Source organism: Podarcis bocagei (assembly GCF_964188305.1).
Source record: "Podarcis bocagei genome assembly, chromosome: 14".
In the NCBI taxonomy this organism is placed as follows: Eukaryota; Metazoa; Chordata; class Lepidosauria; order Squamata; family Lacertidae; genus Podarcis; species Podarcis bocagei.
Window position 1 is genome coordinate 23,740,428 of NC_138139.1, and position 144,179 is coordinate 23,884,606.

Consider the following 144,179-nt stretch of genomic DNA (forward strand, 5'->3'; position numbering starts at 1 on the left):
TTTTTTTATTTCTGCATATTCAGCGCGAGCGAGGCTGTTGGCGACCTTTCGTCCCAGAGCCTGCAGGATTCTAACCCTATCAAATTAAACCATTTTGCTCATTTATTCCCAAACGCTTGGCCGGTGCTAAGCAGGGCCTCCCGCTGCATAGCAATGGCGGGCGATCGTGTCCGCTCATACCCTGAGCCTAATCAGAGATTATTAAGGAAAATATACAGTGCGTTAATTTGATGAGATTGGTTATAGGTACCACAGTTAAAGGTCAGCCTCTTACGTGTATCTCCCTCGGTCACCGCAATATTTCCCCCTCGCTTGACAGCCCTCCGCTTCCAAACAATAGGCCAAGGAGACACGTTTATTTTCGTCACGCTGGGGACAAGCTCAACAGGGATAAAGAAAGGAATTATTTAAAGTTCGCATAAACAAACCAGCCCCATGCATGGCAACCGCCCCCACACTTACCTTCTGCTAAACCCACCACTACCACGGCCTGCAATTCTCTTATCTCTGCATTTATTGATTGTGTTTTGGTCCTGGCCTTAAAAGAACATTGGAAGGAAAGGAGAGAGAGAGAGAGAGAGAGAGAGAGAGAGAGAGAGAGAGAGCGCACATTGAGATTTTCTTCCGAAGGCTAGGCCCGTTTATTGTGGTACTTGCTAGCAAAGCCTAGTAAAATACCCTGGTAAAATCAGACGTCACCAACTTCTCAGTCGCCAGGTTTCCTTGTTAGGGGGTTGGTGATGCTTTTGCAGGAGCCTACGGTTAATATCTGCAACATTCACCTTTCTGCAATTAATTTCCTCTTGCTGGGGCAGACTTTGGTAATATGGTGCTCCGAGAGAGGAAAAAAATTGGTGCCCCCCAACTATTTCTTATTTTTGCTATAATTCCTTTTGGTACAGTTGCTTTTTAATGGATCTTCTCAATAGGCTTGCTGAAATGACACATTATTACAAAAACAGTAATCATAATAATAATTTTGTACCCCCTGCACTGCCCTAAATCTCGTACTACCCTTTGGTTCCTACTGTGTTTTCTCACAGAAGAAGCTGCCTTATAACCAGTGAGACGATTGGTCTACCCTAGGGGTAACCAATGTGGTGCCTTCTAGCAGTTGTTGGACTACAACTCCCATCAAGCTTAAATTGGCCATGCTGGCTGGGACCGATGAGAGTTGTAGCCCAGGGGGTGTGAGACTTCATTTCTGAGGCCCAAATGTATCAAGCCTCCCTTCCTGGCCTTGGGTCCAAGCCACGCCCCCTCCTCAGCCACACCTTCTGTCTCCAAGCCACACCTCTTACTGGTCTTGCCTCACACCTCCCTTGAGTGCTTTTGCCTGGTGAGAATGGGTCCTTGAGCAGTGATGACTCTTTACTGTATGAATGGAGGACAGAGGGTGTGTTTGTGACCCCATCTGCACTCAACATTTAAAGCAGTTCCATACCACTTTAAACAGACATGGCTTCCTCCCAAAGGCTTCTGGGAAGTGTACTTTGTTAAAGGCACGGAGAGTGGTTGCAGGACCCCCTCTTCCCCTCACAGAGCTACAATTCCAGATTTCCCTGGGAAGATGGATTGATTGTTACACCACTCTGAGAACTGTAGCTCAAGGAAAGGGATATGGGTCTGTTAACACTGTATAGTGCAGATGGAGCCTATGAGTGTGTGTGTAGAAACTAGCTTACTGTACGAAGGTATTTTTTAAATGTAACAATGCCCAGTGATATCTCAGAAGCCATGTTTGGGGATTCTAGGTAGGAGCTGGGGGCAGGGGGGACAGGTTGAAATGCCCATTTTTTTTGCCCCATCTTGTGACTAAAGGAAACCAACAAAATTATGCAGAATAAAGATTTTATTTTATTTTATTTTAAAAAAAACAGCTTTCCTTGGGGCAGTGTTTGCATGGGGGAAGAAATTCGATTCAGTTTGCATTTAAAGATGAGCCTACCCAGTTTGGAGTTTCCAAAACAAATTCATGAACAGCCGCTCTGTGAAGTTTGCACTTCTCTGAATTTTGCAAAGCAGTTATCCAGCTAAGTAATGCTTAAAGAAATGCGCATAAAACCTCTATCTTAGTGAAAATGACACACACATATGCACTTTGTTAGGGACATTTGCTTTGCAAAAATGTGTATATTGTGCAACATTGCTTAATAAAAATGTGTATATGAAGAGAAATTCACACTAAAATGCTCATGAATTTTCATGAGGACTTAAAGTATATATTGCAAGATATGAAGTACTGAATTTAAGACTGTAAAATAAGAAAACAAAATTAACACATTCTTTTCCCCCCAGGACAATGACTAACTTCTTTTAAAAATGTGAATATGCAGTGCTTTTTTCTGGGGATACGCAGGGGTACGCATACCCCTAAACATTTTGTGAATCTTTGTACTTTTGGCCATTTACTGTATTTATTTCCCCTGATTTGAACTATAAAATGGCCATTTTCTTGAGTCAAAATGAGAGTACCCCTAAACATTTTTAAAGGAAAAAAGCACTGGTGTGTTTGTGTGTGTGTGTGTGTGTGTGTGAGAGAGAGAGAGAGAGAGAGAGAGAGAGAGAGAGAGAGAGAAATAGTATGGTGTGTTTAAATTGATGTGAATGACAACTCTGACCCAGGAAGAGCAGCAGATAAAACAGATGAACTATGCCGAGATGGCAAAACTTACAGGAAGAATTAGAAACCAGGAAGACACGGACTTTAATAAAGAATGGGGAAAACTATTGTAAACAATTACATACATTGATAAGAGTGACAGAAAACTTGTAGTAAAAATTTGAACTATGGAATGATAAAGGATTTATAAGAATAGAGTTATGAAAGAGATGCAGAGGGGGAAATTATATTAAGATCCACAAGGGGGGGGAGGGCAAAGGAGATTTTATGTTTATGTTTTTATTTCGCTTGTACATGTAAAATAGAAAACGCAAAAACAAAATGGAAAAATAAAAAATAAACTGATGTGAAGGAGGTGTCCAGCTTTTCACTGACAAGAATAGAAAGGGTTACCATCTCTACTTCTCCTAACCTAAGTCAACAGATTTTACTTGGAAAACCTCCCCCTCCTACAGCCTTTTTGTACAGGAAATGAAGTGCAGGAAATGCAATATGGAGACATGACTTACCCGCAACGGCGTGTCACCATTTTTATTATCAGGGGTGTAATCACCCTTCGGGGAGGAATCATTATTCCTGCTAGGTACAAGAGCACACCAGGCCACCAGATTGTGTGTAGAAAATAGTGAGGGATAATTCCACCCCTTCATCATTCAGGACTTTACTTTGTCAATAAGAGGGAGAAGGGATTATATCTTCTTTTTTTAAAAAATGGTGACCGTTGAAGAGATTTATCTTTTTAAAGAAAAGAAAAGAAAAGAGACATCCTTTTTTATTATTATTATCCCTCCACCTGGTGGGAATGAGAGCAATTTTGATTTCAAAATGCCAGCTCTGTGGCAAATGCCTTCAGTAGCTCTGGCCTGCTGGGCCTTTTCCACACAGGCGTATTTCCAGCGCAAAGGCCTCCTTTCTTCGTTCCTCGCTGGCTCCTCCGGCACTTTCTCTCGTTTTCCTTTTCATGAGCATGCCCTTGCCGTCGCCTTTTGGCCGTCAAAACAACAACCTGTTCATTCAAGAGGAAAGGTAGCTCCAGACTTTGTTGCCACAGCTACTCTGCCATCTCATAGTAAAAGGCCTCGTTTCTCCTTAATTGAGGTCTTGAACCATTATTATTACCACTACTATTATTTTTACAGTAGGTCCATTAGGCCAAATTGTCCTCATTTCCCCACAGAAGCTAGCAAACTCTCCAACATCATCTTGGCTACAGGGGCACCAACCATAGGGGGCAGAAGGGGCTCCAACTCCCTCAATATTTCTGGGCAGGGGCCAATTCCCTCACCATAATATTGAGGGAGCCGCCATACCCCACTGCCCCCGGGTGAGTGCTGGCGTGCTGGGTCAGAGCAGGACACACAGAGGGTGATTTTCACCCTCTGCATTTCCCACCACCACCAGGAGTTTCCATGAGATTTTTTTAAATGAAGTAAATAGCTGTGGAAAAGTGGAGAACTGAATTTAAGGTTGGGAAAATGAGAAACTGAGAGAACCGAACTTGATAGATTTGTCCATCTGTAGTAGGAGGAAAGTTCTGGAACATTCTACCTCTTCAGCTATTTAGGACCCTATAAGGAGGGGAGTCCAATGCTCAGGATGAGAGCCACCACTTTAGGAGAAAGGCATAACAAGAACGGGAAATCAACCTAGGGCCATTGCTACTGCCAAGATGAAGGAAGAGACATGCTCAAAGGGTTCATGCAAGCACATTCAGCATTTAAGTCAAAAGACTGCACCTGACCAAAGGCAGATTGCATGACCTTCCATAAAGGAAGAAGAAGAAGAGTTTGGATTTGATATCCCGCTTTATCACTACCCGAAGGAGTCTCAAAGTGGCTAACATTATCTTTTCCCTTCCTCCCCCACAACAAACACTCTGTGAGGTGAGGGAGGCTGAGAGACTTCAGAGAAGTGTGACTGGCCCAAGGTCACCCAGCAGCTGCATGTGGAGGAGCAGAGATGCGAACCTGGTTCCCCAGATTACGAGTCTACCGCTCTTAACCACTACACCACACTTGCTCTCTAAAGGAGCATAGCAAGATGTCTTATATTGAGTCAGGCCACTGGTCCATTGAGCTCAGTACTGGAACTGTCTATGCTGACGGGCAGCAGCTCCACAGGGCCATTCCCAGCCCTACCCAGAGATGCTGGAGACTGAACCTGAGGTCTTCTGCATGCAAAGCAGATGTGATTACTTTTCACAATGGATAGGGTGCCCTTTCTGCCCCACACCCCCATTGTCAATTGAAGTGATCCAGCTGGCTCTTCTTAGAAATATACAATCTCACCCGCAAAGCTGAATAACAAAATCTTACCTGCAAGCAAGGCAGCAGTGTTGAGTCAGCGGAGGCACAGTGGAACCAATCACAACAGTGCCAGAACAAAAGCAGAATGAAGAGAAATAAGAGAAAGCTAGAGAAAGAGAATAATTGAAAAGCTCTGTGGTGTGGATTGTTGGAGTCCGGTTCATGGAAGGCGAGATATAGGCTTTGTTATCTACTATACAATGGTATTGGGACTTTCATAACCTTCTGTCTATGTTTCTTCATATATCCTCACATAACAGCAGTTCCGTTCCCCAAGATCTGTTTTCTAAGAAGTGGAATTAAACTTTAATTCAGTGTTATGTGGTTATGTTGCCAGAAGGAAGTTTGGCTAATAATGCTCCCTTCCTCATGATCCGTGGCGCTAGAGTTCTGCAAACCCTATAGTGCATCATGCTTTGTATGCTGTTTGTTTTTTTTAAAAATGATATTTATTAAGAGTTTTAGAATTACAGAAAAAAACAACACAAAAAAGAAAAGGAAAGAAAGAAAACAAAATAAAAACAAACCACAATCAAACAATACAAATTGATAAAAATCAAAATCAAAAAATAACACAACACAATCAAAAGACAAAAATAAGCCACAAACATTTAAAAACAAATCCAATATTCTCAAATCCTTAACTGTCATTACCTTCTTTCTTTGACCTCCTCACTCCTCCCTTTTTTTGTATCCTAGTTGTTAATTGTCACAGCAAATCCTTTCCATTTTTCATAATATTCTGTCATTACATTACCTTAGTCTATTTTAATCTTATCTTACTATAAAAGACCCTAAAACTTGAAACTTAAATCTTATTTATACCAATTTCTCATAACCATAATATTCTTACATAATTCTTTTAACATTTTTGCTAAAGCCAAATGATTTCGTTCCAACATTTTTCTAACATTCATCAATTTTATAAAGCTATCCTAATAAAAAAAAAATTCTTCCAATCTTCATCCAGCGTATCTTCCTCCTGGTTTTGGGTTTTGTCAGTCCTTTCTATCCCATCAATCTAGCGCATTAACCTGGTAATCTTATGTCCGAGGCCCTTAAGTCTCTTCCATGTCCCTTCCGCAGCTCTTCTTCATATTTATACCTGTACTTTACTTTATCTCTTGCTCCTTTCATTCGTGGGAACTCCAACTTGACAGTGTTTTTGACCCTTCTCAAAAAATCAGTCCCTTTTCCATATTCCACACTAAACTCCATGTGGCATTTAAAAACATGTTTCAGAGTCCCTCCAGAGTTAAGAGCCCCCACAACCCCAAACATCTCATGGCCCATTGCCAGACTTGAAAAGTCCAAACATCCCTGCATAGGGGGGTCTATCCAACCCCCCATTTCCAAACCAAACCAAACTTTATCTTTCCAAATCTGGCTTTTTCCAAGTTCATTTGTCAGATCCAAAAACTCATGTTCCTGCTGGGCCTCAGCTCCCTCCATCTCTGGCGCCCGAGGTTCAGCAACATCCTCTTCCCTCATCTGATCTGTCAGAGCACACTCCTGATTTGATTCCTGGGTGGGCTCTATATAGTTTCCCACTACCTGACCAAAATTTCTAGTCGCAGCAGTCATCAAGTCCGTCTTCTCATGTAGTTGTTCCAGTAGGGCACTTGTTTTGCAGAAAGCACTCACCAGAGCTTCTGAATACATTGTTCTGCAAGGTCAGAAGTCTATTCCCACGATCGTAATCTGTTGCAGCTGCAGAGCTCCCCGATTCAGATTTAGTAACAGTTTCACAGGCTCCCTCTAGGGGAAGAACTTCTATTTGTTCTTTTCTTTTAAAGGCAGATCTAACAACAAAGTTTCCTTTTTCAGATATTTTGTCAATATTTGTTCCTTTAAAATACGAAGGAGAACAATGGAATTACTATGTTTCTCTTCTTTTAACTATCTGTCAAAGACGTTTGTCTCTGGTCAATGAGCTTCCCAAAGAACATCAGTCCTGACACCCCGCTCCCAGGATCAAGACGGTGGAAAATTACTTTGCTTTACACTCTCTTCTGCAGGTTTAAACAGTCCGGAAAAAATCCCCCCTCTTCTCCTCCTTCCGAAGGGGGTTCAACAGTTTTAAATGATGAAAGTTAATCCTTTACGGGCGATTTTCTGAACTCTAGTTTGCCATGTCTTTGCTTTAATCTATCTACAAGAAACGGAAGGCTGACTTCCTGTTTAGACCTTCCCGTTTCAGTGCCAAATTAAGATGAATTTCTTAGTCCAATTTTCCTTTCTGCTCGCAGGTCATTATTTAAAGTCCAATTGTCCGAAATTAAAGTACTCACGGGTAGTTGTTTTAAAAGCCAAATTGTCCCAGGAAAAAGGCAGCGCTCTCCGGCATCGGCTGTGTGGCTTCGCTCCACGAAAGAAGCAGTTGACTCTCAGCACCGCACCACTTCCCCCTCTTCGCTCCAGAGCCCGTAAATGGGTTCCTTTACGAGTTGGGGGGCGCTAAAGGTGCCCGCCGAGTCACATGGTCAAAGGCTTCATCTGCCTGTGATTTTTAAAAGGGTCCCCGCTTCGCCGTAGCGGGAAAGACCCGTTTTCCGTGGAGCTGGTCCCTCCAGATCAGAGGGAATCCGCCATTACCGATGGCGCCACCCCGGAAGTCCTCCCACGCGGAAGTCCTCCCACACGTTGTTTCCCGGAGCATCCGTGGGCCGGATTTAGAAGGCGATTGGGCTGGATCCGGCCCCTTAGTTTGTCTACCCATGCTCTAGAGCAGCGGTTCTCAACCTGTGGGTCGCCAGATGTTGTTGGACTACAACTCCCATCGTCCCTGAGCTCTGGCCTTGCTAGCTAGGGGTGATGGGAGTTGTAGTCCAACAACATCTGGGGACCCACAGGTTGAGAAAGGCTGCTCTTGAGGGTAGAGTCCGAGCTAATGGATTCCAATTACAAGAAAGAAGATTCTGACTAAACATTAGGAATAATTTTCTAACAGTAAGAGCTGTGTGACAGTGGAACAGACTACCTCAGAAGGTGGTAGACTCTCCCTCATAGGAGGATTTTAAATAGAGGTTGGTTGGTCATCCGTCAGGGATTCTTTAGTTGTGATTCCTCCATTGCAGGGGGTTGGACTAGATGACCCTTGGGGGTCCCTTCCAGCTCTACAATTCTGTTATTCTATATATTCCATACAGTGGCTTATTCGTTTCTGTCAAAAATGGCCTATACCTGGTAAACCAGCAGAAACTGAGACAGAGATCCTAATTTCACATTTGCAGCAGTTCATACTTTACAGCTGTAGTATGTTGCTTTGAGACACTTGTATAAAGGGACAAATGAAATCTTCCTGACCTATAGGATTGGACCCTGTTATTGCTGAATTTTATTGTTTCATTTATTAATTTTTATGTTGTGTATGTTTTACAGTGTGTTTATGTTGCATTTTTGTATGCTGCTTAGAGATTTTTAAATATTAAGTGGTTTAAAAATGCTTTCAAATAAATAAAATTGTTGTGGTGGTTGTTACTTTTCCTGCTCTCTCAAACCACCGCTGAATATGAAGCTAGAAAGAGAAGCAAGTTGCTATGCAGATTCAAAAACCTGCATGGGGACTTAATACCTCTTCACATCAACCTTTATTCTAAAAAGGCCCTCCCCCGCCTGGCAACCTTGCTACTCCCAGCAGAACATTTCCAAAACAAACTCAATATTTTCAAAAGGTGACAGTGGAAAATAGAAGAAAATGGACTTGGATAAATAGCACGCTCTATTCTAAACAAGAACATCACACATTTGAACATTTACTGGGGGGTCAACCATTTTGGGCAAGGACCCATGGGAATGAAAGATGGTGGCACTTGAAAGAGAATGCACTCATTCTCCACCGAGGCTCCATGGAGGAAAAAAAAGTGACTTAAGTGCCAATGAGAGACAGGAAGCTAGCGGCTGCATTGGGAAGATCTGTTCAACAAAGACAGCTGTGTGTCCAAAGAGAAAACACCAAACGAAGGAGATTCGTGATTGGATTTCCCACCAATTTACTTTTTTTTTTGTAAACAAGGAGCTGGGTAAGGGGTGAGATCAGGACTGCAAGATGGGCAGAGGGGGAGTTCTTAACCATTTCCGCCCGCACTCCAATTTCCTGATGAAAATCACTCTCGCACACTATTATTTCATTGCTGTGGGACATATATGTACTCACAGGTTTCCCATAAGAAGTAACGTAGAAGAGTTAGTAGGGCGGATTTTTTTGATCCAGAAAATAGTGTGTGGGGAGGAGGGGAGGGTTAAGATGCCTCCCCTCCAGGGATATGGTCTCATTCTGAACTGTTCCCTCACTGGCTACTTCCTACAAATGTGTAAAGAGATGGGAAATACAATTGATCCGGGTTGGACCTCAAACTTCTAACAGCAGGCATCAGTAACAACAATAATAGCAGCAGTAAATAAAAGACAGGTGCCTGACTGGAAAGTGGCAGGTTGGGGTATATGGCCACATTCACACCATGAATTTGAAGCACTATGATACCACTTGAAACTGTCATGGCTTCCTGCAAGTGATTCTGGGAGCTGCAGTTTGCTGAGAGTAGCTATGAGATTATTATTCCAGTCACAGAGCTGCAATTTGCAGAGTGGTTTAACAAACAATCCCTCTTCCCAGGGAACTACAGCAGAAGTGGGTTTGGCATGGCAGCAAGGAAAGGATCCAGTTCCACATTCCACTAGCACTTGCTGATGGAATGGCCCTCCATCAAAGTTGGGAATCCCCCAAACCCCTTCTATGGGAATTGCCCAGTGTTGAGCCTTGGAGTGGTGCAAGCTAGGTATCAAGGGCTCACTAGATGACTGGAGTAAGAGATTCCAGCCATGGCAGGGGCCCTAACCCAAGCTTAGGGTGTGCCATGCCCATCCTCCTCCTCTTCAGGCCCCTTATGCTTATGAAGTTCAACCACCACTTAACTTAACCAAAGTAAGCCTTGAGTCAGAGAGGGGAGTGAAAACAACAACAACAATCCAAGCAGCCAGTTAATTCCTTTCCACCCTTCTCAACCAGTGATCCAAAGAGCCCAGTGAGGCTCTAACACCAAGTGTGTGTGGGTAGGAAGATCACCAGGGCAAAATGGCCTTGAGCCCATATGTGCAAAGCCTTTTAAGGCCTTGTTGACTACAACTCCCATCATCCCTTGCCATTTTCCACGCTAGCTGGGGTTGATGAGAGTTGTAGTCCAAAACAACTGGAGGGCACACAGTTGGAGACGACTGGTCCATGCACACTTTTTTTTTTAAGCCCTATGTGCCGTTGTGTTGCTGCATCCATTGTTTGGCATGTTGTTGACCACTCATGTCAGCCACGATTACTCTGATGTTTCGCAAGCAAATCTGAAACAGGAGTATTTCTCCTCCCCTTGCTCATCTCCCCCTCCCCAACCCTGCAATTTATCACAGCTGAATCACAGCCTCGTAGGCCAGCTTCATGGCTGAGTAGGCAAGAACTCTTTCCTAATCCCCAGCAGCAAACAGTTTAGGACAATACTCCATGTGCCAATTGGAGACGTTCCACTTATCTCAAACACCTTCCAACATAGCTACCTGTAAGGCAACAGGCAGGTTCTTAAACGCCTGAAGTTGTTTCAAACCAACCTTGTTTCCCTGCTGTTCGTTGCTGAATGCGTCGATATTCAAGGATTAATTTACAGGCCTCAGTGGCGGACTTTGGGCTTTAACATTTCAGCGGCGGGCTGGGCGCTGCCAGAATTGAGTGTCCCCTAACGCACTTCTCATCTTCCGTTGTTCGTCATTGTTGCGGTGCCCCATGCAGCACCCTCTTGGCTCGGTGCCAAGTGTGGGCGAGCCGGTTGTGCTCCTCTAAATCCGCCTCTGCAGGCCTCCGTTTCACGTGGACTGTACAGGGGATCTTTTTCTAAAAGAGAGTTCATAATGGCAATTCCTTTCTACTTTAAAGCATTCTGTGAAATTGGCCCAAACAGCAGGTTGAGGTTACCAAGAGGGTCTGTCTGTTGTTCTTCCTTTCCTGGCTCATCCATCAGCTCCAAGTTTTGTTCTTGAAATGCAAGCCAGCCCAGCAAACTGTTATTTAGTGCATGAGCGTTATTCTGAAACAAAGGAGCGAGAGAGCTGATTTGGGTGTCTGTCTCTTAAGAAAACCCCAGTTACCGTATATTATCCGCCATAGCTTGACTGGCAATGGATCTCCTGTGCTAGTCTGCTGGGAACCTTAAAATGAACATCAGCAATTATAGACCCAAAGTCTGCTGCAATTTGAAGGCATTATCTCAGGATAATTGCCCTGAAACATTCCTGTTGCAAAGGCAAAGGTAGATAATTTAAAAATCCATCGTTCTTTGTCTGCATAACAGTTTGGACAGCAAACCCTCCCCTGTTGTGGGCATTGTAGCGAGATAATAAGGCTCAAAATTGGTCCTTTGCAAATATCTGGCGCAGTTCATAAAGGTGTGTGGATATTTTCTCCTTTAATTTTCTTTCCTCGCTCCTCTTAGGGGCAATTTTCAAAAACAAAGCAGAAAGGCTGCTCTAAGCTAGACAAGTAGGACCGAACAAACCCCAAATGACCTCTGAACCCAATACATTTGGTGATCACATGACAACTCAGTGCCCAGAGGGGAGGAGTTAAGTGACTTTGTATTCCATCCAGGCTAAGGGAGGGAGATCTTGCTGCCACAGTCCTGAGAACAACTCCACTGGAACCAAGAATAACTTCACTGGAACCTGAACAGCGGCAGCTGTTGCACCTGGTCGTAAATGGAATGTGAAGACATTTGTTTAATTCTTTAGGATTCTATGAGCTTTTACTGATATATCAGCTTATCAGAGAGGGGAACTGTTTGTAGGGGGGACAGCAGTTGCATTTAGCAGAATGCACTAGCAGTTCCACTTCAAACCTTCCATCTCATTGTGAGAAAATTGGTGTGGGTGCAGTAGGGGAAGAAGTGATGCCCACAGTCCAGCCAGGGATACAATTAACAAATGCTTGACGAGGTTTACTACAGAATATAGAGATATAATATTCACAAACCAGTCCCATTTTAAGCATTAATCGGCATTTTTAAAAAATGCGCAAAAATTTGCATTATGTATGAATGCATTTTTCACAAAATAAGCATTTTTGTATGCATTTTATCCTCATTAAGCATTTTTTGTACATAAAGGTAAAGGTAAAGGTACCCCTGCCTGTACGGGCCAGTCTTGACAGACTCTAGGGTTGTGCGCTCATCTCACTCTAGAGGCCGGGAGCCAGCGCTGTCCACAGACACTTCCGGGTCACGTGGCCAGCGTGACGAAGCTGCTCTGGCGAACCGGCACCAGAGCAGCACATGGAAACGCCGTTTACCTTCCCGCTATAAAGCGGTACCTATTTATCTACTTGCACTTAAGGGTGCTTTCGAACTGCTAGGTGGGCAGGAGCTGGGACCGAACGACGGGAGCTCACCCCGCCGCGGGGATTCGAACCGCCAACCATACGATCGGCAAGTCCTAGGCGCTGAGATTTTACCCACAGCGCCACCCGCGTCCCCCCTTTTTTGTACATAGATTAATCTAAAATACACATCTCAGTACTTTTTACCTTTTTTTTGAGCTGATATATATATATTTTTGCATTATACAGAGAAGCAAAAAACCAGAATGGGACCAGTGTTCTGAGGACCAGTGCTCCAGGAAGTGTGAGTTAGTATTGGTTCACTATAAAATGTGGAGTGAGTACATTCATAATACCTGCCTGGCAGCCTCCCTCAACCTGGTGTCCTCTTGGTGTTTTGTACTATAACTCCCAAAGACCTTGTCTTGTACTGTATTGGATAGCTGCCGCTTCGCTAGCAGTGGCCAACAGTGGAAGTACAGTACTCCACACAGTTCTTACTGTAGGGATGTTGGTCCCAAATCTGGTCTCCTGATCTAGCTAAAAAACTTATGCCAAGAGGGGCAAACGCAGGAGGGGCAAGATATGTGGAACCCCTTCTTGCATTACGTGATCTGTTGGAGAAATGTAATGCAGCTTCTCGTGAAACAATTGCCAGCTCTTGCCTATTACACAAGAATGTTCAGTCGCAATGAGAATTAGAAGCTTGCTTTTTAGAAACAACACCACCAAGGAGATAATTTGGTTGTTGATGGCAATGCTTAAGTACAATGGAAATCCCTTGGGAGCTGATGACTAAGACTTTACGCCAGGGATAGGGAACCAGTGGTCTTCCAGGTGTTGTTGAACTCCAGCTCCCATCAGCTCCTGCCAGTTTGGCCAGTAGCCAGGGACGATGCAAATTGCAGTCCAATGTTATCTGGAAAGCCACAGAGCGCCCCCCCCCAATTCCCGCCCTACCCCTTGATGAGCACCTATAATTCTCAGCAAATATCTCTCTTCTGTGTTGCCGTCTTCTTCCTCCGCCTGGCTTGGTTCAATTTTACAAAGTTGGAGTCAGAACAATTATCTGATTCTTCACATATGTGGCCTGCTTTCAGTGGTCATTTCAGACGTTTCATTGGTTTGTGACCTCTGTAATCAGAAAATTCATATATATATATATATATATATATATATATATATATATATATATATATATATATATATATATATATATATATATATATATATATATATATATGTATGTATATAATGTTTGCCTTTAAAGAACCTAAGCGAACAGGCTGGATCTGTTCATATTATCCCTTCCAAGCTGTCTGAGGCTTTCATCCTCCCCTCTCCCACACATGCCCTTATTGCTCTCCCACTCACCCACCAATGCGGGTCTGTCAGTGGTACAAAGAGGTCAACATCAAAGCGCTTTTACAGCTAGCAGCCAGCAGCTAATGCTGGCATTATGGGAAGAAAGAGAGAGAGAGAGGGAGGGAGAAAGGGAGAGGGAGAGAGGGAGAGAGGGAGAGGGAGAGGGAGAGAGAGAGGGAGAGGCAAAGAGACTGAATGAATGGCCCTCTCATCTAGAAAGACCTCAAAGAATAGAACAAAAACTTCCATTCTCCCACACTTTATAATACTCCTGGGCTGAGTGTGTGTTATATGGTAACGCAGCTGAGTTTGAACGGCATTAGCGCTCTTTCAGTTTACAAACAAGAGACCTAATTTAGAAGGGGGGTGGGTGGAAATCTCCTATCTGATTATTTCTTTGTGTTCACCCATGTGGCAAGGAGGAGGGGGGGGGCCGGAAGGATCTCTGTGAAGAAGGGTGTCTGTCTGCGTGTGCTGAGGTAGCTTATTAACTTCTCTAGCTGTATTTTTTTTTATAAAAATATTGTGAAGGGCAATTGGGAAATCATTTATTCGTCCATAAATTCTTATGCGGGTGGAAAGATAAAGAAAGAAAGAAAGAAAGAAAGAAAGAAAGAAAGAAAGAAAGAAAGATTCACGTTCTGTCCCTCTGAGTCAGCTATCTTGCATTTCAGCTGCATCCCGGACCTTGCATTATCTTGGTCTAGAGCAGAGATTGGGAACTCATAGACTTGGGCCCTGAATGCAACCTTCAAGACCTCTATGGCCCGCAGGACTCTCTCCAGACCACCCACCTTATCTGCCCTGCTTCATGCCCTCTGTGAATGAATGTGTCCATGATCTCTAGCAATGCCTCTTGCTTTCTGGACGGTGGATAGCAAGGGACATGTGAGCGTCTGTACAAATTAGCCTGCTGTACCAAGGTAAAATTCACATTCATTGCTCACCCACTTTTTCCTTCTGGCCTCACCTACCACTGGTAAGGTGAGGTTGGCCAGAAGGGAATGTAGCCATCAGACTGAAAAAAAAATATATGTTTCAACACTTCAACACTAGTAAAGGGACAGGCTCCTTCATCATAGCTGATGGGGCACAAGGCAGGCCATGTGTGTGTCCTGGCTCCCTCCCAACACAAGCAGACAGAGGCTGTTTTGTATAAATAATAAAGATCTTTATTCAGGCAAGTTGTGGTAGAGGCTTGGCAGCAGACACAGAGTTCAGGAGTTCAGGATCCGGGCCAAAAGTTCAGAACTGGACAGAAGCAATGAAGCTGACCCAACCAATGGCAGTCCCCTCCTACCAATCTTTTAAAGGCGAGGCATGGTGAAATAACTCAGGAGACTCTCTTGCTTTGCAAGAAAGTTGGAATTGTAATTCAGGAAGGATGGGTCTTCACTTGGAGTGGTAGCTGGTTCTAGGGGTCAGTGCTGCACTTTTCTGTTCTGGCTCCAGATCAGTTGCTGCTGCCTCCTAAGCTGCCTCCATGCTCAGCTCCCTCGAGCTTCCACAGGCTCTCTCTGCAGAAGTTGCAGGAGGAACCGACATCCCTTATCCCTCTTCCAAAATGGCTGAAGTTGAGGCACAACAGGGAGATACCCCTCTACCAAACTTGTTTCTCACCATTCAGGAGCCCCGCTCCCATTTCTTCCTACTTCTCTGCCTCTAAAGTCCTCAAATCCAAACCCAATCCTGACTGTTTTCAGGGGCAGAGGAAGGGGTGTGTGTGGTGGGGGCAGGTCATCCCAGGTGTCACCACTGAGGGTCGTGACAAAATGCCGAGTGGCACTCACTGTGGGGCCTGCAGCGTGTCTGAGCCACGAGTCTCTCCTGGGAGTGACGTGGTGGCTTGGGCGCCCGCAGGTGCCACGCTGTCCCAAATGGTCTGCCTGCTGCCTCCCTCCCCAGCTGTAGGGAGGCTGAGTGGGAGGAGGCCGGCAGACTCCTCGGAGGCCCCGCGGAGGATCATGCCCCGGCTCGCCCCACCCCTGGGTGCAGGGCAGGTGCCCGATTGGCTTGCTCTGCCACTGACTGTGTTACAAAGCCTATGGCAGTGTGGCTCACACAGCTCTGTCGACTCCCCACCCCTCTGCATCTACTGCCTGAGGTGTCTGCTTCCCTCTGCCTAGTGGTGGGGGCAACTGTGCTCTCAGCTTCATCTGGGACCGCCCTTTCTCACCAACCTAGGCCTCAAAAGGAATATCGATTGTCAGCATCGCCCTTGAGCCAGTGCCACTAACTGGACCCATCCACTTCAGCCCCGACTGGGATAGGCGAGCTGGGTAGCACTTCCAGAGACCACCTTCTGCACAGGAACAGGTCAAAGTGCTGTGGACTCACAGCTTAGAGTTGTGAGCACCGGATTCACTCCCACAAGAAGACAGTCGTCGCACAGCAGAGTACAGCAGAGTCTAGCAGAGTATATAAACAACTCGGAGAGCAGCTCTGTAGAATATCTTCTTTATTCTATAACTACAACTATAATACAACTATATATAGAGCTAAATAGGTCTAAGCATAAATGAATGCTGAACCGCACTGAGTGTCTGCAGCTGCTCTTAGCAGCAACCTTATCTCTACACACAATCTCTAACACTCAGTCTCTCTCTCTCCGACACACTGACTGACTGACTCTTTGATGTGGTGCTGGAGCAGAATAAGTAGAGAGCAGAACACGCCTCCTCCTCTCTGGAGAATCAGCAGACTCCTCAGGAGATTCTTGGATATGGGAGGGGTGAAATCTCCTCATCGATGACTTCTAGGAGGTTTTAGCATGATATAAGCAGAGCTGCCACCTATCTTTCACGTGATGGGAAATCTGAAGTGAATCTAGGGTTGGCCTTAGATGCAAATCCAGAGAAGCCTTTCCAAATAAGAGCGAAGGCCCATCTAGTCCAGCCAGATGAGGAGACCATGTGCCTCTGGGAAGCCTGCAAGCAGGCCTTGAGTGCAACAATGTTCTCCCCACTTGTGTTTCTCAGCAACTAGTATTCAGAAGCAGGGCTGTCTTAAGCATATGTGGTGATGGGGTGCAAAGATCTGCCCGGTACCCCGCCCCCAGGTTGCCCAGTCCCAGGTGCACAGTAGGACAGAGCCGGCCGGCTGCCTCAGTGTCTCGCTGGCTCGATCACCCCCAAACTCGCGGCACAGAGCCAGCCTCAGCAGAAGAGCCTGCTGCGGCACTCTGAGTGACGGGCGAACTCTTCCCCGGACTCAACTCTCAGGCCCCAGACTCTCAGCTTGGCACCCCTGAGAGCCCGGTGCCTGGGTGCCCCACACCCCTAGCACTTACGGGTAAGACGGCCCTGTTCAGAGGCTTCCCACCTCTGATACCAGATACAGTATTTAGTAGGACTATGCACTAGCTTTGGCTAAATCTTGGGTCCTGAGGCAAATTTGGGCTGTCCCAGGATTTAGCCAGAGTGGGTTGAGGCAGCCCCAGATAAAACCATGTGGGATTGGATCTATCCAGGGCCATCAGAAGCCTTTCTGCATGCCTCTCCCCTTTCCTGACTGCATGTTTAATTAGGGTTTTAAACCCCACTTAAAGACCTTGAAAGCCCCACAATTTGGTTCTGAGCCTGGATCTGGGTTGGCCCTAGATCATTCCTGGTTGGATTAGGGCTGCTCTGAAGCACCAGATGGGATCCTTAACTGGATCTGGGTGGCTGTGCCCAGCTGTAGTTCTTAGCCATCATGATAGCAGCCATTGATAACCTGATCTGCCAGGAATTTATCTACACAACTTTAAAAGCTACCCAGGTTGGAAGCCATAATTTCATCTTGTGGGAGCAGATTCCATAGTTTATCTTTCCTCATAGGCGAGTTACTCCAGACCCCTTGATAGTATTGGTTTGCCATTTTCTGAACCTCTTCCAGCTCTACAATATCCTTTTGTGTGTGTGTGTGTGTGTGGCGACCAGAAAAGTACACAGCAATGCAAGTGCTCTGAGGAAAGCCATGAGGTTCTGAGGGAAGCCAGAATGGTGCCCATAAGCCTCATCAAATTTCTCAAGGGAAGAGGAAGGAAGAAGCCCTCTCCTCCGTAAATACATCTTACTATGCTTTGCATTTGGACCTTACCGGCATTCATTTTTGTTAAAAGCATTCTGAAATTGGGCAAAAAATGAATGAATGAATGATCTCAGCCACATTTCTTTAAGTCAGAGGTTTCTCTGCTCTCTCTCTCTCTCTCTCTCTCTCTCTCTCTCTCTCTCTCTCTCTCTCTCTGTGTGTGTGTGTGTGTATGTATGTATAGTGCCTTGTAAATCAAAGTCTGCCTAGCCAGCCATCCACTACACCTCTAGAAATCTGAACCTGGAAGTCATTCAAAGGTAGGGTTACAAGAAGAAGCAGAAAAGGGATATCTTCCCTGGGAGATAAAGCAATATTTCCACCGCTATGTTTTACAGATGTAGCTTCAGAGACACAGTGGAAACAGAGATTTAGCTGGCAATAAAATAAAACAAAATAAAAGGCTAGAGAGCCTTTTCCAGGAAAATCAATTTGAGGAGTCTTCTTCCCTGAGCTAGCAAAATGGTAATTCAGATTTTCCTTCCTGCATTTCTGCTGTCTGAGCTCCACACACTCACCCCCTCCTACTCAATATTGCCATTTAATGAATTCCATTACTCTCACTTACATTGAGGAAAGCAGATGATCTTGTTCACTCCTTCACCTTTGGCACAGGTGGGCAACCTGCAGCCCCAACCTCATTTTATGTAGCCCCCGACAACTCCCACCAGCCCCATACAATATGCCCAATGGGCAGGGCTGATGGGAGTTGTAGTCCGGCAACTTCCTGAGCGCCACAGGTTCCCCATCTGTAGTCTAGAGTAGCACCACTCTGATCCTATGATAGAATGTTGGCTTTCAGTTTTTTACCACAAGTTCCAACTATGTGCCACTCTATTCTATTTTTCTTTCTGTAGGCAAACTTTGTTAACAAACTGGTATGCTGCCCTAGGTGGCAAGGGAGGTTACAAAGATGAAATAAAGATTAAGCTACATGATCCACAGTCTTAATTTGCTGTGTGCTGCACCATTTCAAACTGTAAACAGGGTTATCAGCTGTATGGGGAGCAGGGAGGAAAGATCTGTCAATGTTTGTTCTCTCAGTTTCACAGTTTGCCAACCTTAAATTCTGTTCTTCACCTTTCTGCAGCAATTTGCTGCAGGAAAAAGCCCTCTCAAAAATTTACAACATTTTAGTGCAAATTTCTCCTAAGGCACGCATTTTGATATGCAGTTTTGCATGTTTCTCTTAATACAGCACAATTTTTTGTGTTACCATTATTCTATTCTATTCTATTCTATTCTATTCTATTCTATTCTATTCTATTCTATTCTATTCTATTCTTCTATTCTAATTTCACCCTTTATTTACCCTAAGGTCCAAGGACAGGTTACAACATTGAAACACAACATTAAAAATAGTTTAAAACAACTTATGTACACTTCCCCCTAATATATGTTCTTTTTTGGTGTGTGTGTGTGTGTAAATGTCTGATTGGTGAACTGCATAATAGAATAGTGTGAATTTTGAAGGACATCTATGCACTAGATTTCCCAAGCATTTTGCTTGCAAGAAACATGTATGGTGGGTAAAACAGCATATAAAAAATGTGTATATTAGGAGAAATGTGTTTTAACATAGTAACAATCATTTGTGAGGACTGCTTGACCAAATCAATCAATCAATCAATCAATCAATCAATCAATCAATCAATCAATCAATGCAACTGGTGCATAAACAGACTGAAGATTGGAAAAATGAGAAACTCAAAGAAACAAAATTGACAGATTTGTCAATCTCCTTGGCTCAACAGAATGAGAGGCCCCAACACTTTCTGTAGACTGATACTGCATCTAACCTTTATGAGAACTCAGAATAAATTTAAAACTGGCCTAAATGGCATGGTGGGGCCTTGAAATTTACCTCCTTGGCCCAACCTCTGATGCTGACCCCCATCTTTTCCCATCACCCTTTGGAACAAGGAAAAACACAAGTTTAATTTGTCAACATTCTCTCTTTTCTTCTCGGCTTCTTATCCTAGTAGCATTCAGTGAGTTGGTCAGATTCTGTAATTAAGTAACATTCTCCCTCCTCTTCCTTCAATCGCCTTGACTTCCTGAACTGCCATGTTGCCCTAAATATAACTTTCTCTTCCCTTATTCCATTTGCCAATCCTAAAATTATCAAACCAGTTCTCCACTGCTCCAAATATGTGGATATCCTCTTAGATCTGTTTTGCCACATTAGATATATCTTGCTTTCTTCCCATGGGGCAGTTTCAGAAATCTTCCCAAGCCAATGAGATCTTAAGCTTGTCAATTTAGTGTAATTTTATTTAGTAACTTGGATATTTTAGTCAAACGACGTCCAAGGGCTACTGCCGAGGCCTTACCCTGTACAGCAAAAAAGAGCAGAAGCCTTGCCTATTTGCTACAAGACTATTGTTATTAGTTTCAAACATTCTCTGTCTTCCTGTCCGCGGTGGGTATTGCAGCATGAGGAACCCTAGGGTCAAGTCGCCCTGCTTTACACCCCGTGTCACCAAGACAGCTGCTCAGATATCGTTGAACTCCTGGCCTTTCAAGCCAACAGGTTAGAATCCTCTGGACAGAAAATGTCTTGGTAGGGAATCAGGTGGTCAAAATAAACAAATCACCTTCCATTTCTTCAGATAGAAGGCTGCTGGGCTTGCCGCTACTCTTGAATTGTAGAAGCAGCTCATGTCGGGAGGCCAGTGCCTGACTCTCAGTACCTGTCAGGCTTTCCACATCCTTCCAGTTAAGGGTGAGAGACTCTATTTCTGCTCTATGTGTTTAATTCCAGTATGTTTCCCCATTAGTCCACATTTTAAAGAATCTTACCCAAATAGGAAGGGACACGGGTGGCGCTGTGGGTTAAACCATAGAGCCTAGGACTTGCCGATCAGAAGGTCGGTGGTTTGAATCCCCACGACGGGGTGAGCTCCCATTGCTCGGTCCCTGCTCCTGCCAACCTAGCAGTTCAAAAGCATGTCAAAGTGCAAGTAGATAAACAGGTACCGCTCTGGTGGGAAGGTAAACGGCGTTTCTGTGCGCTGCTCTGGTTCGCCTGAAGTGGCTTAGTCATGCTGGCCACATGCCTGGAAACGATGCCTTATGAGGAACAGCTAAGGGAGCTGGGCATGTTTAGCCTGGAGAAGAGGAGGTTAAGGGGTGATATGATAGCCATGTTCAAATATATAAAAGGATGTCACATAGAGGAGGGAGAAAGGTTGTTTTCTGCTGCTCCAGAGAAGCGGACACAGAGCAATGGATCCAAACTACAAGAAGATTCCACCTAAACATTAGGAAGAACTTCCTGACAGTAAGAGCTGTTCGACAGTGGAATTTGCTGCCAAGGAGTGTGGTCGAGTCTCCTTCTTTGGAGGCCTTTAAGCAGAGGCTTGACAACCATATGTCAGGAGTGCTCTGATGGTGTTTCCTGCTTGGCAGGGGGTTGGACTCGATGGCCCTTGTGGTCTATTCCAACTCTATGATTCTATGATTCTATGACCCGGAAGCTGTACCCCAGCTCCCTTGGCCAATAAAGCGAGATGAGCGCCGCAACCCCAGAGTCGGTCACGACTGGACTGGTCAGGGGTCCCTTTATCTTTCCCTTTACCCAAATAGGAACACTGATGGATCAGGCCAATAGCCCATCTAGTTCAGCATCCTGTTCTCACAGTGGCCACTCGGATGACTGGCCACCCTCAAGCCCAAGAGCACTCTCTCCGCCTGTGTTTTCTAGCAACTGGTATTCAGAAGTAGTTCTGCCTCTGACCTTAAAGGAAGAACATAGCCGTCATGGTTCGTAACCATAGATCACATGATCCTCCATGAATTTGTCCAGTCCTCTTTAAAGCCATCCAAGTTGGTGGCCATCACCACTGGGAGTGAGTGCCATTCTTTAACTATATGCTATTGATGTCTTGCTACTTTTAACTTGTTTTTAACTATTTATGATGTCATTGTTTGGTTTAATATTTTTATATTGTTGTAAACTGCTGTGATAAATCTTTCTGATAGATACAGCAGTATACAGCCCCCTTTTAATAATAATAATAATAATAATAATAATAATAATAATAATAATAATTTTTATTTATACCCTGCCCTCCCCAGCTGAGGCCGGGCTCAGGGCAGCTAACAAACAATAATAAAAACAAGTTGAATGAATACAACTTAAAAAACAAAATTAAAATACAACATTAAAATATTGAAACATTAAAATATTAAAATGTAGCCTCATCGCAGGAGGAGAAAGAAAAAAGAAAGAGGGGGTACATCCTTTAAATAAACCTTTACATATATTTTAAAATATGTATTTAAGCACCTATTCTCTTTAAGGATAAATTTCATTCTGTTTGCATTTAGAGGCAAACCTATCTAATTCTCCAAATGCTTGCTTGCTCTATCTATCTATCATCTATCTATCTATCTATCTATCTATCTATCTATCTATCTATCTATCTATCTATCTATCATCTATCTATCTTTTTCTCTCTCCAAATACTTTCTGAAACAACACATGAACTGAAACACAGCCATCCAAATTTCTCTGAATTTTGTAATGCACTTCGCTAGCCAAGTAGCCAAGTAATGCATACAAAAATAGATATACTAAAGGTTGTGCACAAGTGCACACAAATACACACATTAGTGACACTAAATATACAAAATACACAGGAGAAGGAGAGGACAAAGTAATGAACCTACCAATGTGTCTACCTTGAGGAGGATGTGCGATAGGCTTTCTCTGTGCCCTGGTTTTCAATAAATCATACCATATGGTAAAGCTGTATTATTATTATTATTATTATTATTATTATTATTATTATTATTATTATTATTATTATTATTATTATTATTGCATCTGCGCATAGAAATCAAAATGTGCAAATTTATGCCCTTTGTGGGTGATACATGTCCTCTTTTGGGAGTCATAACTGCTTCAGAGCACAGGGGAAGCTCAGTCATGGAGCAACGGCTCTCTCTAATCCAGAACGAAAGCCCTACCGGGCCAAAGGCTTCAGCCACTCGGTCTTCCCTGAAGGCCAGGGCAAGTGTCAACCTTTGTTCCCCTTTCTTGGCGGTGCCAGGCATTGATTAGCCAGGGGTCATACATAAACACTACCAGGTCAGATTGACACCAGTTTCAGGCAGTCTGTTCTTGACCCCTGGCCAGCCAGCCAGCGACTAGCTGCAACCAGCCAAAGGGCCTGTAGCCAGGGCATCAAATGCGCCGGTCTTCTAGCCTTTGCGTGAAAGAGGTTCAAGCCTCCAGTGACCAGAATGCTTTAGTCAAGCCCGATGCCAACGAGCACACCACAGGTCTTAATTAGCTGCAAGGCAACTGGCATGCTCAACAGAGATTCAGCTGTCAAATTAGCAGAACTCATTGGGAGCGGAAAGGTTCATTTATAAATATATTTCTCGCACAGATCAGAACAAACAAGTGCCAAGCAGAGCATTTATCGCAATGCCAGTGCCGCTTTCGGCCCCTACTCTGTAATTTGGGGTAGTTACTAACGTGCTCATCACCTTCATAATACGCATATTTAGGAAAATAAACATTTGCTTTGTGCTAATTCTATGGTAATCAGGGTGATTGTACTGTACTTAGCGACTGTTTGTTGCCATGGTTATTTCTAGTGGTTTTTGGTTATTAATGTCCTGGAAGATTCAACAGCCTTCAGTCTTATTTTAGCATCTCCCACCCGCCCACCCCCTTTCCCCCCATCTAAATTCAAGGAACTGATTCCAAGTCTTTTAATGATCTGTCACATGTGCACGTAGCCAAAAATAGATTTGTGGGTCTATCGCATGAGCACTAAGGGACCTCGTAATGCCTTTTCATGCCAAAGAGGAGATCATTAGCATGGATAGGAATTGCAATGCCCACTTCAGAGCTTCTGCTAGCTGCCAAGGTAATGCAAAGCGAAGCTTAATCTTGCTGCAAAACACACACACACCAACCGCACACATGTGCACACATGCTGGTGTGAGCTACCACATGCGCTCTAGCAGTCTTTAGTGGAAGGATCCACAACTGGAAGTAGCAAAGCTTCTGAATACCAATTGATGGAAACCACAAGGAGGCGAGAGTGCTTGGGTGCTGAGGTCCTGCTTGCAGATTTCCCTTTGGAGCATCTGCGTGGCCACTGCGAGAAGAGGATGTTGGGCTGATCCAGCAGGGCTCTGACTACCGCTGCACAAATACCCATGACCAGGCCTGGTCCTACCATTAGACAGAGTGAGGCAGCTGCCTCAGGCAGCAGATGCAAGGAGTTGTGGACAGCAGTGGCAGAATCCCCTTGCCCATTCCTCTTGAGTCTGCTGGACGTTCTCTTCCATCAGAAGACCAGTGGTGTGTGCCATGCAGCCTGCCCCTAAGCTGCCATGCTGCCCTTAGGTGCAGTGAAGGATGCTGCCTGTTGCCACAGAGGAACAGTCAGCTGCCAATCCAGTGCCTGGAATAGGGTGGGCACCATCTTGCCCCATGCTTCAGACTGAGAGATTTTCTTGACTCAGTCCTGTCCCTGTGCCACTGGAAATGTAATTAATTGATATCTTATTGTAAGAGGACATAAAGTGAGAGTGCATGTATTTTGCGTGCAGAAGGTCCCAGGAGCTTCAGGCAGGGCTGAGAAAGACTTCCATTTGTTGCACTGCAAGTCAGTGTTGGCAATACTGAATAAGATGGAGCAACAGTCTGCCTTAATTTAAGGCTGGTTCCCATGTTGCTGCCTTTAGCACCTATTCCTAGCCTGCAGTCACTCAAAGGAGAAAGGGAGCTCCTTTCGTATTTATGGGCAGGGATGGCTGCAAATTCTGTTTGATTCACATCTTAATGCAAACCTACCTAATCTGTACTTCCCCAAACTGTATGTGGACCAAAATGCAGCTGTCCTTTGTAATTCATGCTTTGCTGAATTTTGCAATTTCCCAACCAAGACATGTTTATGAATATACATATTGTAGGGGCATGTATGTGTAAAAATACATGTTGCAGAGTGGGGGGGGGGAGAGATACAAAAATGTATGTAGTTGGGGGAAATTGCTTGCATAATGCGCTTATTAGGCACAATTCCTGACAAAAAATATGTATGTTTGGAGAAAAAGCACATTAAAAGCCTGTTGAATTTTTCTGAGAGCTTTTCTTATTTTTTTAAAAAATGCAAACTGATGCAGAAAGTTTTCACCTACAACATGCTACTTCATCACCTGTTAAAACATTTTTATTTGGCCAAGCATTTTATTTTTAGAGTTAACTTTTTATAATTTTATAATGTTAGAACTATTTTCACTATATCCATTTGTACACACACTTCCTCCAAGTATACAGCTTCTGTATGCATTTTTCTTTTCTTTTCAGAATTGCATCACAAATTTCAGAGAAGCGTGGTTTGGAAGGATAGCTGTGTTTCAGTTCAGGAACCTTGAGTCACATTTAGGCAGTGGCGTAGCGTGGGGGGTGCAGGGGGGGCCGGCCGCACCGGGCGCAACATCTGGGGGTTAGGGTTAGGGGGCGCAAATCCACGGGTTAGGGGGCGCAAATTACTTGCCTTGCCCCGGGTGCTGACAACCCACGCTACGCCACTGCATTTAGGCTCACATAAAAATGCAAATCAAACAAATTTCAGAACACAAGAAGTTCCCTACTGGATCAAGCCAATGACCCATCTAGTCCAGCATCCTGTTCTCACAGAGGCCAAACAGGTGCCTGTCCTAAATTTCTCCCCAATCCTGATCCTGGTGGGCTGTGTTTACTTTGATGGGTTGCAGGCCAAGCTTAGACCTTTTCATCCTTCCTGCTGGGGATAGGGAGAAATCCAATTCTATCTGCACTTAAAGGTGAACCTAGCAAATTTGCACAAGGAAAACAGAAACATAGTTACCTTTTGAAAGTCACAGTTCTCTGAATTTTGCAATGCAGTTCTCCAGCCAAGTAATGTGTGCAAAAATGCAAAATGCGTGCATAGACATGCACATATTAGTGAAAGCAACATACAGAAATTGCTTTGCAAAACATGTGTTCGGCAATAAATAAATTATGGCTCTTGGGAGAAAAAGCTACCAACATGCTGGTGAATTTTCATGAGGATTTTGTTATTAATAGCAAACTTGATGGGGAAAACTGAACCCAATATTGGAAAAGACGAGGAACTGAGATAAACAGAAATGGGCAGGATCCGCCCAACCCACGCCCGCTTTTGCACCCCATTTCATTCCTCCTTCCCTCTACCTTTCCATCTGAAATACTAACCCCACGCCTCAAAGGCAGAGGAGTTATGAAATCTAGTCACAGCCTATCAGGCTGACATCAGTGTGAGGCGTAATGACAGCTGGCATTCAGCTGTTTCTCGAAACCCCCTTTTTTACAGTATCCAGCACCACGCTCTGACACGCAGTAGAAGTAATTAGCTGCCGAGCGGCTGAGCGTACCCCGCAGAGCACTGGTGTCTCGCCTGACACATCTGGGCACAGAAAGTAATTGAAACAGCTGCTTCGGTCCATATGGCAGCAAAAGCTGGTGGTGAAGAGAGAGCCTGCTGTTTGGGCTGTGCCCACCTCAGGCAAATTAGCCATCATTAATCCCAGAATCTGACCAGCATACACAGAGCCATAAACAAGTTACTGGGGCGGGTGTGGAGAGAAAGAAAGGGAAAAAAAGGGAGGCTTTGGGAAGGAATGGCATGGTGGAAGACACTTTGTACATGGCAAATAACCCTTTGCTACCCTGCAAAGCCCTCTCCAGGACCTTTCGTCTCTCTCCAAATCTCATGCTACTCTTCTTGCCTAGGTGGAATTGGCTAATAGGTACAAGTTTGCAAAAAATAGCAGCTTGGGGTTGTTTTTTTAAGCACTATGCTGATAAGAGGCATATGGCATGGCTTTGCAAGGGAAAAAAAAGTTTATAAATAGAGGCACAGAGAGCGAAGGACCTGGAATACTCTTCTGGTGGGTACAGTGATAGTGCCAAGGACCTGGTTATTATTAGAGCTGAGCCAACTATTCTTCTGTTTCAATTTCCTGGCTCAGAAATTTAGGTTGAGGGATGTGGAGGAAAAAACTTCCTGAAAAACAATTTATTGTGAGAATACTCACCTTTTTAAAAAAGCCACTTTCTTGCCATCTGCTGCTGCTTCACAGCCAGTTTTCTCTCCCCCATCCCTCTTTTACTTACTTCTTCCCGATTTAGTAACATGTGTGAGCCCAGCCAGTCAGGGATCACATAGTGAATGGCAGAGTGTCACAATGCTGCGTTGACAATCGGATTTGGCTATGCAATGATGTCAGATTGAGAATGGGGTTGATGCTTCCTTCATCAGCCTACATGGAGGCACATAGTGAGTGTGATGACATCACAATGCTAGGTAGTGAATTGGAATCTGGAGTCTGGGCAAAGAAAAAGAGTGGAAAGGCAAAAGGACTGAGAATATTATCCCCCCCCCCCCAAGCTGTGGGCAAGATTCTTTAGAACAGGCATAGGCAAACTCGGTCCTCCAGATATTTTGGGACTACAACTCCCATCATCCCTAGCTAACAGGACCAGTGGTCAGGGATGATGGGAATTGTAGTCCCAAAACATCTGGAGGGCTGAGTGTGCCTGTCTTAGAATGTGGGGTGGGGAAGAGGCTCTCTTTGCTGCTGAAAATATTTCCCCAAAATACAGTGACAAGTTTTGACTCAGCCACAATTTTCATTATTTTAGTTATATGACAATGGTACATGGTGTTCAGCAGAGATGGGGAACCTTTCTCAGTGAAGGGCCACATTCCCTCAGGATTAATATCTTGGAATATCATGGAAGAGTTTTAAGACAGTGCAACAAAGGAATCCAGCACAACAGCTGCACTAGAGGAAGCTTGTTGCATGACAGCTGATACTTGTTGTGCAACAGCTGGCTCTTGCTGTGCCCATCCATTGCACAACAATCATTGGCAATGCGCTTGTGTGTTCCCTTGTACAACACTGTTCTACCAGCACAAGTATACGGCTAAAAGGTAAAGGTAAAGGGACCCCTGACCATTAGGTGCAGTTGTGACCGACTCTGGGATTGCAGCACTCATCTCGCTTTATTGGCCGAGGGAGCCGGTGTGCAGCTTCCGGGTCATGTGGCCAGCATGACTAAGCCGCTTCTGGTGAACCAGAGCAGCGCACAGAAACACCGTTTACCTTCCCGCTGGAGCGGTACCTATTTATCTACTTGAATTTTGCTGTGCTTTCGAACTGCTAGGTTGGCAGGAACAGGGACTGAGCAACGGGAGCTCACCCCATCACGGAGATTCGAACAGCCGACCTTCTGATCGGCAAGCCCTAGGCTCTGTGGTTTAACCCACAGCGCCACCCGTGTCCCACTTAGTATACAGCTAAGTGGCTTTAAATTAGTGCTTCATTGGATTCAGCCCATTGAAATTAAGTTACCCATGTCCATTAGCTTGATTTCATTGTTTTTATCTTTTGGTAAACTACTTCGAGGTTTTTTGTTTTTGTTTTATAACTAAGTGGCATGTTGTTGGCACCTGTCTGTCTTGAGAGACAGAGTGCACCTCTGAGGATGAAGTAAAACCACTGTGTTAGCAGTACCAAGTGACCTCCCTGGGGCACAAGCATGGGCAATGTAGTCCAAAGGAAAGCAGAGCAATATGTTTGGCACCAGCTTGGTTGCAGGAGTTACCATAAAGAGGCATTCAAGGCACCATCCAACCACCTTAGGGAGTCCACTCCAGATTTGTGTAGTGTTTATTCCTTAGCCTTTTCTTCTCCTGAAGATATCCCACAAGGCAGTGGAAGCTTAGGACCAAGAGCTTTCCTTCTCCTAGATGGGCTACCTTCCCAGGTTGATGAACCCCACCTGCCCCTTACTTCCCTCTACAGCACATGCAGAAACCACTTTCTTCACCGTTGGACCCACTATTGGTCTCATCCGCTCAATCTGCCAGAGCCTATCTTCACATGCAGGAGAAGTCCCTAAGTGACTGAGGTTTTGAGACTCATCAGCTGCTGTCACATCCTGACAGCTTCTAAGTGAGAGAGCTGAGTGAGAACTGAGTGCAGGGTGGGGACCAAAGGTGGACAAACTACCCCAGAAGGAGCACAACATGTTCCCCACCAAAGGTACTACCCCTTCCCCAACAACCTGATTTTATGAAATAATAAATAAATAAATTTCAGTAAGTCTATTCTGAGTAAGACAAGCATTGGATATTACCCGCTGTGCAGTGTCTGTCCGATGAGTGGTTAAACTAGGGCTGGGTGACTTGAAAACACCCAGTTGTGTCTTGTGTAAGACAGCTGCAGTATACATGCAAGTAGAATGAGGTATTTGTATGTGTGCGCCTATCTATGGAGAGGGCAGAGTGTGTGGTGTCTTATGTCTTGCCATTCTAGGGATATTCTGTTTCATAAGGAACGTCTGCCCAGGAGCACGAAGAGGAGAGATACCTATTTTCTTGGCTTCCTCAGTCTACATTTGCAAGGCAGGATGGAGAAAGCATTAATGCATCTCTCTACACACAGATCGGGTAACCTTTTTAGTGCATACCCTCTCTCTTTAGTTACATCGTTGCTTCTGGATTTTGAGGGCAGCTGGAAACTATGTCTTCCAGCACATACGTCAGCAAAGAAACTTCTGTGTTGGTTACATCTGGGGTGCATATCTGTGCTTTGGATTCCTTAAGGGAACAGTGAGAGCCTGAGGCTGGTCATTTCTCTTCAAAATACTCCTCTGTGATTCATTGAAGAATCTCTAGATGATCCCTCAGTATGAGACAGAGTTGACTGGGCTCCTGAGTCATGGATTCTGAGGGTTGTAGTGAACTCAGTCCTGCTCAGAGTAGATCCATGAAAATTAATAGCACCAGGTTAGTCCCACCCATCCATTTCAACGAGTCTGCTCTGAGTAGGACTAACACTGGCTACAGCCCTGAGCCTCCAGTGGCGGAGCCTGATGAGGTTGAGCACGAGGAGAAAGAGGGAGGAGGAAAGGTCAGGTGGGGTGATGGAGGGAGCCAAACAGTGGTGGACCTGTACCATGCTAGACTGGTGGCTGAGGAGGAACACCAGCAAGAGGGATGAAAGGAGGAGGGAGAGAGAGGGAGAAGAGGTTGCTCCTTCCCCCTTCTCTCTATTATCGCTCGCTCCCAACTGGGCTCCTTGTCACCAACAGAGACCAGCCAATCTCAAATATGGGAAAAGGCATCCCATTTGAAGTCCAAACAGGACAGGGGACACTTTGGTCAAAAAATGGGGGTTCCCATTTTTTTCTAGGGATGTGTGCTTCTATCCCCCTATTATTCTCCCTTGAAATCAGCAGGGTAGAACTGTATGCCAGTATACTGCTCCAAATTTCATCACTGATGATTTTCTGGATTAAGGAGCCAGGGATGCAAACAGATTTTATCTGGAATCAAATAACATGGAAATCAGCACTAAGATGCACTATACTCTTTTTTAAAAAAATAATATTTATTTAGTTTCCATTTTACAACATTTATGCATTTCTTCATTTTTTCACATTATTTTTGCTCCCCCTCCATCTCATGGTTACTTTAGTTTTTCTTTCAACATCACATTCATAATTCTTCCTGATTATATTTCACTATTTCCGATTACAAATTTTTAAAAGAATATATAAAAAGGTAGAATTTTCATCATTATAAGTCTTCTTAAGTCAGTCCTACTAGCATTTTTAATTGTTTACAATTGTCCTTCAAATATTATACAAATTCACCCCAGTTGCTTTGGAAAGGTTGATCACGCAGGTTACGGATTTTCCCAGTCAGCTCTGTGTATTCTATCATCTTCGTCTGCCACTCTTCAATTGTTGGTAATTCCTGTTGCTTCCATTTTTGGGCTAAGATGCACTATAAAGGTAAAGGTAAAGGGACCCCTGACCATTAGGTCCAGTCGTGACCGACTCTGGGGTTGTGGCGCTCATCTCGCTTTACATGCTTTGACATGCTTTCGAACTGCTAGGTTGGCAGGAGCGGGGACTGAGCAACGGGAGCTCACCCCGTCACAGGTATTCGAACCACCAACTTTCTGATCAGCAAGCCCTAGGCTCTATGGTTTAACCCACAGTGCCACCCACGTCCCTAAGATGCACTATACTCCATTGTTTTTCCGTAAGTGGCTTTTAAGTTAAGCTCAAACAGAATGCAGAAATTGATGGTTGGGGAAATGGTATCAACTGCCATGTGAACACAGCCTTACACTCAGCATTCCATAGCCACAGAGTATGCTCAATTCTCCCACCCCTTGCGCTCGTGGCAAAGATCTTTAGTACTTCTGGAAACCCCAGGATTCCCCCAAGCATGCTGATCCTTCCCTCCTGTTCCCCAGTCGCTCCACAGTGGCTCAATTTCTATTGGCACTCCTCACCTGAGTTCATTAATAGCGGGAGCCGCATCCCAGCCTGCAATCAATGGGGGGAATTCACTTGAGTCAGATGATACAATTTTGCTTGCTGCAAACAAGGAGGCTAATAAGATTCACTATAATAACTGGCAAGTGGGAAATGTGCTGAAATGTCGGTTGGGGTGGGGGTGGGGGGCGGAAGATGAAACCCTCGGAAATTTAACTTTTAGTGATATTGACTGCGCATACAGCCTGAAGCGGTCTCTCTCATCCACTTGACTTTGCACTGTGAACTACAGATGACCTCTCTTGAAAACAACACGGACCTTTTTCCTTTCTCCCTCTTTTGCTCTGGGCGTCCTTTTGATTGCACGAGCACCTTCAGGTTACTGGAATTGCTCTTTTCCAGGGTGAGAGAGAGGGAATGAATGAGAAGGGTACGGAACGGAGAGAGAGAGAGAGAGACGAAGTAGAAACACTTAGCCTCCGGCCTGCTGTTCCTTATTTCCACCCATCACTCTATTAATAACGGACAACATTTTCATTAAATGATGTGCTTTCCCGCTCTAGGAGAGACAGTCGCGTTTTCTGCGCTGATCGTTAGACGGGTCCCGAGGGGGGTTCCTCCAACCACGCTGTCTTTGCAAGGCAGACAGGAGCTATCTGTTCATACACACGCCATACGCTCCTACAGGTCCCAAGAGGGGAAGAGCCAGACCTAATAGCCCACAAGTGAAAGAGGTATGGAGCGTAGTTATCAAATCTACTCTTCCAGGATAAAAGCTTCCCTCCCCCCACCCGGCCCCCGTTTCCTCATGCAAAGTTCTTGTTTTAAGGACTTGGCAGATAAAAGGGTTCTCCCCCCCCCAGCTGTCTCCCCTGAACTGCAGGAAGTAATTTCTCTTGCATGACAATTAGCTCTGTGCACACACAAACACAGGCCCCAGGTTGGAAAGAACATGCTAATTGCCCTCAATCAAATTCAGAAGGGCTTGGGATAGGGGGAGAGAGAAGGGAGAGGCTTGTTTTCAGGCACAGGTGGGCAACCTGTGACCCCTGATGCCATTATATGTGGCTCTCAATGCCTCCCAATTCCTCCACACACCACCAGAGTTCCATTTGTTTCCTCCTTCCAAACAATTGGAAGGGAAGGTGTTTCATATGATAGAAAGTGTTCCCAAGAACTTTCTCAGGCTCCTCTTGCATGATACAGTTAAGGCAGCACCTTGCCATTTTAAATCCTGGGAACTGTAGTTTGTTAAGTTGTTAGGAGACCTCCGTTCCCTTCACAGAGCTGTAATTCCCACAATGGATTAACAACAGATCCTTATTTCCAAGGAACTCTGGGAACTGTAGTTCTGTGAAGGGAAGAAGGGTGGTCCTAATAATTCTCAGCACTGTTAACAAACTACAGTTCCCGGGATTCTTTGTGGAAAGTCATGACTGTTAAAAATTGATATGTTATGGGCCCTGAAAATATATTGGCAGGCTTCTGTTACATATGTATGTGAAAATTACACTAATGCCAGAGAAGAATTAGTTTCGCTTGCTTTCCTGAACAGTAGCTGTATTGGTCTGCAGGTTTCTTTATAGACACTATACATTTAAGCTCTGCAGGTTTCCCAGCTTCTGAGGCTTCAATTAATATCCAAGGAAAGATCTCATGAGATTAACTGCTCCTGCCCGGGAATTTTTCAGATCAGGAAGTGTGAGCGGCTAGGAAGGCTGCAAAGTGCTAGAGAAATGTTGACTGGAAATAAAAACAACACACACACACACACACACACACACACACACACACACACACACACTGCCCTTGGCCACATTGCAAGAATAAGGCAAGCTCAAAACCTGCATCCCCTTAAGAAAAATTCTTTAAAAATCCTCAGAAACAGGCAGAAAAGTGGAAGTTTCCTTCACAGGGGGGGGAAAAAAATCTTTAGCAAAACTGGAGAACAGGTTTTGGCCTAGCACTGAGCTGAATGGCGTTCAGTTTATGACAACCTCTGGTTTAACTCTTAGACACAGAAAACCAATTGAAGGCTAAGTTAGACTGTCAAGGGCTGCCTATCTGAGAATAACTGATCTTGTAGACAGGCCCAGTAGCTCTATGGATGCAAACACTTTCAACAACAGTATTTCCGGAAGTTGACTCTTAGACATTGCCTGGACTGTGAAGTCAGCAAAATAAACAAATTAAAGTTGTCTGCACAATTAATGGATTCTGATCCTCCCCCTTTTTTGGCTAAGCCTCACAGTTGCATCAAAAATTGCGGTGTGGAGTCATCACCTTTCCCGTTCAGAGTTGATGCCATTTTCTCAAGATGACCTCTTGGCAGGATAAAATCAATACTAGTTCTGTCTCCAAAAAACATCCAGCTATATTCTTTATCCATTAAGCCCTGCAATCCCTTTTATGAAATTGTTCGGAGGGAGATGGAAACAATAATTTAGCATTACTGTATGAAAAATGAGGGTACTGCTGCCAGGAGACTCCCTTCTGAAAGAAGAGAAGAGAAGAGAAGAGAAGAGAAGAGACGAAAAGAAAAGAAAAAAAAGAGAAAAAAAAAGAGAAAAGCTGATGGAACAAGAGGGCTGGCTAAAAGTGTATGATTGGAAGTCCTAGGTTGAAATCTCACCTGAGTCACAAGAACACTAAGTTCTGAATGAACACACCATTATCCTTTTTGTTGCTCACTATGACCAAGCTAAACTGTATTTTCCTTTATAAAACATTTTGCTTCCTGTGAGAAGAGATTTCCCATTTTGGTAGGGTTGCCATATTTCAAAAAGTAAAAACCTGGACACCCCAAAAATTCTTGAGCTTTTTAAAGACAAACCCCAAAGTTGTTGAGCCAAAAAAACCCATGATTTTTTTGATTGCCTTGCCTAAGATCCAGAACAAAGTGCCGCCATTAGGAAATCCCCCCCCCGACATCAATTCTGCCTTTGAAATCCTGGTAATATTGGGGGAAATCCGGACGTATTTGGGTGATATGTCATTAATTTTATGAATTGCAACAATTTTTATAGGCTGCTTAACAACAATAGTCTCTAAGTGGTTAAGAGTAACTCAATATAAGTTAAAACTATAATATCAGAAGTCATTTAAAATGTCTGCTGGAATGAAACAGTCTTCAGTAGATGCTAGGCATTCAACCGAGAGAACTCAACTGGAAGGGCATTCCATAATATTGAGACCTCATGGCTCCTGGTGCATTCAAGCCATGAGGGACCACTAACAGTAAGATTTCAGTGACTGGGCAGGGATATAATGAGTCTGGCAGCCCCTGTGGTATCCTGGATACTTGCTAATTAATACAGGCATCTTGAACCTGGCTCAGTAGTTGATGGACAACCAATGCAACCTATTAAGCTCCAGAATTATGTGCTGGCAATAGTCTGTCCCCATCAACAGCCCAGCTGCAGCATTCTGCACCAGCTGAAGCCTCTGGATCAGGTCCAAGGGTATCCCCACACAGGGGGTCAATGCAGCAGGGTGATGAACTGTCAGCCACTTTATAGACAGAAACCACACTATGCAATTCCCAGCACGATGGATTCTCCTCCTCTGATTGGTACAGTAAGTGCTTGGGCAAGGGAAAAGGGACACAAACAATGGTTTTACTTTCCGATCCTGCAAAATGCAACCAGGGCTATCATCAGCTCTGCTGAAATACCAAATCCATAGAGTTCTTCTCTTCATCCACTGCTACCCGGCAGGTGCCATTCCATCAGGCTGCAGCAAAGATGGGTGGAAGGGAAACAGGACCACTTCATCGGCTCTGCTGAAAGATCAGCACCATTTGGCTTCTCCTCTGGATCGGTTTCCATTCTAGGGGGCATTGCAAACACTCTGTAAATTAGAACTAGTGTCTATGTTTGCTTCCCCCTCTCCTCTCTCTCAATAACATTTCCTTTTGTGTTGTTTCTTTTCAGTTGTAAGTCTGAGGGCAGGGACTGTCTTATTATTATTACTAATATATTACTGTCCTATTATAACTGATATTACTGAAATTTGTAAGCTGCTCCAGGAGGCTCCGTGGCTGAAGAGGAGGATAAAAATGCTTCCCGTAAACAAATAAACACGAACTGTGCAGCAATTGAGTACAGCAATATAGAGATGATAAAGAATGTCTACCTCGCAAGGTTGTTGTAAAGATTACTGAGCAAATGCATGTTCCAGCTGTGGAGGCTTGAAACACACTCTATAAATGCTAAGAGGCTGGTTTTGATTGCCAGTTGAATGGATCCTGCTTTCTTGTTTTTTGGGGGGAGAGGACTGACAAGGATGGTGATAGTTCTTTAGTTACAGATTTGAACTGTGTCCATACAAAACTGAACTTTCTTGATGTGAAATATGCACTGATTCTTGCATTAAGCTCTGTGTTATCTTCAGCTCACCTAAAGGTTATTCAGGCTGTATACACACCATACATTTAAAGTGCATACACCTGCCAAGAATCCTGAGGACTATAGTTTGTTATGCTTTCTGGGGACTGTTGTTTTGTGGGGGTTGAACTACAGTTTGCAGGATTCTGGAATGATGTCCATTGTTCTGGACATGTCATACAAAGACTAATACTTTGCCTGGTGTCCGAGAACCAGTAAGAACCACCTGCTTCTGTCTGTGATCAAATTCTTTGTTTTTGTTTTGGTGGAGTTTAAGATACAAGTGGGCACCTGCTCATCAGACCTTTATTTATTCTCCCCAAGGGAGAGTTCATCCTATCTCTGAACAACCAGTAACCATGCTCATGCAAAAGAGGACTTGGGGCAGTTTGTGGAGTGAGAGGCTGCAAAACTGGAGCTCATTGACAGATTGGACACAATTTCTTTTGGCTTGAACGGAGCCAGAGAGTGGTGGAGTTGCTGAACACAGCAGTTATTGAAGATGAGGTGTCATGCAAATTGCAGCAGCAGCAGACTTCCGAAGGCTGGGCATGCCCAAATCTATGAGTGTATTTCACTGACTTCCATTGACTGCTACAGTATATGGTGCCTTGACTATTGGAGGGTGTGTTTCCATATTTTCATTTTATTTCACAGGGCTGCCTCTTTCCCCACTGAAACTATGTATGTGTCTTTTCCAGTATCTCCTTCACCCTAAAAAACAAGTGCATGCTACAATAATGTTTGGGTCACTGATGTGGTCCATGACTCTTCCTTGTTTCTGCAGATGAGACTGAGTTAGCTAGGTTAACCTGCCAGAAGTACTACATTCAGCTCAAAAGCATTATTCTCATTCTTATTTTGCCACTTACTACTAAAACGGGACTTGCAAGGATAAAAGCATACATGACATGAAATTTAAAATACATCAGAAAGACAAAGGAACATTAATTGGCCAAAAGTGCTCATCCTGAAAAAGCAAAAGGAGGACAAATCCTACCCCAACCTGCTAAAAGCTGAACGCCAATGCAGGCCTGGGTGTCATCAAACCCTGTGGCCCCTATTAAGAGCCAAATCTTAGGTGAACAGGAAAGTCTTTGGCTGGTGCCTAAATGTTGATCATGCATCTTTCAAGGCACAGCATTCCACAACTGGGGAAGCCATCACTGGAAAGGCATGCAAATGGCGTGATCCGACAAGCATAGGGTCTGGGAAGGTTCCTGTGTAAAGAGGCAGTTCCTAAGGCATTGGGACTCTGAGGTACATAAGGCTTTATAGATCAGAACTGGCATTTTGAGTTGAGCTCAGAAACTAATTGATGAACAGTGCAGTCTTCCAGCCAACAATCTGGCCACTGAATTCTGCAGCAGCTGCACTTTCCAAACTATCTTCAGAGGCAGTCCCAGGTAATACGCATTGCAGTAATCTAATCTAGAGGTTGCAACAGTGAAGACAACAGAAACTAGGCTATCCCAAGCATAAAGGTAAAGGGACCCCTGACCATTAGGTCCAGTCGTGGATGACTCTGGGGTTGCGGCGCTTATCTCGCTTTACTGGCCACAGGAGCCGGCGTACAGCTTCCAGGCATGACTAAGCCGCTTCTGGCGAACCAGAGCAGCGCACAGAAATGCCATTTACCTTCCCGTCAGAGCCGTACCTATTTATCTACTTGCACTTTGATGTGCTTTCGAACTTCTAGGTTCAAAACTGCAGGAGCAGGGACCGAGCAATGGGAGCTCACCCACCGACCTTCTGATCGGTAAGCCCTAGGCTATCCCAAGCATAAGAACTGCTTAATCTGATGCAATCCCATGCACATTCTTTTATTTAATTATAAACAAAATTTATGTACTGCTTAATTATAAATTGCTTACTTGATAGTAAATTTCATTGAACTAAGCCCTCTGCCCAATGGGAATTTAGACATTTAAAACAGTAGCATACCACATTAGTCATGGCTTTTCCCAATGAATCTTGGGAACTGTAGTTTGTTAGGAGAGCTGAGTGTTAGTTGACCCTTATTCCCCTCACAATCTATGTCTCTTCCTAGGGAAATCTGGGAATTGTAGCTGTTAGGGGAACCCATAGTAAACTACAGTTCCCAGGATCCTTTGCTGGGGGAGGGGGAGTCGTGACTGTTAAAGGTGGTATAATACTGCTTTAAATGTATAGTGCCAATGTGGCTTTGGTGAAACCTGCTCCAGATTAGGCTGATCATCTTAACCTTTCCACTGCTGCCTATCCTCTTCCTGATTTCTGGGCCTGAAGATTCATTTGAATGGCAAAGGAGCAGTTCAGTCAAATAAGAGTAAGCATTTCCATTTTCTTGCAAAAACTTTCCAGAAACAAAAAGGAGGGAAAGGGGGGGGAGAGTCCGTCTGCAGAAAAGATATATTTTGACTTTTAAATGTCGGCGGAGCTTGGAAATCCATGACATAAACTTTTGCCTCAAAAATCAATCCTGTGTTACGATTTGATTAGCAGACAATTGAGATCCCATTTGTTTCTACATTTGTCTGCTACATGTCCTTTTCATTCATAGGCTGGCCGATGTAAAGCTTTCGGTAAAAACTCCCCAAGAAAGTCAGTGACATTAAAATGTCCTTTGATGCTCTTTCACTAAGCAGTGAATATTAACAGTTATGGTGACCTTGCTCCCTAATGTGTTTCCCTTGGATCAATAGCAGTTAAGTGGCACTGTTTTACAATTAAAAAGGGGATCGTTTCAAATTTAAAAGCTCATAGCTAATTTTCTTCTTGGCACTTAATGGCATAATTCATTTTTTGAAAAACCACATTGGGAGAGCTTATACTTTATTCTTTGCTGGCAGCCTTTAGAGAGGGTAGTTTCTGTATGTATTAGAGAACCCAGTCAGAAAGAGTCAGGGCCTTGTTTCAAGATCTGGAGCCTTGCCCAGTTTCAGATTAAGAGATTGCACCAAAATCCGGCCCCCAATTTTTGGGGTGGACTGAAATTTTCACACAGGGTAAGACTGGTGCACCCTCTTCTTGCAACTGTCATTCGACTTTAACTACTTTTAATGCTGAATTTTAGATTATTATTTATTACTGAATTTATATCTTGCTGTCCCACTCCAAGGAACCCAGAGCAGCAAACAGATACACAATTTTAAAAGAGATTAACACATTATAAAAGCAATTACAATTTAAAAACATTCTTCCAGCCAATGATCTCGAGGTTGACAGGAACAGCATTTTTCAGCCACTGAATGCCTGGGCATGTTTTCAAATTCCTCCTGAAAGCATATGACCCCTGGAAGGCTGTCTAGAAGAGAATGTGACTCTTGGCTCAGAAAGGTTGCCCACCTCTGACTTAACAAATTGCCAAAAGCCTCGGAATGAGATAAGGGGGCTGGCTCTCATGACTGCAGACAAATCCTCAGAAGGAGAGTCATCCAATGACATTCTGAGATGGAGTCACTTCCTGGTCCAACACATGTGGCCCCTGGGAGCTGAAGCCTGCATCTCAACCCCAAATCAAGAGGAAACACCTCATCCACTAGACTTCAACTATCACTCCTTAGACTCCTTGGAGAGCAGGAGAACCTTGTGATGATATCCCAACAATTTGTTAACTCCAGGTTCTAGAATAAGTGAACAGCTGCACAACTGGACAGGAAGGTGTCCAGACGCAGCATTCAGGGTGTGGAGCCTCTAATTAAAGAATGTCACGTCCAGGCTAGAAATATCTTCTAGTTGCTCCAAGACAACATTTTGCCTCAGCTGTAGCATCTTGGAAGCCACACCTTGGTCTCTCTCCAAGGTGCTGATCTTGTTTTGCCTCATCATCCTGGCTGCATGGAACCCTGAGACTACTGGCTTTCCTCTTGCTTCAGCCATCACCTCTACAGGTGATAGGAATCCCCATGGATGGGGATACTGGCTATTGCCAACACTCATTTCCAATGTTTCATCTAGCTTTGAGAGAAGCTCTGGAGGTCATCCCACTCTGACTTCTCCCTCCATTTACTCAATCCTCACATTCTATACCAATTTTCATGTTCTGCCTCACCATGCTACTTGTGAGTAGGCCATGGCTCCTGAGCAGGCTATAATTATTGCTGCCGACTCTTTCAGGCCAGAGAGCCAGTAGCTTTCTGCTCCCTGCTTAGCTGGCTGCAAAGATGTGGGATTATATCTAGGGGCAGTGAAGGATTCAGTTCAATTCATTTAACTAATTCACGCTTTCTGAAACAAATTTCCTTAAAAATTATCCACTTCTCTGAATGTTGCAAAACAGTTCAAGAAAAAAAAAGTATACAAACATGTGTGCATATAGCATTAAAATGCTGCATATTGGGGAAATTTGCTTAGGAGAAACGTACACTGAAAATGCCAGTGAATTTTTGGGTGAAAATAAATAAATAAATAAATAAATAAATAAATAAATGTATGTATGTATGTATGTATGTATGTATGTCAAACTGCTGCAGAAATGTAGCAAACTGAAAAAAGGGAAAATGAGAAACTGAAACATATAGCTGCATCCACCCCTCATTGTATCCAATGCTTGTGCTAGTGGGAGTGATTCAGTTTGTGTAGGGCAGGGTGTCTGGTTTTTGTAGCACCTATGCTCCCAAAATGTTATCCTGAGGGCTGTACAATCCCATGGAATAGTATGGGATTTGGCACAGATGGATGTAATTAGTAGAGGGGATTAGTGAAAATGGGTAAATTTACTTTGCGTTGGCATAAGGGCTTTTGCTGGTGCAGAAGAACCACCATCAGATAATAATAATAATAATAATAATAATAATAATAATAATAATAATAATAATTTTCATTTATACCCCACCCTCCCCAGCCAAGGCCAGGCTCAGAGCGGCTTACAAGCAATAATAAAAACAAGTTGAATGATTACAACTTAAAAACAAAATTAAAATACAACATTAAAATATTGAAACATTAAAATATTAAAATGTAGCCTCATCGCAGGAGGAGAAGGAAAGGAAAAAAGAAAGAGAGGGAGGGAATCAAATTGGCTCCAAGCCAAAGGCCAGGCGGAACAACTCTGTCTTACAGGCCCTGCGGAAAGAAATCAGATCCTGCAGGGCCCTGGTCTCATGAGGCAGAGCGTTCCACCAGGCCGGAGCCAGAGTTGAAAAGGCCCTGGCTCTGGTTGAAGCCAATCTAACTTCCTTAGGGCCCGGGACCACTAGGGTGTTGCTATTTATGGACCTTGAGGCTCTCTGTGGGGCATACCGGGAGAGGCGGTCCCGTAGGTACGAGGGTCATAGGCCGTGAAGGGCTTTAAAGGTCAAAAGCAGCACCTTAAATCTGACCCTGTACTCCACCGGGAGCCAGTGCAGTTTGAAAAGCACTGGGTGAATATGCTCCCATGGCAGAGACCCCGTGAGGAGCCTCGCTGCAGCATTCTGCACCCTCTGGAGTTTCTGGGTCAGCTTCAAGGGCAGCCCCACGTAGAGCAAATTACAGTAGTCAAGCCTGGAGATGACCGTCGCATGGATCACTGTGGCCAGATACAACCCCTGCCTGCCCAAAGGGCTGCGGTTTCATTTGCCTTTCACTCTTCAGCTTCATATCTCCTTCACTTGCTTTATCTAGCATGAGCTCTGTTCTTGGAACCTATTGCTTCTGTCCAGTGGAGGCAACCCTGCCTGCTTTTGTGTGTGAAAGAAATGTCCTCATTGTGGGCTTCCCTTAGGGGCAGCTGGTTGGCCTTTGTGATAACAGAATCATAGACTAGACAGGCCTTTGGCCTGATCCAACAGGTTCATTCCATGTCCTAATGACAGATCGTGACAGAACACTAGCATTAACAAGCCAACCCCCATGCAAGAATCACGTTTAACTGAAAAGATCCTGGCACTGTGTGGAGCTGGCCCCCTAGACGGCACCACTCCCTCAAAGGCAGCTTCTGTAACCCTAGTCACTGGTGAAGAAAGGAGGTTGCAAGAGGCAGCAGCCTTGGCTTTTAATGGCGCAACATGGGCTTAGCATGCTGCCATACAACACAATTAATGGCTTGCGCCAGGTGCTCGCTTCTTTCAGCCACATCCCACCTCTCACATTTCTTGTAATGCTGTTTGTAAAATGTGCACAGTTTGCAGTGACAATGGAGACAGATGCAATGTTTTGAGAGCAGCGGTAATGCTTTTAGAGTTTGGCTTTGGGGGAGGGGGCAATTCAGCTCCCTGGAAAACACATTTTCAAGCCCAAAATGTTCAGCTCTGCACATTAATCTTCACCTTGGAATAGTCCAACACTTCCTCAGTTTCAGGGATGGGGAGAACCTGTGGCCCTCCATATTTGCTGGACTCCAACTCAGGGCCGGATTTAGGTTTGATGAGGCCCTAAGCTACTGAAGGTAATGGGGCCCTTTATATGTCCAGCTGTCCCTTGTCAACAACTAATTGTCGCTGTTTTTTTGTGTTGAATATATGCTATATGGTAATTTATGGACCTAATAGGTATCTAAAGCCATTTTCACATAACAAAATATGTAGGTTTTATTTCATTTGTTTTTTTATCTTACATTTTGGAAATGTACATCCAGTTTCCCCCCTTTAATTTAAGCTATAGCTTTGAAGTCAATTGAAGTTGCACTTTGATGTGCTTTCAAGCTGCTAGGTTGGCAGGAGCAGGGACCGAGCAACGGGAGCTCACCCCATCGCGGGGATTCGAACCACCGACTTTCTGATCGGCAAATCCTAGGCTCTGTGGTTTAACCCACAGTGCCACCAACATCCTTACATCACTTCATACCCTCCAACATTTCTCCAATGAAAATCAGGACATCCTAAATAAAAGAGGGACATTCTGGAATCAAATCAGAAACTGGGATGGCTTCTGTAAATCTGGGACTGTCCCTGGAAAATAGGGGCACTTGGAAGGTCTGTTCTTTTTGTTAACCACTTTGAGGTTTGTTTGTTTTTCTTTTACAGTCAAGTGGTATATAAATTTTGTGAAACAAAAAATAAAAATAGTTTTACTGTAATGCAGGTTAAATATATGTTTGCTTAAGTTCATATTTTCATCTGAAGATGTAAGTGTTGAGGATAAATTTGCCCATCCAACACCCTTTTTGGGGAGGGCTCTTTGATTCTGGATTTGAAGGGTGCAGTTCCTTAAATATGGATCTTTGCTATGGTAACTGCTGCACCACATAAAATGACATAAAACGTTGAAAAGGACTTGCTGTCTTTAAGCGGCTTAATGGGTATGGTATTTATTTCCTTTCTGAAGATTTAGCTCGCCCGACACATTAATACAAACATAAATGGAGCAAATGTTTCTGGGCTTCCTGGGAATAACAAAGGGCCGCTTAATCTGATACATGGGGAAAATATATTTTTGAACCTCATTAATACATGAGTAGAAGTCAATGGAGGAAAATGGATCTTGTTAACTTGCTTCTTAGATACCAATAAGCATCTCATTTGCCTTAAACATATCAACCTAACAACACTATTTATTCAATATAACATAATCAGGGACATTAGAGGGGCCCGGTGTCGCACGCAGCAGAATGATTAATCTGTTATTCATTCCACAGCTGAAGATGTCCTGCTAGGATGGCAGACTGATCAGAAAAGGATATGGTGCTGCTTAAGACCTCTAAGAGGAAAGAGGTTACTTCCCGGAAGACACAACCCAGAAGCCAAATTTTCATGCTATCTATATCAGTAGTTCTCATACTTTATTCCCCTTTATTGCTAAGGGCCTTGGCGGATCTTTGAAGGATTTCTCTCCCTGCTGTGCTAGATGCTGTACAATTCTAATGTGCATTTTTCATTTCATTTCACTTTTAATCTGTATACTGCCTTTCTATAATACTATACACAAGGTGTTTTGCAAGACGAAGAAACAACAAAGATCACAGCCCTTATAACCATCAGATCCAAGAGCATTTTATTTATTGTATTACAATCTGAATTCCATAGAAAATCCCAGTAAATTTGTTCAGAAGCAAGTTTAAACTTCTTTCTTCACAGCCTCCCATTTTGCTTTGCTGTGCACCCTCTCCACTTTTTCCAAGGGCTTCCAAGGGCATCACTCACCCTGCCGCTCCCCATCCATCCTACTCAAATTCCAGGCAGAATGCCGGACTCTAAGAATGACAGAACAGCCACTGTACCCACCATTCTTCACAGATATGCCATGGAGCATCTGAATGAAGCTCAGGGACCACTGGTGGTTTGCAGGCCACAGGTCTTTGGCAAGCACTGAAATGACATCCAAACAGTCTTTGGCTGAGCATCTCTTGGGAGAGGGTTCCAGAGTCAATGCACCATTTCTGAAAAGACCCTTTCCCTGGTAACTGCCCACTGTCAATTATGATTTCTCTCAAGTTTCTCATTTCCCCTGGTTCTACATTTAGATCTCCACATTTCTGCACTGTTTTGTGAATTCTCTTAAAACAACAACAACAACAAACTCCTCACAGAAACATGTTATTAGTGGACATTTCTCCTAATATAAACATTTTCTCGCATTTAATTTTGCCTAACATGAACATTTTTCCAAAACAATTTCCCCAATATAATGCATGTTTGTAGGTTATTTATTTCATGAAATTCATAAGCCACTTAATTCCCTCCCCCCACAAACTCATTACTTGGTTGGAGAACCGCATTGCAAAATTTGGAGAAGTACAAATTTCAAAGGACAGCTGCCTTTCTGTTCAGGAAGGGCAGACTGGGTAGATTTGCAATAAAATGCTAACTAGATTTCTTCCCTATCCATACCTCTGATATAGAGAAGGGCCTTTCATGAAGATATTTGTGTAAGAAGAGGAATTCCTTTGCTTTCTGAAGCCAAAAGGGAGGTGAGACGAGGAGTAAAATTAGGATTGGGGTATCCACTTTAGGACTATCCAAGTTTTGGGCATGCCACTGTGACCATGATGGTCTGAAATAAAACCCCAGTGTTATATGGCTGTGGCTCAGTGGTAGAACATCTGCTTTGGAGAGCTGCTTTTTTTTTAAATAAAATATTTATTAGAGTTTCACAAATTATATAATCAGACACAACAATACAAACAAGCACAGACAAGAAAAAACAAGTATAATTTCAAATCCTTATTTTCTTAAAACTTACTTCACCGACCTCCTCATACCTCCCCTTTCTGCATTCCAGTTTCAAATATTCAGTTCAGCAAATCCTCACCCTTAATTTTATCTAATTGTTAACCTTTCTTTTCTTTTAACTTAATCTTTACAGCTGTAAACCACTTAATTTCTAAAGCCGCATCATTCTAACACTCATTTATTTTACAATGTTTCTTAAGATAGTTCTTAAATTTCTTCCAATCTTCTTCCGCCGTCTCTTTTCCCTGGTCTCGGATTCTGCCAGTCATTTCTGCCAGTCCCATATAATCTATCACCTTCATCTGCCATTCTTCCAAGGTAGGTAGATCTTGTGTCTTCCAATACTTTGCGATGAGTATTCTTGCTGCTGTTGTAGCATACATAAAGAATGTTCTGTCTTTCTTTGGCACCAATTGGTCGACAATGCCCAGGAGAAAGGCCTCTGGTTTCTTAAGGAAGGTATATTTAAATACCTTTTTCATTTCATTATATATCATTTCCCAGAAAGCCTTAATCTTTGGGCATGTCCACCAAAGGTGAAAAAAAGTACCTTCAGTTTCTTTACATTTCCAACATTTATTATCAGACAAGTGGTGAATTTTTGCAAGCTTGACTGGGGTCATGTACCACCTATAAATCATTTTCATAATATTTTCCTTTAAGGCATTACATGCCGTAAATTTCATACCAGTGGTCCACAACCGTTCCCAGTCAGCAAACATAATGTTATGACCAATATCTTGTGCCCACTTTATCATGGCTGATTTCACTGTTTCATCTTGTGTATTCCATTTCAACAGCAAGTTATACATTCTTGACAAGTTCTTAGTATTAGGTTCTAACAGTTCTGTTTCTAATTTTGATTTTTCCACCTGGAAGCCAATTTTCCTGTCCAACTTGTAAACCTCCATTATTTGATAATAATGAAACCAATCTCGCACTTTATCTTTTAATTTCTCAAAACTCTGCAATTTCAGTTTGTCCCCTTCTTGTTCCAAAATTTCCCAATATTTCGGCCATTTGGCCTCCATATTGAGTTTTTTCACAGCCTTTGCCTCCATTGGCGACAACCACCTTGGGGTTTTATTTTCCAACAAGTCTTTATATTTAATCCAAACATTATATAATGCTTTCCTGACAATATGATTTTTAAAAGCTTTGTGAGCTTTGACCTTGTCATACCATAAATATGCATGCCACCCAAAAATGTTGTTAAAACCTTCAAGGTCCAAAATGTCTGTGATCTCAAGAACAAGCTTTGGAGAGCTGCTGCCTGACACTGCTGAGCTAGATGGACCAATGTTCTGACTCAGTATAAGGCAGCCATCTTATGAATACTGTTTCTTCATCACTTACAAATGGATTTAGAGATTTTGTGGAAAAGAAAATGTGTGAAAGGGACCGATTATGGCAAGCCAACTCATAGGGCAATTCCCTTAAGATTCACCAGCAAGATTCACTAGCACCCAACCTTTGGAATTCCCTGCCTATTGAAATCTGGCAGGTGCCTTCAACTGTACTATTTCAGCACCTGCTAAATTATGTAGTAGGTTGGCATGCCTTTTAATCTATTTTTAGTTCATCTTTGAGTTTTATTTTTATTTGAAGATTTCAAATAGCCCTTTGTATTTTTTTTTTAATTGCCAGTTTTATTGTTTTGGTCTTTCTGTAAACTGCTTTGAGGTTTTTCCTTACAAACAAGTGGTTTATAAAACATGTGAAATAAAATAAGATTCAGGCAAAATGTGAAAAATTCTGTGTCAAATTCTGAATTCCGAAATCCTCTACTATGGATATCAGCTGCTCAATTTCCCCACAAATCCATATTCATCCCACAGTTTATATATCCAAAATTGTGACTTACATTGTTTAAGGCTACTTGACTCTTGAAGACATTCTTTGAACAATTTCTTAGGAAGCACATGGTGGAATTGCCAGCCAGACAAAGACCATATTGGGGGTGAGAACATGTTGGTTTTTATTTTATTTTATTTCCATCCACAGATATTTAACCTTCTCTGTGCTCCCTTTACCCATCTCTGTTTTGAATGGTCTGCAAGATGGCCCACTCTCACCCAACCTTTTAGCAGGAAAAAGTAAGGCTTCCCCCCTGACAGCCTGGCTGGGTGACGTTGCTTGCTTAGATTATGTAGGGCTCTAAGATATTCAGGCACAAAGAGGAGATGAACAAGGCCTCTAATTGAATTCATCACCCATTTCAATAGAATGGCTGAAAACCTACAACAGAGGATCAGCTTTGTATTCTGCTAACATAATCCAACTCCATTTGCATTATAGATATCCGCCAGCCCCATGTGCAATGCGCCAGTGCGCATGCACATCTACAGGGTAGTAGGCACTGGCAAGAACAATGTTCTGTCACAGCAGCTAATTAAATCACAGTCTCCCTCGGCAGTTTGCAGGCACCCTTACAAAGGGAGAGAGAATAACAAGTGCAGTCATGTTTTGGACAGTTCCATTTGCCGTGCCAGGGAATTGCATTTGCTGTCTGCTCCTGCCGTCAGCTTCCCTTCATTTTTCAAACTGTCTGCATCCATAAGGACTAGAAACTTTAAAAAGTTATTTTGTCTCTAATTCTTACTCCGTGGGTGTGTGCATATGAAAAAATACCACTTCTCAATTGCCAGAATTTGGATGAGTTATTTATCCATCATTCTGACATATATGCCCACCATTTTTTGGCAGAGGGCTGTTCATACCAATCCAGTCCATAGATCGAAGAAGTTGGGCTGTGGATTTGTTGTTGTTGTTTAGTCGTGTCCGACTCTTCGTGACTCCATGGATCAGAGCACACCAGACACTTCTGTCTTCCACTGCCTCCTGCAGTTTAGTCAAACTCATGCTGGTAGCTTCGAGAACACTATCCAACCATCTTGTCCTCTGTCATCCCCTTCTCCTTTTGCTCTCCATCTTTCCCAACATCAGGGTCTTTTCCAGGGAGTCTTCTCTTCTCATGAGGTGGCCAAAGTATTGGCGCCTCAGCTTCAGGATCTGTCCTTCCAGTGAGCACTCAGGGCTGATTTCCTTAAGAATGGATAGGTTTGATCTTCTTGCAGTCCATGGGACTCTCAAGAGTCTCCTCCAGCACCATAATGGGCTGTGGATTAGTACTATACCAAACATTTTCTCCACTTAAAAAAACCAAACACTCTCCATCAATTAACTAGCCAAGATTTATTTTTATTTTATTACTTATTTAGTGCATTTATATTCCACCTTTTCCTCCAAGGAACTCAATGGGTCATGCATGGTTCTCCCCTTCTTCATTTAATCCACACAACAACCCTGTGAGGTAGGTCAGGCTGAGAAGCAGTGACTGAGTCAAGGCCACCCAGTGAGGAGTGGGGGTTTGAACCCTGGACCCCCAGGTCCTAGTCCAACACTCGAACCACTACACCACACTGACTCCTATGCTTACTTTAGTTTTGAGGTGGCTGAGGGGTACTTGTGTCTCTTCTTTCAGTCTACAAAGCATCTCACCAGTGGCCTGTACTCTGGAACCAGGGGGATCCAGGGGAAGTCATCATAAAGCAGCACACACACACACACAACTTTTCCAGATCAGGAAATATGGACAGCCAAAAAGGTTGCAAAGCATTGGACAAACATCTACTGGAAAGACAAAAACACCCGCTGCCCTTGCTGAAGCCCCTCACCCAACAAAAGTCTAAAGAAATTCCCAAGTTCCCTGAAAATGAGGCTGAAAAAACCGTACGCATCTTTTGCAGCAAAAGAAAACCTACAAATAAAGGAAAGTAAGAGGTGACATAACGTAAGTTTATGAAATTAAATGTGGCTTGGGGAAAAGGCCTTCTGCCTCTCCCATAACATAAAAACTTGTGGACATTCAATTAAGTGGAATTTTGGAAGATTTTGATTGTGTATTTTGTGTTTTTATATTGTGATTTTCTCCTGTGAACTGCCCTGTGACCTGTGTGTATAGGGCGGTATATAAATTTAATAAATATAATAATAACAAAATAAAGTCTTTATTTACACAACACATAGTTAAGCTATGGAAATCTCTCTGCCACAGGATGCAGTAATGGCCACCAACCTGGCTTTAAAAGAAGATTGGACAAATTCATGGAGGAGAAAGGTTGTCTATGGCTTGTAGTAGGGTTGCCATATTCCAAAGACCAAAAACCTGGACTCCCCTCCCCCACACATTTGGGGCACCCCACCAAGACCCAGCATCTCCGTCGCTCTCCCTTTCCCTCCCGCTGACCCCTTCCTAGCCCCCCTGCTCACCCCCTCCTCCCATCCCCTCTCTTACCTTTGCTGTCTTCTGCCTCCTGAATCATTTTCAAGGCGCAGGCCAGGTGCGCCTCCTGGAAGGCTGGGCCGGCCTACTGCAAACCACAACTGGTCTCTGCTGCCTCCAGAGAAGCAGCAGGCCAGGCGCTTTGGTGGCTCTGTGGCAGCTGCAGACGGCAGGCGAGTGGCTCTTTGGCCACAGGGTCTGCAGGGGCTTCGGCCTGGAGGCCACTGAGGGAAGGAGGACAGACGTACACACGGCCACCAGAAGTGACAGCACGTGGCTGCCCCTTCCTTTTGTGACAGCACTGCTGTTCAGCCAGTGACCTCAGCGCACCAAAAACAAAACCCCTGACATTTTAAAAAAAATGTTTACAAATCCGCCTGGACACTGATCTCATCCTTGAAATCTTGGGCGTGTCCAGCAAATTCAGGATTTGTGGCAACCCTAGCTAGTAGCCAGGATGGCAATGCTCTGCTGTCACAGTTTGGAAGCAGCAAGGCTTCTGCATATCAGATGCTGGAAGCCACAGGCAGGAAGAGGGTTCCTGTACAGTCATACCTCTTGTTACGTTCGGTTCAGGTTACGTCTTTTCAGGTTGCATCCCACGACAACCTGGAAGTACTGGAAAGGGTTACTTCTGGGTTATGCCGCTCGCGCATGCACAGATGGTCAAAATGATGTCACACGCATGCGCAGAAGCGGTGAATCGCGATCTGCGCACGTGCAGACGTGGGTTGCGTTCTGCTCATGTTGCGAACGGGGCTCCGGAATGGATCCCGTTCGCAACCAGAGGTACCACTGACATTAGGCTGGCCACTGTGAGAACAGGATACTGGACTAGATGGGCCAGGGGCATGATCCAACGGGCTCTTCTTATGTCCTTAAGAAGTTAGGGTGGGGATCAGGAGAGGTTTCAGCACAGTACTAATCTGCAAGATGGAAGGTGGCTCTCCTATAAATCACTTTCTCCATAGAGTCAGTTTTTAAGCACCTCTAAGTCAAAGGGAGGGCAGTGGTTGAGGTGGGGAGAGAGAGAGGATGTGCAGCTCATTGCAGGAACGAAATAAAGAAAGCCTAATCACCTTGTTCCCGCACAATAACGATCAATATGAATGTAATTACCATGGCTCCTATTTGGCATAGCTAAAAAGGGTAGCATGGCACCCAGGCCGCTGTCTCTGGCTGTTTTGCCGAAGAGTCCCCATCCCTCTCTTTTACATATTTATTACAACTCTTTAGACTGATCCATGCAAACAGCAAGCCAAGGGCCAATGGGAAGGAGGCGAGCTTGTGCCAGCAATCCCAGGACTGTCAAGCGATCGGCAGAGATTGGACAGTTCCTGATGAAATAAACGCTGGCTGCTGACTCTTCCAATTTTGCAACACTCCTCTGTGACACTGGAGCAGCCCTGTCCAAGATTGAGATATTTGAAAACTGTCATCTTTCATAAATATCCACTTTGAGTGACAGGCTGCTCCCCCCACCCTCTCCCTTCTCCCCCTCTGAGCGGTACCTAGCTGGCACCGGCCTGCGGGATTTCATTGCTTGTGATAGGTGATTAGCAAAAGAGATGATTTCCTCCTGCCTCCCCCTGCCGAGCTGACAAAGGGGCCTGAGTGACAGCTCCAAAAGGCATCCTAGGGAAGGAAACAAGCTGGTGGTACAATCATAGAATCGTAGAATGGTAGAGTGGGAAGGGATCCCGAGGGTCATCTAGTCCAACCCTCTGCAATGCAGGAATATTAACACATGGTCCCCCATCCAATATGAAACCACTCTTGACCTTGTCCGCTTTGCAGTGCACTAGCAGTTTTATTGCTGCACCACCAGGAAGTGACTAGAAGTGATCATGCTCTCCCTCTCCAACCTAACAGCTCCTTGTTGGCCTTGCCAAAATGCAGAGTGCGTTGGGCTGGGCTGGAGACTGGCTGGGCTAATCTGTAGCTCAGTAATAGGACATCTGCTTTGTATGCAGAAGGACCCAGCTTCAATCCCCAGCATCTCCAGGTAGGGCTGGGAATGTTCTGAAATCCTGGAGAGTCATTGCCAGTTAGTGTCGACTATACTGAGCTAGATGGCCCAATGGTTTGACTTAGTATAAAGCACTTTCCTATACAGTGGTACCTTGGGTTAAGTACTTAATTCGTTCCGGAGGTCCGTACTTAACCTGAAGCACCAAATAATAATAATAATAATAATAATAATAATAATAATAATAATAATAATAATAATAATAATAATAATAAATTTATACCCTGTCCATCTGGCTGGGCTTCCTCAGCCACTCTGGGCAGCTTCCCCAAAAATATTAAAATACTGTAATACATCAAATATCAAAAGCTTCCCTAAACAGGGCTGCCTTCAGCTAACGGGGCCTCCTGCTGCTGCCGCGCCGCCGGAGCACGATTTCTGTTCTCATCCTGAAGCAAAGTTCTTAAACTGAAGCACATAACCTGAAGCATATGTAACCCGAGGTACCACTGTATTCTCATGCCAGCAGAGGTAATTCAAGACATTCTGCTTTCCAGGGTGGGCGACAAGGTGGCAGACAAGGTGGCGCTCCCACTGTCCCTGCAGAGCATCTGACAGGGCTCATAGCTGAATTGTAGCTCAGCATTTTCAGTTGTATGGACCAACGTGCAGCTCTGCTTGGACTGCATTCTGTGCAATGGAGGAAGTATCAGCTAACTGTGTTAACACGGGGACATGGGACCCTAGGAAGCTGCTCTATACAATGCAGATAATTGGGCCATGCATCCCACATTGCAGGGGGTTGCACAGGACAATCCTTTTGGTCCCTCCCAACTCTACAATCCTATGATTCTGTCTCAGTATTACCAACACTGACTGGCAGCAGCTCTCCAGGGTTTCAAGCTGGAGATGTTTCCCAGCCTTGGCTGGAGATGTTGGGGATCAAACACAGAGCAGCTGGTCTACCACTGAGCTACAGCTCCTCCCTTAGGTTTTCCAAGCCAAGATCAAATGTAGTTTTCCATGCACGTAGCTAGTGCCCGCTAGCTTCACCTGCTGATCCAAATCTTTCAGCCAATGCTGGAAATAGACCATGAGGCATTACGCAATGAATTTCTTTTGAAGAAAATAAAACCCCCACCCTCCGTCCTAGACGCACACATGGGAAATGACTAAGCTGTTTGCCTAGGAATGGAAGAAGCACCTTCTGAACTCAGCCTCTGGGATGTCAGCCTGATATCAGAGAACTTGATGAGGCAAGCCATTTCCCTATTATGATGCATATTATCACTACTATTATGAGTTGGGATTCAAGGCGGCTTACAACATTTAAAAATAATAATTATAAAATATAATGTGCTTAAATTTTAGAGCTTAAGAATTGCGTAAATCAGAGCATATGCACTTTTCGGTCAGTATATTATATATATTATTTAGGAGGAAACGTATAGACCTCTTAATCAGTGTACATATTAAAATGATTATCAACAAAGCACAGATTAAAAACAGCAATACCTTTTTCGTTTTTTAGGGCCTTAAAGTTATTGGCTTGGGAAGTACTAATCTGGCAAATTGGCATGACAATAAATGCCTCTCTCTGTTCCTAGTAGCTCGTAGGATGAATTTGTTTGCTTGTTTGTTTGTTGCATTGCTGATCCACCGTTTTCTCCAATGAACTCAAGGTGATTCACGTGGTTCTTCCCCCCTTGTCATTTTATCTTCCCAACAACCTGCAAAGTAGGCTAAGATGAGAGGCAGTTGTTGGTCCAATGTCCCTCCATTGAACTTCATGGCTGAATGGGCATTTGAACCCAGATCTCCCAAGGTTTTAGCCCAGCACTCTAACCACTATATCACATTGCACACAAGTCGGAGAAAGGCAGCAAAATGATACAAGCAAACCTGCCTAAATGTTATGAGAAGGGGCTACCGTGCCGTCCCTCCATTGCTGCTAGAAGAAAATGAAATCTCCTTTTTAGATGAAGAGAAAGAGCATGAGTGATGAATGGGTGGGAATGCATGTGTGCAGTGAAATTTAACCCATCTGTCCATCGACAAACACATGTATAGTATTAGGTGACACATTAATTGTACATTAATCAGGATAAAATGTCAAGGAGCTAATGCAAGTTACCATGTAATTTAGCTTTATTGCTTATACAGTGATGGCCATTACTACATTACTATCATTTAATAAAGTGGATTATTTCAGATTAACTAATGTCACTGCAGAATCTATTTCCATCCAGCCTCACTTGCTATATTTCTCGTGGGCAAGTGAACAGTGATTTATGTAAACCTGAGGAAGCTGCCATGGATGTGCCACCCTTTCCCCCTTTTGAAACGTTTTTGCTAAGCAGCCACACTTAGCACTTCTTTAATTTCTTTTCCAAGGGAAAGGCACAAGGGAAGCGATCAGAGGGTACCATCTTGGCCTGGTGAAAACAGAGGACAAATGAGAATGTACAGTGGTACCTCGGGTTACATACGCTTCAGGTTACATATGCTTCAGGTTACAGACTCCGCTAACCCAGAAATAGTGCTTCAGGTTAAGAACTTTGCTTCAGGATGAGAACAGAAATTGTGCTCTGGCCGTGCGGCAGCAGCAGGAGGCCCCATTAGCTTAAGTGGTCTTCAGGTTAAGTACAGTTTCAGGTTAAGAACGGACCTCCGGAATGAATTAAGTACTTAACCCGAGGTACCACTGTATATGTGATGCTAATTTATATGTATAGATGCACATTTAGAAATAACTGTGATCATCAGGATAGAAATGCAAGACTCCTCGCCATACTAAGGAAGGCGGTGACCAACTGACCTTTGGGCCTTTCAGTCTGCTCTCGAAGTGCTGTTGATGGACAGTTCCAAGTCTGGACGAAGGAGAAATTGGATTTTAAGCACCAAATGTTAGCAATGTCAAACTTTCTGGGGAACCAAAGCACAGCTGTCCTTCCAGATCCACTCTTACTGAAATTTTGTGCTGCGGTTCTCCAACCAACCTTTAGGAGAAAAAAAATGCATGTATTAGGGAACAGTGTGCATAAAAATGAATATATTAGCAAAAATGATGTAGACTGGGGGAGGGGACAGGATATATTATGCAAAATTGCATAATATTTTTTTTTTTTTAAAAAGGAAACTGACAATTTGGAGAATTGAACTTAAGGGTGGGAAATGAAGAGGAACCAAAAGTGATAAATGCACACGGCGTCATGCATCATGGTGGAAGTGTGGGGAAAGTGTGTGTAAAATTGAACATATTCCTGAAAACAGCAGACACAAAAGCATTATATTAAAGACAATTGCGTATGCTTGCACTTTAAAAGGTAAAGGGACCCCTGACCGTTAGGTCCAGTCGTGACCGACTCTGGGGTTGCGGCGCTCATCTCACTTTATTGGCTGAGGGAGACTGCGTACAGCTTCCGGGTCATGTGGCCAGCATGACTAAGCCGCTTCTGGTGAACCAGAGCAGCGCATGGGAACACCGTTTACCTTCCCACTGGAGTGGTACCTATTTATCTACTTGCACTTTGAGGTGCTTTCGAACTGCTAGGTTGGCAGGAGCAGGGACCGAGCAACGGGAGCTCACCCCGTCGCGGGGATTCGAACCGCCGACCTTCCGATCGGCAAGTCCTAGGCTCTGTGGTTTAACCCACAGCGCCACCCGCGTCCCTTATGCTTGCACTTTAGTCAAAACTAAATTCGACCCATTTTTGTAAAGCAACGTGGGCTAAAGTTGCTCCTGGGGCACCTCTGAGATTAGGGATCCTGAAGCTTAAGCTTCATTAGTTTCATAGTATAGATCTGCCCCCGGAACAGAATGCTGGTCTAGATGGGTCTTTGGCCTCATCCAGCAGGCTCTTCTTATGTTCTTATAAACTACAACAACTCCCATGGACTTAGGACACAGGATTTCCTTGGAATGTTAGTGGCTGGAAGCCACAAGTGGGGAGAATTGCTGCTCCACTCATGTCCCACTTGCAGGCTTTCCAGAAGCATCTGCTTGGCCACTTTGAGAACAGAATATGGGACTGAATGGGCCTTTGGTCTGATATTGCAGGGCTCCCCTTTGTTTCCTATGAATAGGGCTACTTCAGACTGTAAATTTCAAAATGTGCCACTTTTTTCATTGAACAAGTTCCTGGCGGAAACACTGTTATCCAACACGTAGGGGTTGAGGTGTTTTCCCCACTGCCATTCTACATGCAGAAAGGAACCATTTCTTCCCAACCTCAAACTGCGAGAGATGGGACTGTGGCAATTTAGAGATGAGGCATTACTATTAAAAGTCCCCCCCCCCCACTTCCAAAAACTTCTTAACTTATGCATGTAAGGTGTCTGACTTCATTGCGCATTTGTGTATTACTCTTTGCAAACAGGTAATGAATAGGGCTCCATCATGCATTACTCTTCAGATGAGAGCATGTATCCCCCCCACTCCCCGATTAAGCAGCTGCTGCTGTTACAAAGCTGTCATCTTTGTTGCTAGAGAGACTCTGTGCACGTGCCAGAACATGATTGGTTCATTTGCCACCTTTCTGAGATGGTGTGTGGACTCCAGTGAACCCAACACAATGAGGAATTCTAGAAGAGGAGTCCATTTTGTTGCAATGAAATAAGGACTTGATCACAGGATTTTTTTTTAAAAGGAGAGGTGTTGGAATTGCAGTAGGAGAGAAACATTTCAAGTTTGCATTAGTGGTAGTGATGTAAAAAATAGTTTGGCTTTTGCTGCCCAACTCCCCAATGGGACTCTGAGTTCCCTAAGTCCATGATCGGTCAGAGAAGAATGGATGGAGACAGGATACAGTGGAAAGCAAGGCAGATATTTATTTTTCTGTTGCAACAGAGTTCCCTCTCATCCCTCCAAGGAGGGAGAGACCCTGAACAAAAGTGTGCGGGAACCTTTAAAGACTTTACATTGCCCAGCCCCCTTAGCCAAAGACCACCCCAAAATCATCATACATGCATCATAGGAGGCCTGCGTCCTAGCCAGTTGTATATTCATACACAACTATGCCCTTAAGACAGCATTTGTAAGTGAAAAGACCATGGGAAGGCTTTCCCCATTTGCCTCCCTTACTGCAGAGGAATATTTGAGGTCATTGGGAGAGTCAGAATGGCTTCAGGATTGCTCTTTTGTACTATTTTAGACATATGGTTTATATATTTAGACATGTGTGCATTTATGAATAGACACAGTTGAAAGTCTTTAAAGGTTCCTGCACACTTTTGTTCAGGTTTGTTGAGAGATGTCTAGGAGAGCAAAATATCTCTTGAGATTTGGGAGAGATCTTGCAAGCTCTTTCAGGGACCAGTTCTAGCACTGCTTTTCCACAATCAACAGGATCCCAGGATTCCAGAACTAACAGCTGTCCATTTGGAGCAAAGGAAGGCAAGGACCCATAGTCCAGGTGGGGCTTACTAGCTTGGGGAGGAGTTGTTGATTCCTCAGCTGGAGTAGACTCAGGACAGGTGAGCCTCCTCAACCCCATAAGCTATAACAGGCCTGCGTCCTGACCATCTTTCCCTTCAAACAGGATAGGTGAACCTCTAAGAAGAGCAACTCACCCCTTGAGTGCAAGACCAAAGCCATAGTTTATCCCTAAAGATGGGCAACCTAGCCATGTGGGATATTGCTTATGGTCAACGAAAGCCCAAGAAGAGATTCATACTGGGGAATGTTGCTGTGGCATACTGGAGGAGCAGGGCTATCTTTGACACCCGAGAACACAAAGAAACAGAAGCAAAACAACTACATATTTCATTTTAAATGGACCTTCCTGCTAAGCGTAAAGCATAAACCCTCATTTTTTTTTAAAAAAAAGGGAGAGAAGGCTTCTCACAAAGTGTTAGAATGTCGCAAGTAATTTAACAACAGAACAAAACAAGATTATTTTATAGGATACAGTATCCTATGTCCAGCTATGTGCACTATTATACTTGCAATAGCCTTAAGAGGCCCAACATACAAGTCTCTTCAGGGTTACATAAACACATCCAGTTATAACATCAGGGAAGAGTTGACATCAGGTTGTTGGGTGGGGCAACAATTTAAAATAAAATTATAGCCTCAAACGGGGGGTTGTTATAAGAATTTTAAGGTCTCAAATATAGAATAAATATTCATAAATGAAATAAATAAAAATTAAAAGATTAAAAAATTATCCAGTAGCACCTTATACAGGTAAAGAGACGCCTGACCATTAGGTCCAGTCGTGGCCGACTCTGGGGTTGTGGCGCTCATCTCGCTTTATTGGCTGAGGGAGCCGGCGTACAGCTTCCGGGTCATGTGGCCAGCATGTCTAAGCTGCTTCTGGTGAACCAGAGCAGCGCACGGAAACGCCGTTTACCTTTCCGCCGAAGTGGTACCTATTTATCTACTTGCACTTTGAGGTGCTTTCGAGCTGCTAGTTTGGCAGGAGCAGGGACCGAGCAACAGGAGCTCACCCCATCACGGGGATTCAAACCTCTGACCTTCTGATCGGCAAGTCCTAGGCTCTGTGGTTTAACCCACAGTGCCAGCACCTTAGAGACCAACTAAATGTGTTCTGGGTATAAGCCTTCGTGTGCATGCACAACTCTTCAGATACCATGCACATGAAAGCTTATACCCAGAACAAACTTCGTTTCCAACAACTGGTATTCAGAAGCATTGCTGCCTCCAACTGTGGAGACAGAGCATATCCATCATGGCTGGTGACCACTGATAGCCTCCTCCTCCATGCATTGTCCTGTCTTCTTTGGAAGCCATCCAAGTTGGTGGCCAGCACTGCCTGCCATGGGAGTGAGTTCCATAGTTTAACTGTGTGGTGTTTCTGTTTACCTGTCCCAAATTTTCCAATATTTAACTTCATGGGCTGTTCTATTGCTAAGAGAGAAGGAGAAGAATTTTTCTCTAGCCACTTTCTCCATGCCATACATAAACCTCTATCATTTTCCTTCTTACTCACCCCACACCAAGTCAAACCATTGGTCCATCTAGCTCCGTATTGTCTGCACCAGGGATGGGAGATTTGTGACCCTCCAGATGTGTTTAGCCTTCAACTCCCATCATCCATGACCATTGATCATGCAGGCTGAGGCTGATGGGAGTTGGAATCCAATCTTGGAGGGCAACAGTTTCCCCATTCCATCTCTGGTGTACACTGGAGAACCCAGAAGTTATCCAGGGTTTCAGGCAGGGGGCATTCCTAGCCCTAAAAGGAGATGCCAGAGATTGAATGTGGGATCTTATACATGCAAACCAGATGATCTTCCACTGAGCCATGGCCTTTCCAGGAGGACTGACATTCTCCAGCAGTCAAGGAAGCACTTGATAGCGGTTTTTTTTAAAGGAATACATCCTTTTTTTGGGGGGTAGGGGAAATATCTCAACCCCAATTGTTGATGTGCCCAGCAAGATGTGTATGAATGCACATCTCTTATTGCTGCTTTAAGTGAATTCTGGCACATCTACATCCTTAACAGAAATCACAACATTGCATCTAACCAAATCGTGCTCAGAGCAGACCCATTGAAATCCATGGGCTCAAGTTAGTCTTGTCCATTGATTTCCATGGGTATGCTCTGATTTAAAACTTGATACAGCCCACTGTCTCACACCTTTGCAAGCTTCATGCATCTCTAAACCACATCCATCTCCCTCTCATGTTAAATAAAATGGAGTCGCCGGTGTTTGTCACTGTTCTTTAAATGGAAAAAAAAATATCAAATGATAATAGACTGAGATTTGGTCATCTCGGGTAATAACTCGATTCGGTGCTTTGGATGTAAGTGTTTAAGGTTTCTGTGATAAAACGGTAACGTTATACTCCTAAAGCATGATAATGACATCAACTGATGTAACAGTGGAAGGGAGCGGACAGAATGTAATGCCCACAGGGCTGGCCTAATAGGAATAATTTTTAATGTAATGGAAATCGTACCACTAATGTTTTCTCAGCCTGATGCTGTCCCCATGTCAGGGGGTTTTAGATTACACATGAATTCCCACCTCTGCACACCCTGACTTGAGTGTTAAACTAAAATAATTAAGAAAATGGCTTTCTGAGTGGAGCAGCCTGTGTTTTGCTCATTTTAACTCTTGCCAGCCCAGGAGAATTCTGCGCAGTTGGTATCCAATACAGTGTGTTTACTTATTTCCTTCTCCCTCCCAATCCATTTCCCTTTTGTGTTTTGTCTTTACAGATTGTCATTTGTAAGCTATTCCAAGAGCCTTTCCCCCACTTTTTGGCTGAAGAGTAGGATAAAAGAAAAAACTAAATTAAATGAAAAACCTACTAAAACGACCTTTGATTTTAAGCAATTTAGTACATTCTGTAACCTGCTGTTCTCCCAAAAACTCAGAGGAGTCCGACCCACAGTACGGAACACATGGCTCCCAGTGGAGATAAGCTGTGAAGCTGAGCCATTGGGGTCCATGAACTGAGACTCCCTCCCAAGATCTCAGCAATCAGGCATGGATACAATTTGCTGGATTGGTTGCTGGGCTTTTGATTTGTGCCTGGATTTATGGCTGGGTTGGTTGCATTGATTTACAGTTTTATTGAGTTTTTGTGTGGCTTGTTTTAATTTTGACTGTTTTACTGTGTGTGTTGCTTGGAGAATATATATTTGCTTTAATTAGGTGACTCGTAAACTGAACAAATAATAATTTTACAAAATTCCAGGAAGGATGGCCATGACCACTGAAGAGTGGTACCACTGCCATGGTTGCCGAAGCAACAAGCCCAGCACTGGCAGAAGGTGGCATGACCTGGGTCTCTAGAAGACATACCTCCAATGCCAGGGAAGTTGGTTCTAGGGAGGTCAGCTCCTGATGCCTAGTGGGAGATGGGAGAGAGGTGAGGCTGCAGTAGTAGAACCTTCTTGATATCTAAAAGCCAACAGGGCATTAACTATGGAAAACTAAGTTCAACTTATTTAACTATGGTAAGCAAACTTAGTTTAACTAACTTAAACTATGGCATTTACTCCACCAACTTGGATGACTTTAGAAGAAATCTGGATAAAATTCACCGGGGGGTGGGAGATAAGGCTATCAATGGCCACTATCCTATGTTCTGTCTTCACTGTTGAGAGGCAGTAATGATTCTGAATACCCACCCATTGCTGGAAACTGCAGGAGGTCAGAACACTCTTGTGCTCAGGTCCTGCTAGTAGGTTTCCCACAGGTATCTGGATGGTCATTGTGAGGTCATGACTGGGGAAGGGCTTCCTTAGCATTCATACAGTGTGCCTAGTTGGTTAGCATAGAATGGAGGCGGAGCAGGGAACAGTTTATGGAACCCCTTCCCCTCTGGAAATGAAGCCCAGGGGGAATACTCTGAATTCAGGGAAGGGTACTGGTGTTCAAGGTAATTGGCATCCATCTCCATCCATGTTCACCCTTTTCCTGCCCATGGTTGTGGAGGGCACAATGGTCAGGGTATTGGTGGCATTTAGGTCCAGGTTTTGGCACAGAAACTGCCTTGCTTGACCTCTGCTAGGAGAGAGACAGGGAAAATACACCCTTGTTAATTCTCCTTGACCTCTCAATAACTTTTGATACCATCGACCATAGTACCCTTCTGGAGCGACTGTCTGAGTTGCAGGTGGGTGGCATTGCATTGGATGGTCATATCCATAGGGTGATGCTTGGGATGTGCTCTTCACACCCATGGAGCCTTCAGTGTGGGGTTCCTTTGTGTTGTATCTCCTATGCTGTTCAACATCTACATGAAACTACTGAGTGGGCTCATCCAGAGTTTTGGAGTACGTTATCGGCAATATGCTGAGGACACACAGCTCTCCTCCTTTACATCTGCAGGTGTGGCAATGGATGTGCTGGACTTGCCTCAGTAATAGACGATGAGAGCCAACATACTGAAGCTCAGTCCAGATAAGACTGAGCTACTGTGAGTGGCTGGTTCCCCAGACCAGATGGGTGGGAGGTTTCCTGATCTTGATGGGGTTACACTCCCTTGGAAGAAGCAGATGTGCAGCTTGAGGGTACTTCTGGTTCCATTTCTATCACTTGAGGCTCTTGGGATCTCTGTAGCACAGAAGATCATCTGTGCTCCAGTATCCTATTGGTTTGATTACTGCAGTGTGTTATACAGTATGTGGGGAACATCTGTCCTTTGGGCTTAATCAGGCCAGACATGGGTCCCAATTTGACCTGTGAACCATTTCCCCCAAACCAGATCCCACCTCCTACCCTACACCTGACATAATAAGTGACTTCAGATGTCGGGCAGGTAGAGGCACAGCTGCCAATGAGCAATCATGAGCCTTAACACTCCTTAGCAAGGGAGACTTGCTGTCACTTTCAATCAGCTTATCGACAGAGACAGGATGCTCTCTGGGATCAGCTGTGCTCAAGCTGCACTACAAAGGAAAAAAGAAGGACCACCTGCTGCTAGGGTGATGTTAGGTGATGGACAGGTGTGTGGCACCACCCACCTACTCAAGTGGCCAACTGAGCAGGGAGACCAGTGTCTGGCCTACCAGCTCTACTGCAATGCAAGTGTACCATGGAGGGAAGCCACACACTTTGGAGAGTATCCTGGGATGTGTTCTGAAAGTTCACATTTCTTTGAGGAGGGCTCTTGTACTGGTACTTACCAGGCAGAAGAGATTGTTAAGAGAATATTGCATCATAGCTCCTGGTCTTTGACAAATTTGTTTTATTGAATTTATAATCTTCTGTTCCATATAGAATGGTTGTACTTGCTTTGCAGCTGAAAATTTTTATCCGGTTTTTTCATTGCATACTATACTACTGTAACCCACCCTGGGACCCTATGGTGAAGAGTAAGGAAGAAATCTTGTGAATGAATGAATGAATGAATGAATGAATGAATAAATGAATGAATGAATGAATGAATCTTCTTCTTTGGCAATCATTCGTAGCCGAGTAAGATTGTCTTCCATAAACATGGTTTTAACAATGAGTCCGTAAGTGGCTGTGGAGGCCAGTTCTGGATCCACATGTCCTCCACAGTGAGGACATAGGTTTCCGGGTAGGAATTGATCATGGTGAGGATTTGCCAGATGTACCTTCCTCTTAGCATGTTCCTCCCTTTTGTCCTGGGTTCGAGCATCTTCAAAGCCCATGACACCTTTGGGAAAGGCTGTTCTTCAATTGGAGTGCTTGCAGGCCAGTGTTTCCCAGTTATACTACTTTTTTTTAGATTTGCCTTGAGAGCATCTTTGAACCTCTTTTGTTGTCCACCGGCATTACACTTTCCATTCTTAAGTTGAAAAAAGAGTAGTTGCTTTGGAAGACGATAATCAGGCATCTGCACAACATGACCAGTCCAACAAAGTTGATGTTGAAGAACAATTGCTTCAACACTAGTGATCTTTGCTTCTTCCAGTACTTTGCTGGTATTATGTGATTGAGGAAATGAGTGAGGCCTTAACTTCATCCCTAGAAGCAGCATCTGGGAAGAGGAGGAGCCTCTGTCCTATGAAAGGCTTCAGTCCTGCTTGCTGGTTTCCCTCAGGCATCTGGTTGGCCACTGTGGGAATAGAGTGAAGCCTAGATGGACCTCCCTCTTGGGTCTGATCCAGCAGGGGTCTTCTTATGTTCTTAACAGGAGCTGGCTGATTTCAGATCTATAGTACTTTGTTTTTCATCATGACCAAAAGATCTACTAATATCTAGAACACATTTGGAATGAACCTACACCCGGCACCACTTGGAATTAAAGAGCAGGGTAGCTCATGCATACATTCAGAGCCAGGAAATTTGTTTCCAGTACCAGCTATGAACTGAGCTCACGGTCCTTTCATGCAAAATCCCATTCTGGGCTTGGTTTCTTCATCTCAGTAGCCTTATTTGGGAGAGAAATGTCAATTTGTTGTTGTTCCCAACAGTTGGGACACACAGAAGGAAGAAACAAATTTATCTTGTAAGGAGAGTAGTAGGAAACCGGTTTTGGAAAATTGTATTAAATTGTATTAATTTGGCAACAATTTGTAATAATTTGGAATTTTTATCAAAATAATTGGCAAAAAGAGAGAGAAACAAATCAGTACTCTCCAGCCAGCAATGTAGGTTTTTTTGTTTTGCCTTGGCTGCTATTGTTGTTGTCAAATTTTTTTGGGGGGGGTGTATGGGGGTGGTAAATATGCACTTAGTGAGCACAATGCATTGGATTTCTGAAGTTGTAATTCCTGGTTGATTTTGAGCCTAGTGTTATTCAGACCACCCACTCAAGGTACCTGACAGGCCTCTGGGGCATAACCATTGTCTTGTGTAAACTTGCCCTAGAATACATCTGCATGCACACACATGTATGTGTGCATTCCATGAGAAATGTCCGTCCGTTGTTCCTAATTATCTCACGGAGAACTCCTGATAAGCTTTCACTGATCACCAGGGCTTCTTGGCAGAAAGTTTGTAAACTGCTACAATCAGGAAACCAACAGAAAGTGAACAAAACCTTCCTCAAGTGGAAACAAAAATAAAGGAACGAATTAGCTGGGGAGGGTGTTTTCGCATGTTCCCTTGTCCGTGTTCTCTCTGACCCAGGAATGGCTCATCACTTCATACTTCCTCACTTCGCACAGATTGCAGTTTTGGCTAGGAATCTTTGCACATGGTGGGAATTTGCCTAGGGCTGAGGCTGGCTTGCACCCAAGCACATTTCTGTGGCCAAGTGTTTCCAGATCGCTGCCCCATGTGTGAGCCTGGTTCTGATCCCCAAGTCCAGGAAAGATGGCGAGGGCTTTTGTCTTGGATCTAAAACACCTCATCTGTCGGAAGCTGGGGAGGCGGCGAGCTTCCCTGCCTTGATAGCATGCTTCTTACACAGAAGAATTTTAGTAGAGTCTAAAGTTTCATTTCACACAGAGAACAGGAAATTTTCGTCATGATGAAGCTGATCTTTCCAGATTTCTTTGTGCATTTCTCTGTGCAATGCTGGAGAACAAGATACATTGGGTTGGTTTTTTTTATTTCTCTGGCTGTATACCAGAGGTGAATAATTCTAAGGAGGTACTATCTCCCGCAAAACAAAGCATGCATACTTTCAGGCCTAATGCGTTAAATCTATCTGAAGCCAAACACTTGAAAACAAGATCTCATGCTGTTCACATAGGCCACATATAGACTTGAAACCTATCAATATGAAAGATGATTGACACCATGGTAAAGTATCAGCTCCTAAGAGACTCCAGTGAACCCTGGAGTGGAATTTCAGGTACTTCTGTCTCACAAAGGGGTGGAGAACTCCCTACTTACATACCACTATTTTATATTGTGACTTTCTGTATGGTATGATTATTTTGCACCTAGTCATTTTGACATGTTGGCACCCTATTTGAAAAATTTAACAATTCCAAAATAAAGATGCGCTTTCACTTACACAAGATTAAATATGCTGCCTTCAGCTGTACTTGAGGGTCAATTTCAAAATATTCCGCTGGAAAACCGGTTATGTCCATGTGGAGATGGCAGTATTGAATCAGTAGCTCAGATTGTGCTCTTTATAAAGATTTGAGGAGTGAGGCTATTGCCCCTCTACTACTATTCATACCAGGTCACTCAACCATTTGCTACTGTGTTATTTTTTCTAGCAGATCAAGATAATCAAGTGACAGCAAAAACTGGAAAAAAATTAGCAGGGGTAATTAGAATAAGATCTATTATTTGATTATTGATGTAAACCTCCAGAATGTATTTTGCATAGTTAAGTTTTTACCTCTATCCTTAGTACATTTTATTGCTATGGCTAGTGGCTGATGCAAATAAAGATTCTTCTGATGTAGTATTTAAAACATTGCTTTCTGTCGGCATAATTGCATGAAGGAGACTGAATGCATGTTTTCCACACTTAAGAATGTTGTGAATGAATGTGTGCACCTCACATCTTTTCAGAAGCTCAGCATTTCAACAATGGCTCAAAAGAGCTGATTCGTGTAAAGCAATAAACATCCTTCCCTTGTCTCTCAGACTAAACCCAGCACCTTGTGGCAACGCACATTGATGGTGCTGAATACTATGCATTAGGAACATAGGAAGCTGCCCTATTCCTCAGTCAGACCATTGGTCCAGTATTGTCTACAGTGACTGGCAGTGGTCCTGCAGAGTATCAGGCAGGGGTCTCTCTCTGCCCTACCTGGAGATGCCAGGGATTGAACCTAGGACCTTCTGCATGGAAAGCAGATGCTCTACCACTGAGCTATGGCCCTTCCCAATGGCTGCTTGCACCCAAATCTCTGAGCAGCAAGAGACTCCCTGACTTCCTGTGATTTTTCTAAGGTTTGGTTTTCCTGGAATGAAGGTCAGTGGAGACTGCTGTGTCTTTAGGATATACAGCCAGTGTGGAGTAATGATTAGAGTGCTGGATCAGGACCTGGGAGACTTGGGTTCAAATCCCTGCTCAGCCATGAATCAGGAGTGTGACTTTGGGCCACTCACTGTCTCTCAGTCTAAGCTACCTCACAGAGTTGTTGTGAGGATAATTTGGAGAGGGGGAGAAGTGTTTGGGGAACACTCTTTCTTGCTAGATGCTAGGAGAGGATATACTAGGTATTATCCTTCCTTCCTCATGTTTGTGAGTTCAGCAGAGTGCATCCCTTCACCATTTAAAAGAGAAGCTTTGATAGGCTGGTTTTAGCCTTTTGGTTTAAGTAATCCAGGAAGCTTTAAGGCAGACTAATTTTTTGTGGCATTTCCCCTGTCTCTCCAACATAAAAAAATAACCACGCAAACAGTAAAAATAGCACTTACTCACTCAGCATACTTGTTGAAGAGCAACAGATACAGCAGCTTTGTTCAGGCAGGCTTAAAATGGCCATCCAGTTACATAGACATACTTTAGCCCAGATTAAAATGGTGTCTGACATGCAGATGTTCTCACATTGCTGGAATGAGGTGAAAGGTCAAGGAGCAAAGAGGAAGTGCCCTGGCCAGGTGAGGAAATTATATGTATGGATATGCCCTCCCACTGACAGGTCACAGTGGTAGTGTCTCTCAGGAGTCCTCTCTAGGAAACTGACAGAACTCTGAACTTCAGCGCTTATCATGTGTCTATCTAGCAAACGTGCATTGTTGGTTTGACTGCATTGTAAATACACCACAGATTTAGTACCTAGTAAGCTGCCACACGCTGAATCAGCCCAGCTAGTTGAGGATTACCTTAGTGTACCAGTTGCTGGGACGCAGGTGGCGCTGTGGTCTAAACCACTGAGCCTCTTGGGCTTGCCAATCAGAAGGACGGCAGTTTGAATCCCTGGGATGGGGTGAGCACCCGTTGCTCTGTCCTAGCTCCTGCCAACCTAGTAGCTCGAAAGCACACCAATGCAAGTAGATACATAGGTACCACTGCGGCGGGAAGGTAAGCAGCGTTTCCATGCACGCTCTGGTTTCCGTCATGATGTTCCATTGCGCCAGAAGCGGTTTAGTCATGCTGCCCACATGACCCGAAAAGCTGTCTGTGGACAAACGCCAGCTCCCTTGGCCTGAAAGCAAGATGAGCGCCACACCCCATAGTCGCCTTTGACTGGACTTAACTGTCCAGGAGTCCTTTTGCTTTTTACCTTACCAGTGGCTGGGAATCTCTAGTGGGGAGGAGAAGACTGTTCCACGGACATCCTTCTTGCAGGCTTCCCATAGGCAACTGGTTACCCACTGTGATGTCAGGGTGCTGGACTAGTTGGGCCTTTGGCCTGATCTAGCAGGGCTCGTTTATGTTCTCCTAAGAGGCTAATACCCACAAACACACACCAACCCACAAAAAAGTTCAAAGCATTACCTGCTTGGTGCCTTTTCTCATCGAAAAGCTGGGTCAAGGCAGATCTAACTCCCCTCCTAAAACTAATCAAAGAAGCTAAAAATCATTGTCAATATCGCCTCCCCACCCTGGCTGTGCCTGGCAAGCAACATGTTAAATGGATTGTAACTGGATCCTATGGAGACCATTGGCAACCTGGTTATCAGTGGCAGTAAATGGAAGATAATAGCCCCACTAGAGAGTTATGAAATGGCTTGTCTTTGAGCCGCCAACATGTTTCGTCTCTCTTTTATTATATTCACAGCAGTAATCCGATATGTCCTGACTTCTGTCATCTGTATGTAATGCTTATCAACCCTCCACCATTGATTCACCCTCTTGTCAGGGACAATTATACCTCAAAGTGCCGAGGTTACGGCTGAACCAATATTATGACTAGAAAGGGAACACAGCAAAGCCACGGCACATCACAGCGAGCAATTTCAAAGCTGACGTCAAAGGCAAGGCAAGCACTGCAGATTGGGGGGTGGGGGGGGGGAGGTGAAAGGAGAGGGGAGAGAAGAGACTCTGTGGCCATGCTCCCAGGGCACTTCCAAACATTGCCAAGGTGAAGGGCTTGGACGATGGTGAGGATGGAAGTGTTTTTCAATACGCCACACATTGGGACGGATGCCACTAGGGCTGTGATAAGCCCTCATTTGCAAGTACTTGGAAGGAGACAGATGAAAGTTGCCTGTGGCACTGGATGTGAGCAGATGTTAGCCCCAGGAGCAATGCACTGTGTTTTCGCACGGATACATGAAGAAATGAATGTACGAGCCCCAAGCTCTGAATTGCATTTGTCCTCAAATCACTGAAAGCGGGTGGATTGCACACAGTTGATTTTAAAATACAAAATTAGTATTATTACGAGGGTTGTTCTGCATGCTCGCCAGGTTCCGTTTTCCAATCAAAGTTGAAGGGATGGGGAAACAGCTAAACTGCTTTCCCCCAACGATGCCTTTGCCATCTTTCCCCTAATCTGCTGTTTCACTGCCATCAGAGGTGGATTTAAAGGCAGTGTGACTGGTTCCCTAGCACTGGGAGCTGATTTGAGGGGCTTTCTGCAAGGCGTTGCAACTATGACATAGTGCACACACAGAAAATAAGATGAGAGGTGGTGGTGGTGTTGAATTTTGGCTTCATGCAGGGTGCCACTGTAATTTGAAAAACCAAAGTCCGTCCCTGCACCACATTCCCACCCCGATCTACATAGCAAGTGTTCTTAGGCATAGTCACATGGGCAGACCTATCCAACTGGGGATCCCAAGTGGAACAGAATGATGTCATGATGCAACAAGGTGAATTAGACTTGGTTATGTGATAACATGATTACATAAAGCCAGTTGAGAGGGAGGGCAGTGTTTCTAGACAGTAGTCATGTGGGTAATCCTAGTTTATTGTGGATTCTGTAATGAGCTGTGTGGCATCAGTTTGGCTATCTGATGGTTCTAAGGACCCACAATGGCAAGGGCAACAATCACACAAATATTGTTGAAAGGAGGAAAGTACTGTTGAGGTGCTGCAGAGTAAGCCACTCAGTAAATCACATAGTTCAAAGCTGGAGATAACTATTAGAAAAAAATGACCTTCACAGATAGCCTAATGAACACAGCAGCTCATGTTCTGTAGGTCCCACTCCATAAAATCAGTTGCCAAGACTAAAGGTACCTGTCTCTCTACAGCCATATATGTCTCTACTGCTCCAGGGCTTCTTCCAAACAATTGGAGACTGCGCCTGTGTGCAGCCTGTCTTTGCTCCACCTATTTCATCCCTCTCCTGGTTGGGGAGGGAACTTGTCACACTGGGGGGGGGGGCACCCATGACTCTTCACTAGCTTGACTCATCTCTGCCTCTTGACCTCCCTCCTTCCACTTGCCTGCTTCACCTTCTGCCTCTTGTTTCTGAACTTCTCTCTGCCCCAGACTCTCCCAATGTACTGAGACCTGTTGCCCCTTCAGCTTCTGACACCTCCCCTTCCCAGTCTTCTCCCTCTTCTCCCTATGATCACTCATCGTCCTCCCACCACTGCTCCCCCAGGCTCTGAACCTTCTTGCCTTGGTGGTTCCCTAGCTGGTTCCTCCCACCGTTTCTTCATGTGCAACCAGTCCATGACATCAGAGGGGATATATTGACAGTGCCAAAAGGGCCTCCTTTCAGATTAGTACTAATTATTATGGTAGCAAGAGGCTTGTTGTTTTGATGGGCAAAGTATGTGCAGAGGAAGGGCTTGGAGATTGCAGAGAGCAAGGAGGGGTGCATGGCATCTCTCTGTGCTCTGAACGGAGACACGGTCTACCTCAGCCATAGGCAAACTCATCCCTCCAGATGTTTTGGGACTACAATTCCCATCATCCCTGACCACTGGTCCTGTTAGCTAGGGATGATGGGAGTTGTAGTCCCAAAACATATGGAGGGATGAGTTTGCCTATGCCTGGTCTACCTCCTGACCACAGGATCCTCATCTGTTGAGGCCAGTGATTCAATAGCTTCCACTGTCTCAAGCCACTGAGGAGCATGAATGCATTTTTTTGCATAGCCCCACAAGAGTGTGATGGCTCCCCCGCACAGGGTGCCGAGCCGTGAGGGTGCCTTCCCACCTCCTTCCCAAAGCCCAGTAGGCCCTTGCATCCAAAAGGAGGTATGACAGCCCTGACAGGGTCCTAGAGTCTTCCCTCTTCTTTCCTAAAGCCTAGTTAATGATTATCCAGCTTTGGAAAGGAGATAGGAGGTCTCTAGGAACTCGCCAGAGTCTTTTGCCTCCTTTCCAAAGCCTGACACCTTGCTTAGGCGGTTTTGGGAAAGCAGCGCAAGGGTGTGTGTCAAATTTTGGGCTCACACAAGGTGCCACATTACCAAGGTCCACCCCTGGGTCCACCCTTTATCTTATACAGTCCTTACCTCTGTGCAGTGGGTAGAGGGCTGCTGCACTCAGGTCCTGTTTGTATGCTTCCCACAGGCATCTGTGTGAAACACAGTAGGGCTCTTCTCATTTTTTTATGGCATTACTGTAGTCACACTATAGTGTGATAGAAAGTTGGAGACAGATGATAGATAGATACATGATAGATAGATAGACTGACAGACAGACAGACAGCAACTGGCAGCATGAGGCTTGACTTGACCAGATAACAAAAGCAGTTCCGTTCTATTGTTTTATCCATTAGCCATAACACCATTCAATATAGCACAAAACGTTGGCTGCACTCCAACCCATCACTTATTTAATGCCAAGAGATTGTTAACTCTTCACAGCACAATTTCTAACTAGGGCTGAATGTTTCTATCAATTTCAGTTCCTTAGTTTTCCAGTCTCAACTCGCCACATTTCCACATCAGTTTGATGCACAATTTCCCCAAAGATATGCATTTTTCTGCACATTGTTCGGATGGAGGATTGCAGTGCAAAATATGCAGAAATGAAGATTTCAAAGACTAGCTATGTTTTTGATTCAAGAAGTGTGAATTAGGTAGGTTTGCATTAAAAAGTGAACCAAATTGAATTTATTCTGCATCCGTATCATACAGACAGACCCTCCAAGTGTCCCTATTTTCTAGGGACAGTTTTGGATTTACAGAAGCTGTCCTGGTTTCGGACCAGATCCCAGAATGTTCCACTTTCCTTAGGATGTCCCTATTTTCATTGGAGAAATGTTGGAGGGGGTATGGAATTATGTGACCCCCGAGCCAAAGATATAAGTAACTATGCAACCTTTAGAAGACATCTGAAGGCAGCCCTGTATAGGGAAGGTTTTTTAATGTTTAATGTTTTATTATGTTTTTATATGTGTTGGAAGCCACCCAGAGTGGCTAGGGCAACCCAGTCAGATGGGCACAAATTAATAATAATAATAATAATAATAATAATAATAATAATAATAGACGTCCCTAGGTTCATCAGAGAAATGTGGTGAACCAAAAGTAACCCTAGCAAGATATGCAAATAAAACAAAATTACAAGTCCCTCAGTATCGTGCAGCAGTCTCCTTTCCTCCATTTTATTTTCTCACCCACTTAATCTCAGAATGTGGGAATGGTACTAGAGGAGGGTCTCAGATGGTTATCTTAAGGAGGTGGCAGGATTATTCAGGAAGAAGTGATTTTTCTGCTATTCTGGTCCAAGGCCCTTTAGGACAGGAGGCAGCCATCATTTGTCTCTAGCGAACATTTGGAATTATAGAGAAAATGCAAGTTGGAGGGGGGGAAGTTGCTGCGGAGTGTGTTTAGTACAGTGGTGCCCCGCAAGACGAATGCCTCGCAAGACGGAAAACTCGCTAGACGAAAGAGTTTTCCGTTTTGGAGGTGCTTTGCAAAACGAATCTCCTATGGGCTTGCTTCGCAAGACGAAAATGTCTTGCGAGTTCCTGCGGGTTTTTCCCCCTCCTCCCCCTTTTTCTAATCCGCTAAGCCGCTTATCAGCTGATCCGATAAGTCGATAAGCCGCTAAAAGCCGCTAATAGCGCTAATCCGCTAATCCGTCAATAGGCTTGCTTCGCAAGACGAAAAAACCGCTAGACGAAGAGAATCACAGAACGGATTCTTTTCGTCTTGCGAGGCACCATTGTAACAACAACAGCAGCAACACAAAATGGCTGCCACATCTAAAAGAGGAGGAAAAGAGAAAGGACCACAAAACTGTGTGGGCACGACCCCACTCATCATTGGGAAAAAGGAACCTACATCAGTCACTCCCCCCCCCACTTGCTCACAGAGAGAAGCTCTTTGCACCTCTCCTGTCTAGAGATTGGGAGGCCACATAAAATTCCAGTGAAACATGGGCATGTTTACAAGGGCATCTTCAATGCAGAAGATCCTGAACCTGTGCAAACAGAAAGTGAGCAGAAAGAGCTAACAGTGGGCGGTTTTTAACAGGGTATTTGCTGAGACCATTTGCAGGCACCATAGGAAGTATTGATGGGCATGATGGTTTGCCTGGGCACCAGGCTGGTGACTGTTGATTTAGATCATTACAGATGGAAATCATATGAATGGAAGCCACTAATTTACACAGTAACATGATGCATTTGGATACTTCTGTGGGCCAAGGACTAAGTATAAAGGCAAAGGTAAAGGGTCCAGTCATGACCGACTTGGGAGTTGCGGCGCTCATCTCGCTTTATTGGCCGAGGGAGCCGGCATACAGCTTCCGGGTCATGTGGCCAGCATGACTAAGCCACTTTTGGCAAACCAGAGCAGCTCACGGAAATGCTGTTTAGCTTCCTGCCAGAGCGGTACCTATTTATCTACTTGCACTTTGACGTGCTTTCGAACTGCTAGGTTGGCAGGAGCAGGGACCGAGCAACGGGAGCTCACCCCGTTGCGGGGATTCGATCTGCCGACCTTCTGATTGGCAAGTTCTAGGCTCTGTGGTTTAACCCACAGCGCCACCCATGTCCCGACTAACTATACTGACAGCATTTTGTAAACCCCCATTGTTGAGCTTAATAGCTCTGGGTTCCAGGACCCCCTGGCTGAATGAGACCTTTCTTATATTGTTCACCCACCCAGCGAGTGAGCCCATTAGTAGCAGCAGATGGATGCAATAGGAGCCTGTGAGCTGCTCAGCATTTGGGCTAGGAGCAGAGAGAGGAATCCAGTGATAGTGGCTGCTTTTCATTCCTACGTGGAATATGAAAGCACTGTTGTCTTACATCCTGTGCTCCATCCCTGACCCTGGGTGTTCCATCCTCTGTAGACAGAGACCCCACAGGGTGGTGCCTGATGAGTGTTTGTGTGCCCTCTTCTCTGGATTTTAACCTCCCTACACACACACACACACACACACACACACACACACAGAGAGAGAGAGAGAGAGAGAGAGAGAGAGAGAGAGAGAGAGAGAGAGATGGGCAATGGACACTTTGCTAATGTATTACTATATTGCTCACGTTCTCAGGGAGAAAAACAAAGGCTCCAGGCTTGGTTTTTGTACTGGCATGCAGACTCAGCAGGCTATCTCCCACCCTTTCACTCTGGTTGACAGGAAAATACCTATTCAGGCTGGGTGGGGGGAAATTATAAAAGGGGACAATTCCTGCAGTAATCACTGGAGAGCACCCCTCCTTCCCCTCCATCTCTGCCTCCCCACCTTTGCTGTGTTTCAAGGCTACAGCTATATTCATTTCTCTCCCCCCCGCCACCCATTTGCCACTCCATGCAATCCCAGGTTTACAACATAATCTCCAGCTGCAGCTCTAATAATAACCCACAATTCCTCCGTCCCCTTTGTGTTTCTCAGAGTCAGTAATCTGGGTACCACCGCATCGTGGCCCTGTAAAGCGACGGTGCATTTCCATGGCAACGAACTAATCCACAGGTGTAAGGTGATTGGGCACCTTTGGCACCAGAACAATAATTTGAAAGGTTCCCCCCCTTCCTCTCTCCTTCCCCTCCTCGTCTTCTCCCTTTACACTTCACTGTTCTGCGGCGTCATGGATTTCATTCTATTGCAAGTCTCCGTGAAGATCATTACAATCTATTAAAGCAGGTGGAGTGATAAACCGTGAGGAAGAAAAGCATCTTCCTCAACAAACCATTATAAAAACATGTTAAAGGGGCATGTTATTAGGTCAAGCAGTGCCATGAGGCCTGAGACAAATTGTCCAAAGCGCCAAGTTGTGAAAGCAATGCAGGAACATTTCAGCCTGAGGGTGGGGCATAGTCTAGTACAGCCTCCCAGCATGGCTGACTGGGCGTGATGGGAATTGTAGTCCCCCCAAAATAGGGGAGGTTGTGGGATGCTGGTTTTATGAGCTACATGGGCCTCTGTGTGCTCAGACTCAGAAATTCTGGGTTTGTGAAGGGAATAGAACCCTCTCCTGATCCAGATGGGATCAAAGCATACCATCAGGCACTGTGATTGGCTGCAACACAGTGTCTCAGGATTAGGCAGCATGGCATACCGTATTTACTCAAATGTAATGTGCACCTTTTTTGGCCAAATTAAGTCACAAAAATCATGGTGCACATTAGATTTGATGGTGTCAGCAAATACTTTTTTGTTTTGTTTCAAGATTTTGAAAATTGAGGTGTGCATTAGATTCGATGGTGCATTAGATTTGCGTAAATACAGTAATTTTGAGCCAGCTCTGCCATTAGGCAGAGTGAAATGGCTACCTCAGGTAAGATGTAGCAGCCCTCTCCAGCCATTCCTGCTCACCCCGTGCCTGTTCTCGCCTGATAAATAACTGAACTTTGTCTGAGGCCATGAAGAAAGCATGTGAGTCCAGGAAAAATAGAGTTAATATTGCTGCTGAGCTATGAAATTCGTTGAGTGACCCTGGACCAGTCTCTTGATTTGCACTACCTAACAGGGTTGTTGTGAAGAGAAAACAAGACAATACCAGAGTGGCTGGACTCTGGGAATACTGGGTTTGTGAAGGGAATAGAGCTCTCCAAAATAATCTCTCAGTATCCTTAGCAAACTATTGTTTCCAGGATTCTTTGAGGGAAGCCATGACTATTTAAAGTGGTATGATGCTGCTTTAAATGTATAATTCAGATGGGGCCTTATCTGTTTGGCCAGGCTTTCCCTGACTCACAACATTGGACTCTGTTTTACGTGTTTCAAGCACTTGAATTTCTGTTTTTAATTACATATGCTTGCTGGCTCCCCACAGGCATCTGTTTGGGCACTGTGAGAACAGGATGCTGAAATACTCAGACCATTGGTCTGATCCAGCAGGCTCTTTTATGTACAGTGGTACCTCAGGTTAAGTACTTACCGTATTTTTCTCTCTATAAGACGCACCAGACCACAAGACACACCTAGTTTTTGGAGGAGGAAAACAAGAAAAAAAATATTCTGAATCTCAGAAGCCAGAACAGCAAGAGGGATCGCTATGCAGTGAAAGCAGCAGTCCCTCTTGCTGTTCTGGCTTCTGGGATAGCTGCGCAGCCTGCATTCACTCCATAAGATGCACACACATTTCCCCTTACTTTTTAGGAGGGAAAAAGTGAGTCTTATAGAGCAAAAAATACGGTAATTCGTTCCGGAGGTCTGTACTTAACCTGAAACTGTCCTTAACCTGAAGCACCACTTTAGCTAATGGGGCCTCCTGCTGCTGCCACGCCGCCGGAGCACGATTTCTATTCTCATCCTGAAGCAAAGTTCTTAACCTGAAGCACTATTTCTGTGTTAGCGGAGTCTTTAACCTGAAGCGTATGTAACCTGAAGCGTATGTAACCTGAGGTACCACTGTATTTTTGTTTCATATTTCTGCCTTATCTTACATTTTTGTTTCAGTGATTTTTGTAATTTATAAATGCTTTTAAAGAAAGAAGTGTGCCAGCACAGTGCAGCTCTCCAACCAAATAATGTATACAAAACACATACATTAGGGCAGAGTGTGCATAAAAATATTAGCAACAATAACATTTAAAATGCATCGTATTAGGGAATGCTGCTTTTTAATATTGGGTGTGTTAGGTAAAATCGCACACAAAAATGTGTACTGTATATGAATGGGAATTTGCATTAAAATGCTGGTGAATTTTCATGAGGACCTTATCCCCACCCCCTACAATCTTATGTGGAAATGAGGAGAAGCAAAACTGACAGATTTGTCCAATCCTACTCACTGAAATTAATGAACCTATGCTTGTCATGTCTATCAGCTTAAATTGGTCTACTCTGAGGCAGCCCAATGTCCCCACTGAAATCTGTGGGGCCAAAAAAGTACATCGTTCAAGCCAGTGTGTGTACCTTTAAAAATAAAGCAAGCAAACAAGGAAGAATAACTTTAATTATTTCCTATGCAACGTCGAGAACTGTGCAAGAATTCAAAGCTTCTCATATATCCCAATGTAACCCACACAACGCTCAAGGTTCCCACTTCGGCACATTAAATAACAGCCAGTGACCTGTGTTTTATTATGACACACAGCTGTTTTATCGCCTAAGTAAATAAATCGCCATTGAGCCAAACTTTGGGAATGAAGATTTTGAATAATAACACAATTAACTTTTCCCACAAAGCTGCCTCCCGATCCACTTACTCTGAGGCGCTGCAAGCTGTGATTCCCACGTGAAGGATATCAACTTATTTCCTCTTCCTGTCAATCATCGGGACCATGTAGGCCGATGGTATGTCAGGTTGTGACCTTTCACTCTAGGCAAGAGCCCCAAAGCCACCAAAAAACCCCATTGAGTTTAATTATTTAGGCTGTTTCCAATAAATATAAAAAATGTGTGGCCTTAACGTATTTCACATGCTTTGTACAGAGCTGGCTCACATATATATGAAAAGGAGCCTGTAAGCTCAAACGTTGCCTTGTGGTGTTGTGAGGGGTGGGGGCAGGAGAGAGAGATCTATTGATCAACCAATAATCAAATCCTGTGATATACCATACATTTAAAGCACCATGATGCCACTTTAGACGGGCATGGCTTCCCCCAAAGAATTCTGGGAGATGTTGTTTTTTAAGGATGCTGAGAGTTGTTAGGAGGACGCTGTTCCCTTCCTGGAGTGGTTTATCAATCAATCTGCCTTCATAGGGAACACTGAGAATTATAGCTCAAGGGCTGGCTCTCCCTTGGGTGGCAGAATCCACAAGGGCAGCTGATCCAGCCTCCAAGGAATGCACCACATGTAGATCTTCCTTTGTTCCTGATGCACACTTTCCTCTTCTTCCCTGGTGGTGGTGGATGCCATTTTGTGGTTTGCCTCAGGCGTCAAAATGTCTTGGACAGGCCCTGTATAGCTCTGTATGCCTCCTAGAATTCTTTGGCAGGAGCCATAACTGTTTACAGGGGTATCGTAGTGCTTTAAATGTATCACATTAAACCCAATCAGATGGGTGGGGTAATAATAATAATAATAATAATAATAATAATAATAATAACAACAACAACAACAACAACAACAACAACAACAACAACAACAACAACAACAATAATAATATAGTAACCACAGGAGAAATGTTGCCCCTTTGTTTCGGCTGTGGACAGACAATAACGTTCCCTTTCCCACAGTGTATGTTGACGCCCTACAGATATCCTGGGCTCCAGTTCCTATCAACCCCAGCCAACATGGCCAATGGTTAGGGAAGATGGGAGGTGGAGTCTAGAAAATGTGGAGGACACCAAACTGCCGATTGCTGTGACAGGGACTTTATAGAACCATTAGAGGTGCCAGACCTGAGTTCCAGCAAATTCCGGCTTTTAAAAAAGCCCTGATTTAAATGTATGGCATTCATGTGGCTTCTGACAGATACAGATGCCACAGTTACAATGGAAGAAGAAGAAGAAGAAGAAGAAGAAGAAGAAGAAGAAGAAGAAGAAGAAGAAGAAGGGGAAGAAGAAGAAGAGTAGTAGTAGTAGTAGTAGTAGTAGTAGTAGTAGTAGTAGTAGTAGTTTGGATTTGATACCCCACTTTATCACTACCCTAAGGGGTCCCAAAACAGCTAACAATCTCCTTTCCCTTTCTTCCCCACAACAAACACTCTGTGAGGTGAGTGAGGCTGGGAGACTTCGGAGAAGTGTGACTAGCCCAAGGTCACCCAGCAGCTGCATGTGAAGGAGCGGGGAATTGAACCCAGTTCACCAAATTACAAGTCTTAACCACTGCTCTTAACCACTACACCACACTGGTTCTCAATGGAAAAGGGAAGGTGGCCTTGAAGGGACTTAAGAGGGCGCCTCTGGTGACAGCATCAAGTGAATGGAAAGAGAGAAACTTCAGTACACCACTTTTGTTTCCCACTATTTGTTAGCATTCAGTGCTAACGCTGCCCATTCCCTCAGTAAGTGGTGGGTCCCTCCATCCTCCCTCCCCCACACAACTTTCTTGGAACTGCAGCCAAGCAAAGACACCATCACTGACTTCCTCTGACCCATAACTGATCCAAGGGAATCCCAGTATGACCATCCAACTCAGAATAGGCCAATCCCTGGACCTGTGCCAACCAAGCCACTTGGCGATTGCTTCTGCAGAGGAAATGATTAATACGTAATGAGCTGTTAGCGGCCATACGAATCAGTCAGGTGAAAGACCGGCGGTCAGGAGTACCCTGGATGAGGAATTAATTATGAGTGCTGATTTCTTTCTTTTTCTTTTTTACGAAACTCGGGCATTGCAAATATTTACGACTGTTGCACAACAAGCTTACCAGCTGGCACAGAAAGAGTAGAATTAAACATGAGCAATTAATGGATGCTTCTTTGTGGAAGAATGAATCCTTAAATCAGGAGTGCTTCAGCCAAGCATAACTTGGGAAGACTCTTCAAACACATAGCAGCGTTCCAAATTTCTGACTCCCTCGACCTTACTCATCCCACCCCTCTGCTGCAAGGGTTTTAGACCTGGAGTTAAGCATAGGCAAAGAGTCTATTTTATTTAAATAGGCCTTCACTGAACGTTGGACTGGAAACAAACAAACAAACAAACAAACAAACAAACAAACAAACAAACAAGCTGGAGATTTCAGTGGGGTGAAAAATACCTCCTGCACATTGCTTAGACACTTGGCTATTACTTTGTAGACCTGTGATTTTTATTTTATTTTATTTTATTGCATCAGTGGGGAACTGGAGGTGGCTGGTGCTTGCCTCTGATGTGCTTCGTGACTTACCTGATCAGAAACAGGAAATGGGGGAGAATTTCAACTCAGTTCACATTTAAAGGCAAATCAACCTAATTCAAACTTTCCAAAACAGTGCATGAACTGAAACACAGCCATCCTTTGGAAGATGCACTTCTCTGAATTTTGCAAGGCAGTTCTCCAGTCAAGTTGTTAGCATCCATTTGTCTTAAGAGACAATGGAGTGCGCTTCAGGAGGTGAAGTCAAACCATTGTGTTAGCAACACTGAAGTGATCTGTTTGGGGTGCAAGCCTGGGCAGTCTGTATGGAGGTCCTGGCCACACAGTGTACAAAAGTCCATATACTGTGGTAAAGTGGGCCAAAAATCATTGCTTACCTTTGCAGTAGTGGCTGGGGCTTATTATATTCTTTTTATATTCTTTTAAACTTTTTTATTAATTAGTTTGTCACTATTTATGGCAGCAGCAGCAGCTTCAGCAGAATCCCAGCTATCTTCTCGGCTGGGCTGCCACTATTTCACTGCCTGAAAAATAACCCAGATGTAGTGTGGTTCCTTCCATGGTACTTTTTTTTTAAAAAAAGGATATTGTAGTTCCTACAGAAACATGGGAGTCATCAGTGTGGCCTTCCATTTTTAATGGCAGCCGATGTATTGTACTCAATTACCTGGAACTGCATTGCATCTGGGATAAAGGAAATGACCGGCAGCCCATCAAAAACGGAACTGTGTTCCTATGAGAATTTAAGAAGTGGAGCAAGTCAAACACCAGTCTAGTCTGTTAGGATTCTTGCTCTGAGATTGTTGTCTATCACATGACAGTGTATGTTTTCATTCCACAGTGTGGGAAGTGACGGAGACAGGATGTTTTGGTATTACTGTGTTCCATGAAGTGGGACTATTGTCTTTTGTTCTTTCTCTCTTTGCTGTCTGATGAGAAAGAGGAAGGAGCTAAGTCAGAATGCTCCGAGTGTGTTATATGTAAATTAGCCAAAATGTAGATTAGCCAAAATGCTGTGCTACTGAGTTCTGTTATGCAAACTGCAAATACTCTGCAGGATCCTAAGTGTGCTGATGCTTCTTGGTATCAGTCGCTGTGATGTTCGGGCTGGAGAAAGCTTTTGAAGCTCCCAACTGACCAGGAGGGAGAGAACATGCCAGTTGGGCATGTGTCTCTGCCAGGGTCCTACACCCGAGTAGGATGATCCTAGTATCCTGATCTCACAGTGGCCAACCAGATGCCTCTGAGATGGCTACACAGAGAGCATGAGCACAACAGCCTTCTTCCTGCTCCAGATCCTCAAGAACTAGTATTCAGGGGCAATCCTGAGCTAAAGGGATCAATTGTTGACTTAGCATGAGATAATTTCCTATATCCTAAATCAGCTTTCCCTACAGGAGCTGCAGTCCGTAAAAACATAAGGAGAATCCTGCTGCATCAGGCCAAAAGCTCATCTTGCCCATCACCCTCTTTTCACAGTGGCATACCAGATTTCCATGGGACGCCTCCAGCCAGGACCTGAAAGCAGCAACTCCCTCTCCCCACTTGCGATTGGTACCAGAGGTATAAAATGAATAGCGTTAAGGCCAAACAGGATGCACGGAGGTGGGACTTGAAAAATACTACATATTAAACATTCATTAAGAAATAATAATAATAATAATAATAATAATAATAATAATAATAATAATAATAATATGCTCCTTTAAAGTCAAAAAGGAAACCCAGTTGTGGTGTGTTTGTGTAGAACAACCCAGGAAAATGGCACCACATAAACAGATCCATCTAGGGCATCAGACCCCTTCTTTGTTTTTACAGTTTTGAATCCTCTGGGTAATGCTTTATTTCCTAAGGCAGATAACAGAAATATGGAGAGAAGCAAAACAACAAAAATCTTCTCTTTTAAAAAGAAACACATCTGAAGGAAATGGAATGTTCTTTTTTAGAAAGCGCCAGCCTTACTCAGAAGTCAAGAGGTCAGAGGGTGAGTTTCTACTGAAGCAAAACGTTCAGGATAGATATTTCTCATCTGTCAGTCCCATTAAATACAGTTTCTTTTGGACTCAGAGCTAAGATATTGCTTGCTTGCTTTTTTTTTGTTTTGTTTCACTTCAAGTTAGCAAGATAATAAAGATTCCGTTGCCTTTTACAGATGTTTAAAGACATGATGAAGAAGACAAATTTCTCCAGCTAAAACCCTCAAGAAATGTCACTTCTGTGTCTAGCAAGAGAAAGCCAGCACATTCTCTAAATAAACATCTGCTAGGAACATTTGAGGGGAGGAACGGAGAAGAGGCACTTTAAATAATGACTTTGGTGTGGTTTGCTGGAGGGGGGGGGTTGCCTTTTAAGCAAAACAAAAGGAAAAACAAACAAATGAACCACCAAGACAATGAATTTTACGGTGAAGTTTTGCCTTCCAAAGAAACTTTACTTTGCAGAAACACTTTGGAGAAACAGCAAGGCAGAGAAAACACTACAGGGACACACACACACACACACACACACACACACACACACACACACACTACTTTTTTCTCAGAACTGGTTTTATCAATCATACTTGAAAGACTGTCATAAATCAGAGCTGGCTTTTACTTTCAGGAAGTCCCTGCTTTCCATTGTTATGCTAACTTGTTTTCTGACAATTATAACCAGGCTTGTATTTACATAATAATTGGATTTTGGTATTAAATTAAACTCTTGGAAGGGGAGGGAAAAAGAATATTACCCACAAATGTCAAAGAACAGTAAATGGGTGACACTAAGGAGAGGCAAAATAATACACACTTAAAGCTCGTCTCTGTCCTTCCAAGGAAGGCCTGGTGACAGGATCTAGTATAGTTTAGACAGCTGTTATGGCATCCTTTGCCAACTTGTTGCCCACCAGTTGTTTTGGACCACAACTGGGAGTGGTTGCCCACATTCAGACCATAAATTTAAAGCTTTGTAATACCATTTTAGGGACGCGGGTGGCGCTGTGGGTTAAACCACAGAGCCTAGGACTGGCTGATCAGAAGGTCAGCAGTTCGAATCCCCGCAATGGGGTGAGCTCCCGTTGCTCAGTCCCTGCTCCTGCCAACCTAGCAGTTCGAAAGCACGTCAAAGTGCAAGTAGATAAATAGGTACCGCTCCAGTGGGAAGGTAAACGGCGTTTCCATGCGCTGCTCTGGTTTGTCAGAAGCGGCTTAGTCATGCTGGCCACATGACCTGGAAGCTGTACACCGGCTCCCTCGGCCAATAAAGCAAGATGAGCGCCCCAACCCCAGAGTTGGTCACAACTGGACCTAATGGTCAGGGTCCCTTTACCTTACCTTTAATACCATTTTAAACACTCACAGCTTCCCCCAAAGAATTCTGGGAACTGCAGCTTGTTATGGATTCTGAGAGTTGCTACCATTACCTTGCACAGAGCTACAATGCCACAGTAAGAGGGCTTGAGTAATACGTAAGATTGCAATATTGAGTTTGTGTCCCCCCCCCAAAAAAGCTGTTTTTCAGGAAATTTGCCTAGATCTAGACTTCTGACATCAGTTGTCATACATCTGGATTTCCCCAGACATTTAAACTATTTCCACCCAGACACTGCTTCCAACTGCAGTATTCCGGCTATATCCGGGAAATTCTGGATGTATGGGAAACCTACTGTTACGCCCAGGGGCGGATTTAGATCCAAACTGAAAAACTTTTGCAATAACTGATCATTGGGCAGACCACAGGCCTGGGCAGGCTGGGTCTTCCTGTAACATACCTGCTTGGATTGACAAGGGATCTGACCCTCACCTGAATCTCATAGTTCTCCTGACAAGTGCTTTGGTCTGCAGCCACAGTGTGTAAATAAAGGATGAGATTGCCCATCAGATACCAGGCACTCTACTATTCAAATTTGGCCCCAGTGTTTTTGTTACAATTCCATTCTCAATTAAGATATCAATTTTAATCTAGAATTTAAATTCTCAAAACTTTCTTATTTGTTAATTCGAGCAAGTAAACTACTGCTCTCACTTCATTACAAACAGTATTTCTACCTGCAACACACTTGAGCAAACCTGCTCCTCTTCCTTTCACATATATTTTGTTACCATTTGCAACTGTAGCTGCCTCTGATTAGTTATCATTTAACTTTTCTGCTTGTATATGTTGATAATATAATTTTGGTTACTGAGAACAAACAAGATTGTAGAAAAACAAGATTGGGCGCAGGCCTGGCCAGGACATAGGCATCCTTACTGTGACAAAGGAGACCTGTGTGCTTGCTTGCTTGATTAACAGCTGTTGGAAACTTCAAGGTCCCTGCTCTCTCTTCTTATGGTCTTTGTACTGGACCTGGAGACTCCAACAGACTCTATCAAATGACAGGGCAGGAGCTACATGGAGCAGGGCCTTTTCACTGGTGGTGCCCATTGTATGCCTCACTCTTCCCAGACCTGCTCTCTTTTGGCCTGTATTTTGGAGCTTTATAATTTAGGAGGACTTGGAAGAACTGGTTGACAAGTCTTATCAGTTGCTGATGTATGAGCAGATTTTATTTGCTGCTATTCTGGGCTTCTGGTGCACCAGGGTTTACACCAATGTAATAGAGTTGGCCAGGATGCCAGAAGGGATACAATTTACGAGCTTTCTCCATTACCTGCACAGCAGGGGGTGTTAAGCCAACAGTGCAAAGGCTGAGCTGAAGCATTCCCTGCTGGTTACCTGCTTTCAGCAATAGAGGTCGCTGTTTGGTAGTACCCAATTGGTTAGCTGTCAGATTCTAGAGCTCCCTATTGGTGGCTCTTAGGTAATTCACAAATACAGAGTTCATTCATAAAACACAGTGTTCATTCATAAAGGAGTAACATAAATCTCCATTGCTACATATTGGGTGTATATTTCAGCGGTTGAACGTACAGGTTTATGGCCATGCTGTAGTGTAGTGCTTATGTGACTGTGAATAAAAGGTGGCTGGACTCATTGTCTCGGGGTTTAGGGGGGGAAGAGGTAACAAAACTGATTTCCAATAAGTGTCCCCCTTTATTTCCATAACAAGTCCTTGAGTCTGTACTCTGAATAGTGACACCAGGGACCTAGAAGGTGCATGGCTTGTAAGTCCAACCCCTGCACAGTCTCATCAGGACTGACCTTAAGGCAATTGGAGCAATTTGGCCAAATTGGGCCCCACGTGCCGCTCCTAAGGGCCCCCCTGCACCAGGGCAATCTAGATGGATTTTATTTATATCTATAAGATTTTGCAGCCTTTGGTTGTGAACTGGGGCCCTACAGGAAAAAAATTCAAGTTGTGCTCCACTGCTTCAAATTGGGTCCCACTGGCTAGCCCTGAGTCTCATAGTTGCTGGGCCTGAGTTGCCCTGCCCTTGCATGAAGTCTTGGGTTTGCAATTTTGGGAGAGGGGAGTCTGCGGCACTGGGTGTTGGGCAGTCTGGCAAGGCCCCCTAGATATAGAGGCCCTAGGCTTCAGTCTACTTAGCCTATACATAAATCTGGCACTGGTTACACCACTCTGAGAATTGTAGCTCTGTGATGGGTATAGGACCCTCTTAGCATTTTCATGAGGATGAACTGCTACAGGAAATGTGGCAAAAAATAAATATTAAAAATATTTTGACACCCCAATCTTGCCATCCTTTAAAAATGGTATAAAAACAAAACTAAACCCCAACCCATTTATTTTGCAAACAAGAGATTCACAATGGATCCTGTGGAACTCACTCATGCAACCAGTGAAAGAAGTGATAAAGAATAAAACAAGGCTAGTCAGGGAAGCTGGGCCCTGAGCTTTGCTAGTGTGTAGATGTGGCATTCAAGGAAACAGCGCTGAGCATGCTCAGAACATATACCAGTATATTGGATCCTGGGTCTAACAGCAATGTAGAGCTGGTAATGTAGCTGGATTTCCATCATGACAAAAAAGGAGGGGGAAACTGCATAACCAGAGCTAAGAGCCAGCAGTTCCATAGCATACATATTTACTATCATATTGTTTTTCCTGCTTCAAGACGGATGGGACCTCCTGGTCAAAGCAATACTTTTGGACTGTGATTTGCTATGTAGTGTGGAGAACTCATTGACCAGAGAACAGGAGAATGACCTAAATGTGGGATATATCCAGCCTCAAATGACCAAAAAGCTTAACTTGAATGAATGAATGAAGGGGTTAAGACCATAGAATAAGCTGTCCTGACAGGCTTAGCTAGGTCACACACCCTCACCTTGGGAAGAAAGGTTGCAACTCTTTGTTCTCTCTCATTCTACCATGTGAACCCTACCGGTATGTAGACCATGTGGCTTTAGCAAGCCGTTTACCAAATTTGAAACTAAGTTAAACTGCCTTTAATCTAAGTTAAACATTTCCTGCTGCTGTATGGAAAAGTGCATTAATCTGACTTTTGAAGGATTTGTAAGTAAACCATTTTTCATTTACCAAATGTGGTCAGTGCTGAGGGAAGTGGGGAACTTTGGAAGAAACTTAGGAGGTGATATTTTAAAGGTCTAACGGCCTATATTTCCCTGCTTTACTTGAAAGCCCAACACGATAGACACTACCTACATTGGCTCTCTTACTTCCCACTCAGAAGTACTTGTTTAAAATAACAGCGGGCCACTGAAACACATGTTTCAGTGTATGGTTGCCCTTTTCAATATATTGGCCAGCCAGCAGTTCTCTTTTCCAGAATATTCCATCTTTCTGTTTCCCTCCCAATAGATGCTCTGCATTTTGTAGCTGCTGAACATACTCAGTCCTCTTTGATTATTATTATTATTTGGGGGGGTAGGGGTTTATCCTCTTAGAATTTCCCCCCTAAGTTTTTTTTTTTAATGTCTGCAAATCTTGGTGTTCCCCTGAGCATGGAGATGTCTTCCTCTTAATGTTGTATCCCACTTGGGAACTTAGGCTGAATGGTGGGTAATTAATAACAACAACAATAATTATTCATTGTACTCTTGTTTTTGATATAGTCCTGTTGGAATTCACCAGCTGAGTCTGCAACCCAGAGGTGTGATGATAAATAATCATTACACAGGGTCTTCTTCATGCAGCTTTAAGACCACAAGCTCCATGATGCAGTGCAACCTCCCAGCACCTATGTCCTGTAGCCTAAGAGTTTCTACATAGCTTCTGTAAACTTCTTGTTTTGAATCCAAAATAAACCCAGAGAAGAAAATAAAAGGCCATCAGGTTCTTTTTCTTTTTCAAAAGCTAGCTTCAAACTTTGGTTCTGTGGGCAAATGTGGAGAGAGAAATCTATTGCCAGGTCGAGTTTCAGAAGTTCTATATTTCTTATATTACTGGGAAACTGTCTAAAAAGCAACCTGAAATTGTTGGTGTGTATTGTTTATGCTGTTGTAGGGGGGTAAACATCTACACACACACACACACACACAATATCCTCTTCAAACAAGAGGAAAGGTTAGGAACGGCTTGTATAGCATTGATCAATTTACGCAAGTTTTCTTTCGACAGATCATATTAATGGGACTTCATTTTCTTTTATTCAGTCACCAGCCAATTTCTTCTTGTCTCTCGGAAAGAAAAAAAGAAAAGAAAAGATCAATGAACACGTCGTACCGTTTTTGCACAAAATCAGTCTCTATTTTCCCCTTAGACATTAAAAGACTTTGTTATTTTCATTTTTAATAGATTTTTTCTTCCCGCCCTTCTCTTGTATTCATCCCCCCTGTTGAGAATGCTTTAAAACCACTCTATTCTGCCTTATAGATTCTGTCTAAACAGCTCACATTTTCCTTTCTGCGATGGTTTGAGTACTACAAGTAAGTGGCAATTGGTGTGTGTGTGTGCGAAGCTAACCAAGGGAGTCATTGGTGGAAACGCACAAAGTAATTCTTACAGAGACTTCTAACTCTTGAATACTGTCAGATATCATTGTGTTCGTTTTAAGCAAGTTCAGTGAATTGAATAAGCTGCCTTATTTTATTTGTTGCATTTTTTTCCTACCTACCCTCTAAGGATTAATGTGAAGTCCCTCCCCCCCTTTTTATCCTCACAATGTAGGCTACACAGTGAGACAACAAGCAGTTCAAAGCTCACTCAACTTGCTCTGTGACTATGAACTATATGTCAGGCATGGGAAACATTTGGCCTTCCATATGTTGCTGATGTACAACTCACATCAGCCTAATGATGGTGGGGTCGGGGATGAGCACACCTCTCCAGAGATTGGGCCTCAGAACTGGGGTGAGAAAGCTTGGTAGTCATCCCCCCAGGTGCTTAAGGTGTCCCAGATAAAGTTTTTGGCAATATTGAAGCACAGCCAATAGCTGGGGGTGATGGGAATTGAAGTTCAGCAACATCTGGAGAGCCAAAGGTCCCCCACACCTAGTATATGTGATAGGTAGGAATGGGCATATCTGCCAGTCTCAGTTTCTCCTTTTTGCTGTCTTAAGTTCAGTTGCCCACATTTATACAACCGTTTGTGGCTTTTTAATTTTTTTTAAAAGCCCTTATAATTTTTTTGAGCCTTTTAGTGATTTTTTTTTTATCTAAAAGCCAATACGTCTGTATGCAATTTTGCCCAACATACACATTTTTGCAAAGAAAATTCCCTTAATTTTTGTATTTTATTTTCACTGATATATGCATTTTTATGCCGCACACTTTACCCCCAGTAAGTGCATTTTGGTAAACGTTGCCTGGTTGCAGAAATGCAATGCAAAATTTGGAGAAACGTGAAGTTCACTTATTGTTTTGGGAAGCGTAAATTCAGTAGATTCAGCCATCTACATGTTTGTTCCAGCCACATACAAAACAGGATAGAGAGCCTATTATTTGCACCAAAAATCTCACATGGGGAAGGAGAGGAATACTCACACCACCACCTGACCTGGCTTCTCTCCACTGCTTAGCACCACAATCCTGTGCATGCCACCTCAAAAGTAAATTTCGCTAAGTTCGATGCAGCGTATTCTTAAGCAAATGCCATGATTCTACCTCCACAATTGGAGCCATTATTATCTCTGAATACCAGCTGCTGGAAACGGCAAGTGAGGAGAGTGCTGTTTCACTCAGATCCTAGGCTTCCCATAGGCACGTGACTGGCCATTGTGAGGACAAGATGGCTGTGCTTATCATCTTATGATGAGCAGCTTTCTCCCACAGCCTCCCTCCCAAGCAATAAGTGAGTTTGGGTGCTGAATGTGGTGGAGGACAGTGAGGTAAGCTGAGGGAGCAGTGGGTTTCGCTCACTTCTGCTTCGTGTACAAAATAGGGGGCCTCACCCTGTTTTACACACGAACAGGCCAGAAGCATGCATGAAATAACCCTGGGTGCCCTGCCACATCCAGCCTGGCCCTAAGTGAGGACTGGAAATTTCGTTACCCCAATCTGAGATGTAAGAACATTAGAGGAGCCCAGCTGAATCAGGCCAAAGGCCCACCTCGTCAAGCATCCTGTTCTTGAAGTGATCAATTGGATTCCTATAGTAAGCCTATAGTAAGAACCTGAGTGTAATAGTACTCCATACCCTCCAACATTTATCTGATTAAATGAGGGATGATGATGATGATGATGATGATGATGATGATGATGATGATAATAATAATAATAATAATAATAATAATAATAATAATAATACCCCATCCATCTGACTGGGTTGCCCCAGCCACCCTGAGTGGCTTCCAACATCTATTAAAATATAACAAAGGTTATACAGGGCTGCCTTCAGATGTCTTCTAAAGGTTGTATAGTTACTTATCTCCTTGGCTTGGGGACCACTCCATACCCACCAACATTTCTCCGATGAAAATCAGGACATCCTAAGGAAAAGCGAGACATTCGGGGATCAAACCAGAAACCGGGGCGGCTTCTCTAAATCCAGGACTGTCCCTGGAAAATAGGGACACTTGGAGGGTCATCATTACATATGTGGGACAGAATTCCATCATTTATGCACCGTGTGAAAAAGTGTTTCTTTTTTAATCAGTCCTGAATCTTCCAACTGTGTGGCCCTGAGTTCTAGAAGTATGAGAGAGGGAGAAAACCTCTCTCTCCACACTGTGTGTAATCATATACCCTAATATCATGTCTCCTTTTACTCAAACGTTGCAACCTTTCCTCAGAGTGAAGTTGTTCAAACCCCTTGATCACATTGGCTGCCCTTTTCTCAACCTTTCCCAACCCTACAATATCCTTTCTGAAGTGTACAAAGTGTTCCAAGTGTGGCTTCACTATTGATCTGCACAAATCTGATTTTGTGTTACGCCATGCCCACACGGCAGCCATGCTGTTATGCCACGTCCCCATGGCAGCCATTTTGTGACTGGCAACCCACAAACATTTTCTCAAAGTTCAAAATGTGCCCGCTGCCACAGATGGGTGCTATTAAATGTTTCCTTTCCTTAATTTTGGATTCCTGCCCTCCCTACTTCTCCATCATCCCTTTCCCTGTTCTCAGTTTTTTCTTTGCTTTGCTTCTTGACGTTGCCATTTGGAAAAAAAAAAAAATCGATGAAGAGGTCCTAGTCATCACGGCATAAAATAAGCCTCAATTTTACTTTACACTAAGCAAACAAACACACATACTTCTTTATTCCTCTAATTATCAGTATTGTTCATAAAGGGGATGCATCTATAGCCTCTCCTTTGCCCTCTACCCCCTGCAGCTAAATTTCCCAAAGATGCTTTGCCACTTCAAAGAAAATTAAGTGTGAAGAATGAACAATTTGATTTTTATTTTTATTCTAAAAACACACGCACAGAACATATTGATACTGTCAAAATGAAGAGCTATTTGATGATTTTCCTGCCCCCAGTGAAGCGCTAGTATCAGGAACAGTAGGGGTTGCAACCACGACGCAGAAAATAGCATAGTAATAGCAAACTGTGTCATGTTCAGAGCTCCCAGCTTTCTTGAGCAAAGGGGGGAGCAGCCTTTTTATAGGGCAACTTGCCTTGTGAGCAGACAGCACTGGAGACATATGGTACTTTGTAATGTCGCATTATTTACAAATATACAGGCTTAGCCCAGGGAAGCAGGCAAACACTCAGGCAGGCAGCGCAAATTTGCAAAGCGTCTCCAATTCTCCAGAAGCAAATGGCAATATTTCGGTTGCCAAACTGTTGCTCCCCTGCCTCCATCTAAGCTGTTGGAGGACTGTCCAGTAGATCTGCAGTAGATTTGCAGCCAGCAGATCTCAAATGCCATCAGTGCTGACTTAAACAAGCATCCTCTACCTATTAGTGTTGCTATATTTCAAGAAGTGAAAATCTAGACAAAAGTTGCTGAGCTTTTTTGCAGTATCTTATTGCAATATCTTAACAAAATTCACCAAAATCTACACTTCCAACATGGGTTGCCATACGTCTGGACTTTCCTGGACATTTCAGCAATTTCTGCCCAGACACTATTTCCAACAACCGAATCCTGGCTATGTCCGGAATTCTCCGGACGTATGGCAACCCTACTACCTATCAATGCCCATGAAATAATCAGTGATTTATGATTACCCCGTTTCATGCTCCTAGCAACCCTGCAAGGTAGGCAAGGCAGGATCAACCACTGATCTCCCTGGCTGAGTGGAGAACCAAATCTGGGAACTGTAGTTTGCTAAGGGTGCTGTGAACCACAACACTGTGAGGGGTCTTCTAGCAACTCTCACCATGCTGGCAAAGCAAAAGTCTGAGAATAGAGTTGTCTCCTCACTTGGGAAAAGTGTCATAAGGCTGTGTTGGAACTGGGATGGCAAAGGTCTCTTCATCTTGAAAGCTCTGTAAGGATTTACAACTCCGGCCACTCAGTGATTTGAAATGGACATCCAGACAGTCCATATATAATAATAAACTGAGTGACAGTTTTGATTCATGGTGTACTCAGCCCAGCCCATATTGGGCCAACCCACCCCAAATTGCCCCAGCGAACATCCACCCCAACTAAGATCCAGTCTCAAATCAGTTCTGCGCAAAGCTATATTTTTTAAGGAGTTTTAAAACAGAGGATTTAGTTCTGCTGCGAACATGCTGGGAAAGCAGACTCCTTGCCAAATGCCTAACTCTCTGACAGCTCTAGATCACACTAGGCTGGCCCAGGGCTGGCTTAATGTGACTGGGCCCAAGACCCGATCCCTTGAGTAAGCCCTTTTGCATTCACGATTCAGACTTCCATTGAATCCAGTGCACAGCTCAGGTTTTGATAGCTGGGGCACAGGAACATTTCTGGATTAAAATCAGAGGCGCCCCTCCCTCTTTTCATGGTCTGCTCTCAGAACACTGAGCAACTACAGAATATCTCCATTACAGGAAATAAATTTGTTTGTGTGTATGTTTATATATTATAGATATAGAAATAGGTATAGATCCCTCTGCAATTACGGGTTGTTATTGTTGTTTTGTTCCGTTCTTGATTGCAGCTTTATTTTCATATTTTTAAGGAATAGAAAAGGAAGCTTCAATAAAGAACAGCGTGCTGATGAGGAACGGATCAGCCAGCCTTTGTATTGATTGGTAATCAATTGAGATAGTCAAGTCAGTCAGAGAGAAGTGAGTTCGGGTCAAGAAACTGTCAGAGGCAGTATGTCTCTCCAAATGCCAAATGTGGGCATCGCAAGAGGGGAAAGTTGTTCTTGCATTCGGGTTCTGCTTGTGGGCCTCCCAGAGGCACCTGGTTGCCCACTATAAGAACAGAATGCTGGACTGGATGGGACACCTGCCTGATCCAGCAAGGCTCTTCTTATGACCTTACATCCAGAGTAGGAGCATATATAAAGCAGGAGTTACCGTATTTTTCGCTCTATAACACGCACCCGACCACAACACGCACGTAGTTTTTAGAGGAGGAAAATCCGCAGGCATGCCACCCGTAGGCATTCCCTCCATAACACGCACAGACATTTCCCCTTACTTTTTAGGAGGAAAAAAGTGAGTGTTATGGTGCAAAAAATGCGGTAATTTCCATTTCCATTTATACTTTTATTAATAGTACTTTTGTAATACAGTTCAGTATGGGGGGAAAAGAAACAATTAAATTTAAAATATCTAAGTTCGTGGCCATCTCCACATCTTGTTGCATACCCTCCAACATTTCTTCATTGAAAATAGGGACATCCTATTCCATAATAATAATAATAATAATAATAATAATAATAATAATAATAATAACAATAATAATATTTATACCCCACCCATCAGACTGGGTTCCAACATAAATGTAATATAACAATAAACATTAAAAAAAACCCCTTCTCTACACAGGGCTGCCTTCAGATATCTTCTAAAGGTTGTAAAGTTACTTATCTCCTTGGGTCAGGGGTTGAATAACTCCATACCCTCCAAATGTTTTCTGATGAAAATAGGGATGTCCCAAGAAAATGTAGGACTTTCCAGGATCAAATCAGAAACTGGGACAGCTTCTGTTAATCTGGGAGTGTTCCTGGAAAATAGGGACATTTGGAGGGTCTGTTGCAGCAGAAAAATCAATCATTTAATTATGTGCTAGGTAAAGAAGTACTTCATTTTCTCTGTTTAATTCAGCTGTATTGGGTGGTCTTGGTCTCTGGTACTATAGGAGAGGGAGAAAAACTTCTATCTGTTTTCTCCACACCATGCATAATTATATAAATGTCTATAATGTGCCTCCCTTGTCACCTTTGGACAGAAGCCCAAAATGTAACCTTTCTCATTGAGGAGTTACCTTAGCCCTGCAGTCAAATTGTAGTCTTGTAGTCTGCATCTTTAACACTTCTGAAATATCTTGAGATGCAGTGACCAGACCCATGCACACAATTCTAAGTGCAGTTGTTGCAACATAGATTTTGTATAAAGGCGTTACGATATTGACATTTTTATTTTCTATCCATTCCCTAACGACCCCTAGCATGGAATTTGCAGTTTTCACAGCTGCCATACGCCGGGTCGACATTTTCATTGACCTATCTACCACGACCCCAAGATCTCTTTCATGTTCTGTCACTGCCAACGCAAGAGTTCTTCAGTGTATATGTGAAGCTAGGATTTTATTTTATTTTTTGTCCCCAAGTGCAACACTCGGCACTTAATTACATTGAGCCACGTTTCTCATTTTGTTACCCGTAAGCCAGACTGGAGATGTCTTTTTTTTTTTAGTTCTTAACACGTTTTTCTTGTTACCCTCTTGAAAATTTTTATGACATCTGAAAAATTGGACACCTTACTGCTCAACCTGAATTCTAGATCATTTATGAAGAAACTGAAAAAGCACTGGTCCCAATACAAATTTCTGGAGGACCCAAGGTCTTCTGGATCTGTTTGACTCTACAGCCCCATCTGCACTAATGCATTTAAAACAGCATCACACCACTTTAAACAGACATGTCTTCCCCCAAAGAATCATGGGAGCTGCAGTTTATTAAGTGTGCCATGAGTAGTTGTTAAGAGTCCCCATTCCTCTCAAGAGACCTACAATTCCAAGAGTCCCTTGAGAAGAGGGATTGTTAAACCACTCTGAAAATTGTAGCTCTGTGACTGGATTAGCGGGTGTTCTAACACCTCTCAGCACCTTTAACAAGCTACAGTTGTCATAATTTTATGACATGGCTATTTAAAGATGTAAGATACTGTTTTAATTGTATAGCACAGCCACCAACTGACTTTGCTGTCCTCTGGCAAAAATGGGATGAGGGGGTTGTGAAACAAATGGAGGCCACCATATATGGTCAGTAGGTTCTGTTTTGTTTGATGGACCACACATTGTGAAAATACCTTCCCACACCAAACAGACATTACTATAAAATTTGATTGTCATAGCCATATCTCTCTTCTGCTCTGAGTAGTATCTGTTGGGGGCAGCCATGATGGTGCACTTCCCAGAATGCTTCAGGAAAGCCAAACAGAAGTTTATTTTGTAGCATGTCTCTTCTGACGGTTGGCAGCCCATTCAAAAAAGTTTGTGTGTGTGTCCCCCCCTCCGGAAACAAACAAGTTCCATCCATTTGCACAATCAAAGCTCTGAGACTGTGGACCTGAAATGTTTCTATAATTCCTGAAACTTTTTTTTTTTTAAAGATAAGTTTCCGCAATGGTTTGATTTGCAAGCAACAGATTGGACTCTGCCAAACTCCAAACTGACAAGGCCCCACAAAGTGGGGGAGAACCTGGAGGGACTTGAAATGTATTTTTTTTTTTTTAAAAAAAGAATCACTTCAAGAAATCTAAGCAGGAAGGGTTCTCCCCCCCCCAACTCCCTCCCTCCCTCCCACTTTAAGCCGACTGAACTCCCAACACATTCTCATCATCTCCCCGCACCGCGTCTGTACTGGTGACAACTGATTCATGTGTACATTTGCATATCCCCTCAATGCCAGCAGCAAAAAAAATTCCAAACGGGGCCGCCTGTGCTGGCAGATGACAGAGAGCTGGCAAATCAGAGAGACCTGTCAAAAACAGCTGTCCATTAAAAAGAGTTTGCCACGACAACTGAGAGCTGTTTGAAAATGCTAGGTGGTAGAATTTAATTGGAGTAGCAACTGTTCAAAATTAAGATTAAAAGGACCCAGTCTGAGCATGGGAGCTGGAGGTTGGTGTGGAAAAGGTTTGTTTGCTTTATTATTATTATTATTATGGCATTTTGTCAGGATCCTTAGGGTTGAAAAAAGGAGCCAGTTCCTTAAGGTTCTCTTCGCTGCTGTTTACCTGTGATTTTCAGCACAGTTAAAAGTGGGCAAGCCACCAACTCCTTTCTCTTCAAGGGTCGTACTGACTTGCATGTCCTGTTTTCATTTATTAAGCCTGTAGGATTTCCCCACTCTCTCCTTCAGAAGTTACAATTAATTTATCAGATTAATTTTTATGGGGTGTGTGCACGTCCGTGTAGTCCAATAGCAAACTTATTGTTTACATCAAAATAACGTACAAAATCTGTGGAAGACCAATCATATAAGACAGGTCAATATTATTTTCTCTGAATTATTCCTGTATGACAGTCAAGGGGCAGAGTCGGGGGGGGGGGAGGCAGCAAGGAGCGGGGGGAGAGGAGGAGAGGGATTTGCTGCATCAAGCCATCTGGCAAATTCATCCATTTTATTTATTTATTTACAACATTTAATACCCTGCCTTTTAGTCCTGGAGGATCCCCAAAGCAGCTTAAATATTAGGAGTAATATCAAAAAATAAAGGACTAAAGAAACATGCAAAGCAACAAAGGCAAATAACCATGTTTGAATCACTTGCCTGGAGCTGAGCAGTTATTGTTGTTATTACTGTTATTTAGACTTCTTTCCCAGCCTTTGGCCATAAGGTCCAAGGGCAGGGTGCCCAATAGCCAGGCAAAAAGGTGTGTCTTCATCATACAATGAAAAATGTTAAATTAAGGTGCCAGGCCCAACTCTGTGAGAATGGAATTCTTAGGGGCTGTCCCAGACAATGCCTTCTCCTCTCCCCCCTGAACTTCTGAGGCCAGTGGAACTACCAAGAGGTGCCCTTCTGACAATCTTAACATCTGAGAGGGTCTGTAGGGAAGGGTATCTGGGGACTAAGACAATTGACCAAGCCAGGCAGCCTTTGAAGGGTGTCCCATAATCATGGCATAACCAACACAAAGGCTGCTGACGGCAGGGGAGCAGGGAGTCCGATGTGCGTTTGAGCCCATGTGGGATGAGATAAGCCTTTAGATATCCTGTCCCACAGAGTTTAGGGCATGGGTGGGGAGCATACACCCTACGGGTCAAATTTGGCCTGACAGAGGTATCATTTTGGCTCGCAAGGTCATTTTTCTCTAAACTGCACTGACCCACCCCACACCTGAGATCACATGTCACATCAGGTGAGGGTCAGACACCATCAGGAATCTTAAAGAGACTCACACAATGAAGCCACCCATATATTGTTTTCTGATTCTATATCCCACAACAGTTAATATACCATTTTTGTTTGGGTAGATAGTAGCTCCGTTCCCAACACATTTCATCTTATATTTTTAGCATGGAGTTTGTTAGTGGTTAAGAGGCCACAGAGCACATGCTTTTCATGCAAAAGGTCTCAGTGATGCCTACACTGACTGGCAGCTTCTCCCCAGGGCTCCAGAAAGAATTCTTTTCTAGCCCTATCTATAGGTGCTGGGGATTGAACCAGAGGCCCCATCTGCACTATACATCTAAAGCAGTATCATACCACTTTAAACAGTCCTGTCTCCCCCAAGAGAATAATCGGGAGTATAGTTTGTTAAGGGTGCTGAGAGTTAAGAGACCCATATTCCCGTCACAAAGCTACAGTTCCCTGGGGAAGGAGAACATTGTAAAACTATTCTGAAAATTGTAGCTCTGGAGAGGAAATAGGGATCTCCTCATCGCTCCCAGCATCCTTAACAAACTAAAATTTCCCAGAAATCTCTGGGGGAAGCCAGGACTGTTCAAAGTGGTATGATGCTGCTTTAAACGTGTGACACAGATGGGGTCTGAGTTAAGAACATAAAATCATAGAACTGTAGAGTTTGATGGGACCCAAAGGAAATTAGGAAGAACTTGCTGGATCAGGCCAAAGGGTGACCATCTAGTTCAGAATCCTATTTTCATGGTTGCCACCCATATGCCTGTGGGAAACCTGCAAGCAGGACCTCCTCCTGTGGTTTCCAGCAACTGGTACAGTATTCAGAAGCATTACTGTTTCCAGCTGTGGAGGCACGGCAAAACCATCATGGCTGGAAGCATGTTAGTTAGATGGACTTATGCTGTGACTCAATAAGGCAGCTTTTCCCAAGGAAAAAGGAAGAGAGGACAGCATTACTGTAAAATACATTCTGATACAGGAACAGTTTCTTTTCTTTTAAAGTATATCATTCATGTTTGCACTAACAGCCTCTTCTTAGCAGTTGATTGGAGTGCAAATAGATTTAAATGGTCCTTAGGGATATGTTTTGAGCTGGTCACATAAACGGTGTATGCAAACAGTTGTAGGAAATGCGTATATAACCTGAGAACAAAATGGAGCCTTCAGGGACTAAGGCTGAATCTGTTACCATTCCACAAATTGGCAGGATTATGTTAAGAGCAACCACCCAGCAATGCAGATAGCTATTTCACTTATCACCACTGCTAACAGAAGCCATAGGGCTTGCAACCCATTTCTAGGTGTCTTCAATTTGATAAACATGGTCCCAGATGATGGATGACCAATCTATGGCACAGATGTCATTGCGGTCCATGAAGATCTGCTGCCAAATTTCATTGAAAGTGGCTTTTGAAGTAATGGGGGGGGGGGTTGATGTTTCAGGCAAAACATCAATGTAATTCTGAAGGCAGATGAAACCATTTTGATAGGGCTAGCAACATTTCTCAGTGGCATTCTCCAAATTCCTAGGAAATTTTGGCTGTATCAGTCCTGATGTTGAAAGTGGTCAACCCACCTAGGTATAGGGGTGAAAGACTAACTAAGGTTTCTGGTGTAATGTTTTGTTGTTGGTGCTGTGCAATAAGCAGCGTGCACGCACGCACACACACACACACACACCAATTCCTGAGTAACAAAGGCTTCATTCACATGACACTTTATTCTCTTTTCACAACCTCTCCCTATTAAGCTCTGCATTGCATTTGAGCTTTCACATGATGCGCAAGCCACTTACAGAACTATTGGGGAATATAGTGCAAGCATAGTACTAATTTGCTTCCAGAAAACATATGTTTGCAAATACTGTAATGTGGAAATGAGAGCTAAACTTGTGCTGTGTTCCACTGTATTCCTGGAAGTGGCTTTTACATTGTGTGAAAACTCAATGTGGAAATTAAAGTAGGGAAACGTCGTGAAAAAGAAATAAACTGCCATGTGGATGCAGGCAAGGAGCCCTTTATTTTTGCTTCATGGATCTTATATTATCACTAGCAGCTACTAGGGCTTGTCCACACTTCCGCTTGTGCCGTGGCTAGAAAGCACAGGTCCAAATTGTTTTCCCCTTGTTAGCAGAGTAGCTAAATTGCAGCTAGGAAGCCAACATCATGTGCAATACCGACTCTTTTATTGAAATTAAAACAATGTCCAAACATTTGTTAAAATACTCAAAAAGCTTTTACTTGCAGTACAGTGGTGCCCCGCAAGACGAATGCCTCGCAAAACGAAAAACTCGCTAGATGAAAGGGTTTTTCGGTTTTTGCGTTGCTTCGCTAGACGAATTTCCCTATGGGCTTGCTTCGCAAGACGAAAACGTCTTGCGCTTTTTTCTTAAAGCCGCTTGAAGAGGCGCAGTTGCGACGGACCGTGCTTTGCAAGACGAAAAACATCGCAAGACGAAAAACATCGCAAGACGAAAAGACTCGCGGAACGAATTAATTTCGTCTTGCGAGGCACCACTGTATGTATAGCTAAAGAAGAATATATGGAAAGTATTTACGTTCACATGCATGGACTTAGTTTTACTTAGATGAAGATTACAGTTTCTTCCTTAAACGTTCAAACAAACTGTGTCTTTCTCTCTTTCCCGTACTTGCACTCAGCCTTCTGCTCATGACCCAGTTAGGCCATGCAGTTCCTTTTGAGAGGTTTCTACTTTCTCCTTCCAGCAGACTACTCCTTACTGCTTCTTTGGGAGAACATCAACTTCCGGACTTCTTTCTGTCACATACATTCACACAGAAATGTTAGCACTCCTGTCTTCTGTTGCGTTTAGAGAGAGTTATCTAACACTGTCTCTTCTGTGCTGTTCATGGAGAGGCAGTCATTACAGTCAGGTCACTCACACACAAAACAAAATGGAGGATGTAATAAGATGTGACCAGAGTTAACTAATCACACGCGAGTTACTGGGGAGCATTCCAGAATTGAGCACACTGTCATGCATTTAAGCAGTCCCAATGTCAGTAAATTAAATCACTATACAGTCGTACCTTGGAAGTCAAACGGAATCCGTTCTGTAAGTCCGTTTGACTTCCAAAACATTTGGAAACCAAAGCGCAGCTTCTGATTGGCTGCAGGAAGCTCCTATCAGAAGCTACAGAAGCCCCGTTGGACATTCGGCTTCCAAAAATAGTTCGCAAACTGCAGCAGTCATTTCTGGGTTTGCGGCATTCGGGAGCCAAAACATTCGAGAACTAAGCTGCTTGAAAACCAAGGTATGGCTGTACTTAACACCTCTTTCCCTGCTCTTTAGCGACAGATCACAACAAATGGCAATCCAGGGAAAACCCAGATTGCTATTTGCTCTGACTGAGCACTAAAGAGTTGTTTTCCCAGGGGGGGGAAGCAGAGGAACAAGAGGAAGTGTGGATAAGCCCTAACTGCAACTGCACATACTTGACCAGATATCATACATTACACTTGAACCTTCCTTCAATTTTATTTATTTCCTATTTCAAACTTGAGTCAGACCACTGTCTGGTTTCAGAGAGGGGTCCCTCCTAGCCCTGCCTGGAGATACCAGGGATTAAACCTGGTACCTTCTGTGTGAAAAGCAGATGTTCCACCAATGAACTACAGTCCTACCATGGATTATGCCATTTGAAATAATACATCTGCCCTCTATTCATTTGCCAAAGAAGCCCTTTCCAAGCTATATGCTTATGAAAACCTCTTCATGTCAGTCCACAAAGCAAGAATTTTAACAAAGTAAAGTTGCCCTGATGAGTTTATCTCTGGGGGCAGATTCTATAAGCACTCTCATGGTCTCTTTGCCTGGGATAGGTGGGTGGGTGTCAACTGTACACCAGCCTCAGCTCCAATCTAAATACAAGTGTAAATTGAGAATGGAGAGTAAAAAGAAATGAGGGGTCGCTTTTTAAATATGTGGTAGGTCATATTGCTCACTCATCCGTGTGTGTGCATTCCGTGATTCTCATTCAGTCCTCCCAGATTCTCAAACAAAGTGCAGAGTCCTAAAAAATATTTGGAACTATTACAAAGCATAAATTATAAATGTGTCGGGAAAATGGAAAACGGTGCCTTGGGCCTGCTTCGAGCATAAAATGATCTCGGCCGTTATTCAACAATGATATGAAGATCTTTCCCTCCCCCCCTCTTTCCTCCTCTTCCATTTCCTGTTAACAGTTCCCTCTGTTTGCTATCATCTCTTGCCGGGCACCGTGTCAATAATTACTAAATTAGCAGGACGCCTGTACAATTTCAGCTCAAGTGTTATTACTGACAAGTCAAACAAAGAGAGGGCTGATCGAAAAGATGGGACTCCATCTCCTTATTTAAATGGGCCGTGTTCGCCGAGAAAGATTGAAACCCCTTTCTCTTCAAAGGAAAGCTGGAAAGGTCTAGTTTACATTTTGAGCTGATTCAAGGACACCGAGGCTGAAGAAATGCCTTTTTTTCAAATAAATAAATAAATATTGCAGAACTCTTTTTCATTTCTAGGAGACAAAAAAAAGGAAGGTTATTTAAAAGAGTCGTGTTTGGTAGAAGAAAGTAATTATGTTAGAGGGGGGAAATGTCTCAAAGAAATTGCACCGTTCCTCACCAAGATGGCTCAGTTTGCCATGCAGTATAAAGGTAAGGATACTAGCTCGAGGTTTGAATCAGCTTGAAGAATACTCCATGGTCCCATAAGCCACTAATGATGCAGAATGCACCAGCCATTATAAAACCCTTCTCAGTCTGAGCACTGTGTCTTCCTAATGAAGAACCTAATAACAGCCTGCTGGATCAGGCCAATGACCCACCTAGTTCAGCATCCAGTGCCTGAAGGAAAATCGCACGCAGGACCCAGACTCAAGAGCCTTCTCCATTCTTGTGGCTTCCAGCAACTGGTAACCAGAAGCATGACTTGGACCATAGAGGCAGGGCATAGCCATCATAGCTGGCAGTCTTAGGTAGCCGTTAGACTGCTGAGACTTTCCTCGTCTCCCGAACTTGTCTTCAGAACCTAATACTCAACCTGCATCTGCCTCTGGCCATTTTAAGTCTTTGTCTGCCTCTTCCTCCAGCTTGCCTTCAGCCACGTTATCTGACCCAGTGGATCCTTTTTTGCTTGCAAAAACCCCTGCTCCTTAGTTCACATTGGTAGTTGTCAAGGCCCAAATATCAGAATTATGATTGGTTTCCCAGTAGAAATGGGAACTTTCCCTCTCACCTTTATGGCAATGGTCTAGATCAGGGTTTCCCAAACTTGGGTCTCCAGCTGTTTTTGGACTACAACTCCCATCATCCCTGGCTAGCAGGACCAGTGCTCAGGGATGATGGGAATTGTTGTCCAAAAATAGCTGAGTTTGGGAAACCCGGATCTAGATCCACACACCTTGTTTCTGTGGGCATATATACATGTCAGCTCTTCAAGTACTATCAACCTACTTGGTTCAAAGAAGGGGTGGTGTCAACCTGCTTTGGAAGGGATTTCCATCCTTCTTAAGGAACAGGTTGTAGGGCTTTTGGGAAGGAGGGGGTCTTGAATCCAACAGGAATGCAAATTTAGATTGCATTTAAAGGACAGCCACCTTTATTTGCACTTTTCAGAACCATATGTAAAGCAAAACAAAACACAGCAATCCTTTGAAACTGGCTATTCTCCAAATTTTGCAATGCAGTTCTCTAGCCAAGTAAGGTGTACAAAAATGCATATACTAGGGTAGAGTGTGCATGAATTCCATATATTACTAAAAATAACATACAATAATGCAAGCTGTCAGGGGAAACTACTTTGCAAAACTATACTTGTTAGGCAAAACCAAGCACAGAAATGTAGGTTGCATCCAGTGTGAGTCCTACTCAGAGTAGACACACTGAAATTAATAGACTAGACTAACTTAGATCCATTAATTTCAAAGTGTCTACACTGGTTAAAGCTAAATTGGCTACAACCTTGCATACATGAGGAGAAATTAGCACTAAATACTGACGAGTTCTCACAAGGAGACATGTGCATCACAAACTGATGCAGAAAGGACAGATCGGCCCATTCCTATCGAGCAGTGTCACTTGTTTTATCTATTTATTTAATAAGTTTTAATCAACAAAATCAACAAAAAGCCTACCAAGTGGTTAGCATAATATAATATAAAACACGCAGAAGAAAAGCCTTTAGCTGAGGCTGAAAACAATGGACTGAAGGCACCTGCCTAATAACAATGGTCACGGTGTTCCAGAGAGAAGGTGCCGCCACACTAAAGGATTGACTCCTTGCAACATTTTGTGGCATTTGATAATGTGCCAGTTCTGCAGATTAAAGTGGTTCAATGGACATATACAAGGCAAGTAAACTGGTCTAATGACACTGGGGTTTTTTATACTAATAGTAAGCCCTTGAGTTTGGCCTGGTGACAAATTGACAGTGCAGATCTCTTGAGTAGCAATGCAATATACTGACAGGTTCTCACTCCTACCAGCCATCATGCAAAGTATTCTGCACTCTGGGTCAAGTGCAAGGGAAGCTCTACATAGAACGCTCTGCAGTAATCCAGTCTTTAAGTTACCAATTCCTGGATTGCTGTCATCAAGCCATCCCACTCTTCTGTTTCCTTAAATGTAATTACTTCTTCTACCAAACATGGTGGCATGACTGGTTAAAATTACAACTCTTGTTCTTGTTCAAGAATGGACGCAGGAATTTTAAGACGCATAGTGGTAGAAGGAAGTAATTAAACAAATCAGGGAATAAAACCAGAGAATAGGCACTGATAAGAGAGAAAGAGTAGTGAGGAGAAATCAATAAGGTGAAAATAAAAGGACTGCTTACTGGAATTATATGTTTAAAATAATGTCGATGATGGTTTGTATTTCCTAAAAAACTATGTTGGTGACAAGATGTTTCATTAAACTTTTTTTTAATTTTTTCCATCTTTTTTCCTCTTTCTACTTTTTCTTTTTCTTTTCTATTTTCTTTTTGTGTAATTTTTTTTCTTTCATAACAGAACAATGTATCTGATTTTGTGTAATTTTTACCGTGTAAATAAAGATTATTAAAAAATAAAATTAAAATAAATAAAATTACAACTCTTTGCCATCACCCCATGGAAGAAGACTTGAGAGCGAGTAATGGTTACAGGGTTATATTTATTTAAACATATATTTATTTAAATATAACAATAGAAGATCTGCCAAACAATAACCAGCTTATGCAGACCCTTCAAGTGTCCCTATTTTCCAAGGACAGTCCTGGATTTACAGAAGTTGTCCCACTTTCTGATTTGATCCCGGAATATCCCATGTTTCCTTAGGACGCCCCTATTTTCCTAGGAAAAATATTGGAGGATATGGCGCTATGAGACCTCGCAAGTTAAGGAGATAGGTAACTATACAAACTTCAGAGGACATTTGAAGGCAGACATGTATAAGAAAGGTGTTTTTTTAATGTTTATTGTTTTAGTATGATTTTATATATGTTGGAAGCCACCCAGAATGGCAACACAGTCAAATGGGTGGGGTATAAATAATAACACCATCATCATTAAAAAGGATGTCCCAATTCACAGGCCTGTGGGGTTGAATTTACATATACAGTGGTACCTTGGTTTGCATACATTTTGGATTACAAACCATAGCTGTCAACTTTTCCCTTTTCTTGCGAGGAATCCTATTCTGACTAAGGGAATTTCCCTTAAAAAGGGGAAAACGTTGACAGCTATGTTACAAACACGTCAAACCCAGACATGCGTGTCCCGGTTTGCAACCTTTTTTGGATTACAACCTATTTTGGGGGGGGATTACGAGCGCGCCTTGGGTTACAACCTGTTTTGGTTTACAAACGGACCTCCGGAACAGATTATGGTTGTAAACCAAAGTACCACTGTATAAAGGAAGCATCCCTCTACGCCCCCAGGCATGTAAATAGCCACATTCTGTGGCTCCCCATACAGGGATTGGGAGAAAACTCTTTCTTCCTAAGTGAGCCTTGGATATGTGCACCCAGGACCCTTTGTCCAGCATTCACTGAGGAGCATGAGGCAGGCCTAAAGGGCAGCCCCAATGACTCCCCCCCCAACAAGCTAAAGTCTGTTGAAGGTGACTTAAGAGTTCCCTTAAACCCTATAATGCCACAGGGTGCATTCACCCCTGCTAAAGAACAGGAGTGGCAATATGGACAGAGATGATGTTGATACTGACAATGGAACCTAGCCCTGCACATGCACACAGTTATTCATCACAGACTCTTTATTGGAGAGGCTATTTTTCCATTCTTCCCTCTGCCCCGCAGGGACTGGTGGGGGTGGATGTAAGAACAAGCACAAGACTTAGGCTTGGTTCACACCTGAAATAATAATTGAACAATCCCGCGAATGCCTTTTAAGTTCCTGTTAAATCTCTGAATGCTCTGCCAAGATCTTACCTCTGTTCTTGATCCTCTGCTTGAATTTAGCTGTTAATTTGCTTTTCATTTTAGCTTGTTATCTTTCTTAATTCACATTCAGCTGGAGGCCTAATTTAAAAGTTGCAATCATCTGTTACTAGTTAATTCTTCAGTCTCTTGAGACAGCTGTAAAAGACTCCAGAAAGGGTAACTTTTATTTAAATCTAATAGGGAAAATATGTGTATTTGCCCCTTTGCTGCTTTCCATTTCTACTGCAGATGGGCTGGAAGTTTTGAAATTTTCTTTTGTTGGGTAGATGGGGGCAAAATAAAACCCTCGCCCTAAAATCATAGGGTGGCAAGTGGAAAGAAATTTCTCTGAAATTTTGAAGATGTGGGTCTGTCCAACTTACCTTGCTTTACCTTATGATGGTTGAGTATTTTCCATTTCTCCTTGCATTTTGAAAATTGTTTCCAAAGCACCACACTACTCACAGTGGTGCAAATCTCCTACTGATTGATTGCATTTCTATCTGCCCCTTGTCTCCAAGGAGCTGAAGGTGGCATACATGGTTGTCCCCCTTCCCATTTTAACCCCCACAATGACCCTATGAGGTAGGTTAGGCTGAGAGGCAGTGACAGACCCATGCACACTCACTTCATGGCCAAATGGGGATTTGAACCCTGATCTCCTAGGCCCTAGTCTGACATTCTAACCACTACACCTCCACATTCCTTGTTACAGCTACCCTCTGGATACACTTCCTGAAATCCTCTGAGAGAGACATTATGTCGGGCTGCAAGGCATTATGAAAAGTGTGGCATATGGAAAGTGTATCTTTCCACAGCTTCCAGTGTGGGCAAGACCTAGCAATGGAAGGAGCAACTCCATCTCAAGTATTTTTTAGAATAATTTCTTTTCCCCCCAAGAAGAAAATACGCCCCTGTTTTATTTTCAAGAAACTAGGAGGTGGATTTTTGACTCGGCCTTAATTCCAATAGTGCTTCGTCTTGAAGAGTTTATGGGCCAAATTCCTTCACTGACAATCTTTGAGGGCTGCACTCTCTGGTGCGGCCAGAGGCAAAAATAGGTAGAAGAAGAAGAAGAAGAGTTTGGATTTGATATCCCGCCTTTCACTCCCTTTAAGGAGTCTCAAAGCGGCTAACATTCTCCTTTCCCTTCCTCCCCCACAACAAACACTCTGTGAGGTGAGTGGGGCTGAGAGACTTCAAGGAAGTGTGACTGGCCCAAGGTCACCCAGCAGCTGCATGTGGAGGAGCGGAGACGCGAACCCGGTTCCCCAGATTAGGAGTCTACCGCTCTTAACCACTACACCACACTGGCTCTCCAATGGATGTACCATGGGCTGCATTCCTGTCGAGCAAAAGGAAGATGTCTCCACATATCTATAAACCTTTTTGTCTTCCAGCCAAGCAAGAAGCATTATTACCATTCAAGGGCACATTCCAACCAGGCAAAAGCGGTGGAAGAGGGTATGGCTCAGGGCTAGTGACATGGTCTGGGGAGAGTTCCAAGGGCCAGTTAGCAGGGCCTGGAGGGCCATCCTTGGCCTGGGGTTCTCCACCACCTGGCCTAAAACATAGCCACTGTACTGCTCCCAGACATGGAGAGGACAATGAATGTTGAAATTCGGAGTAAGCCTGCTAAAGTGAAGACGACTGCTCCAGAGCAAGCATTCCACAGACCACAGCTGAAATGTGAAAGTGACAATCCCTTTGAATCAGAGGAAATAGCAATAAATTCAGTTTGGGAGGCTTGACAATGTCGTGCCTCGTAGCATAATTTTTCGTCACCCTCTCTTAGAGCCAAGAGGTGGTTGTTAATGCATGATGTCTTCCCCTAGGCTTTAACTGGAGGGAGGGCACCTAGGGCGGCTGCACAGTGAAGAACACTGGGGAGTTGATTCATGGAATGAAAGAAAAGATATCCATAAGCACCCCTCAGCATCTTGAAAGTCAAGCAAGTAGCCCAAAAAGCCTGCACCCCACCCCTGAGAATTTCACCAGAAGTTTCTCTCTCCATTGATAATTTTCAAATGCTGTTTCTTTTCTCATTGAGTGGTGCCAAATGGTTTGTTGTTTTTTTTAAAAAAAGGGCTGACATTTTTGGCAAAGCACTAATCTGAATGAGGCAGTTTCTGGCTGAGAGATCATGTACTTGGCCATTTTGCTGCACCTCGACAGCAGCTGATGTACTTTAAAATTAATGGGCCTTCCACATTACCAGCACTTGGTACACTGTGCCTTTATTCCGAAAAAGAATATATTCACCTACGACATATGCTTGACATTTCAAAATATATTTTTGAGCTTCCTCAGTTTTGAGAACTTCTCATTTTCTCACTTCCACAAAAGGCTCCAGCGGGGGGGGGGGGGGCGGACACAGAAGGAGTCTGCCCCCCTCTTTTAAAAAAATGGTCACAGTGTTTTGCTGGTGTTTGGAAGCCATTTAGCAATCATGATAATGATGCATTGAAAACATCACCTCTCGTGCAGCAGAGGCCAATGTGCTTTACACAAACTAATTTCTTTGAATTATCCTTGGGATAATTCTGTTGGTTTCTTCATGGCAGGAAGAAAGGATCATGAAAATCAATTAACAGGAGAAAGAAATGGGAGTTTTCAGTCAAATGGAGACAGGGACAATAAGAGCACATTCTCCCTTGGAACTTGTGGACACGAGATAGAGTGCTTGAGTTTTGGTTTTGATGCTGGTATATATACATTATCACCAAGTATAGGGGCTGAACTACATATTCTGTGGGTATTTGCATCTCAAAACCAAACATATAAGAAGTGTTTTACATACCAAAACAAACAATTAACCCCTCTTTCCACAAACATTTAAAAAGCCATGGGATGTTAATCAGCTGAACTCCTAGTTGAAGAGAAACATTTTTGCCTGGTAAGCACCAGGTGAGCCTTCCTGGAAAGAGTATTTCACAAACGAGGAGCCACCACATAAAAGGCCTGTTCGTGTGTTGCCACCCTCTGGGCCTCTTGTGGAGGAGGCACATGAAGAAGGACCTCAAATTATGATGGCAAGGTTCTCAAATTTATCTGAAGCAAGGAGTTGCACACAATAGTGTTCAAAATGGTATTGTCATCCATTTGGTAGTCACACCATGCGTTGAAGTGAATAACTTTGTGGCACTGAAGCAACTTCTAGGGATGGAATTTTCTGAAAATCTCCATTTTTAATTGTTAATCAGCTTCTTCCATTTTGATATCAATTAGTTCCACTAAAAGTGCCATCAACTCACATATTATATTAACCCTCAAGGCTCATCCTCATAGATTTTTTAAAAACCACATTTCCTATCCATTATTATATGCATAAATATTTTATATGATCCTGAGGAGGTCCTTACTAAAATCAACTAGCCTGATGGTAGCTGCTGGTGGTGACCAATATAGCTTTTGGGAAGGTGATTGGCTTTAGAAGGGGAAAAGTGCAGCAAAAATAGAACAGATTCAGTGGAAGGAAGAAAACAACAACCACAGTCTTGGCCCTGTAACACAATATTTTAACAAGCCTAGTTATCAAAGTACCCCAAAAAGGAGGAAGGATCAAAACCGAGATGGTTGCAAGAGCTCTTGACAGCTATTGTTGAACTTCAGAGAGACCAGGTTTCTTTTTCCAGAATGTAAAATCTATATTATGTCTGTGAAAGCGAAGAAAAGCATTTTAGCAAACTACCAAAAAAAGAAATTCACCCATCAGAGAAGCTGAACAGATTCCCTCCGCTTGGAGGTCAAGGAAGCAATGCTATTAGCACCTGGGTGATGGACACAGCACTGCTGTATTGCTTGTGGGGATTTCGTTCAGAGGGGAGAAAGGAGCCAAATGAATTCTCGAGCCTGAAATATGGTGGGACCTTGGTAGCACATCAAGGATCAAAGCAACGGGAAGAGCTGAGAGCAACAAAACCTTCAGGTGCCCATGAGATTTTCAATCTCCAAGGCTTTGCTCAGACGACTGTGTTGTGTATCACCTATCAAGCATTTTTTCTTTAATGATGCAAAGGTGATGTATATCTTTTAAATGTGGCTGCTGCCACAGTATCCTGTGAGGTAGAACTGGTTCACGCAAGTACATGTACGTTCACCACTTAACTTCACTACACTTCAATGGTACAGCTGAATGGCATACACTGAAAATTGTTGTGTTTGAGGTGTGTGACCATTAGAGTCTGGGGTTGAGGGGTTCCTGGCCAAGCAAGACTGGGGAAGCTCAAACCTGGGTGACAAATATGGCTCTTTGCATCCTCCTTGCTTTCTTTTGCCCTGATGGAATGTCTTTGAAATCTGAGATTGCTTCTTGCTTCCCTGAATGGAGGAGATATAGGGCTCTCTCTCTGTGTAGAAACTAGCCTCCAGAACAAAGGCAAAATTAGCATTTATGCTCCGCCTACTTTTGCTTCTGGCCCTGCCTACTACAATCATATAACCCCTGGAAAGTTTTCCCAAAGGGAATGTGACCTGTTTACATCAGAATTCTCTGACATTGCTAGTCAGGAACAAACTCTCAGAAGCAGAAACCAAGTCCCAAAGGCAACATTAAAAGTGGCCATTTATCTATTCCCCCAAATGTAGAAATGCATTGCCATTTATTTATTCCAGCCTGCAAAGTAGACCATATGAACCAGATCATAATGCCCAGCATTAGAGGAAAGGTGGTTAAGAGGTGACATGATAGAAGTGTATAAAATTATAAATAGCATAGAGAAAGTGGATAGAGAAACGTTTTTCTTCCTCTCACAACGCTAGAACCAATGGACAGCCCAAAAAGCTGAATGTTGGAAGATTTGGGACACATAATAGGAAGTATTTCTACATATTGTGCTTTTTATAATATGACGTTTTAATGATTTATTGTACACCTGCATGATCTTTTTTATGGGTTGATGGTTTATAAACATTCTTTACCAATAGATAAATAAATAAGTTGAAGTTAAAATGGGGGGGGGGGAGGGATGAGAATCTAAAAGTAGGTGAAACTGACAGATTTATCTATCCCTACTCATGGGTGAGGCCACGTATGTAATAAAATGAATGTGGAAAGAGAAATTTGACCCCCTCCTCTCTTATAACACAAGGACTTGTGGACATCACATGCAGGTGAATGTTGGAAGACTCAGGACAGAGAAAACAAAATACTTTTCCTTGCAGTGCAGAGTTGAGCTATGGAATTCAAGTCTACAGCAGGCAGTGATGGCCACCATCTTGGATGGCTTTAAAAGAGGATTAGACAAATTTACAGAGGATAAGGCTATTGATGGCAACCAGTCATGATGGAGGCACTGCTCTGCCTCCACAGTCTGAGTCAATAATGCTTCTGAATACCGGTTGCCGTAAAGTGCAGTAGGAGAAGAGTCCTCAGGTGCTTGAGTCCTGCTTGTGGGTTTCCCATGAGCATCTGGCTGGCCACTGTGAGAACAGAATGCTGGATGATATGGGTCATTGGCCTGATCTCCAGGACTATTCTTATGTTCTTAAGCATTGCAATGGGTGGTATATGTGTATTATATTGGGGCAACACCTATATTAAATTCTGCACACATTGCATGCTCTATAACGTGGCAGCAAATATAGTGCTTTTCAGATGTTGTTGGCCTGCAACTCCCATCATCTCTAACCATTGGCTGTGCTGGCAGGGGCTAATGGGAACTGATATGCAACAACATTTGTAGGGCAGCATTTTGCCTAAGTCCGATTTAAAGAATGGAGAGAAGCCAGGGGAACACAAAAGGAAAAATGGGGTGAAACAATAAAAGTGGGGTCATTTGTGCTCATTGATACTACATGTCAAAAAAGTTAGAAGAATCTGAAAACATACAAGTCATCTTTTAACAGAACACAGCTCAAATGTATCACCTTTGAATGATTTTCCACACTTGAACATCATCAAGAACAAGTTGCTTCCTAAGATGATATTTATGTTTGCTCTCACACCCTCTGTCTACTCCCACCAACAGATTCACTTCAGATAATTGCACTGGAAGCAATTCACAAAAATCACGAAAGCGTTTTTGTAATGGTAACATCCACCCGTAGAGTGTGGGCCATTAGTGCTCAAGAATGCTTGAAGTTTTCAATGCACTTCAAGAAGAAGATGGGGGGGGGGGACACTAATCGAAGACTGCAACAAAAGCTTAGAGGGCCAATATTCCATGCAATTAGGCCATCTCTGCCAAATGGGACAATTCAGAGCACAGCATCTTTGAAGCATCATGTTCCTCCCCCATCATGTTCAAAAGAAGGAAGAGATGGGTCTTTGATGTTTATCTAATACAAACTGAAAAGCATGTGAACGTTGATGCATGACCTATAGAAAATCACTTCTGTCTCCTGCAGAAGGCATCTTGTGGTCATTTTGGGGCCTTGATGCCAAACACCACCTTTCGATAGTAAGTTAAATCGTAATTTATTTATTTCTTGTTAAGGGACATGGGTTGGAAGAACTTAAAAAAGAAGTCAGACATCTAAAATGATCTTCCTTTTGTGACATTTCCTTTAAAATATATGGGTTTCAAGCTTACTTTAAAAAAATAAAATAAAGCAAAGGTCTTTGCTACCTGAAACTAAATTGAATATAATTGGATACCTGTATGTCAAAGCACTCTGGCACATAAAGGTAAGGATCTGCACATCAATAGATGGCAATTGGGTCAGAAGATAACCTATAGTGGATATATAGATGAGACATCTTCTTAAGCTTCTTCTGAAAAACCAAGGAAATACCTTGTTACACACACAGGTGAAGTGGATGTGTCTTATTAAGCGGGTGTTTATAATGCTGTACAATGCAATGGAGCTGCAAGCCTAAAATAGTCTTCCATCAAAAAAGGAAACCTAAGAGATTGAAATATCTCTCTTCAAAACTCAACATTGTGATGAATTTGAGAATATGTTCTAAACCCCATCAGTAGTAAGTAGTATAGTGGTCCTGTTCCTCCTTGCAAAAGATATGTTCTTTTTCTGCCTCTATGGCAGAAGTAGGAGAACTTAGCAATCTTTTTCCCAAGAGAGACAGCAAGGTGTGTGTGTGTTCACCTTTGACATTGAATGAGATGGCCAAGGGCTTTTTTCATTTTGTTTCCAACACTGCAAAAAACCAAACCAACCTCCCAGTAGGAAGTTGCCTTAGACTGAGTCAGACCATTGATCTATCAAGCTCAGTATTATCCACATTGATTAGCAGTGGCTCTCCAGGATTTCAGACTGTAGTCTCTCCCAGCCCAACTTGGAGAAGCTGAGAGGTCACACCTAGGACTTTCTGCATTCATATAGATGCTCTGTCCTACCACTGAGCCCTTCTCCTTCACATCCTGCTCCTTTGTCAACATTTCCTTTTTAAGAAAGTGAGGTTCTCCCCCACCCCAATTCATTTCCCTTTGAATCCCAGTGGCCAAAAGAAATATCATTTGAACATTCAACGGAGCATGGGTGTACGTTAAATCATTGGTGCGGAATTTTTTAATCCGTATTACAACAACAAAATACCAGATAGCAGCAAGCCCAAAATATCCATCCTTGACTGTCTTCAGCTATCCTGAAAGCATCAATGTATGGGACACAGACCTATTCACTTTCTTTTTTGGTTCTTTATGTCTTCCTCTTCTAGAAGCTCAGGCTAATTTATGGGAAGTTTCCTGGAGGTTCCCTGTCCAGGGAATGACCAGGACATTGCTGAAGCCCTTATTTCCCTGCTCAGAAACACAAACGTTTGGGATTTGTATATGAAGTAAGCGTTATAATAAACCCATAATTCTTCTTTGATTCCAGTTAAAATCTTTTCCAGAGACAAATTCACCCCCTTCCATCCACTCATAGAATCATAGAATCGTAGAATTCGGAGGGACCCCAATCTCATCCAACCCTCTCAAATGCATCTTGCTTAATCCCTGACAGATGGCCAGCCCTCTAACCACTACATCACATTGGCTCTTAGAAAGTGCATTTTAAAAAATCCCAGGCCAAACAATGCCCTTTTTGGACCTCCTGAATTCTGCTTTCCAGTCCTTTTTAATTGCTCATTTGCTCACTCGCTTTCCTCCACCCCCCGCCTGCCTGCGCTGCCCTATATAGATTTCCTAAATGCATGCAAATTTATCCAAGATGTCTCATTTTGTTACCAATTCCCCCAAGTGCCCCCGTCCTAATCATTAACTAATTGTCTTGGTGGTCTATTGACAACTTGCCCACCTCTTTGCTAATTTCTGCTGACATGACGGAGGCCTTGAAGAAGCAAGTTAACCTTTCAGCGTCCATTGAAGATCCACAGGTTTGATGACGATTGATTGACCTGGCCTCTTGTGTTGGAATGAAACCTCATCAGCTTTCCGGGTGACTTGTGTAATGAGGCATTGTTAATTGACAACAGGTAGGCAAAGTGAGAAGTTGTCTTCTTCCACATTCTTATGAAGGGGGGCAGTGAATTAGAGTTTCTGACATCTGAAGATGTTCAGTTCTCAGAGTGCTTGGCGTGGCAGTTTGGCCTTAAAGGTAAAGGTAAAGGGAACCCTGACCATTAGGTCCAGTCGTGACCGACTCTGGGGTTGCGCGCTCATCTCGCTCTATAGGCCGAGGGAGCCGGCGTTCGTCCGCAGACAGCTTCCGGGTCATGTGGCCAGCATGACTATGCCACTTCTGGTGAACCAGAGCAGCACACGGAAACACCGTTTACCTTCCCGCCGGAGCGGTCCCTATTTATCTACTTGCACATGACGTGCTTTCGAACTGCTAGGTTGGCAGGAGCAGGGACCGAGCAACGGGAGCTTACCCCGTCATGGGGATTCGAACTGCTGACCTTCTGATCGGCAAGTCCTAGACTCTGTAGTTTAACCCACAGCGCCACCCGTGTCTGGCCTTAGAGCAAGCTTTTTTTTGGCTTTGATGCTAAAGTCCATAGTTCTGAAAAGCAATGCTTGGAAGGCAACATCATATTCAGGGTACGTTGATGCAGCAGTTTCACAGCAGCACAGAGAAGAAGAATGTGGCATTCTTAGCTGCAGAATCCAGCCTCCCCATTTTTCCTAGGTAGATGGGCCACTGAAATTTGCAAGGCTTTCTAGTGCAAGGGTCCAGTTTTTCACTTTTTGAAATACAGTGGTACCTCGGGTTACATATGCTTCAGGGTTACATACGCTTGAGGTTACAGACTCCACTAACCCAGAAATAGTACCTCGGGTTAAGAACTTTGCTTCAGGATGAGAACGGAAATCGTGCTCCGGAGGCAATGGGAGGCCCCATTAGCTAAAGTGGTGCTTCAGGTTAAGAACAGTTTCAGGTTAAGAACGGACCTCCGGAACGAATTAAGTACTTAACCCGAGGTACCACTGTATGGCAACCCTATCTTGGTCAGAGCCTCTGTATACAGCCAAATGGAATGGTAAGGAGGTAGTAGGGTGCTGGGGTGGGGGGTTGCATTCTTGAATGCTCTCCTACATGAAAAATCTCCCGTGAACAGAAATCTAGCACAGCACATATGAAGCTTTTAGTCCAGCCCTTTGCCCGTTCATCTTATGCCTGATTTGTTGTAAGACGAGACCATAACGAAGCGTTCCAAAACATGCGTCTCCCACATGCACTCTGAAATGGTGCAGCCCGTTCTAGCACATATTGCTGCATAGGTAGACACCTCAGAAGCTCCTCATGCAGTGCTTTCAGCAGTCACTCTAAGCAGGAATTCATTGACAGGAATTCAAGGAGCTCAGGGCTCTTTGCAAATCCCACCGGTCAGAAACCCTTCAGAACACCATGCAGGGTTGATTGCCAGGTGTTCAAAACACTGCCTCATGCGATGTCATTGTGATGTCAGGAGATTTGGATAGGGGGATTAGGGGAGGTAGGGATCCTACCTGCATGCTAGGTGAAAATGAAAATGGTTTTGATATTTTCCCTCACTTGGCCCAGAGACAAAACACTGCTCAGAATGAGGTGTCCAGCAAGCCCAATGGGGTCTGGCTTTGTTAAGGCTCATGAGAGCTAGCCTAATACATTTCAGTAGCCTTACCAAAACACCCTTTGCTTCTCTCAAAATTCCTCCATATATCCCAACCTTCCACCCCACCACCATGAGGATGGAAATCCAAATTTGCTTCAGGCAAAATACCTGTAGGAATTCTTAAGCTTTGATAAATTCATCAAACTTTTTCTGAGATGAGGGAGGCATTCACACACTTCTGAATTTTGAACTGAAGCTGGCTTTGGGGTTGTGGTAATAGTAAAACAGATTTATGGTCCAGAAGAGGAAGAAGAAAAAAGCTCTACTGGGAGCCAAAGATATCAGAAGAGAAGCTTGAATGAATTATGTTTTTAAAATGAAAAATAAATAAATAAGGGCACCCTTTGAAATCTTCACTCCTCAGAATGATGTTGAACGTTTAAAGAAAAAGAAAGAAAGGAAAAGATTCGACATGAATCTTCTCTGCATGTAAATTTGGTCTTTTCTTCTTCTTCCTTAACAGTGCTTGATGCCTTCTTGATTTATAACTTCTCCACCTAAATAATTAATAGTTTCCTGTCTTGAAATGGCTGCCAATTTGATGTTCAGCTGTATGCTATTTAACTTTGTAATTAATCTTTCCAACAAGTGAGGTTCATTTTTCCATATCAAAGTATATCTGGTACATATATTAGCAGCCATAGAAAAAAAAATCTTTCTTCTCAAAGCCGCCTGGAATGTTCAAGATGGGGGCAGTCAGAAACTATGAATGAAAGGACAAGTGAATGAATGTTATTACAAAAAAACACAACCTGCCACTTTCTCTCTGCAGCTCATTGTCTTGTAATGCGGCAAATATGTGAATCGCTGGTGAGATAAAAAGTGCCTGGAGGGGGGAAGGAATTGCTCTCTGTGTGTGAAATGGCAAGTGAGAGTTCACATCCACCTGGCAGATTACTTTCTGCCCATTTCATACCCCACCTTTCTTCTATTATGGTACTCAAGAGGGCTTTCATCAGGGTGGGGAGCTAATCTCCCTCACCTGTTTGTGGGCCAGGTTTGACAGCTGGGCAAAGTCAATCACTGGACACCACTGCACATTGAAATCAGTTGACTTGATTTTGCCCAGATATCTGATGGTTGGATCCCTGGGCCTTGGCTTGGTTAGCCCTGTGCACCACACATATCTTGGACTATCTCACACCTGATGTGGCATATGATACTGGGGTAGGGCATAAGAAGAAGAAGAAGAAGAAGAAGAGTTGGATTTGATATCCCGCCTTTCACTCCCCTTCAGGAGTCTCAAAGCGGCTAACATTCTCCTTTCCCTTCCTCCCCCACAACAAACACTCTGTGAGGTGAGTGGGGCTGAGAGACTTCACAGAAGTGTGACTGGCCCAAGGTCACCCAGCAGCTGCATGTGGAGGAGCGGAGACACGAACCCGGTTCCCCAGATTACGTGACTACCGCTCTTAACCACTACACCACACTGGCTCTATAAGAATAGAAGAGCCTGCTGAATCAGGCCAGTGACCCACCTAGTCCAGCATCCTCTTCTCACAGTGACCACCCAGATGTCCATGGGAAACTCACAAACGGCCTTCAAGCACTTCAGTTTCCACAACCGGTATTCAGAATCATTACTGCCTCCAACTGTGGAGGCAGAGCATTGCCATCATGGTTAGTAGCCATTGATCGCCCCTTCCATCTTGAATGTGCCAAATTCTCTTTTAAAGCCATCTAAGTTGGTGTCCATCACTGTTCCTGGAAACTCTGAGACTGGCGGTTGAGAGAATATTTCTCTTTTCTATTAGAATGCTTTCTTAAATAAGCAAATAAATATATTTTTGTTGATTCGTTGCCCTGGTTGAGAAGGGGAAGGGAGAAGGAGAAGAAGGAGGAGGAGGAGGAGGAGGAGGAGGAGAACACTGGAGAGAGGACATGTTCTTGTCTTCCATCTCAGGCTGCAAAATGTCTTAGGGTGGCTGTGCACCACCACAGCAGCAGCCCTCAGGAAGAGGAATCATCTGGTCTGGTCTGCGCTGCAGCTCCTCCCTTGCAATGGCCAGCTAACATTGCAGCTTTGTCACCCCAGCTTTTCTTATAGTGTGGATGTGATCTCTGAGAGGGTTTTTGTTTGTTTGGAAAAATGGCAAAGTAATGTGCCAATGAATTAGAATTACGGGTAAACGTGCAGAAGCGACATGAACTGTAACACAGTGACATGGGTAGATTCATCCATTTCTAGATCGAAGACTGTCTAGTTCACTTCTGGAACAGAATAATAACTGCAAACCTTTTGACAAGAAATTCTTGACATTGTGTTAATGTAGTGCTTGAATTCTGAATTAATTTTCACTTCCTCCCTGGCCTCTCAGGCTACAGATGTATTTTCTTTTCTTTGTAGTCTTCATAAATCCCAATAAAATAAAATTCCGAAAGAATTTCTTCAAAACTTCTGAAGTGTTTGTTTGCTTGCTTGCTTGCTTACAAGCCACTGACTGCCCTTCCTTAGCGCTGACAATTAATGGGCCCTCCAGTCAGGAGTTGCCTGTCTTCCCCTGTTGACGTGGTTGTTATTTTTCCACAGATTTCTCCCATTCCAGCCACGAGTTTCCATGGCAATACTTTATTAAAATTGTCAAGGATGGAGTGTCCAAAAGCACACAATGATGTTGATGCTTTGTATGGATGTACCTGCGGTTGTCAACTCCTTCCTGCTAATGGTTTTGGATAAAAAGTAATTTCAAATTAGGACCCAAATTAAAACAGAGTATGTCCCATACATTACTTTATGGGTGTGTTTTGTGTGTGGATTTTGAGCCCTTGAGGCAAAGCAGGATAGAAACTGAACTAACCTTTTCTTTTTAGAAAAAAAAGAAACCTGAAGACAACTATTTATAGAAATGATGAATTGACTCACCTGACAGTTTTCATGAGAAATGTGATTCTCCAATCAAGGAGCCTTCTTGTCTTCTTTCTGGTATGCTTTGTGTGAAAATAATAATAATCCATGACTAGAGTTCTGCTTAAGGAACTCTGTTGCAACTGGGTTTCAAATAACTGCCATCACCACTAGGAATGGAGTTTGCAGTTGTCAAGAGGAACATATACATGTCTGAACTACCCTTAAGTGCCATGGAAGCAGTGTAGTCCACAATTCTGAGAGCAGCAATCCATGTAACTGGGGAGTAGAAGAGAAATGCTACTGCAGGTTGTGGGAATTTTTGCCAGTTGTATCCATGGTCGCACCATTTATGTGACATTGTCCCTGAGGAGAACTTGGTGCTAGTTGTAACTGTTACATTCTAGACCAGGGATGGGCAAACCTGTCAGTGTCGGTTTATCTCAGCTTCTTATTTTCCCAATCTTAAAATCAGTTCCCCACATTTCCAGATCATTTTTTGATTTCTCCTCCTTCTCTTTTTGTGCAAATCACACAATTTTGTATGCATTTTTGCCTAATATACACATTGCCTAATATACAATTTTTGCAAAGCAATTCCCCATAATATAGTGCGCTCGTTTACATTATTTTCACAAATATATGCATTCATGTGCATTACTTGATAAGCGAACTGCACTGCAAAATTCAGGTAAATGTGAATTTTGAAGGATGGCTGTGTTTTGGTTCACATACTGTTTGGGAAATTAGGTAAGTTCACCTTTAAATATGAACTGGATTAAATTCTTCCAACATCCTATCCCAGCCTCAGAAGCTCATATCCTCACTGGAACTGGATCATTGCTCACAGATGAATTTTCTCTTACTTCTCCCAAGTAAACCCTTTCTCCCACAGATAACTTCGTTGATAAAGCCCTAGGATGTCAAATAAGTCCTTTGGGCATCTTCTACCTTCATTCAAGAGGTCCAGGGTTGAGAATCAGGGATCACTGTAGGTTTATAGGATGTGATCTAGGAAGCAGGTGGGATGCCCATGATATTAGATAGACTGATTAGGACTAAAGTGGCTTTATTTATTTGATTTATCTATAAAAGTATGTATATATTACCATCTCATAATAATATCAGGGTGGTGTATAGCCATATGTTGTGGTAACATGGAGGCAGGCTTTCTCACTGGTGGCACCAGTGTTATGGAATGCCTTCCTTGCTGAAATATGAGAAGTCCCATCAGTATTGGCATTCCATAGGCTCTTGAAGTCACACCTGTTTAGGCAATCATTCACCTGAACTTGAACTTCCTGATCAAATTGTGTGTTTTTTTTAAACTGGATTGTTTTAGTGCATATTTTAATTATGAATGGTTTTAATGCTTTGATGGAATTGTTTTATTGTGTGTTTTAATTATGCATGGGATTTATAATTGATTTTATACTTGTACACTCCTTAAAAGTCACCCCCCCTATTCTTCCTGGTACCCACTTGTGTTGGGGTTCTCAATGGGGTCCCATGCCTTTCCTCCAGTGAAGTCTTCCTGGGGTCTTGGTTGGGTGGGATCCTGATGAGAATCTCTATTATTTATTTCTGTTAATGATTTAGATACTTTCAAATAATATAATACTTAAGTGGTGTACAAGAGGGATACAACGGAGAATATACAGTAGCAAACAGAATAAAAAGTTAAATATATTTTAAATCTGTTTCTTACATTTGCATACCATCTTTATATTCCAAGGGTCTCAATGTTGTGTCCACGATTCTCTCTGCCATTTCAACCCTGTGAGGTAGGTTAGGCTAACAGATGGTGACTGTCCCAAGATCACCCAGTGATGGCTAAGGGGGGATCACCCAGTCATGGGTAAGGGGGGGGGGATTCAAACTCTGCTCTCAGGTACAACACTCTTACCATTACGCCACACTGGCTTAGCCAAAAATATTTTTAAAAACCTTACTTAAAATGGCTGATGAAATTTGACAAGGTGGGGCCCAATCTGATCTCCTCCTCTGGGAGGAGATTCCAAAGAATGGGGGCCCCAATACTGAATGAACAGTTCCTGGTTGACATGAGCCATGCACCTAAGCCATGGCAGATCACAACCAGTGACTTCTGTAGGCATGCGCGCAAGGATGTTGAACAGGATGGTTGACATGCAACATTTGAGTGGACCTTAGAGAGCACCCCTGGAGTGCAACATTGGCTGGGATTTCATGACATCTGAAAATACCATTACTTAGCTACAACTCATTCTGATCATTTTGAAAATGGGAATGCGGCCTTGCTATTATTTCAGAAAACATTACTCTCCGTAGTTAGTCTTGTTTCAAAACAGAGCCAAAATGACTCCCTTCCTGGAATTCTCCCTCTCCTACCATCAAACCACATTTGAACAGTGGGGAAATTTGCTCTTGAATTGCAAAATAAACTTCCCGTCCATTTGTAAATTTTAGTGGAAGGACTGATGAGATCTGACAAATAGTCTTTTCCCCGTGCAGTTTTGAAAACTCCTAGTGTTCTCCCCTCCCGCCTCCCTGCACGTTTGGCAGGGGCTGTTAATATCAATCCCATTATAAACCTCAGCTTTTTTGGAGAGCTGTTAGCTCAGTTTGCGTTTTCCTGCTAATTTGTACTGTTTGATGAACGTTATGTGTTCGACACTTGTGGTTTTCTTAAGCCGACCTCCGAACAGCAGCAGGATACACAATGTTATTTTTCAAAACTGCTTTGCTTCCTCTTTCCCTGCTTTGAAAATGGGTTCAATGTATCAAGTACAGGGATGTTAAAAAAGCACATCTCTTCTCAGGGTACAAGCAAAAAAAGGCAGAGAGTACAAAGTTTTAGAATGGGGATTCCTCCCCCCCTCCTCCTTTTAAAAGCGGCAGGAAATGTTTCTCGTTCCTCCTCTGAACCCTGTAGATGGAGCCCTTCCACAAAGCACTCGCCACATCTTGAACACGAATTGACTTCCCTTTAGGTTGATGATGATTGATTGTGTTGTTTTCTTCATTACTTTAAACCTAATCAGTGCTTGGTGTAATTTGAGTAATGATAGCTCATTATTGGCGATTGTGAAGTTTAAGGCTTTCCTCATTTTACCTCAGAAGGCACTCAGTTGGGAGAAGAGGGTGCCTCCCTATTTTGACAGCGATCGGAATGGTGGGGTGTGTGCATGGGAGGGGGGATGGAAGCTTGTTGATGTTCGGGAAACATTAATAGCTTTGTGGAATTTTTATCACGGTGCGCTTTTTTCCTGGCAAAGACTTGCTCACTTCCTCATAAGATCAAACTGGCTACATATGAGACAGCCCCCCCTTTCACCAGAAGCTCTTCCACCCCCCTCTGCATTCTCACTACATTTTCTTAACTCCAATAAATCACTCTTGTTTCTTAATGCACACACCCTGATGAAGTGAGATGAATGTGGTTCCACTCCGGGGGGGGGGGGAGACTCTCGTAAAAAGATAATAAACATGGATCAAAGAGGGGTGAATTTTATTTTATTTTTGCATATCTGTCTATAGCTGAATTAGATATCTATCTATCATCTGTCTATCTGTCTATCTATCTATCTATCTATCTATCCATTCATCTAATTACCAAATTGTGCTGTATTCTTTGCTATTTTAAAATAACGCTTTCTTGCTGGAGGGAAATGGATTTTCAGGATCTAAACTTGTGAGAAAAGCACCAGACTGAGGCAGTACAGTCACCTCTTCGTCTTAAAAAATGAGCATTGTAAAACGGGGAACTGTGTGTCCCAACTAACTTGGCAATCCCTGTCAATGACTTTTAATATGTTATGTAAAATATCAGTTTGTGCCGACAAAGGTGTGTGAGCATTATTGCCTTTGAATGCTGTTGTTATATATATATATATATATATATATATATATATATATATATATATATATATCTGTGGCTCTGGAACTCTTAAGAGTTTCTCTTTCCGTCACTTTGATGCTCATCTCTTTACTTGGTCCTAGGAATTTTATGGCTGCCACTTATTTGGGAACAAATAGGTTCCATGTCTACCACATCTCTTTTTAATGGGGGGGGGGGAAAGACACCAGGAATTAACAGATGTGTAACGTAATTTTCCCTGATAAGCTGGGGGTGGTGGGAAATCTAGGCTTGGGGGAGAAAATTTGCACTTTTTGAAACCATATGTGAACTGAAACAAAGCCACCCTTCAAAATTTACACTTCTCTGAATTTTGCAATGCAGTTCTCCAGCCAAGTTATGTGCAAAAAATATGCATATACTATGACAAAGTGTACACATGTGTATATTAGTGAAAATAACATACAAGTTTGCATGAGAGAAAACTGCTTTATAAAAAATTGTATATTAAGTGAAATTTCACACAAACTTGTGTATAGCATGGAAGCACACCGATGCTGACAAACGGTCACTAAAATGCTGACAAATTTTCGTGAAGATTTTCTAAATGGCAAATTGCAAAAAAATAAATAAATTGTGGAAAACGGAATTTAAGATTAGAAAAAGGAGAAACCAAAACTGACAGATCCATCTCTCCCTAGGGGAACCTGAGCAAAATTTATTTTAGGACAACGATTCAGTGAACATATTGATATTGATTCTTTATTGTGTCTAGAGTATATATTTTATGGGGCAGGCACTGTGTGTAGTGTTCTCTATTTTCATTTTTGGACAGTGCGACCTTTGGCTTGTGCATTGATAAGCTCTGGCAGATGGTAAAAATGTAGCCATAGCTTTCTTTATTGCTGTGGTGTCAGTTAAAATGGAGACAATGCAATCCTTGTAACTTACAAAGGCCCTTATACAGTACATGCTATGCTTTGGTAGGGAACCTCAGCCCTAAGGGCTAAATATGGCCCTCCAGTTTTCTCAGTCTGGCCCTCAGAAGACTCCCCAAGACACACCTCACACCAGCTGTGCTTCGCACACTCCTACTTATGCTTGGCTGGGATGTGTCCTTGAACTCTGATCATGCCCCTTGCTTGATCGGATGGAGGACAGAGAGGGGTCGAAATTAGCTTAGTGTACAAAGTCAAAATTTATATTAGTTGCTCCACCCACTTGCCTCTGGCCCTGCCCACCAGTAGCATGTATCCCCCCCCCCGCCCCCAGTAAGGTTACCCATGAGGAAATATACACCACCCCTTGATTTAGGGCAGCCTAATTTTCAAAATGATGTTTAGGAAGCCCACAAACAGGACACAAAATCAACAAATCTCCTGCCCCCCATGAACTGCAAATCCATGTCTCCTGAATCCTATATATCTGAATTAGTTTGCACCTTGATGCTTTCATGTCAGCACCTCAATAATTTTTGCTTCTCGTTCTTCTATTCTTAAATTCATCTGACCAAAATTTTCATTTTTTAAAAAATTATCAAGCCAATTCATCAACATTTTAGAGTAAATTTCTCCTAATACGCATTTCCCCCCTTTTCCAGTTTCAACAAATCTGCACATTTTTTTTTTGCAAGCAGCTTTCCCAAATACAACGCATTTTTGTTTTTACTAATATAGGCATTTATTTGCATACGTTAACCTATTACATGTGTTTTCCTACACATTTCTTGGCTGCACAGCTGCACGGTGAAATCTGGAGAAATGATAATTTCCAAAGGCTGCCTTGTGTTTCGCTTCATGCATTGTTTTGCAAAGTGAAACTCAGTAAGTTTGCCTCTAAATGTGAACTGAGTTGCATTTCTCTCCCTTGTCTACAAGAATCACATCACAGGAACCTCAATTTATTTTGCTGCAAATTAGCACAGTGCAGACTTATTTGTTTGTAACTCCACACAAAGAATTTTTGCAGCTGGAGGGTTAGAGGGATAGGGACTCTCTTTCTCTCACTCACTAAGCAGACATATCCTACTGAAGAGCTCCCGTATCCATGGAGGGCTCAGTAACAGAGGTGCCTTCAGTTGAAGAGGTTGTGTGTAACCTAGCAGGGATGATCCAATCCAGCCTCAGGGCCTGGCTCAGTGAATATGGTACAAATGATAGAAAACACCATAATAACAGGCCAGGCATTTGCTGGAGCGGGCAAGAGATCTCATTTGCTTAAGTTAGACCAAAGCACTCCATGCATATAAATCACACCCTTCTTTTCTTTTCACTATCCCCCCCCCTGAAAAAAACACACATCACTGGAAAGAGTCTGTCCTAGGATGACTGAGCAAGTAAAGCAAAATACATTTTGATACTCTAACATCACAATAATGCGATCATTTGGATTCATACTGAGAACAGTAAAAACAATATGCTTTCTGATTAAATTATTCACGCTCGTAGCTTTTAAGTTTCAATTATAGATATCAACAATGTATGCAAGAAGCAGGGAGCATGGGAAATGCAAGCATTTTCTCGCAGAGTTATTCAAAGCAGTTGAGTTTGTTGAAACATTTAAAAAAGAAGATACGAATTTGTAGACAAAAATTAACATCAAGCCTAAAGTAGGAGGCAATGTTGCAACTTTTAAATTTTTGCCTTCAGGTTTCTTAATCTCATGTATCATACGGTTTTGATCTACCACCACCATAATCTTATTCTTTTTTATTACAGATTCATTTACCTGCTTGCGAGGAGTTGTCTTTTTCCTTAGTAATCTGATTCCTTTGATTGCAGTGTGAAATGATACTGTCCACCTTACTATTTCAAGACTCAATATCAGTTAGTTGAGTAGCGAGTGTGTCTTGGGCCGGAGTTGCTACCTGGGGCTCATGTTGTAGCTCCTTCCCCAACCCCCATTTTTCCCCTGCATGCTCCCACATGATGTTATCATTCCATCACTATTCTGGAATATCGGAGCCATCAATCTGACCTGACCAGAAGTAGAGATGGAGGAGAGATTTGATTCAGTTTGCATTTTAAAGTAGATCTGCCTAAACTGCACTGCCTAAACCAGTGAACTGAAACACCATCCTTTGAAATTCATGTTTTGCCAAATTTTGCAATGCTGTTCTCCAGCCAGGCAGTGTGTAGAAAAATAGACAGTGTGAAACTTGCGTACAAATGCATATACTTGTGAAAATAACAAATAGTAATAATAATGCACTCACCCCATACCTTCAAAATGCATTTAAGGCACAGGGCATCCCACAAAAAAATCCTGGGAGCTGTAGTTTGTTAAGGGTGCTGGATATTGTCCCTCTGTGAGAGCTTAAACTACAACTCCCAGGATTCTTTGGGGGCAAGGCACGTTCTTTAAATGTGCGTTAAAGGCATGGTGTGAGTATGACCTGGGTCCCTACTCGGGTTCATGACAGTATATGTGACGGTATGTTTGCACACACAACTGTTTACACCAAAACGATCTTCATCAAGAGGATTCCTTTGATGTGAAGTGACCCTCCTTTCAGCAGAGGTGGGAAGAAAGTGTAGGTGTGATGGGAAGGAGGTAGGAAACCCCAGTACACTCCACAATTAAGGTGGAACAAACTGCCACAACCAGCGCTTGGCTAATGACACATTTGTCAGCTCGGTTTGTTTTCGAGGTTACGTCCCTGGCATTTTCCCTCCCCCTGTGACTCAGCAAGCGGTAATTGTTGTAAAGATATTTGTCACTTTAGTCTGTGTTTCCATAGGAAGACATCTCTGTCAAGGATAATTAAAGCCTTTCTCCGCATCTATCGTAAAGTCAAGAAGGTCTGCTCAAAAATGTCCCTCAAATCAAGGGGGAATGAAGTCTTCAGGCGTCTCTGCATTGACAGTCACTACTCTGCCTCCATGTACATTTCTCCCTTCTCTCTCTCTCTCTTTCTCCTGACACTTGAACTTTTTAGTTGCTGTTTTGGCAGATGTGATGGAATTGGCTATGGAAAAATTTAAAATTGCCTTGCAGTTTTAAAGGGGATCAAGGGTGGAGATGACCCCTTTTTCAGACCATGGGCCACATTCCGTCATGGGGACACATGTTGGTGGTGGGCATAGACCAAAGTGGATGTGGCCAGGGGTAGGGATACTGGATAATTCCAGAGGAAAAAGAAATGGGAGTGGAGATTGCTGGTGTTTGCTTATTCACTCCAGGCCAAGGATGGAAATCAATCTGTTGAATATGATTGGCATTCACTGTTCATAGAATTGTAGAGCTGGAAGGGACCCCAAGGTTCATCTAGTCCAACCCCCTGCAGTGCAAGAACGTTGTTGCTTTCTTTTTTTATAAATAATTTTTATTAACTGGCCAATCACATCAAATTAAATCACATCATATAAATTCCAAATTACAAAGCCAAATTTTTAAATTTTGTTGGGGGGGAACCCATATTTCAAGATCCAAAGGGGGATTCAGATCATCTTCTTATTACTGCGTTAATGTCCAAGAACGTTGTTGCTTTCAGTCCACAAATGCTACATAATCAATATACATTTAACCCATTTGCATTATGTGTGCTTTGCATTGAAATGAATGGGGTGGAATAGCATGCTTACAAAGTAGTTTACATAATTTTGTAAGTTATGTAATTCTGCCATAGGTAAGTAATGTAGCTTTGGACGGAAGATGAACTGCAGAACGAAAATAGCGCTGCATTCGATGAAAATGCTGGAATGGAAAACGATGCCTTCTTACATCTGCAGACAGAGGCAAAAGTGGATAAAATGGTGGATAGTTGGAGTTCTCACCCACATATTTTTCCAGAAGGTGCAGTGGATGTCTGGTTGTATTAAAATTAAATTTCTTTGAATTTCAGTGAATTTCAGTGTGTATTAACCTGATCTGTACCTCCTAGACTGAGGCACGGATTGGAATGTAAATTATCCTTCAGATTTCACACTGAATTTTGTCCAGAAACGTACCAAAAAAACACACCATTATCATATGCATTTTATCCTAAAGTAAATTTATAAATGTGTAGATTGAGATAAAATACATATGTGAAAATGTAAGAAAATAAACAAGCAATACGTAATGAAACAGATAGGCATTTAGGCAATATTTAAATACAATTTTCCCTGCAGTTTTTTTAAATGAAAAATTCAGAAACTGGATGGAATAGTCTTGTGCCTGCAAAATCGATACAGTCCAGAAATCAACTGACCCATCCATCCCTAACTCACAATGAGCAAAAATAGGTAGGAAGAAACAAGCATATCTCCCCTTCACAATCCCAGTAAAAATGGGTTGTAACCTATGCAGCACTAACTTAAAGTCACTTCTCAGGATACTTGTTGCTCTGGTGGAATGCTCTTATTGTGCAAGGCAATACACAGGTACATTACCAAAGATGTTATGTGCAATGGACTGAACAACAAGTATGAGCTTTCACTAGCTTTTGTGGATTTCTTTGTTTCACAACCTATACATCTGTATACATGCAGAAAATGTTAGATTCACTAGTGACCACTACCAGAAAGGAGCATCCCTAGTAAATATGGGAAGCTGGAACATGCAGCTGCTCCAGGTCTAATGGACAGTTCTCTGCATTCACCTATCCTTTTAGTTTCTTCATTCTACACCATCTGTCTCTGGGTGCTTTTAGTCTCCTCTTCCATCCCACGGCAAGTGCATTTCACGTGAAGGTCACACCGTGCCAAGCTGTTGCCAGGTGGCACTGACACCATAAGAGGAAAAATGAATTAAGATGTTTTTAGCGATTGGACTAATCTATTCTGGGCTTGCAAATACAATTACGAGCTTCTCAGATTTGCATGGTTATTGCAATGTGTGATCATAAAGGGCAGAGTTAAGGTTGTAAGAGCGTCTTAATGGCTCATTTATGTGATGTAATGAATTCAGTTTTCTTTGAAGTTCTAACCTTAACTTTGAATTCTGCATCATTTAATGTGCAGTGCTTGGTTCTAATTAGAATACTCCTGTAACAGAGTTCCCCCATAATTATGGCGATGTCGTCTCTCCCCCTTGTCTTCAAGAGTCTTGCCATGTCTTCGGGTGCTAATGAAAAGTTGGTTTTTTGCTGAAGGAGATGAGACATTTGTTTGAAATAAAGTCACCTTTAGTTATCTTTGTTTCAGGTTGGGGAAAACAAATGTAACTCCTAGATTTAGGACCTTCTTTTAGGGACAGGGAGAAATTTGATTTAGTTCATATACTGGCTCACACATTCAGGCTGAGGGGTAAGTACACAGAAACACAACAAGAGCTTGCGTCCTGTTCTCCCAGCAGGCAACCTCTGTTTCAATTTCTGCTTATTGTTTTGGAAAGCAGGTAGAGTTGCCTTGAAATGCGAACTGAACAATTTCCTCCCTCATCCCCAGTTCAAGCTTTTCATTGTTGTTACAAAATGCCCAGTTCTACCAAGACAATAGGTTCCTGGGTTCCTCAGTGTTTTAAAGGGATCTCTCTCACCAGCGATTCTCACTCAGAGCCTGTTGCAGCCAGAATGTCAGGACACAAAACATGAAGAATAAATAAAATAAATATATCATCCATCTCCTGATGCTACTGCAGCTGATCAGATCATTCTCAAACGCTCCTGGGTAGGAGCCGCAAGCTTCAACTAGTTCTCTTGATGCATATCAGCTTGGAGATTCCTAGATTTTCTGCTTGTCTGTTTTTTTCTAAAAAAAAAGAAAAACAAATTTTCTGGCTGCTTCCCAGAGGTCTGCTTATCAGTTTAATCAACAACTCGGTTAATGTCGTTTAAATGTTAAATCAAACAAACAAAATGTTAAGCTCAATCTGGTAGTCAGGAGCAAAGTATGTGTCCCCTCTCCAACCCCAGTGCTTATGTTCCCAGGATCTCCATCTGAACTTTCTGGCTGGAGCAAAGGGGGTGGGGAGCGTATGAAACTCTGCAACGCTCCCAAAATTGTTTTGATTAGCAAAACTGTTAGCCAGCCTTCTGGCCTGATCCCTGCTTGATTGACTTCAGAGATAAAGTTGAAGCTGAGAAACACTCAGCAACCACCAAGGTGTACAATGCGGTGGCCCCAGGAGGATTCAAGCATCTCCAGTAACTATTTCCAAATGGTGCTCTGTAGTTAACCCTCCTAAAAATGCGAGCTGCTTCAACAGGTGGAAGCAGTTTAGTGCCACATATCTTCTTTGTCAGGTTGGGGAAAGAGGCTCTTGAATCATGAGCACTGTGAAGTATAGTAAATGTCACTTACCCAAATTGCAAAATATGATGTTCATTGGTAGGCTAGGCTGAGGGACTATCGTGGTTCTGGCAGCACTGAATACCTTCCCATTTGGGGATGGAATTGAATGACCTTCACATTTTAAAAAAATAAAATAATAAGAGCCCTGTGACTTTGTTTGCTACGCACCTGAAGTACACTCAACAAAGCTGGAACTGCCATTCAGGATCTAATAATATGCTTATAATATAGATAACTTGCATTAGGTATTCATTTGCATTAGATAACAATCTATCTAACTATTTAGGAGCTGGATTCTATCTTTCATTCCTTAGAAGACTGAACTTGTGCCATACTAAAAACCATACTCCAAATTCTCAAGTTTTCTTCCTCTACAATATATACTGGTATTTTTCTCCCTCATTCTCAGGGTGCCTTAAAATGTATCTAGATTTTCTGTGAATGGAGGATAGCTCAACAGCTAGAATATTATATGCACAGAAATGAAAAGAAGAGAAGGTTCCAACAAAGGAAGAGTGGGTTTTGAAAGTAATAGGCTATGCAGAAATGACAAAGTTGACAGTGAAATTAAGAGATCAAAATGATGAACTTTTTATAGAAGAATTGAGGCCTTTCATGGACTAATTAAAAAAAATGCAGTCAAGTGAAATCACAGACAAGATTTGAGATAAAAGCAAAATGATAAAATAATTGTAACAGAGAAACTTAATGTAACAGATTAAAAAGGTTTGAATACGTTGGAGGCGAGGGTAGAAAGTTAACTTATGAAACAATGTATTTGATTTGAAGGTTATTGTGAAAATGTATGAAAACTTTAATAATTTTATATATATATATATATATATATATATATATATATATATATATATATATTTGCTTTCGTAGATTTTCACGGGTACAGGAATGCAGGTTTTGGTGTCTTCTGGTGTCTTCTGGTATATTACCAGAGCCTGGCGTGCTCTGGTCCATGGAGTCACGAAGAGTCGGACACGACTAAATAACAACAATATATGAAAGACCTGATAGCTGCTGTTCAGAGCTTCACCACTAGTGGTTTTCATTTAAAATTTGGGGGACAGAAGAGATTTGACACCATCAACTCTGACACAGGGCATCTCAGTGCATGCCACAAATCTTCTTAAAGCTCTCTCCTCCAAACAAGTGCCAGTGGTTCAGTATTGTCTACACTGGCTGGCAGCAGCTCTCCAGGATTTCAAACAGGGAGACTCTCCCAGCCTAACCTGAAGATTGAAGCTACGACTTTATGCCTGCAAAACTGATGTTCTACCATGGAGCTATGTCCCTTCCCATGTGCTGTCATAGCACCTTTTCCTTAGAAAACAAATTGCTTCAACTTAGAAACCTAGATGTCATGGAGAAGGGGGTATAGTCTTTTTCCTGGTATGCTATTTTCTATTTCCAGGGACCCCCCCTCTTTTTGATATGGAGGGGCACTCCGTCATACGTTCCCCCATCTGCAGTCATAAATCAAGACCCAGTTTTGCCATGAAGTTTACCCAGCTCCTCACAAACACCATCAACTCAGGAACCCTCACCTCTGACCAACCCCAGCACCCTTTCCTAGCAACATGGAGTCTTGGCATTTCTCTGGAACCTAGCAGTGTTCCCAGTCATCACACTGGATTGAATTATGTTTGAACTCTTCCTGAGGTCCCCTGCCTTGGAGCTGATGCATATAACCACATACAACTGTGGATCTCTGCCCCTGCCGAGTCTGATATTTTTTTGCAGCAGCAATGCACATGCATATTGAGAAAGGATTTACCTGAAAGAGTGTGATTAGATAACCCATTTTATAGTGAACATTAATTTATGGGTGTAAGGCAAGTTCTTAAGGAGCCTCTTTAAAAAAAACAAAAAACCATTCATTGCAACCAAGCTAATCATTTATATCAGTCCTTGTACTCTGGTAGTAAAATTCCATAATTCACTTCCCTTTAGGAGATAACTCTTTCTCGCAGCACAAGCCTTTGCTAGCACTCCATATATTATCATCAATACTAAAAGATACTGTTATTTTACACTAACGACATTATTCATCATGAGTCTAAGACGGCCTGAGTCTGTGGCTGCCACCTGTGATTCTAAATAATGTTGCTCTCTTTGTAGGTAAAGGACTGCTCCTTGCTCAGATTAAGATGCACACAAAGGAAAGCCAACTAGCAGAAGCTAGCAGGGTGCCATGTTTCTCTATCAGGGTTTGCAGGGCGTAACTCGGGATCATAAGTTTACATTCTAAACCACAGAAGCTCACCTGCTCACAACTAGCGAAACGGTTGTGTTGGATTCCAAATGGCACAACCATTATCCTTGCCCTTTTGCTAGCGCAACTGCTATTGTGCCAGTAGTCAGACAACTTTCAATCTGAGCCAATGTATAATTTTGTTGCTTCTTACAATAACAGGTATGGTAGTTATGTCATCTAGTGATGGTATGTATAATATCATTTATGATTTTTGGGATTTTTGTTATTTCTAAAAAGCTCAAGTATGGCTGGCAATAATAACGGGGAAATCTACTCAGTGGGAGGTTAAACTACAGAGCCTAGGACTTGCCGATCAGAAGGTTGGCGGTTTAAATCCCGGTGACGGGGTGAGCTCCTGTTGCTCGGTCCCTGCTCCTGCCAACCTAGCAGCTGGAAAGCACACCAAAGTGCAAGTAGATAAATAGGTACCGCTCCGACGGGGAAGGTAAACGGCGTTTCTGTGCGCTGCTCTGGTTTGCCAGAAGTGGCTTAGTCATGTTGGCCACATGACCCGGAAGCTGTACGCCAGCTCCCTCAGCCAATAAAGCGAGATGAGTGCCGCAACCCCAGAGTCAGCCACGACTGGATCTAATGGTCAGGGGTCCCTTTACCTTTACCTTACTACTCAGTGGGAGGTGCTATAAGACAGTAGGAGAGCATATAGCTTTGCCTGTAGAAGGTCTCAGGTTCAGTCTCAAAGGATCTCTGGTCTGGACTAGAAAGAACTCAACTGGAGTCCTTGGACAACCATATTAGACTATGCTGATTAGGACAGAGCCACGGCTTGACTCAGCATGAGGCTCAGTGGTTGTGGTTCAGTGGTGAACCCCAGGCTTTGCATGAACAAGGGTCCAGGGTTAGTACCCCAGCATCTTAGGTAGGACTGAGAGAGACCCCTAACTGAAACCCTGGAGAGCTGCTGCTAGTTGCTAGAGACCACACTGAGCTAGAAATCACTGTTATTGAACCTTGGGTCCCCTGATATTGCTGGATAACAACGCCCACCATCCCTGGCTAGCTTAGTCTACAATGACTGTTAACAGTTCTCTGGTATTTCAGACAGGACATCCCTAGCCTTACCTGGAGATGCTGCGGATTGAACCTGAGGCCTTCTGCATGCACAGCAGATGTTCTATCACTGAATTATGGCCCTTCCTGCTTCCTGACTCATTTCTTTATCTCCTCTCAGTCCCCTGTAGCTAAGATGGCACCAGCATCTGGGGCCATTTCTGTCGTTGTGACATTTTCAATGTGAACAAGTAATTTAGCTGAACATTTTTTGTTGTTTCCCTCCCCCCCCTCCCCTGCATGCCTTATATGCTGAGTTTAAAACCCATTAGCATAGAAGGTGGTGGGGGTGGGGGAGGAGAGAGGAAAGGAGCAGATGCAGAGCAAGGAATTCCTTAAGGGAGTCCATATTTTTACATATTTTGTAGGAAGGGAACTGTTGTTTCCCAGATGGTATTATTGAGCTAATACTGGTGAGTTTGCTTCCTGATAACGTAACCCCCTCCCCAGTTAATTGTGTTCTATTTAGTGACAATAGAGACATTGTTGGAGTATACACTGCACTTTTAAAGGGATTGTGTCTGAAAGGTGACTGCTTTGACTTGCTGGACTCATCAAAGGGTTATGCAAGGATATTCTTTCTTCTTCTTTTTTTAATCCTTCCATCTTTTAATTTACAAGGACAGCTGCCAGGCTCCCATCCCCAACACAATGGCAGTGATTCTTGCTTATAAGTAAGGAGGAGATCTTTATTTGGGCTAATAGTGATACAGAATCAACAAAGCACAAGATAAAGAAGTCAAGATTCCAAGGTAACAGAGTAAGGCAAGATTTTCACAACTGGACAGACGCTTTGAAGATGTCTCAACAAGTTGACATGCCCCTCCTGCAAAACTTTTAAAAATGAAGTGGGGCAAGCTCACACATAGGCCTCTCTCACCCTGTCATAGGAGCCAAATCTTAGGGCTTGAGGTGCCTTCACCCACCCAATAAAGTATTTAAGTTGGCCACCCCCCAAAAAAAAAAGTTTATGGGCATTCCCATTCAAATAGTGTGTGTGGGCCACATCTTGTGATTGACTATGTGGGCAGAGCTTACCTGGGCACCCACAATATTTATTCAAGTTGGCACCCTTGCACCCCTTGAGTCTGCTGCATGCACACTTCATTGGGGTGGATGCATCTCCCTCCTACGAAGGCAGCCTCTGGATCTTGGCAACAAGAGTTTGTCCTTCCCCTCTATCTCCAGCTCTGCCCTCACCTTCTCATGCTTAGGCTACCCACCCTGGCTCGTCAAAGCCCCTCCCCCATGAGGCTCTATGCACCATTACTGGGGTGGAGGAGAGAGCAAGCAACTTTCTCTCTCTCTGACCTCCCCCCTCCATCCTTGGGGAGGGGAGGCCTTCCAGTCCTTCATCTGCTCCTACTTCCTCCTCCTCCTGGTCCTTCTGGGGCTGGAAAGGAAAATAAATGAGCCAATGTGAAAGTTTTGATGGCCAGCATTAAGGTGCAGTTTGTCCTGAAAACAGCCCAGTGGCCTGCTTCTTCTGCACCTTTGTTGTCAAAGGCCTGTCTGAATAAGAAGTTATTAGCCTGTCAGGGCAAGCATAACAAAAAGGGAGACAAACTTACCTCTTGTGGAAGGGAATTCCACAGTGTGAAAACATCCACAGAAAAGGCTCTCTCTTGTGTCACTATCAACTGTGCCTCTGATGTTGATGGGACCAAGGGAAGGTGCTCACCCAAGAATCTTAGTGCCTGGGCAGGTTTGTATAGGGAGATGCAGTCTTTCAGGTAGACAGAACCCACTTTTAAAACTGGTTCACACTTCCCAGACTAATATGTAGATTTGAAGTCGGTTATCCTTCAGTTTTTGCCCATCTCTGAATTTTGCAATATTGTTCTCTGCACAAAAAATGTACCAAAATGTGATTTTTTGGGAAAACACATACAAAATTAACCTGAATTTTTGTGCATAAAAAAATTAACAATCTCAGATTGATGTCGAAATGGGACTGGAACCTGACAGGAACTGGAGATAGACAGATCCAGCCATCCCTACCAGGATGGGTCTAGTTCTCAAAATGCTAAAGTTCTTCTCTGGTCTTAAATATACCCCATACATTGAAACCATCCATTATTATTATTTTTAAAAAAGCAACCAAGTGTGTTTAAATAATAAAAAGTAGATCATTGTTAATGGTTAAAAGTTCATTGGCATTCCTTCCACTATAGAGCTGCCTTTAACATTTAGATCTTTGCAAGCGGTCTGCGATTGACTCCCCAGTGAGACTGCCTTGTTCTTACTGTTGGAGAGGGGAAAATTAAATTCAATATGTTTGGACACAGGAAGCAGTGGTTTAAGATAAACTTTGCTGCCTAGACATTCCTGCTTGCCAAAGAAAGGGTGAATGTTGTGTCCATGTAGAGACAGCACAGCTGGATCGATGGTGAGAGATGGATTCTGTCTGGAATGGAAGGCCAAGAGGAAGCCAAGTTCATGTTGTGGGTGTTGCCAGTTTGACTTACAGCAAATATGTGCTGTTAACTAGAGCAGCTGCATGAAGAATATGGACAGGGGAGAACCTCACTATTTCACACTTTAGGAAACAATGGAAGAACCGAGGCACACACAGCCTTTGAAATTCGCACTTCTCTGAATTTTTCAGTGCATTTCCTGAGCCAAGTAATGTGTACAAAACAATATACAGAATAAACTGCACTTTAAAATAGATACATTAGTGAAAATAAGATACAAATTGCTTTGTGTATATGCATGTATTGGGGAAAATACGCATATTAGGCAATAATTGCACACAACTATATATATTAAGAGAAAATCAATGAATATGTATATGTGTGCGTGTGTGTGTGTGTGTGTGTGTATACACACACACACACACACACACACACACACACACACACATATGGAAGAAATGTGGGGAAATGAACTTAAGACTGAAAGAATGAGAAACTGTGAGAAACTGAGTGACAGATTTCTCCAACCACTGCCTATAGACTGAGGGAAACAACAGCATTTTCCCCAAATCTTTCCCCCTACCACCATGAAAGGGTTGGAATTTCTGTTGCTTTGGGGTGAGCAAGACAGAAAAAAACTTCAAAAATGGGTTCAGGGCTTACTTGTGTGTAATATAAGAATAGTGGAGGGTTTCCTTTATCCACTTTAAAACATGTATTATAAAGGCACAATTGTGTCCTCTCTGCTCATAATGGACGATTACCCTTTCCATTTGCACTGACATGCTTTCTTTTCTTAGGGGCTGTATCAGAAAGATCCCCCAGAATGCACTTTGTTCCCAGGTACTAGGAATACTAGGGAAAGGCTGTGGCTCAGTGGTAGAGCATCAGCTTTGTACACAGAAGCTCCCTGGTTCAGTCCCTGGCATTCCCAGGAAGGGCTGGGAAAGACTCCCGGTTCAAAACCATGGAGAGCCACAGTCTCTCAGTATCAACAATACTGAACTAGATGGACCAAAGGTTTCTGACTCAGTGTGAGGCAGCATCCTAAGGAGCTGTCTCATTCTGAAGGAGCGTCTCCACCCCCATCATTCTGCCCAGACGCTGAGGTCCAGAGCCGAGGGCCTTCTGGTGGCTCCCTCACTGCGAGAAGCAAAGCTACAGGGAACCAGGCAGAGGGCCTTCTTGGTAGTGGCACCCACCCTGTGGAACGCCCTCCCATCAGATGTCAAAGAGAAAAACAAATACCTAACATTTAGAAGACATCTGAAGGCAGCCCTGTTTAGGGAGGATTTTAATGTGTGACATGTTAATGTATTTTAATCTTCGTTGGAAGCCTTCCTGAGTGGTTGGGGATGGGCAGGGTACAAATAAAATTATTATTATTATTATTATTATTATTATTATTATTATTATTATTATACTGAGCCAGACCATTGTCCCATCTATTTCACTACAGCCTACACTGACTGGCAGTGGCTCTCCAGAATTTCAGTCTTCCCCAGCTGTACCTAGAAATGCCAGGGACTGAACCTGGCATGATCCTGCTTGAAATGTATAGGGGCCCTAGAATTAAGCCCTTTTCACTATTGGGCATATGTGTGTGTTATACCGTCTTCATGGTGTGTTTGTTTTGGATGGACGGCGCAATGGTGGGAAATGGGGGATTAGCCTTTGCCCTGGCAAAGCGGAAGGTTCTCTCCTGCAAGGGGCAGGTGCGTGTCAGGAAAGGCAAAGTGGAGATTTATAACCAAGCTCAATGAAGTCAGCCTCAGAGTATCATTCCAGTATATTTCTAAGGAGACGCTCAGGAAGAGATTTAAGTGGCACTTAATGGCCCTCCACCTACGAGCCTCGCTGTCAGGAGGTGCTAAATTAAAATGACGTACGCTGGAGCTTTGAACTTGGGGATCGGCTGCTGGGGCTTTTTACTAACATCCCGAGAAAGTCATCTCAAGTTCACAGAGGCTTAATTAAAATGCAAGGAGGTGGACACTTGGTGAACTCAACTCTCCCCTCCTCACCCATTCCCCCTCCCCAAGCCCTCCTGACCTATCCTCCTCTCAAAGCAGACAATATCATTTTCTTAAGAACACAGACCTGTATCTCTGGATCAAGCCAAGGATAGAGTTAGCTCACCATTCTGTCTTCATCCGTAGCCAACTGTGTGGCTTTGGAAGCACACACATAATAAGGTGGCCTTCGCTCTGTTGCTACATTATAGGTAAAGGTAAAGGGACCCCTGACCATTAGGTCCAGTCGTGGCCGACTCTGGAGTTGCGGTGCTCATCTCGCTTTACTGGCCGAGGGAGCCGGCGTACAGCTTCCAGGTCATGTGGCCAGCATGACTAAGCCACTTCTGGCGAACCAGAGCAGCACACAGAAACACCCTTTACCTTCCCGTCGGAGCGGTACCTATTTATCTACTTGCACTTTGACGTGCTTTCCAACTGCTAGGTTGGCAGGAGCAGGGACCGAGCAACGGGAGCTCACCCCATCACGAGGATTCGAACCACTGACCTTCTGATCGGCAAGTCCTAGGCTCTGTGGTTTAACCCACAGCGCCACCCGTGTCCCTCCTACATTATAATCAGAGGCAAACTGCTTTTGTACATGGAGGCTTTCTCTGTTGTTTAACTTTATCCTGCTGCCAATTGGCTTCATTGGCTAACCTGAAAAGGTAGAATTACTTTATTTTACTCTTTATTTTTATTTATTATATTTATACTTCACCTTTCATCCAAGGTTCACAAGATGGTATACAAACTCCTCCCCATTTTATCCTCACAGCAATCCTCACAGCAACCTCCACAGAGAGGTAATCAGGGGGAAAAAAACCCCCACCATAATTGAAAGCTGACTAAGAATAGTGAGCGAATCCAGAAAATCTTTCCAAGGTCCTCTCCCATCACCTGATGCAACTTTTTATTGTATTTACTTATTTAATTTGTATACCACCCTCCATCCATAGATCTCAGGGCAGTTCATAACATTAAAACAGTTCACAAGATTAAAAAACACAAAATGCACAATAAAAACAAGAACAAAAGCAAACCAATAACTCTTAAGCCATTTTTATTGTTACACCAATCCATAGGTTTTTTTAAAAAACCAAGTTAACCACAAGAATCTAACAAAACTCACATCTGTTGGCAAAATCTTTGAAAGGTATCACACACAAGTCAATCCCAGTATCCCATATCAACTTACATATCCCCTCTTTTCTCGTCTTGGCATTCATATATATATGTAATACCTAATCACTCTATCACTCAGGAAATATTAGAAAGCTGCAGTTGGGATCCTGCACTGACCTCTAAGTGTTTTAAAGAAGATACTAGCAGGGAAACTACTAGAAAGAAATGAGGTGGGGGAAGAGGAAGAGTAAGTGGTCTGTTTTATGTCAATGTTTCAGATTACCCCAGAAGGAAAGAAACAGACATATTGGGGTTGGTTTTTTTTGCTTCTGGGAAGCTGGCTTTGGAAGGTGGGCAAAGCAATGAAGGCATCAGCGAGGATGTCAATACTAGATCAAAGGGATTCACCAAGTCGGCCAACAAGTGAAAAGAGGCTCTGGGGACACTTGCAAGATTTCCCCCTTGCTTGGGCTTGTTGCATGTTTTTGCAAACTGAAAGTTTACAAGGCAAGAAAGCCTCCTTCCTCATCCTTGCAGACCCCCAAATTATTATTATTATTATTATTATTATTATTATTATTATTATTATTATTATTATTATTATTATTAGTCAAGGCTATCTTAAAGCATGCAATAAAAACAAAGAAGTTAGATTTTAAAGCAATACCTATTAGATGAAGTATAAATACTGCTTAAACGACAGAAAACCACTAAACAGGTTACAAAGAGCTGTTGGCATTAATTAAAAATGTCATTAAAAGGGCCTTACCACAATAATATAAAAATATAATTTTAAACTCAGTTAAAACAATTTAGCCCCCCCCCTCAGTTGATGAGCATGGCCATTCAAATGGTGTCCGTGCACTGTGTCATGTGATTGATTATGTGGGGTGGGGCTTACTTGCCCCCTCCCCATATTATATTCAAGTTGGCACACCTGATTAAAAGCATAGGCTGCATCCTAAGATATGACCTAGTAATGGCCAGGGTAAAGAGGTGCCTCTTCAGTCTGTGATAAAAGCTATACAAGGAAAGTTCTAGATGTACCTTTGTGGGGCAGGAATTCCACAGCTGCCTCAGAAAATGTCCTCTCTTGGGCTGCAACATTCCAAACTTCTGACAGTTACAGAACTACCACGAGGGTAGTTCTGCAGGGATGTAACACCTGAGAGAGTCTGTAGGGAAGGAAGAAGTCTTTCAGATATCTGGAGCTTATTTCAGATATTTGTATTAATTTTCTGGTGGCTATCCACTCTGGGGTGGGGGTGGGGGCACAGCAGCAACCAGAAGAGCAGCATTGCTGGTCATATGTTTTCTCTCAATTTTTTGTCCCCTCCAAAAACCACACCAATTGCTTCACGCACACCAGCACACACAAGTTTGCTGCCTGCAAGATTTGGGCTCAGCTGTGCTTTCAGCAGAAAAAGCTTTTGATATTTGTTCTCACCCTTGATGCAGAAGAGTCCACTGAGCTTCGCCCCAGACTCTACCCTAGGTCCTCAGGGTGTGCATAAGGCCCCCAGGCTCTTCCTCATGACATGCAGAACATCTCAGGTCGAAAGCCAAGCATCCCCATAAAAAAAAGACAAAAGAGGGAGAAGAATCCAAGAAAGTCTAGGAACAAGTTCCTATGCCCGATGCCTAATTGACTGTCAATCAAAGTGGACACTTATGGTATAGCCTGACCAATGCTCTGACTCAGTATAAGGCACCTTTCTAAGACCTTCCCTCACCACAAGGCACCCAAACTTTAGAACTCAAAATTTGCCAACTCTGGTGCAGGCCTGTGCAAACCATCTCCAGCATATTTTACTCCCCATGCTAAATGGGGGTGATGGTGACAGGATTCTGTCCTATGTTTATGTGTTTGATTTAATCTTAAGCTACATGCAGCTGGAGGTGTTGTACTGACTAGTCCGTGGATAAGCTCTCCATTTTCTTTCTCGCTCCCTCAGTTTTATGACCGGAGTGTTGTCTCTTCCTTCACACTGCACAAACCTTTAAAAGCAAATAAACAAAGGCTCCAAATCTCTCCAGAGCAATCAGAGGATGTTCTTTTTCATCTCCCTCTCTCCTGTCCACCCCTGCCCACACATGTAATTTTTCCTGGATAAAGTTCACATCCAAAAGGCTCAATTTCAGTCCCCTTCCCTTTCGCCTTTCACTCAACTGCAGCCTCTTCAAAGAGAACTGAGGATAAAAGTCCAAGCCAGAATTCATGCACTTGTGGGTGCTCTCTGGCCGCTGTTTGATGTCCCTCTGCTCACCTTCTGATGCTATTCAGACCTTTGTCTTCATTACCCATTTGGGCTCCATTTCCCAGACTTTATCTGGTCAGAGCCCCTCTCTCTCCCCCCCCATCAGGCTCCATATCATCACTATATTGTTTGAAGCACAAATGCTACTCTGTCCATTCTGTGTGTGAGGTGCAGGAGGTTTAACAAGGATGCTAAATTTTCTGGCAGAATTCTTGAATCACAAGAATCTCACTTGAGATGAACGGCAGAATTCTTGAATCACAAATGGGCAAAGTTACAGAGGACTGTATCTAATGCTAGCCTCACTTTGAGTAGTTAATGAACATGAAAACATGTTCATTAATTTTATCCATGAATTTCAATGGGTCTACTCTAAGTAGGACTAGCAGTAGCTACAGCTCTTAGTCTTGTTTCTGCCTTCTCCCTCCCACAGTTATAAAGACCTCAGTGACTACATAAGTTGTCCTTCTTGGTTCAGCTTTGCCTTATTTCGGGGTGAAGCTGCAATGACCACTCCCCATATTAAATGGGGGGCACGTGCAGCCTCCTGGACCCTATGTGGCACCATTAGCACAGGCTTGGCTTCGCCTCCCCCCAGGTGGGATACCTGGAGGTCTCCGCCTACCTCAGTCAGTTGCCTGGGGAGGCGTTGCCAAGGTGATCAGGCCAGGTAGGGGGAGGGACTGCCTGCCCACACAATAGGGGGAGGATCTTACCTGGGAATCGTCAGTTGGCTCCAGAGCTTCTCCCATCCTACCCACCCTCAGTTAATACTTCTTTTGCAGGTTAACCTTTTCTCCACAGGTATGCAGGCGCTGCTACGTCAGAGTCACTGTTGAAGGGCCAGAAAGGAATTCTCCTGCATTGGCAGGTTTGCCTTTCCCGTAGCAAAATGTCACAACTTTGGCGGTATCAGGCCTTGGGTGGAATCCTTTAGTCTATCGCCCCCTCCTCTTTGCGGCAGCAATACCAGGGTTCCCTGTTAAAGGGGTTGTTTGAGGGGAGGCTTTGGCCGTACGCCTAGAGGTCGTCATTGCTCTCCCCTGCGACGGCGGCATAATGGGGGTGGGCTCTCTCTGTTTGAACATATGTTCTCCAGAGCCAGCCCATTCCCCCCACACTGGATAACTCTGATGTCTCCCAGATCCCCAACTGGGGACTGGGAGGGATAAACACCCAATGCCTGAGCCAAGGTCTACCCACATCTGAAACATAATAAAGTTGCGGCCAATTTTAATCCCATAGCACATTGTCTTGAGTCGTTATTCCACACGGGGGCTGCCCTGGGTTTGGGGGACTCCGCCTGTCCACGCAAAATGGTGATGGGATTTATGAATTTATGTATCACTTGCCATGAGGTATCCCAAAATGATTTGCAATTCAATAACATATAGAAAAACAATTTTAGAAGACTGTTACAAACGTAAAACTACCACAGCACATACATAAAATTAATTCAGATCACAGGCAGATGCCAACTAGGATGAAAATTTTATAAGGAGTGTTGAAGGAACAATGCCTTTATCAGGCACCAAAAAAACAACAGAGAAGGTGCCTGCCTGACCTTCAGTGAGAGGGAGTCCCAAATGGTGGTTTTCACCATATTAAGGCCCAACTCCCACATTGTGTGGAATGAACCTCCTGATTGGATGGTGTCTGCAGGGTGCTCTCTGGCAGAATGCAGTGATTGACTGGGGATATTGGGAATGAGGTGATCAAACTTTTGCATATCCTTGTCCCAAGCTGTACAGTAGGGCTTTGCACACCAATACCAGCACTGGTACCTAGCCTGGTAGCTATTTGCCAGCCAATGATTTATTTGCTGTTGTTTTTGGGATTTTTTTTTAGATGATGATGATGATCATTTTGTACATCACATTGAAATATGTGGGGGGAGGGAGGCCATTATTATTACTATCATTATTATTAGTACTCCTGCTTAGCATTCTTCTTTCATCAGCTTGATTTAAGTGATTTTGTTGCTGCTAATGTTAACTTATTTGCCCTTATGCCAACTGCAAACTGCTTCTGCCTTTTGGATGAGGTCCACATAACCTTCTTGTCTGCTTTCACGCATGTAAGTTTGGTTAGGAAGAGAAGGGAAGGGAAGGACAGGGTTGGGTCAAGCTGCACAATACTTGTTTTTTGTTTTGTTTTTTTGGCACATCCTTGAAAAAAGCTTCCCGTTCTTCCTGAGAATTTTCCAAGAAACCTTGTGAAAACCAAGTTTAGTTTGAAGTGAGCCAGGTGGTGGTATTTGGGGGAGCTCACAATCTCTGCTCCCAGCAAACAGTGCAGAAAGCGAGAGAGTGAGAGAGAACTTTTATATTGCCAAATAATGGAAAGTCGGCAATGACTTTGTTTAATGAGTCGTTATCTGCAACTGAGCTTCCGAACCAGAAACTTTTGTTCATTGCGGTGGTCATCATCTCTGGAGAAGGAGCACCAAAGGTTTCAACCGTGACATACACCCCCACACCCCCTTGAAAGGAACTTGCTGAGATCAAGAGGACCCCGAAGGAAGCCAGCAAAGGAATGAGTGAAAGCGGAAGTTTTTGTTTGGATTTCTCATTAGTCATGATCTCCAGCCTCCTTTATCCTTGTGGCGTTCACATCCTCTCTGCAACTCAAAATCCGGGGCTAGGACAATAACAACGTGATATGAAGGATATTGGAGAGCATGGAACGGGTGGTCAAAGGCAGCCCCAGGTCCAGCTGTGTTTAGTTTGCCGATACCCATGTGTTCCTTGTTAGGCTCTCTTCCAGCCCTCCTCCACCTCTTGTTTCTATTCTTCACAGTCCAAAAGTATGAACCAATTAGAGTCCACAGAGTGAGCTGTTTACCACCCCCTGCCTTGACACAGCTATTTTCTGCCTTCTATCAGCAAAAAAGCAAAGAAGGGTAACAAGACTAAGCTCCTCTCTCTTAAGATTTTTTTTAAAAACCAAAGCATAAATTGAACCAGAAGAAGGAAACCGAGAAAAATAAAAAGACATCCAAGCTGTCTTACCCCCCCCCCAAACCTCTTACCTAGGTGGTAACACCAGGAAAGGCTTAGCCAAGAAGAGCAGTCAGCTTTGGAGTGAAATCTATCACACTTGGTGTTCATATGGCTGCCTCATTGCAGCAGAGACCTCAGTCATGCGTTTCAAGAAAAAACAGGAATTGCATGCCCAGAAGGAAGCTTTTCCTGGGGAGGCGAGACAGCAGAACTTCCACCTGCTCAGCTAATCTCTCTCTGAAAGTGGGCATGGATAGGAAGCTGCCTTAGACACATCAAAGGCCCACCTAGCCCTGTATTGTATTGACTGGCAATAGCTGTCCTGTGAGTCTTCGGATAGGGAGCCTTACCTGGGGATGCTGGGGATAGGAATGTAAGAAGAGCCCCGCTGAATCAGGCCAGTGGCCCATCTAGTCCAACATCTGGTTCTAGTGGCCAGCAAAATGCCCAAAGGAAGTCCACAAGCAGGACCTAAGAGCAACAGCAAGTCTCCCCTCCAGCAGTCTCCAAAAACCAGATAGCGTGCTGCACCCGACCCTAGAGACAGAACATAGACATCTGGGTTAGTAGTGATGGATAGGCAGATCCTTCTTAAGGACTGAACCTGGGATATTCAACATGCAAAACAGTTGCCCTGCCACTGAGCAATGGTGCGTCTGTCAAAGGAGTTCTGTTCCTTCTCCAGACCAAAGCTAACCTGAGTGATTTCGGAGGGAGGCTGTTGCTGATTCCAAGGAGACCTGTAATCTTCCCTTGTTCCACCTCTGCCTCCCATCTTCTGCCCTCCCACCCAAACTGAAAAGCAACAAGTTTTCCAAATGCATTTCCTTTCCCAGAGGCTGTTTATTCTGTTTAATGGCCACCTATCACCTCCTCACTCATTCTTTTTTAGATTTACTAGACAAGCACCGAGCAAATTAGCACAAAATGCTTTCACTCAAGTGTCAGGTGGAATCAGGCTTGACGAATACAATCCTGCTGGGCTTCCCAACCAGAGGAGTGGGTAGGCTGACAACATTGTCTCCTTCAATTAAAACGATGTTGCCTGCCTCACCAGAGCCCCAACCAAGCCCCAAGTCAAACCTATAACTTTTTAATGTCTTATTTTCATAAAGGCATTTTGACACGTGCTGCTGGGTTGGAGCAGGAGTGGGGAGGGAGGAATGAAAGAAGGGAAGGAAGGTTGTGGAGCGATAAAAACCAATCCCAATGTTGGAATTTTTATGATGTGTTTTAATAATAAGGGGGGGGGGGACCTTGCTTCAAAGGAAATATTTAAGTGACATGCTGATATGCAGCGAAGTGTGGATGTGTTCAAAAATAGCACCACAGCTGAACCTTGTAATGCAATATTTATAGCATAAATCTTGCTAACATGCCATAAAAATGAATTTTCATTGTTGCAAAGACGTAAGTATGCAAGGCAAAAGAAGGGGGGGGGGAGTGTGTGTTTTGTTGTCTCCATGCAATGAGCGTGTGATCTTTTCCCAATCATCTAGGGAGGAGCTGTGTAAGGGCAAATCAGAACTCCAGAGGGCTATTACATTCATGAGACACCATACTGGGGCCATTAGCCGACTGATTCTCATTGACATCTCCTTACAATGAGCTTGTGAGATTCTCTCCAGCTTCTCTGGAGGACTTGTGTAGGCAATGTTCATATTATATCACACGCTGAAACTAGGGATGTGCTGAGCAACTGATTCTGTCCTCTTTAAGGCCACGTTCACGCTCTACATTTAAATCACTGTGATACCTAAATCCATTGCTTCCCTCAAAGAATTCTGGGAGCTGTAATTTGTTAAGGGTGCTGGGAGTTGTTTCAGGAGACACCTCCCTCCCTCACAGAGCTACAGTTCCCAGAGCGGTTTAACAACTAGTCCCTCAACACGGGAAATATTGGGATCTCCTAACAACTGTCAGTGCCCTTAGCAAAGTACAGCTTTCCAAAACAACACACTAACCATTCTTCGAAATTCACACATTTCTGAATTTTTCAATGCAGTTCTCCAGCCAAGTAATATGTACAAAAATGCACATACTATGGTAAAATGTGCATAAGAATTCATATATTCATGAATATAACATACCAAAATGCATTACATATGGTGCAGTTGCTTTTCAAAATTGTGTAGATTTTTGGGGAAAAGAAGTATACAAAAATGTGTATATTAGATTCAAGATGAGGGGTTTTTTTAAAGAAATAATTTGCAAACTGATATGGAACTGTGGAAAACTAAATTTAAGACTGGGAAAATGAGAATCTGAGGTCTGCCCACTAAAATGGACAGATCTGTGCATCCCCAGCTGAAAGATCTCTAAGTCAATGTATCCTGTTAATGAGTATTATGGCAACTGACTAAGGGATGGAGAATCTAATTTGCAGCTCTAAATTGGAAACATACAGAGACACACATCCCGGTTGGAATACGTGCCACTAGTAAGCCAGCTTTGGATGTTTGCATTCGTAACTTACATATTCTTGCAATAAACAGATTAAGTGAACAAATATTTCCCTTCCTGCAGGACTCCCCAGGGACCTCTGAGAATTATGGGCCTTGCAAATTCAACTTGCAGCAGGTGCCAAAATAAATTCAAGATGATCAGATTAGGGTAATCTATGTCCTCTGCCCTTTCCACTTCACCTTGGTTGTGTTTTTCCTTACCCATAATATGCTAGCCTTTTAATGAGAAGGGATTTAAGCTAAATGCATAGCAGGGAGTTCAAAACTACAGGCCAGACTCCCAGGGTTATTATTATTTTTACAAATAATACTTAATACCAAAGGTTACTACTTCAGTTGCCATTGATACTAATTTTGTCCCCTTGGGCCTCATTTTCACTGAGGTAGCCAAGCTGTGCTTGGGCTGTACCACTGCAGGCCACATAATGGGGAGGGTGTGTATAA

General features: G+C 43.4%; 2 long non-coding RNA genes across 2 annotated transcripts in view; one reads left to right on the top strand and one right to left on the bottom strand.

Moving 5' to 3' along the window:
* The window catches only part of LOC308573934, a 1,948-nt gene extending 585 nt beyond the window's left edge, over positions 1–1,363 (bottom strand). The window contains exons 1-3 of the long non-coding RNA XR_014002257.1: positions 1,295–1,363; positions 463–538; positions 275–380 (exon numbers count right to left, since the gene is read on the bottom strand). This is a non-coding gene — a long non-coding RNA (uncharacterized lncRNA). The remainder of the gene's footprint in view (positions 1–274; positions 381–462; positions 539–1,294) is intronic.
* A 50,566-nt stretch (positions 1,364–51,929) lies between these two features.
* LOC308573912 lies at positions 51,930–85,205 on the top strand. The gene is made up of 3 exons (XR_014002223.1): positions 51,930–52,009; positions 79,460–79,625; positions 85,020–85,205. It is a non-coding gene; the product is annotated as an uncharacterized lncRNA (long non-coding RNA).
* Positions 85,206–144,179: the final 58,974 nt, after the last annotated feature.